The sequence below is a fragment of the Ambystoma mexicanum genome, chromosome 7q (assembly GCF_040938575.1).
Source record: "Ambystoma mexicanum isolate Mex_15411 chromosome 7q, UKY_AmexF1_1, whole genome shotgun sequence".
Lineage (NCBI taxonomy): Eukaryota > Metazoa > Chordata > Amphibia > Caudata > Ambystomatidae > Ambystoma > Ambystoma mexicanum.
The window spans coordinates 1,901,364-2,045,542 of record NC_090941.1 but is presented as its reverse complement, the minus strand read 5'-3'; positions in this window follow the sequence as shown (position 1 = coordinate 2,045,542).

Sequence of the window (144,179 nt, the reverse complement as noted above, 5' to 3'; positions counted from 1 at the left end):
ATCGGAAGGAGTTGGATATCACATCTCATGCTAAAGGGAGGGTCTCAGGTTTGGAAGGGGAAGGATTTGGATATCACATCTCATGTTATCGTAAGGATCTCAGGTTTGGTATTAGAAGTATTGAGATATCACATCTCATGCTATAGGAATGGTCTCAGGATTGGAATGGGAAGGACTTGGATATCACATCTCATGCTATAGGGAGGTCTCAAGTTTGATATTAGAAGCATTGAGATATCACATCTCATGCTATAGGAATGGTCTCAGGATTGGAATGGAAGGAGTTGGATATCACATCTCATGTTTTAGGAAGGATCTCAGGTTTGGTATTAGAAGCATTGAGACATCACATCTCATGCTATAGGAAGGGTCTCAGGATTGGAATGGGAAGGAGTTGGATATCACATCTCATGCTATAGGAACTGTCTCAGGATTGGAATGGGAAGAAGTTGGATATCACATCTCATGTTATAGGAAGGATTTCAGGTTTGGTATAAGCATTGAGATATCACATCTCTGTTATCGGAAGGGTCTCAGGATTGGAATGTGAGGGAGTTGGATATTCCCATCTCATGTTATAGTAAGGGTCTCAGGTTTGGTATTAGAAGCATTGAGATATCACATCTCATGCTATAGGAAGGGTCTCAGGATTGGAATGGGAAGGACTTGGATATCACATCTCATGCTATAGGGAGGGTCTCAGGATTGGAATGGGAAGGAGTTGGATATCACATCTCATGATAAAGGAAGGGTCTAAGGTTTGGAAGGGGAAGGATTTGGATATCACATCTCATGTTATAGGACGGGTCTCAGGTTTGGTATTAGAAGCATTGAGATATCAAATCTCATGGTATAGGAAGGGTCTCAGAATTGGAATGGGAAGGAGTTGGATATCACATCTCATTCTATAGGAAGGGTCTCGGGATTGGAATGGGAAGGAGTTTGATATCACATCTCATGCCATAGTATGGGTCTCAGGTTTGGTAGAAGCATTGGGATATCACATCTCATGCTATCGGAAGGTTATCAGGATTGGATTTGGAAGGAGTTGGATATCCCATCTCATGCTACAGGAAGGGTCTCAGGTTGGAATGGGAAGGAGTTGGATATCACATCTCATGCTATAGGTAGGCTCTCAGGTTTGGAAGGGGAAAGAGTTGGATATCACATTTCATGTTAGAGGTAGGATCTCAGGTTTGGTATCAGAGGCATTGAGATATCACATCTCATGCTATCAGAAGGGTCTCAGGATTGGAATGGGAAGGAGTTGGATATCACATCTCATGCTAAAGGGAGGGTCTCAGGTTTGGAAGGGGAAGGATTTGGATATCACATCTCATGTTATAGGAAGGATCTCAGGTTTGGTATTAGAAGCATTGAGATATCACATCTCATGCTATCGGAAGGATCTCAGGTTTGGTATTAGAAGCATTGAGATATCACATCTCATGCTATCAGAAGGGTCTTAGGATTGGAATGGGAAGAAGTTGGATATCACATCTCATGCTAAAGGGAGGGTCTCAGGTTTGGAAGGGGAAGGATTTGGATATCACATCTTATGTTATCGGAAGGATCTCAGGTTTGGTATTAGAAGTATTGAGATATCACATCTCATGCTATAGGAAGGGTCTCAGGATTGGAATGGGATGGAGTTGGATATCACATCTCAAGCTATAGGAAGGGTCTCAGGTTTGGTATATGCATTGAGATATCACATCTCATGCTATAGGAAGGGTCTCAGGATTGGAATGGGAAGGAGTTGGATATCACATCTCATGTTATAGGAAAGATTTCAGGTTTGGTATTAGAAGCATTGAGACATCACATCTCATGTTATAGGAAGGGTCTCAGGATTAGAATGGGAAGAAGTTGGATATCACATCTCATGCTATAGGAAGGGTCTCAGGTTTGGCATAAGCATTGAGATATCACATCTCATGCTATAGGAAGGGTCTCAGGATTGGAATGGGAAGGAGTTGTATATGACATCTCATGCCATAGGAAGGGTCTCAGGTTTGGTATAAGCATTGAGATATCACATCACATGCTATAGGAAGGGTCTCAGGATTGGAATGGGAAGGCCTTGGATATCACATCTCATGCTATCAGAAGGGTCTCAGGATTGGAATGGGAAGGAGTTGGATATCACATCTCATGCTAAAGGTAGGGTCTCAGGTTTGGAAGGGGAAGGATTTGGATATCACATCTCATGTTATAGGAAGGATCTCAGGTTTGGTATTAGAAGCATTGAGATATCACATCTCATGCTATCGGAAGTATCTCAGGTTTGGTATTAGAGGCATTGAAATATTACATCTCATGCTATCATAAGGGTCTCAGGATTGGAATGGGAAGGAGTTGGATATCACATCTCATGCTAAAGGGAAGGTCTCAGGTTTGGAAGGGGAAGGATTTGAATATCACATCACATGTTATAGGAAGGATCTCAGGTTTGGTATTAGAAGCATTGAGATATCACATCTCATGCTATCGGAATGGTCTCAGGATTGGAATGGGAAGGAGTTGGATATCACATCTCATGCTATAGGAAGGGTCTCAGGTTTGGAACGGGAAGGAGTTGGATATCACATCTCATGTTATAGGAAAGATCTCAGGTTTGGTATAAGCATTGAGATATCACATCTCATGCTATAGGAAGGGTCTCAGGATTGGAATGGGAAGGAGTTGTATATGACATCTCATGCCATAGGAAGGGTCTCAGGTTTGGTATAAGCATTGAGATATCACATCACATGCTATAGGCAGGGTCTCAGGTTTGGAAAGGGAAGGAGTTGGATATCACATTTCATGTTAGAGGTAGGATCTCAGGTTTGGTATTAGAGGCATTGAGATATCACATCTCATGCTATCAGAAGGGTCTCAGGATTGGAATGGGAAGGAGTTGGATATCACATCTCATGCTAAAGGGAGGGTCTCAGGTTTGGAAGGGGAAGGATTTGGATATCACATCTCATGTTACAGGAAGGATCTCAGGTTTTGTATTAGAAGCATTGAGATATCACATCTCATGCTATCGGAAGTATCTCAGGTTTGGAATGGGAAGGAGTTGGATATCACATCTCATGTTATAGGAAAGATTTCAGGTTTGGTATTAGAAGCATTGAGACATCACATCTCATGTTATAGGAAGGGTCTCAGGATTAGAATGGGAAGAAGTTGGATATCACATCTCATGCTATAGGAAGGGTCTCAGGTTTGGCATAAGCATTGAGATATCACATCTCATGCTATAGGAAGGGTCTCAGGATTGGAATGGGAAGGAGTTGTATATGACATCTCATGCCATAGGAAGGGTCTCAGGTTTGGTATAAGCATTGAGATATCACATCACATGCTATAGGAAGGGTCTCAGGATTGGAATGGGAAGGCCTTGGATATCACATCTCATGCTATCAGAAGGGTCTCAGGATTGGAATGGGAAGGAGTTGGATATCACATCTCATGCTAAAGGTAGGGTCTCAGGTTTGGAAGGGGAAGGATTTGGATATCACATCTCATGTTATAGGAAGGATCTCAGGTTTGGTATTAGAAGCATTGAGATATCACATCTCATGCTATCAGAAGTATCTCAGGTTTGGTATTAGAGGCATTGAAATATTACATCTCATGCTATCATAAGGGTCTCAGGATTGGAATGGGAAGGAGTTGGATATCACATCTCATGCTAAAGGGAAGGTCTCAGGTTTGGAAGGGGAAGGATTTGAATATCACATCACATGTTATAGGAAGGATCTCAGGTTTGGTATTAGAAGCATTGAGATATCACATCTCATGCTATCGGAATGGTCTCAGGATTGGAATGGGAAGGAGTTGGATATCACATCTCATGCTATAGGAAGGGTCTCAGGTTTGGAACGGGAAGGAGTTGGATATCACATCTCATGTTATAGGAAAGATCTCAGGTTTGGTATAAGCATTGAGATATCACATCTCATGCTATAGGAAGGGTCTCAGGATTGGAATGGGAAGGAGTTGTATATGACATCTCATGCCATAGGAAGGGTCTCAGGTTTGGTATAAGCATTGAGATATCACATCACATGCTATAGGCAGGGTCTCAGGTTTGGAAAGGGAAGGAGTTGGATATCACATTTCATGTTAGAGGTAGGATCTCAGGTTTGGTATTAGAGGCATTGAGATATCACATCTCATGCTATCAGAAGGGTCTCAGGATTGGAATGGGAAGGAGTTGGATATCACATCTCATGCTAAAGGGAGGGTCTCAGGTTTGGAAGGGGAAGGATTTGGATATCACATCTCATGTTATAGGAAGGATCTCAGGTTTTGTATTAGAAGCATTGAGATATCACATCTCATGCTATCGGAAGTATCTCAGGTTTGGTATTAGAGGCATTGAGATATCACATCTCATGCTATCGTAAGGGTCTCAGGATTGGAATGGGAAGGAGTTGGATATCACATCTCATGCTAAAGGGAGGGTCTCAGGTTTGGAAGGGGAAGGATTTGAATATCACATCACATGTTATAGGAAGGATCTCAGGTTTGGTATTAGAAGCATTGAGATATCACATCTCATGCTATTTGAAGGGTCTCAGGTTTGGAACGGGAAGGAGTTGGATATCACATCTCATGTTTAAGGAAAGATCTCAGGTTTGGTATTAGAAGCATTGAGACATCACATCTCTGCAATCGGAAGTGTCTCAGGATTAGGATGGGAAGGAGTTGGATATCACATCTCATGTTATAGGAAAGATCTCAGGTTTGGTATTAGAAGCATTGAGACATCACATCTCATGTTATAGGAAGGGTCTCATGATTGGAATGGGAAGAAGTTGGATATCACATCTCATGCTATAGGAAGGGTCTCAGGTTTGGTAGAAGCATTGAGATATCACATCTCATGCTATAGGAACGGTCTCAGGATTGGAATGGGAAGGACTTGGATATCCCATCTCATGCTATAGGCAGGGTCTCAGGTTTGGAAAGGGAAGGAGTTGGATGTCACATTTCATGTTAGAGGTAGGATCTCAGGTTTGGTATTAGAGGCATTGAGGTATCACATCACATGCTATCCGAAGGGTCTCAGGATTGGAATGGGAAGGAGTTGGATATCACATCTCATGCTAAAGGGAGGGTCTCAGGTTTGGCAGGGGAAGGATTTGGATATCACATCTCATGTTATAGGAAGGATCTCAGGTTTGGTATTAGAAGCATTGAGATATCACATCTCATGCTATCGGAAGTATCTCAGGTTTGGTATTAGAGGCATTGAGATATCACATCTCATGCTATCATAAGGGTCTCAGGATTGGAATGGGAAGGAGTTGGATATCACATCTCACGCTAAAGGGAGGGTCTCAGGTTTGGAAGGGGAAGGATTTGAATATCACATCACATGTTATAGGAAGGATCTCAGGTTTGGTATTAGAGGCTTTGAGATATCACATCTCATGCTATCGGAAGGGTCTCAGGATTGGAATGGGAAGGAGTTGGATATCACATCTCATGCTATAGGAAGGGTCTCAGGTTTGGAACGGGAAGGAGTTGGATATCACATCTCATGTTATAGGAAGGGTCTCAGGTTTGGTATAAGCATTGAGATATCACATCTCTGCAATCGGAAGTGTCTCAGGATTGGAACGGGAAGGAGTTGGATATCCCATCTCATGTTATAGGACTGGTCTCAGGTTTGGTATTAGAAGCATTGAGATATCACATTGCATGCTGTATGAAGGGTCTCAGGTTTGGAATGGGAAGGAATTGGATATCACATCTCATGTCATAGGAAGGATCTAAGTTTTGTTTTAGAAGCATTGAGATATCACATCTCATGCTATAGGAATGGTCTCAGGATTGGAATGGGAAGGAGTTGGATATTACATTCTTGCTATGGGAAGGGTCTCATGTTTGGAATTGGAAGGAGTTGGATATCACATATGCTATAGGAAGGGTCTCAGGTTTGGAATGGGAAGGAGTTGGATATCACATCTCATGTTATAGGAAGGGTCTCAGGTTTGGTATAAGCATTGAGATATCACATCTCTGCTATCGGAAGTGTCTCAGGATTGGAATGGGAAGGAGTTGGATATCCCATCTCATGTTATAGGACGGGTCTCAGGTTTGTTATTAGAATCATTGAGATATCATATTGCAGGCTATAGGAAGGGTCTAAGGATTGGAATGGGAAGGACTTGGATATCACATCTCATGCTATAGGTAGGCTCTCAGGTGTGGAAAGGGAAGGAGTTGGATATCACATTTCATGTTAGAGGAAGGATCTCAGGTTTGGTATTAGAGGCATTGAGATATCACATCTCATGCTATAGGAAGGGTCTCAGGATTGGAATGGGAAGGAGTTGGATATCACATCTCATGCTATAGGAAGGGTCTCAGGTTTGGTATAAGCATTGAGATATCACATCTCATGCTATAGGAAGGGTCTCAGGATTGGAATGGGAAGGATATGTATATGACATCTCATGCCATAGGAAGGGTCTCAGGTTTGGTATAAGCATTGAGATATCACATCTCTGCTTTTGGAAGGGTCTCAGGATTGGAATCGGAAGGAGTTGGATATCCCATCTCATGTTATAGGAAGAGTCTCAGGTTTGGTATTAGAAGCATTGAGATATCACATCTCATGCTATAGGAAGTGTCTCAGGATTGGAATGGGAAGGAATTGGATATCACATCTCATGCTATAGGGAGGGTCTCAAGTTTGATATTAGAAGCATTGAGATATCACATCTCATGCTATAGGAAGGGTCTCAGGATTGGAATGGAAGGAGTTGGATATCACATCTCATGTTATAGGAAGGATCTCAGGTTTGGTATTAGAAGCATTGAGACATCACATCTCATGCTATAGGAAGGGTCTCAGGATTGTAATGGGAAGGAGTTGGATATCACATCTCATGCTATATGAAGGGTCTCAGGTTTGGTATAAGCATTGAGATATTACATCTCATGCTATAGGAAGGGTCTCAGGATTGGAATGGGAAGGAGTTGTATATGACATCTCATGCCGTAGGAAGGGTCTCAGGTTTGGTATAAGCATTGAGATATCACATCTCTGCTATCGGAAGGGTCTCAGGATTGGAATGGGAAGGAGTTGGATATCCCATCTCATGTTATAGGACGGGTCTCAGGTTTGTTATTAGAATCATTGAGATATCATATTGCATGCTATAGGAAGGGTCTAAGGATTGGAATTGGAAGGACTTGGATATCACATCTCATGCTATAGGTAGGCTCTCAGGTTTGGAAAGGGAAGGAGTTGGATATCACATTTCATGTTAGAGGAAGGATCTCAGGTTTGGTATTAGAGGCATTGAGATATCACATCTCATGCTATAGGAAGGGTCTCAGGATTGGAATGGGAAGGAGTTAGATATCACATCTCATGCTATAGGAAGGGTCTCAGGTTTGGTATAAGCATTGAGATATCACATCTCATGCTATAGGAAGGGTCTCAGGATTGGAATGGGAAGGATATGTATATGACATCTCATGCCATAGGAAGGGTCTCAGGTTTGGTATAAGCATTGAGATATCACATCTGTGCTTTTGGAAGGGTCTCAGGATTGGAATGGGAAGGAGTTGGATATCCCATCTCATGTTATAGGAAGAGTCTCAGGTATGGTATTAGAAGCATTGAGATATCACATCTCATGCTATAGGAAGTGTCTCAGGATTGGAATGGGAAGGACTTGGATATCACATCTCATGCTATAGGGAGGGTCTCAAGTTTGATATTAGAAGCATTGAGATATCACATCTCATGCTATAGGAAGGGTCTCAGGATTGGAATGGAAGGAGTTGGATATCACATCTCATGTTTTAGGAAGGATCTCAGGTTTGGTATTAGAAGCATTGAGACATCACATCTCATGCTATAGGAAGGGTCTCAGGATTGGAATGGGAAGGAGTTGGATATCACATCTCATGCTATATGAAGGGTCTCAGGTTTGGTATAAGCATTGAGATATCACATCTCATGCTATAGGAAGGGTCTCAGGATTGGAATGGGAAGGAGTTGTATATGACATCTCATGCCGTAGGAAGGGTCTCAGGTTTGGTATAAGCATTGAGATATCACATCTCTGCTATCGTAAGGGTCTCAGGATTGGAATGGGAAGGAGTTGGATATCCCATCTCATGTTATAGGAAGAGTCTCAGGTTTGGTATTAGAAGCATTGAGATATCACATCTCATGCTATAGGAAGGGTCTCAGGATTGGAATGGGAAGGAGTTGGATATCACATCTCATGCTATAGGAAGGGTCTCAGGATTGGAATGGGAAGGAGTTGGATATCACATCTCATGTTATAGGAAGGATCTCAGGTTTGGTATTAGAAGCATTGAGACATCACATCTCATGCTATAGGAAGGGTCTCAGGATTGGAATGGGAAGGAGTTGTATATGACATCTCATGCCGTAGGAAGGGTCTCAGGTTTGGTATAAGCATTGAGATATCACATCTCTGCTATCGGAAGGGTCTCAGGATTGGAATGGGAAGGAGTTGGATATCCCATCTCATGTTATAGGAAGGGTCTCATGATTGGAATGGGAAGGACTTGGATATCACATCTCATGCTATAGGAAGGCTCTCAGGTTTGGAAGGGGAAAGAGTTGGATATCACATTTCATGTTAGAGGTAGGATCTCAGGTTTGGTATTAGAGGCATTGAGATATCACATCTCATGCTATCAGAAGGGTCTCAGGTTTGGTAGAAGCATTGAGATATCACATATCATGCTATAGGAAGGGTCTCAGGATTGGAATGGGAAGGACTTAGATATCACATATCATGCTATAGGGAGGGTCTCAGTTTTGATATTAGAAGCATTGAGATATCACATCTCATGCTATCGGAAGTGTCTCAGGATTGGAATGGGAAGGAGCTGGATATCACATCTCATGCTAAAGGAAGGGTCTCAGGTTTGGAACGGGAAGGAGTTGGATATCACATCTCATGTTATAGGAAGGGTCTCAGGTTGGTATAAGCATTGAGATATCACATCTCTGCTATCGGAAGGGTCTCAGGATTGGAATGGGAAGGAGTTGGATATCCCATCTCATGTTATAGGACGGGTCTCAGGTTTGTTATTAGAATCATTGAGATATCATATTGCATGCTGTAGGAAGGGTCTAAGGATTGGAATGGGAAGGACTTGGATATCACATCTCATGCTATAGATAGGCTCTCAGGTTTGGAAAGGGAAGGAGTTGGATATCACATTTCATGTTAGAGGAAGGATCTCAGGTTTGGTATTAGAGGCATTGAGATATCACATCTCATGCTATAGGAAGGGTCTCAGGTTGGAATTGGAAGGAGTTGGATATCACATCTCATGTTATAGGAAGGGTCTCAGGATTGGAATGGGAAGGACTTGGATATCACATCTCATGCTATAGGAAGGCTCTCAGGTTTGGAAGGGGAAAGAGTTGGATATCACATTTCATGTTAGAGGTAGGATCTCAGGTTTGGTATTAGAGGCAATGAGATATCACATCTCATGCTATCAGAAGGGTCTCAGGATTGGAATGGGAAGGAGTTGGATATCACATCTCATGCTAAAGGGAGGGTCTCAGGTTTGGAAGGGGAAGGATTTGGATATCACATCTCATGTTATAGGAAGGATCTCAGGTTTGGTATTAGAAGCATTGAGATATCACATCTCATGCTATCGGAAGGATCTCAGGTTTGGTATTAGAAGCATTGAGATATCACATCTCATGCTATCAGAAGGTTCTCAGGATTGGAATGGGAAGGAGTTGGATATCCCATCTCATGCTAAAGGGAGGGTCTCAGGTTTGGAAGGGGAAGGATTTGGATATCACATCTCATGTTATCGGAAGGATCTCAGGTTTGGTATTAGAAGTATTGAGATATCACATCTCATGCTATAGGAAGGGTCTCAGGATTGGAATGGGAAGGAGTTGGATATCACATCTCATGTTATAGGACGGGTCTCAGGATTGTTATTAGAATCATTGAGATATCATATTGCATGCTGTAGGAAGGGTCTCATGATTGGAATGGGAAGGACTTGGATATCACATCTCATGCTATAGGAAGGCTCTCAGGTTTGGAAGGGGAAAGAGTTGGATATCACATTTCATGTTAGAGGTAGGATCTCAGGTTTGGTATTAGAGGCATTGAGATATCACATCTCATGCTATCAGAAGGGTCTCAGGATTGGAATGGGAAGGAGTTGGATATCACATCTCATGCTAAAGGGAGGGTCTCAGGTTTGGAAGGGGAAGGATTTGGATATCACATCTCATGTTATATGAAGGATCTCAGGTTTGGTATTAGAAGCATTGAGATATCACATCTCATGCTATCAGAAGGGTCTCAGGATAGGAATGGGAAGGAGTTGGATATCACATCTCATGCTAAAGGGAGGGTCTCAGGTTTGGAAGGGGAAGGATTTGGATATCACATCTCATGTTATCGGAAGGATCTCAGGTTTGGTATTAGAAGTATTGAGATATCACATCTCATGCTATAGGAAGGGTCTCAGGATTGGAATGGGAACGAGTTGGATATCACATCTCATGCTAAAGGAAGGGTCTCAGGTTTGGTAGAAGCATTGAGATATCACATCTCATGCTATAGGAAGGGTCTCAGGATTGGAATGGGAAGGACTTAGATATCACATATCATGCTATAGGGAGGGTCTCAGTTTTGATATTAGAAGCATTGAGATATCACATCTCATGCTATCGGAAGTGTCTCAGGATTGGAATGGGAAGGAGCTGGATATCACATCTCATGCTAAAGGAAGGGTCTCAGGTTTGGAACGGGAAGGAGTTGGATATCCGATCTCATGTTATAGGAAGGGTCTCAGGTTTGGTATAAGCATTGAGATATCACAAATCTGCTATCGGAAGTGTCTCAGGATTGGAATGGGAAGGAGTTGGATATCCCATCTCATGTTATAGGACGGGTCTCAGGATTGTTACTAGAATCATTGAGATATCATATTGCATGCTGTAGGAAGGGTCTAAGGATTGGAATGGGAAGGACTTGGATATCACATCTCATGCTATGGATAGGCTCTCAGGTTTGGAAAGGGAAGGAGTTGGATATCACATTTCATGTTAGAGGAAGGATCTCAGGTTTGGTATTAGAGGCATTGAGATATCACATCTCATGCTATAGGAAGGGTCTCAGGATTGGAATGGGAAGGAGTTGGATATCACATCTCATGTTATAGGAAGGGTCTCAGGTTTGGTATAAGAATTGAGATATCATATCTCATGCTATAGGAAGGGTCTCAGGATTGGAATGGAAGGAGTTGGATATCACATCTCATGTTATAGGAAGGATCTCAGGTTTGGTATTAGAAGCATTGAGACATCACATCTCATGCTATAGGAAGTGTCTCAGGATTGGAATGGGAAGGACTTGGATATCACATCTCATGCTATAGGGAGTGTCTCAAGTTTGATATTAGAAGCATTGAGATATCACATCTCATGCTATAGGAAGGGTCTCAGGATTGGAATTGGAAGGAGTTGGATATCACATCTCATGCTATAGGAAGGGTCTCAGTTTTGGTATAAGCAGTGAGATATCACATCTCATGCTATAGGAAGTGTCTCAGGATTGGAATGGGAAGGAGTTGGATATCACATCTCATGTTATAGGAAGGATCTCAGGTTTGGTATAAGCATTGAGATATCACATCTCTGCTATCGGAAGGGTCTCAGGATTGGAATGGGAAGGAGTTGGATATTCCCATCTCATGTTATAGGAAGGGTCTCAGGTTTGGTATTTGAAGCATTGAGACATCACATCTCATGCTATAGGAAGGGTCTCAGGATTGCAATGGGAAGGACTTGGATATCACATCTCATGCTATAGGGAGGGTCTCAAGTTTGATATTAGAAGCATTGAGATATCACATCTCATGATATCGGAAGGATCTCAGGATTGGAATGGGAAGGAGTTGGATATCACATCTCATGATAAAAGAAGGGTCTAAGGTTTGGAAGGGGAAGGATTTGGATATCACATCTCATGTTATAGGACCGGTCTCAGGTTTGGTATTAGAAGCATTGAGATATCAAGTCTCATGGTATAGGAAGGGTCTCAGAACTGGAATGGGAAGGAGTTGGATATCACATCTCAAGCTATAGGAAGGGTCTCAGGATTGGAATGGGAAGGAGTTTGATATCACATCTCATGCCATAGTATGGGTCTCAGGTTTGGTATTAGCATTGGGATATCCCATCTCATGCTATAGGAAGGGTCTCAGGTTGGAATGGGAAGGAGTTGGATATCACATCTCATGTTATAGGAAGGGTCTCAGGATTGGAATGGGAAGGACTTGGATATTACATCTCATGCTATAGGAAGGCTCTCAGGTTTGGAAGGGGAAAGAGTTGGATATCACATTTCATGTTAGAGGTAGGATCTCAGGTTTGGTATAAGAGGCATTGAGATATCACATCTCATGCTATCAGAAGGGTCTCAGGATTGGAATGGGAAGGAGTTGGATATCACATCTCATGCTAAAGTGAGGGTCTCAGGTTTGGAAGGGGAAGGATTTGGATATCACATCTCATGTTATAGGAAGGATCTCAGGTTTGGTATTAGAAGCATTGAGATATCACATCTCATGCTATCAGAAGGTTCTCAGGATTGGAATGGGAAGGAGTTGGATATCACATCTCATGCTAAAGGGAGGGTCTCAGGTTTGGAAGGGGAAGGATTTGGATATCACAAATCATGTTATCGGAAGGATCTCAGGTTTGGTATTAAAAGTATTGAGATATCACATCTCATGCTATAGGAAGGGTCTCAGGATTGGAATGGGAAGGAGTTGGATATCACATCTCATGCTAAAGGAACGGTCTCAGGTTTGGTAGAAGCATTGAGATATCACATCTCATGCTATAGGAACGGTCTCAAGATTGGAATGGGAAGGACTTAGATATCACATATCATGCTATAGGGAGGGTCTCATTTTTGATATTAGAAGCATTGAGATATCACATCTCTGCTATCGGAAGGGTCTCAGGATTGGAATGGGAAGGAGTTGGATATTCCCATCTCATGTTATAGGAAGGGTCTCAGGTTTGGTATTTGAAGCATTGAGACATCACATCTCATGCTATAGGAAGGGTCTCAGGATTGCAATGGGAAGGACTTGGATATCACATCTCATGCTATAGGGAGGGTCTCAAGTTTGATATTAGAAGCATTGAGATATCACATCTCATGATATCGGAAGGATCTCAGGATTGGAATAGGAAGGAGTTGGATATCACATCTCATGATAAAAGAAGGGTCTAAGGTTTGGAAGGGGAAGGATTTGGATATCACATCTCATGTTATAGGACCGGTCTCAGGTTTGGTATTAGAAGCATTGAGATATCAAGTCTCATGGTATAGGAAGGGTCTCAGAACTGGAATGGGAAGGAGTTGGATATCACATCTCAAGCTATAGGAAGGGTCTCAGGATTGGAATGGGAAGGAGTTTGATATCACATCTCATGCCATAGTATGGGTCTCAGGTTTGGTATTAGCATTGGGATATCCCATCTCATGCTATAGGAAGGGTCTCAGGTTGGAATGGGAAGGAGTTGGATATCACATCTCATGTTATAGGAAGGGTCTCAGGATTGGAATGGGAAGGACTTGGATATCACATCTCATGCTATAGGAAGGCTCTCAGGTTTGGAAGGGGAAAGAGTTGGATATCACATTTCATGTTAGAGGTAGGATCTCAGGTTTAGTATAAGAGGCATTGAGATATCACATCTCATGCTATCAGAAGGGTCTCAGGATTGGAATGGGAAGGAGTTGGATATCACATCTCATGCTAAAGTGAGGGTCTCAGGTTTGGAAGGGGAAGGATTTGGATATCACATCTCATGTTATAGGAAGGATCTCAGGTTTGGTATTAGAAGCATTGAGATATCACATCTCATGCTATCAGAAGGTTCTCAGGATTGGAATGGGAAGGAGTTGGATATCACATCTCATGCTAAAGGGAGGGTCTCAGGTTTGGAAGGGGAAGGATTTGGATATCACATCTCATGTTATCGGAAGGATCTCAGGTTTGGTATTAGAAGTATTGAGATATCACATCTCATGCTATAGGAAGGGTCTCAGGATTGGAATGGGAAGGAGTTGGATATCACATCTCATGCTAAAGGAACGGTCTCAGGTTTGGTAGAAGCATTGAGATATCACATCTCATGCTATAGGAAGGGTCTCAAGATTGGAATGGGAAGGACTTAGATATCACATATCATGCTATAGGGAGGGTCTCATTTTTGATATTAGAAGCATTGAGATATCACATCTCATGCTATCGGAAGTGTCTCAGGATTGGAATGGGAAGGAGATAGATATCACATCTCATGCTAAAGGAAGGGTCTCAGGTTTGGAACGGGAAGGAGTTGGATATCCGATCTCATGTTATAGGAAGGGTCTCAGGTTTGGTATAAGCATTGAGATATCACATCTCTGCTATCGGAAGTGTCTCAGGATTGGAATGGGAAGGAGTTGGATATCCCCTCTCATGTTATAGGACGGGTCTCAGGATTGTTATTAGAATCATTGAGATATCATATTGCATGCTGTAGGAAGGGTCTAAGGATTGGAATGGGAAGGACTTGGATATCACATCTCATGCTATGGATAGGCTCTCAGGTTTGGAAAGGGAAGGAGTTGGATATCACATTTCATGTTAGAGGAAGGATCTCAGGTTTGGTATTAGAGGCATTGAGATATCACATCTCATGCTATAGGAAGGGTCTCAGGATTGGAATGGGAAGGAGTTGGATATCACATCTCATGCTAAAGGAAGGGTCTCAGGTTTAGTATAAGCATTGAGATATCACATCTCATGCTATAGGAAGGGTCTCAGGATTGGAATGGAAGGAGTTGGATTTCACATCTCATGTTATAGGAAGGATCTCAGGTTTGGTATTAGAAGCATTGAGACATCACATCTCATGCTATAGGAAGGGTCTCAGGATTGGAATGGGAAGGAGTTGGATATCACATCTCATGCTATAGGAAGGGTTTCAGGTTTGGTATAAGCATTGAGATATCACATCTCATGCTATAGGAAGGGTCTCAGGATTGGAATGGGAAGGAGTTGGATATTCCCATCTCATGTTATAGGAAGAGTCTCATGCTAAGACCTGATAGACCCTTCCTATAACATGAGATGTGATATCTCAATGCTTCTAATATCAATACTGAGACCCTCCCTATAGCATGAGATGTGATATCTAAGTCCTTCCCATTCCAATCCTGAGACCCTTCCGATAGCAGAGATGTGATATCTCAATGCTTATACCAAACCTGAGACCCTTCCTATAGCATGAGATGTGATATCCAACTCCTTCCCATTCCAATCCTGAGACCCTTCCTATAGCATGATATGTGAAATCTCAATGCTTCTACCAAAACTGAGACCCTTCCTTTAGCATGAGATGTGATATCCAACTCCTTCCCATTCCAATCCTGAGACCAGTCCTATAGCATGAGATGTGATATCTCAATGCTTCTAATACCAAACCCGAGATCCTTCCTATAACATGAGATGTGATATCCAACTCCTTCCCATTCCAATCCTGAGACCCTTCCTATAGCATGAGATGTGATATCTCAATGCTTCTAATACCAAACCTGAGATCCTTCCGATAGCATGTGATATCTCAATGCTTCTAATACCAAACCTGAGATCCTTCCTATAACATGAGATGTGATATCCAAATCCTTCCCCTTCCGAACCTGAGAGCCTTCCTACAGCATGAGATGTGATATCCAAGTCCTTCCCATTCCAATCCTGAGACCCTTCCTATAACATGAGATGTCATATCCAACTCCTTTCCATTCCAACCTGAGACCCTTCCTATAGCATGAGATGGGATATCCAACTCCTTCCAAATCCAATCCTGATACCCTTCCGATAGCATGAGATGTGATATCCCAATGCTTCTACAAAACCTGAGACCCATACCATGGCATGAGATGTGATATCAAACTCCCGTCCCATACCATGAGACTTGATATCTCAATGCTTCTAATACCAAACCTGAGACCGGTCCAATAACATGAGATGTGATATCCAAATCCTTCCCCTTCCAAACCTTAGACCCTTCCTTTATCATGAGATGTGATATCCAAGTCCTTCCCATTCCATTCCTGAGACCCTTCCTATAGCATGAGATGTGATATCTCAATGCTTCTAATACCAAACCTGAGACCCTTCCTATAACATGAATTCTGATATCCAAGTCCTTCCCATTCCAATCCTGAGACCCTTCCAATAGGAGAGATGTGATATCTCAATGCTTCTAATATCAAACCTGAGACCTGTCGTATAACATGAGATGGGATATCCAACTCCTTCCCGTTCCAAACCTGATACCCTTCCTATAGCATGAGATGTGATATCCAATTCCTTCCCATCCCAATCCTGAGACACCTCCGATAGCAGGGATGTGATATCTCAATGCTTATACCAAACCTGAGACTCTTCCTATAACATGAGATGTGATATCTAACTCCTTCCCGTTCCAAACCTGAGACCCTTCCTATAGCATGAGATGTGATATCCAACTCCTTCCCATTCCAATCCTGAGACCCGTCCTATAACATGAGATGTGATATCCAAATCCTTCCCCTTCCAAACCTTAGACCCTTCCTTTATCATGAGATGTGATATCCAACTCCTTCCCATTCCAATCCTGAGACCCTTCCTATAGCATGAGATGTGATATCTCAATGCTTCTAATACCAAACCTGAGATCCTTCCGATAGCATGAGATGTGATATCTCAATGCTTCTAATACCAAACCTGAGATCCTTCCTATAACATGAGATGTGATATCCAAATCCTTCCCCTTCCGAACCTGAGACCCTCCCTTTAGCATGAGATGTGATATCCAACTCCTTCCCATTCCAATCCTGATACGCTTCTGATAGCATGAGATGTGATATCTCAATGCCTCTAATACCAAACCTGAGATCCTACCTCTAACATGAAATGTGATATCCAACTCCTTCCCTTTCCAAACCTGCGAGCCTTCCTACAGCATGAGATGTGATATCCAAGTCCTTCCCATTCCAATCCTGAGACCCTTCCTATAACATGAGATGTCATATCCAACTCCTTCCCATTCCAACCTGAGACCCTTCCTATAGCATGAGATGGGATATCCAACTCCTTCCAAAACCAATCCTGATACCCTTCCGATAGCATGAGATGTGATATCCCAATGCTTCTACAAAACCTGAGACCCATACCATGGCATGAGATGTGATATCAAACTCCTGTCCTATACCATGAGACTTGATATCTCAATGCTTCTAATACCAAACCTGAGACCGGTCCAATAACATGAGATGTGATATCCAAATCCTTCCCCTTCCAAACCTTAGACCCTTCCTTTATCATGAGATGTGATATCCAAGTCCTTCCCATTCCATTCCTGAGACCCTTCCTATAGCATGAGATGTGATATCTCAATGCTTCTAATACCAAACCTGAGACCCTTCCCATAACATGAGATGTGATATCCAAGTCCTTCCCATTTCAATCCTGAGACCCTTCCTATAGCATGAGATGTGATATCTCAATGCTTCTAATACCAAACCTGAGACCCTTCCTATAACATGAGATGTGATATCCAAGTCCTTCCCATTTCAATCCTGAGACCCTTCCTATAGCATGAGATGTGATATCTCAATGCTTCTAATATCAAACCTGAGACCTGTCCTATAGCATGAGATGTGATATCCAATTCCTTCCCATCCCAATCCTGAGACACCACCGATAGCAGAGATGTGATAGCTCAATGCTTATACCAAACCTGAGACTATTCCTATAACATGAGATGTGATATCCAACTCCTTCCCATTCCAATCCTGAGACCCTTCCTATAGCATGAGATGTGATATCTCAATGCTTATACCAAATCTGAGACCCTTCCTATAGCATGAGATGTGATATCCAACTCCTTCCCATTCCAATCCTGAGACCCTTCCTATAGCATGAGATGTGATGTCTCAATGCTTCCAATACCAAACCTGAGATCCTTCCTATAACATGAGATGTGATATCCAACTCCTTCCCATTCCAATCCTGAGACCCTTATGATAGCATGAGATGTGATATCTCAATGCCTCTTATACCAAACCTGAGATCCTTCCGATAGCATGAGATGTGATATCTCAATGCTTCTAATACCAAACCTGAGATCCTTCCTATAATATGAGATGTGATTTCCAAATCCTTCCCCTTCCAAACCTGAGACCCTCCCTTTAGCATGAGATGTGATATCCAACTCCTTCCCATTCCAATCCTGAGACCCTTCCTATAGCATGTGATGTGATATCCAACTTCTTCCCATTCCAATCCTGAGACCCTTCCTATAGCATGAGATGTGATATCTCAATGCTTATACCAAACCTGAGACCCTTCCTATAGCTTGAGATGTGATATCCAACTCCTTCCCATTCCAATCCTGAGACCCTTCCTATAGCATGAGATGTGATATCTCAAGGCCTCTAATACCAAACCTGAGATCCTTCCTCTAACATGAAATGTGATATCCAACTCCTTCCCCTTCCAAACCTGAGAGCCTTCCTATAGCATGAGATATGATATCCAAGTCCTTCCCATTCCAATCCTGAGACCCTTCCTATAACATGAAATGTGATATCCAACTCCTTCCCATTCCAACCTGAGACCCTTCCTATAGCATGAGATGTGATATCCAACTTCTTCCCATTCCAATCCTAAGACCCTTCCTATAACATGAGATGTGATGTCTCAATGCTTATACCAAACCTGAGACCCTTCCTATAGCTTGAGATGTGATATCCAACTCCTTCCCATTCCAATCCTGAGACCCTTCCTATAGCATGAGATGTGATATCTCAAGGCCTCTAATACCAAACCTGAGATCCTTCCTCTAACATGAAATGTGATATCCAACTCCTTCCCCTTCCAAACCTGAGAGCCTTCCTATAGCATGAGATATGATATCCAAGTCCTTCCCATTCCAATCCTGAGACCCTTCCTATAACATGAAATGTGATATCCAAATCCTTCCCATTCCAACCTGAGACCCTTCCTATAGCATGAGATGTTATATCCAACTCCTTCCAAATCCAATACTGATACCCTTCCAATAGCATGAGATGTGATATCCCAATGCTTCTACCAAACCTGAGACCCATACTATGGCATAAGATGTGATATCAAACTCCTTCCCATTCCAATCCTGAGACCCTTCCTATAGCTTGAGATGTGATATCCAACTCCTTACCATTCCAATTCTGAGACCCTTCCTATACCATGAGACTTGATATCTCAATGCTTCTAATACCAAACCTGAGACCCGTCCTATAACATGAGATGTGATATCCAAATCCTTCCCCTTCCAAACCTTAGACCCTTCCTTTATCATGAGATGTGATATCCAACTCCTTCCCATTCCAATCCTGAGACCCTTCCGATATCATGAGATTTGTTATCTCAATGCTTCTAATATCAAACTTGAGACCCTCCTTATAGCATGAGATGTGACATCCAAGTCCTCCCCATTCCAATCCTGAGACCCTTCCTATAGCATGAGATGTGATATCTCAATGCTTCTAATACCAAACCTGAGACCCTTCCTATAACATGAGATGGGATATCCAACTCCTTCCCATTCCAATCCTGAGACCCTTCCGATAGCAGAGATGTGATATCTCAATGCGTATACCAACCTGAGACCCTTCCTATAACATGAGATGTGATATCCAACTCCTTCCCATTCCAAACCTGAGACCCTTCCTATAGCATATGTGATATCCAACTCCTTCCAATTCCAAACATGAGACCCTTCCCATAGCAAGAATGTAATATCCAACTCCTTCCCATTCCAATCCTGAGACCATTCCTATAGCATGAGATGTGATATCTCAATGCTTCTAATACCAAACCTGAGATCCTTCCTATGACATGAGATGTGATATCCAATTCCTTCCCATTCCAAACCTGAGACCCTTCCTACAGCATGCGATGTGATATCTCAATGCTTCTAATACCAAACCTGAGACCAGTCCTATAACATGAGATGGGATATCCAACTCCTTCCCGTTCCAATCCTGAGACACTTCCGATTGCAGAGATTTGATATCTCAATGCTTATACCAAACCTGAGACTCTTCCTATAACATGAGATGTGATATCCAACTCCTTCCCGTTCCAAACCTGAGACCCTTCCTATAGCATGAGATGTGATATCCAAATCCTTCCCATCCCAATCCTGAGACACTTCCAATTGCAGAGATGTGATATCTCAATGCTTATACCAAACCTGAGACTCTTCCTATAACACGAGATGTGATATCCAACTCCTTCCCGTTCCAAACCTGAGACCCTTCCTATAGCATGAGATGTGATATCCAACTCCTTCCCATTCCAATCCTGAGACCCTTCCGATAGCATGAGATGTGATATCTCAATGCCTCTAATACCAAACCTGAGATCCTTCCTATAACATGTGATGTGATATTCAAATCCTTCCCCTTCCAAACCTAAGACCCTCCCTTTGGCATGAGATGTGATATACAACTCCTTCCCATTCCAATCCTGAGACCCTTCTGATAGCATGAGATGTGATATCTCAATGCCTCTAATACCAAACCTGAGATCCTACCTCTAACATGAAATGTGATATCCATCTCCTTCCCTTTCCAAACCTGAGACCCTGCCTATAGCATGAGCTGTGATATCCAAGTCCTTCCCATTCCAATCCTGAGACCCTTCCTATAGCATGAGATGAGATATCTCAATGCTTATACCAAACCTGAGACCCTTCTTATGGCATGAGATGTCATATACAACTCCTTCCCATTCCAATGCTGGGACCCTTCCTATAGCATGAGATGTGATATCTCAATGCTTATACCAAACCTGAGACCCTTCCTATAGCATGAGATGTGATATCTCAAGGCCTCTAATACCAAACCTGAGATCCTTCTTCTAACATGAGATGTGATATCCAACTCCTTCCCGTTCCAAACCTGAGACACTTCCTATAGCATATGTGATATCCAACTCCTTCCATTCCAAACATGAGACCCTTCCTATAGCAAGAATGTAATATCCAACTCCTACCCATTCCAATCCTGAGACCCTTCCTATAGCAAGAGATGTGATATCCAAATCCTTCCCATTCCAATCCTGAGACCCTTCCTATAACATGAGATGTGATATCCAACTCCTTCCCATTCCAACCTGAGACACTTCCTATAGCATGAGAAGGGATATCCAACTCCTTCCCAATCCAATCCGGAGACCCTTCCGATAGCAGAGATGTGATATCTCAATACTTATACCAAACCTGAGACCCTTCCTATGGCATGATATGTGATATCCAACTCCTTGCCATTCAAATCCTGAGACCCTTCCTATAGCATGGGAAGGGATATCCAACTCCTTCCCAATCCAATCCTGAGACCCTTCCGATAGCAGAGATGTGATATCTCAACGCTTCTACCAAACCTGAGACCCTTCCTTTAGCATGAGATGTGATATCCAAATCCTTTGCATTCCAATCCTGAGACCCTTCCTATAGCATGAGATGTGATATCTCAATGGTTCTAATACCAAACCAGAGATCCTTCCTATAACATGAGATGTGATATCCAATTCCTTCCCATTCCAAACCTGAGACCCTTCCTATAACATGAAATGTGATATCCAACTCCATCCCATTCCAACCTGAGACCTTTCCTATAGCATGAGATGGGATATCCAACTCCTTCCAAATCCAATACTGATACCATTCCGATAGCATGAGATGTGATATCCCAATGCTTCTACCAAATCTGAGACCCATACTATGGCATGAGATGTGATACCAAACTCCTTCCCATTCCAATCCTGAGACCCTTCCTATAGCTTGAGATGTGATATCCAACTTCTTCCCATTCCAATTCTGAGACCCTTCCTATACCATGAGACTTGATATCTCAATGCTTCTAATACCAAACCTGAGACCCGTCCTATAACATGAGATGTGATATCCAAATCCTTCCCCTTCCAAACCTTAGACCCTTCCTTTATCATGAGATGTGATATCCAACTCCTTCCCATTCCAATCCTGAGACCCTTCCGATATCATGAGATTTGTTATCTCAATGCTTCTAATATCAAACTTGAGACCCTCCCTATAGCATGAGATGTGACATCCAAGTCCTCCCCATTCCAATCCTGAGACCCTTCCTATAGCATGAGATGTGATATCTCAATGCTTCTAATACCAAACCTGAGACCCTTCCTATAACATGAGATGGGATATCCAACTCAGATGGGATATCCAACTCCTTCCCATTCCAATCCTGAGACCCTTCCGATAGCAGAGATGTGATATCTCAATGCTTATATCAAACCTGAGACCCTTCCTATGGCCTGAGATGTCATATACAACTCCTTCCCATTCCAATCCTGAGACCCTTCCTATAGCATGAGATGTGATGTCTCAATGCTTCTAATACCAAACCTGAGATCCTTCCTATAACATGAGATGTGATATCCAACTCCTTCCCATTCCAATCCTGAGACCCTTATGATAGCATGAGATGTGATATCTCAATGCCTCTTATACCAAACCTGAGATCCTTCCGATAGCATGAGATGTGATATCTCAATGCCTCTAATACCAAACCTGAGATCCTACCTAACATGAAATGTGATATCCATATCCTTCCCTTTCCAAACCTGAGACCCTGCCTATAGCATGAGATGTGATATCCAAGTCCTTCCCATTCCAATCCTGAGACCCTTCCTATAGCATGAGATGGGATATCCAACTCCTTCCAAATCCAATACTGATACCATTCCGATAGCATGAGATGTGATATCCCAATGCTTCTACCAAATCTGAGACCCATACTATGGCATGAGATGTGATATCAAACTCCTTCCCATTCCAATCCTGAGACCCTTCCTATAGCTTGAGATGTGATATCCAACTTCTTCCCATTCCAATTCTGAGACCCTTTCTATACCATGAGACTTGATATCTCAATGCTTCTAATACCAAACCTGAGACCCGTCCTATAACATGAGATGTGATATCCAAATCCTTCCCCTTCCAAACCTTAGACCCTTCCTTTATCATGAGATGTGATATCCAACTCCTTCCCATTCCAATCCTGAGACCCTTCCGATATCATGACATTTGTTATCTCAATGTTTCTAATATCAAACTTGAGACCCTCCCTATAGCATGAGATGTGACATCCAAGTCCTCCCCATTCCAATCCTGAGACCCTTCCTATAGCATGAGATGTGATATCTCAATGCTTCTAATACCAAACCTGAGACCCTTCCTATAACATGAGATGGGATATCCAACTCAGATGGGATATCCAACTCCTTCCAATTCCAATCCTGAGACCCTTCCGATAGCAGAGATGTGATATCTCAATGCTTATATCAAACCTGAGACCCTTCCTAAGGCCTGAGATGTCATATACAACTCCTTCCCATTCCAATCCTGAGACCCTTCCAATAGCATGAGATGTGATATCTCAATGCTTATACCAAATCTGAGACCCTTCCTATAGCATGAGATGTGATATCCAACACCTTCCCATTCCAATCCTGAGACCCTTCCTATAGCATGAGAAGTGATATCTCCATGCTTATACCAAACCTGAGACCCTTCCTATAGCATGAGATGTGATATCCAAATCCTTCCCATTCCAATCCTGAGACCCTTCCTATAGCATGAGATGTGATATCTCAATGCTTATACCAAACCTGAGAGCCTACCTATAGCATGGGATGTGATATCCAAGTCCATCCCATTCCAATCCTTAGACCCTTCCTACAGCATGCGATGTGATATCTCAATGATTCTAATACCAAACCAGAGACCTGTCCTTTAACATGAGATGGGATATCCAACTCCTTCCCATTCCAATCCTGAGCCACTCCTGATAGCAGAGATGTGATATCTCAATGCTTATACCAAACCTGAGACCCTGCCTATAACATGAGATGTGATATCCAACTCCTTCCCGTTCCAAACCTGAGACACTTCCTATAGCATATGTGATATCCAACTCCTTCCCATTCCAAACATGAGACCCTTCCTATAGCAAGAATGTAATATCCAACTCCTACCCATTCCAATCCTGAGACCATTCCTATAGCATGAGATATGATATATCAATGCTTCTAATACCAAACCTGAGATCCTTCCTATGACATGAGATGTGATATCCAAATCCTTCCCATTCCAATCCTGAGACCCTTCCTATAGCAAGAGATGTGATATCCAAATCCTTCCCATTCCAATCCTGAGACCCTTCCTATAACATGAGATGTGATATTCAACTCCTTCCCATTCCAACCTGAGACACTTCCTATAGCATGAGAAGGGATATCCAACTCCTTCCCAATCCAATCCTGAGAACCTTCCGATAGCAGAGATGTGATATCTCAATGCTTATACCAAACCTGAGACCCTTCCTATGGCATGAGATGTGATATCCAACTCCTTGCCATTCAAATCCTGAGACCCTTCCTATAGCATGAGATGTGATATCTCAATGCTTCTACCAAACCTGAGACCCTTCCTTTAGCATGAGATGTGATATCCAAATCCTTCACATTCCAATCCTGAGACCCTTCCTATAGCATGAGATGTGATATCTCAATGCTTCTAATACCAAACCTGAGATCCTTCCTATAACATGAGATGTGATATCCAATTCCTTCCCATTCCAAACCTGAGACCCTTCCTATTGGATGAGATGTGATATCCAACTCCTTCCCATTCCAACCCTGAGACCCTTCCTATACCATGAGATGTGATATCTCAATGCTTCTAATACCAAACCTGGGAACCGTCCTATAACATGAGATGTGATATCTCAATGTTTCTAATAAAAAACCTGAGACCCTTCCTATAACATGAGATGTGATATCCAATTCCTTCCCATTCCAATCCTGAGACGCTTCCTATAGCTTGAGATGTGATATCCAACTCCTTCCCATTCCAATTCTGAGACCCTTCTTATACCATGAGACTTGATATCTCAATGCTTCTAATACCAAACCTGAGACCCGTCCTATAACATGAGATGTGATATCCAAATCCTTCCCCTTCCAAACCTTAGACCCTTCCTTTATCATGAGATGTGATATCCAACTCCTTCCCATTCCAATCCTGAGACCCTTCCGATATCATGAGATTTGTTATCTCAATGCTTCTAATATCAAACTTGATCCACTCCATTGATCAGCACACTGTCTTTAAAGTAGTGCTTGGTATTATCCGGAATCCTAGCATAAGCCTCTGCGACTTTAGGCTCCCAGGAACCCAGGGACACTAAAACTACCTCAGCCTCTATTCCGCTGGAAAATGAGTCTGAGGAGAAGGATGCTCCTGTAATCTCTTCTTCCTCGTAGGAGGAGAAGGCCAGATTAGCGGAGTGGACCCCCAAAGGTCTAACCTTACATCGGGGATCCCCCTTCACGTGGTCATTTGCTCCACAAGAAAAACAAGCCCCAGTGGGTCTGTTTACGTAGGGAGGCTTATTGTAACCAGAGTTCTGTTTCGGAGGCTGACCTCCACTACCCTGTGAGTTCTCTTGTGTCTTACCCTTGTTTTTCTTTTTGTGGCCCTTATGGGAAGAAGATTTAGCAGATTCCCCACCCTCCATATCTTTGGACTTTTTCCCTTCCTCCTGCTTACCAGGATGAGTTTTGTCCTTATGGGACACTCGATGTGACACCCATAAGTCTGCTGCAATGGCCAGCTTCTTAGGATCTATCTCCTTCGAATCGGCCAAATGCTGCTTAAGCTCCGGGGAAGAAGAAGCAAAAATGTGTTCCAGCATGACAAGATTTATCATGCCTTCGAAGGTAGAAATCTTATAACCTTCGACCCAGCCAGTTAAGTTTTTCAAGGATTCAGCGACATAAGATACCCAAGTAACACCTTCCTTTTTCTTATACTCTCGAAAACGCTTTAAATATTGGGCCGGAGTCTTCCCAAACTTTAAAATGAGAGTTTGCTTTAACATTGCGAAATCAGCTCGCTCAGCCTTTGACATTTCCATAATGGCACTACAGCCAGAATGGGGCAGTCTACTGAGCAACCACGCAATCTTATCAGCATTGTCAACTTTTTGAACCTCGCATGCATACTCAAACGCATTCAGCCAGTCCATAATGTCATTCCTTTCTTCATACACACTGAGCAGATCTTTCGGAAACCGTGGATGCGAGGAAGCCCCAGACCCATGTCCAGGACCCTTGGACCCATTTGCAACCTGAAGCTTGGCCAGTTCCAACTGGTGATCCCTGTCTTTCTGTTTTTCTGCCTGTTCGATTTTTAGTTTGGCTATGCTGAATTCAAGCTCCTGCTGCCTAAACCGCAGCTCTTGCTTCTTGAATTCAAGCATAGCCTCCCCATCAGCACTGGCAGAGGAAACATTAGACATCACATCCTCCCTGTCCTCGTGGTCGCGATGGATCAGTGCAGCGGCAGAACCGTCGGTTCTACCAGTGAGAGCAGCCCCACCACTTTCTGCACTGTCCTCAGAAGTAATAGCGTCAAGCTGCGCTTCTTGCCACGCCACGATTCTTTGGATCATTTCCAATTTAGTGCCTTGAGAGGAAACCCCTCTCTCCGCACACATCTTCTTCAATGTTTCTGATTTGGAAGCATTTAAAGTTAACAAGGTATTTGTTTCCATACTGTTTGATAGGACTATGGCCTTTTTAAAGTTATACTACAACAATTCACTACGTGTACTGGTTGGAATAACCTGAAATGCCTTAGTTCGAGCGCAACACTGGATACCTTCAGTCGTATCCCACCGCTGTACACCAATTTGTTAAGACGGATTTCTGAACTCTGTCCTGGTGGCGCAGAAGTTCAGAAGGCCAACCTAATTACTTGGAACAGGGTAACCTCTGGACAAGCCAGACCAATCAAGGTAGCGATCGCGGCGGTCAAGACTAGGTCTCAAGAGGGGTGAGGGTGACTGAAAGCCCGCAATGAGCACACAAAGCAAGAGCGCTTACAAACTACTCCAAACAGTTGTTATATCAAAAATAGATACACATTTATTTTAAGGCCTTTAAAACAATGACCGTAGCGAGAAAATCACAATATCACAATATTAAACCAACACATACCATATCAACACAATATATATACAAATACGACAGTCTTAAGCATTAGAGGCACGAAATGTGTAGTCCACCTGCAAGGGAAGAAAAACAGGCAGTGCGATAATGCTTTAGACGCAGTTCGCCTTCAGAGGCACCTAACTAGATGGAAGTCCGAGCCCTGCGAAGAGTGGAGCCTTGTGCTCAAAGTACCTGCCACGCCGGTGCCAACGGGCAAAAGGGGAAGCTCTTCGGAGGAAGTCAGGCAGTTCGGGTTAGTGCACAGCAGAAGGAGAACAGGTTCCGCAACTCAAGCGCAGCCTCCACAGCGAGCAGAAGCAGAGCGCGAGTACGGACAAAAGGGGGCTGTTTTTACACAGCGGGGAAAAGCAATGGGCTACTGCAGGAGGGCGACCAGATCCTAGCTATACTACTCACCGGTCCCCGAAGCAAGCAGACCCAGGCTTCTCCACGTTAGTTTCAGCAGCTGGCAGGTTCAGAAGAGCAGTGAACGCCTCGTAGTCGTGTAGAGCAAAAAGACGTCCCAATCGACGAATCCAGCACAGTTTTGTCACCACAGCAGGGCAACGGAGCGGCCGTGTGTATCCGAGCCAAATGTACACTCCTCCCTTCAGACTTGGGAACGCCAAGTGTAGGAAGCGTGGGAGAGTGACAAGGACTCGGAATACAACACAACCTGGCGGCGGTTACAGAGCAGGACTCCCTTGTAAGCTGGTCAGTCAACTGGATGGCCCAGAGACACTTCCGAAGGCTTACTTGGCAGGAGTTGATGAAGTCGCCGGGAATAGCTGTTCCTGCTATTCCAAAGGTCGAAGCACCAGTACAGGCCTTCTGGTTCGATCAAAGGAGGAAAGGGTTTCACAGGACGACAGCAGTGCAAAGGAGGATTCCTTCAGCGGGTCACCAGCGATTCCTCGGTCCAGCCTCTTGGTTGCAGGATACTTGGCTCCTGTATTCCTTCGTTCGTGAGAACTCAGGAGATCGACATGGTAGTGGTGTTTCCAGCTCCCTCTTATCCACGGTTCCCTTCGCGCCAAAACGGAGGGGAGCCAATGGGAGATCCGCTCATCAACACACATACCATACGCGGACCAATCACGGACCACGGTGGTCCCAGGCATTCACACCACCCTAGACTCTCTGGCACCCAGGATGTGTATTGGGACCAGACATCCCAGCCCACACCCTGGAGGCACACAAACGACATGTAGAAGCCCGCGAAAGCAACCACGTTTCGCGGGAAAGTACATGCCCAAATAAGGAAGGCCCCGGGTCGCTCGACCTGGGGAAGGTGAAGGGAGCAAGACGGTCAGTGGACAAGACAAAGGAGCCTCGTGGTCTGGCCATTTTGGGAGCCAGGCCACCACTTTGGGTTCAGTGCGAAAAACGCGCTCAGAACGCCAAAAGGAGCTCAAAATAAACAAAACGATCGCTGCCACCATTCGAGTCCCTGAATGACTTGCACCGATCAAATACCATCCTAAAAGAGTATCTAGGGCCTGTAGAAGGCTAGAGACCCAAGAGAGCTGTAACTTAGCTTACAGTGCCCTCTTGTGTCATGTTGCACTAAAGCCGCAACACGATAAAAGAAACTACGGGAAACAGCGTTCCCCGGTACTGACTGTCTTAAGGGCATGTCAGTTTCCCCGTAAGAAAGGAGCGAAAGCCCAGAGGAGTGCGACAGAAGGCTGCACTTCTCTGGCAAAGTCAAGAACAAGGTGAAAAACAACAGCAAAAAGTTTAGGGGTTGCCACATGGAAGGAAAATTACCTACAATTACGAAATCTTTCCTAACACTCATGCTATCAGATGGGTCTCAGGATTGGAATGGGAAGGAGTTGGATATCACATCTCATGCTAAAGGGAGGGTCTCAGGTTTGGAAGGGGAAGGATTTGGAAATCACATCTCATGTTATAGGAAGGATCACAGGTTTGGTATTAGAAGCATTGAGATATCACATCTCATGCTATCGGAAGTATCTCAGGTTTGGTATTAGAGGCATTGAGATATCACATCTCATGCTATCATAAGGGTCTCAGGATTGGAATGGGAAGGAGTTGGATATCATATCTCATGTTATAGGAAGGATCTCAGGTTTGGTATTAGAAGCATTGAGACATCACATCTCATGCTATAGGAAGGGTCTCAGGATTGGAATGGGAAGGAGTTGGATATCACATCTCATGCTATAGGAAGGGTCTCAGATTTGGTATAAGCATTGAGATATCACATCACATGCTATAGGAAGGGTCTCAGGATTGGAATGGGAAGGACTTGGATATCACATCTCATGCTATAGGCAGGGTCTCAGGTTTGGAAAGGGAAGGAGATGGATATCACATTTCATGTTAGAGGTAGGATCTCAGGTTTGGTATTAGAGGCATTGAAATATCACATCTCATGCTATCAGAAGGGTCTCAGGATTGGAATGGGAAGGAGTTGGATATCACATCTCATGCTAAAGGGAGGGTCTCAGGTTTGGAAGTGGAAGGATTTGGAAATCACATCTCATGTTATAGGAAGGATCTCAGGTTTGGTATTAGAAGCATTGAGATATCACATCTCATGCTATCAGAAGTATCTCAGGTTTGGTATTAGAGGCATTGAGATATCACATCTCATGCTATCATAAGGGTCTCAGGATTGGAATGGGAAGGAGTTGGATATCACATCTCATGTTATAGGAAGGATCTCAGGTTTGGTATTAGAAGAATTGAGACATCACATCTCATGCTACAGGAAGGGTCTCAGGATTGGAATGGGAAGAAGTTGGATATCACATCTCATGCTATAGGAAGGGTCTCAGATTTGGTATAAGCATTGAGATATCACATCTAATGCTATATGAAGGGTCTCAGGATTGGAATGGGAAGGAGTTGCCTATGACATCTCAGGCCATAGGAAGGGTCTCAGGTTTGGTATAAGCATTGAGATATCATATCTCTGCTATCGGAAGGGTCTCAGGATTGGAATGGGAAGGAGTTGGATATCCCAAATCATGTTATAGGAAGGGTCTCAGGTTTGGTATTAGAAGCATTGAGATATCACATCTCATGCTATAGGAAGGGTCTCAGGATTGGAATGGGGAGGACTTGGATGTCACATCTCATGTTATAGGGAGGGTCTCAAGTTTGATATTAGAAGCATTGAGATAACTAATCTCATGATATCGGAACGGTCTCAGGATTGGAATGGGAAGGAATTGGATATCACATCTCATGATAAAGGAAGGGTCTAAGGTTTGGAAGGGGAAGGATTTGGATATCACATCTCATGTTATAGGACGGGTCTCAGGTTTGGTATTAGAAGCATTGAGATATCAAGTCTCATGGTATAGGAAGGGTCTCAGAATTGGAATGGGAAGGAGTTGGATATCACATCTCAAGCTATAGGTAGGGTCTCAGGATTGGAATGGGAAGGAGTTTGATATCACATCTCATGCCATAGTATGGGTCTCAGGTTTGGTAGAAGCATTGGGATATCACATCTCATGCTATCGGAAGGGTATCAGTATTGGATTTGGAAGGAGTTGGATATCCCATCTCATGCTATAGGAAGGGTCTCAGGTTGGAATGGGAAGGAATTGGATATCACATTTCATGTTATAGGAAGGCTCTCAGGTTTGGAAGGGGAAGGAGTTGGATATCACATTTCATGTTAGAGGAAGGATCTCAGGTTTGGTATTAGAGGCCTTGAGATATCACATCTCATGCTATAGGAAGGGTCTCAGGATTGGAATGGGAAGGAGTTGGATATCACATCTCAAGCTATAGGAAGGGTCTCAGGTTTGGTATAAGCATTGAGATATCACATCTCATGCTATAGGAAGTGTCTCAGGATTGGAATGGGAAGGAGTTGGATATCACATCTCATGTTATAGGAAAGATCTCAGGTTTGGTATTAGAAGCATTGAGACATCACATCTCATGTTATAGGAAGGGTCTCAGGATTGGAATGGGAAGAAGTTGGATATCACATCTCATGCTATAGGAAGAGTCTCAGGTTTGGAAGGGGAAGGAGTTGGATATCCAATCTCATGTTATAGGACTGGTCTAAGGTTTGGTATTAGAAGCATTGAGATATCACATCGCATGCTATAGGAAGGTTCTCAGGTTTGGAATGGGGAGGAATTGGATATCACATCTCATGTATAGGAAGGATCTCAGGTTTGGTATTAGAAGCATTGAGATATCACATCTCATGCTATAGGAATGGTCTCAGGATTGGAATGGGAAGGAGTTGGATATTACACTCTTGCTATAGGAAGGGTCTCAAGTTTGGAATGGGAAGCAGTTGGATATCACATATGCTATAGGAAGGGTCTCAGGTTTGGACCGGGAAGGAGTTGGATATCACATCTCATGTTATAGGAAGGGTCTCAGGTTTGGTATAAGCATTGAGATATCACATCTCTGCTATCGGAAGTGTCTCAGGATTGGAATGGGAAGGAGTTGGATATCCCATCTCATGTTATGGGACGGGTCTCAGGTTTGGTATTAGAAGCATTGAGATATCAAGTCTCATTGTATAGGAAGGGTCTCAGAATTGGAATGGGAAGGAGTTGGATACCACATCTCAAGCTATAGGAAGGGTCTCAGGATTGGAATGGGAAGGAGTTTGATATCACATCTCATGCTATAGTATGGGTCTCAGGTTTGGTAGAAGCATTGGGATATCACATCTCATGCTATCGGAAGGGTATCAGGATTGGATTTGGAAGGAGTTGGATATCCCATCTCATGCTATAGTAAGGGTCTCAGGTTGGAATGGGAAGGAGTTGGATATCACATCTCATGTTATAGGAAGGGTCTCAGGATTGGAATGGGAAGGACTTGGATATCACATCTCATGCTATAGGAAGGCTCTCAGGTTTGCAACGGGAAAGAGTTGGATATCACATTTCATGTTAGAGGTAGGATCTCAGGTTTGGTATTAGAGGCATTGAGATATCACATCTCATGCTATCAGAAGAGTCTCAGAATTGGAATGGGAAGGAGTTGGATATCACATCTCATGCCATAGTATGGGTCTCAGGTTTGGTAGAAGCATTGGGATATCACATCTCATGCTATCGGAAGGATTTCAGGATTGGATTTGGAAGGAGTTGGATATCCCATCTCATGCTATAGGAAGGGTCTCAGGTTGGAACGGGAAGGAGTTTGATATCACATCACATGCCATAGTATGGGTCTCAGGTTTGGTAGAAGCATTGGGATATCACATCTCATGCTATCGGAAGGGTATCAGGATTGGATTTGGAAGGAGTTGGATATCCCATCTCATGCTATAGGAAGGGTCTCAGGTTGGAATGGGAAGGAGTTGGATATCACATCTCATGTTATAGGAAGGGTCTCAGGATTGGAATGGAAAGGACTTGGATATCATATCTCATGCTATAGGAAGGCTCTCAGGTTTGGAAGGGGAAGGAGTTGGATATCACATTTCATGTTAGAGGAAGGATCTCAGGTTTGGTATTAGAGGCATTGAGATATCACATCTCATGCTATAGGAAGGGTCTCAGGATTGGAATGGGAAGGAGTTGGATATCACATCTCAAGCTATAGGAAGGGTCTCATGTTTGGTATAAGCATTGAGATATCACATCTCATGCTATAGGAATGGTCTCAGGATTGGAATGGGAAGGAGTTGGATATCACATCTCATGTTATAGGAAAGATCTCAGGTTTGGTATTAGAAGCATTGAGATATCACATCTCATGCTATAAGCAGGGTCTCAGGATTGGAATGGGAAGGAGTTGTATATGGCATCTCATGCCATAGGAAGGGTCTCAGGTTTGGTATAAGCATTGAGATATCACATCTCATGCTATAGGAAGGGTCTCAGGATTGGAATGGGAAGGACTTGGATATCACATCTCATGCTATAGGCAGGATCTCAGGTTTGGAAAGGGAAGGAGTTGGATATCATATTTCATGTCAGAGGTAGGATCTCAGGTTTGGTATTAGAGGCATTGAGATATCACATCTCATGCTATCAGAAGGGTCTCAGGATTGGAATGGGAAGGAGTTGGATATCACATCTCATGCTAAAGGGAGGGTCTCAGGTTTGGAAGGGGAAGGATTTGGATATCACATCTCATGTTATAGGAAGGATCTCAGGTTTGGTATTAGAAGCATTGAGATATCACATCTCATGCTATCGGAAGTATCTCAGGTTTGGTAGTAGAGGCATTGAGATATCACATCTCATGCTATCATAAGGGTCTCAGGATTGGAATGGGAAGGAGTTGGATATCACATTTCATGCTAAAGGGAGGGTCTCAGGTTTGGAAGGGGAAGGATTTGGATAGCACATCACATGTTATAAGAAGGATCTCAGGTTTGGTATTAGAAGCATTGAGATATCACATCTCATGCTATCGGAAGGGTCTCAGGATTGGAATGGGAAGGAGTTGGATATCACATCTTATGCTATAGGAAGGGTCTCAGGTTTGGAACGGGAAGGAGTTGGATATCACATCTCATGTTATAGGAAGAGTCTCAGGTTTGGTATAAGCATTGAGATATCACATCTCTGCAATCGGAAGTGTCTCAGGATTGGGATGGGAAGGAGTTGGATATCACATCTCATGCTATAGGAAGGGTCTCAGGTTTGGAACGGGAAGGAGTTGGATATCCCATCTCATGTTATAGGACGGGTCTTAGGTTTGGTATTAGAAGCATTGAGATATCACATTGCATGCTGTAGGAAGGGTCTCAGGATTGGAATGGGAAGGAGTTGGATATTACATTCTTGCTATAGGAAGGGTCTCATGTTTGGAATGGGAAGGAGTTGGATATCACATATGCTATAGGAAGGGTCTCAGGTTTGGAACGGGAAGGAGTTGGATATCACATCTCATGCTATAGGAAGGGTCTCAGGTTTGGAATAAGCATTGAGATATCACATCTCTGCTATCGGAAGTGTCTCAGGATTGGAATGGGAAGGAGTTGGGTATCACATCTCATGTTATAGGACGGGTCTCAGGTTTGTTATTAGAATCATTGAGATATCATATTGTATGCTGTAGGAAGGGTCTAAGGATTGGAATGGGAAGGTCTTGGATATCACATCTCATGCTATAGGTAGGCTCTCAGGTTTGGAAAGGGAAGGAGTTGGAAATCACATTTCATGTTAGAGGAAGGATCTCAGATTTGGTATTAGAGGCATTGAGATATCACATCTCATGCTATAGGAAGGGTCTCAGGATTGGAATGGGAAGGAGTTGGATATCACATCTCATGCTATAGGAAGGGTCTCAGGTTTGGTATAAACATTGAGATATCACATCTCATGCTATAGGAAGGGTCTCAGGATTGGAATGGGAAGGAGTTGGATATCACATCTGATGTTATAGGAAGGATCTCAGGTTTGGTATTAGAAGCATTGAGACATCACATCTCATGCTATAGGAAGGGTCTCAGGATTGAAATGGAAGGAGTTGCATATCACATCTCATGCTATAGGAAGGGTCTCAGGTTTGGTATAAGCATTGAGATATCACATCTCATGGTATAGGAAGGGTCTCAGGATTGGATTGGGAAGGAGTTGTATATGACATCTCAGGCCATAGGAAGGGTCTCAGGATTGGTATAAGCATTGAGATATCACATCTCTGCTATCGAAAGGGTCTCAGGATTGGAATGGGAAGGAGATGGATATCCCATCTCATGATAAAGGAAGGGTCTAAGGTTTGGAAGGGGAAAGATTTGGATATCACATCTCATGTTATAGGCGGGTCTCAATTTTGATATTAGAAGCATTGAGATAACAAATCTCATGATATCGGAAGGGTCTCAGGATTGGAAGGGGAAGGAGTTGGATATCACATTTCATGTTAGAGGAACGATCTCAGGTTTGGTATTAGAGGCCTTGAGATATCACATCTCATGCTATAGGAAGGGTCTCAGGATTGGAATGGGAAGGAGTTGGATATCACATCTCAAGCTATAGGAACGGTCTCAGGTTTGGTATAAGCATTGTGATATCACATCTCATGCTATAGGAAGGGTCTCAGGATTGGAATGGGAAGGAGTTGGATATCACATCTCATGTTATAGGAAAGATCTCAGGTTTGGTATTAGAAGCATTGCGACATCACATCTCATGTTATAGGAAGGGTCTCAGGATTGGAATGGGAAGAAGTTGGATATCACATCTCATGCTTTAGGAAGGGTCTCAGGTTTGGTATAAGCATTGAGATATCACATCTCATGCTATAGGAAGGGTCTCAGGATTGGAATGGGAAGGAGTTGTATATCACATCTCATGCCATAGGAAGGGTCTCAGGTTTGGTATAAGCATTGAGATATCACATCACATGCTATAGGAAGGGTCTCAGGATTGGAATGGAAAGGACTTGGATATCACATCTCATGCTATAGGTAGGGTCTCAGGTTTGGAAAGGGAAGGAGATGGATATCACATTTCATGTTAGAGGTAGGATCTCAGGTTTGGTATTAGAGGCATTGAAATATCACATCTCATGCTATCAGATGGGTCTCAGGATTGGAATGGGAAGGAGTTGGATATCACATCTCATGCTAAAGGGAGGGTCTCAGGTTTGGAAGGGGAAGGATTTGGAAATCACATCTTATGTTATAGGAAGGATCTCAGGTTTGGTATTAGAAGCATTGAGATATCACATCTCATGCTATTGGAAGTATCTCAGGTTTGGTATTAGAGGCATTGAGATATCACATCTCATGCTATCATAAGGGTCTCAGGATTGGAATGGGAAGGAGTTGGATATCACATCTCATGTTATAGGAAGGATCTCAGGTTTGGTATTAGAAGCATTGAGACATCACATCTCATGCTATAGGAAGGGTCTCAGGATTGGAATGGGAAGGAGTTGGAAATCACATCTCATGATATAGGAAGGGTCTCAGATTTGGTATAAGCATTGAGATATCACATCTCATGCTATAGGAAGGGTCTCAGGATTGGAATGGGAAGGAGTTGTATATGACATCTCAGGCCATAGGAAGGGTCTCAGGTTTGGTAAAAGCATTGAGATATCACATCTCTGCTATCGGAAGGGTCTCAGGATTGGAATGGGAAGGAGTTGGATATCCCATCTCATGTTATAGGAAGGGTCTCAGGTTTGGTATTAGAAGCATTGAGACATCACATCACATGTTATAGGAAGGGTCTCAGGATTGGAATGGGAAGAAGTTGGATATCACATCTCATGCTATAGGAAGGGTCTCAGGTTTGGTATAAGCATTGAGATATCACATCTCATGCTATAGGAAGGGTCTCAGGATTGGAATGGGAAGGAGTTGTATATGACATCTCATGCCATAGGAAGGGTCTCAGGTTTGGTATAAGCATTGAGATATCACATCACATGCTATAGGAAGGGTCTCGGGATTGGAATGGGAAGGACTTGGATATCACATCTCATGCTATAGGCAGGGTCTCAGGTTTGGAAAGGGAAGGAGATGGATATCACATTTCATGTTAGAGGTAGGATCTCAGGTTTGGTATTAGAGGCATTGAAATATCACATCTCATGCTATCAGAAGGGTCTCAGGATTGGAATGGGAAGGAGTTGGATATCACATCTCATGCTAAAGGGAGGGTCTCAGGTTTGGAAGTCGAAGGATTTGGAAATCACATCTCATGTTATAGGAAGGATCTCAGGTTTGGTATTAGAAGCATTGCGACATCACATCTCATGTTATAGGAAGGGTCTCAGGATTGGAATTGGAAGGACTTGGCTATCATATCTCATGCTATAGGAAGGCTCTCAGGTTTGGAAGGGGAAGGAGTTGGATATCACATTTTATGTTAGAGGAACGATCTCAGGTTTGGTATTAGAGGCCTTGAGATATCACATCTCATGCTATAGGAAGGGTCTCAGGATTGGAATGGGAAGGAGTTGGATATCACATCTCAAGCTATAGGAACGGTCTCAGGTTTGGTATAAGCATTGTGATATCACATCTCATGCTATAGGAGGGGTCTCAGGATTGGAATGGGAAGGAGTTGGATATCACATCTCATGTTATAGGAAAAATCTCAGGTTTGGTATTAGAAGCATTGCGACATCACATCTCATGTTATAGGAAGGGTCTCAGGATTGGAATGGGAAGAAGTTGGATATCACATCTCATGCTATAGGAAGGGTCTCAGGTTTGGTATAAGCATTGAGATATCACATCTCATGCTATAGGAAGGGTCTCAGGTTTGGAATGGGAAGGAGTTGTATATGACATCTCATGCCATAGGAAGGGTCTCAGGTTTGGTATAAGCATTGAGATATCACATCACATGCTATAGGAAGGGTCTCAGGATTGGAATGGAAAGGACTTGGATATCACATCTCATGCTATAGGCAGGGTCTCAGGTTTGGAAAGGGAAGGAGATTGATATCACATTTCATGTTAGAGGTAGGATCTCAGGTTTGGTATTAGAGGCATTGAAATATCACATCTCATGCTATCAGAAGGGTCTCAGGATTGGAATGGGAAGGAGTTGGATATCACATCTCATGCTAAAGGGAGGGTCTCAGGTTTGGAAGGGGAAGGATTTGGAAATCACATCTCATGTTATAGGAAGGATCTCAGGTTTGGTATTAGAAGCATTGAGATATCACATCTCATGCTATCGGAAGTATCTCAGGTTTGGTATTAGAGGCATTGAGATATCACATCTCATGCTATCATAAGGGTCTCAGGATTGGAATGGGAAGGAGTTGGATATCACATCTCATGTTATAGGAATGCTCTCAGGTTTGGAAGGGGAAGGAGTTGGATATCACATTTCATGTTAGAGGAACGATCTCAGGTTTGGTATTAGAGGCCTTGAGATATCACATCTCATGCTATAGGAAGGGTCTCAGGATTGGAATGGGAAGGAGTTGGATATCACATCTCAAGCTATAGGAACGGTCTCAGGTTTGGTATAAGCATTGTGATATCACATCTCATGCTATAGGAAGGGTCTCAGGATTGGAATGGGAAGGAGTTGGATATCACATCTCATGTTATAGGAAAGATCTCAGGTTTGGTATTAGAAGCATTGCGACATCACATCTCATGTTATAGGAAGGGTCTCAGGATTGGAATGGGAAGAAGTTGGATATCACATCTCATGCTATAGGAAGGGTCTCAGGTTTGGTATAAGCATTGAGATATCACATCTCATGCTATAGGAAGGGTCTCAGGATTGGAATGGGAAGGAGTTGTATATCACATCTCATGCCATAGGAAGGGTCTCAGGTTTGGTATAAGCATTGAGATATCACATCACATGCTATAGGAAGGGTCTCAGGATTGGAATGGAAAGGACTTGGATATCACATCTCATGCTATAGGTAGGGTCTCAGGTTTGGAAAGGGAAGGAGATGGATATCACATTTCATGTTAGAGGTAGGATCTCAGGTTTGGTATTAGAGGCATTGAAATATCACATCTCATGCTATCAGATGGGTCTCAGGATTGGAATGGGAAGGAGTTGGATATCACATCTCATGCTAAAGGGAGGGTCTCAGGTTTGGAAGGGGAAGGATTTGGAAATCACATCTTATGTTATAGGAAGGATCTCAGGTTTGGTATTAGAAGCATTGAGATATCACATCTCATGCTATTGGAAGTATCTCAGGTTTGGTATTAGAGGCATTGAGATATCACATCTCATGCTATCATAAGGGTCTCAGGATTGGAATGGGAAGGAGTTGGATATCACATCTCATGTTATAGGAAGGATCTCAGGTTTGGTATTAGAAGCATTGAGACATCACATCTCATGCTATAGGAAGGGTCTCAGGATTGGAATGGGAAGGAGTTGGAAATCACATCTCATGATATAGGAAGGGTCTCAGATTTGGTATAAGCATTGAGATATCACATCTCATGCTATAGGAAGGGTCTCAGGATTGGAATGGGAAGGAGTTGTATATGACATCTCAGGCCATAGGAAGGGTCTCAGGTTTGGTAAAAGCATTGAGATATCACATCTCTGCTATCGGAAGGGTCTCAGGATTGGAATGGGAAGGAGTTGGATATCCCATCTCATGTTATAGGAAGGGTCTCAGGTTTGGTATTAGAAGCATTGAGACATCACATCTCATGTTATAGGAAGGGTCTCAGGATTGGAATGGGAAGAAGTTGGATATCACATCTCATGCTATAGGAAGGGTCTCAGGTTTGGTATAAGCATTGAGATATCACATCTCATGCTATAGGAAGGGTCTCAGGATTGGAATGGGAAGGAGTTGTATATGACATCTCATACCATAGGAAGGGTCTCAGGTTTGGTATAAGCATTGAGATATCACATCACATGCTATAGGAAGGGTCTCGGGATTGGAATGGGAAGGACTTGGATATCACATCTCATGCTATAGGCAGGGTCTCAGGTTTGGAAAGGGAAGGAGATGGATATCACATTTCATGTTAGAGGTAGGATCTCAGGTTTGGTATTAGAGGCATTGAAATATCACATCTCATGCTATCAGAAGGGTCTCAGGATTGGAATGGGAAGGAGTTGGATATCACATCTCATGCTAAAGGGAGGGTCTCAGGTTTGGAAGTCGAAGGATTTGGAAATCACATCTCATGTTATAGGAAGGATCTCAGGTTTGGTATTAGAAGCATTGAGATATCACATCTCATGCTATCAGAAGTATCTCAGGTTTGGTATTAGAGGCATTGAGATATCACATCTCATGCTATCATAAGGGTCTCAGGATTGGAATGGGAAGGAGTTGGATATCACATCTCATGTTATAGGAAGGATCTCAGGTTTGGTATTAGAAGAATTGAGACATCACATCTCATGCTATAGGAAGGGTCTCGGGATTGGAATGGGAAGAAGTTGGATATCACATCTCATGCTATAGGAAGGGTCTCAGATTTGGTATAAGCATTGAGATATCACATCTAATGCTATAGGAAGGGTCTCAGGATTGGAATGGGAAGGAGTTGCATATGACATCTCAGGCCATAGGAAGGGTCTCAGGTTTGGTATAAGCATTGAGATATCACATCTCTGCTATCGGAAGGGTCTCAGGATTGGAATGGGAAGGAGTTGGATATCCCAAATCATGTTATAGGAAGGGTCTCAGGTTTGGTATTAGAAGCATTGAGATATCACATCTCATGCTATAGGAAGGGTCTCAGGATTGGAATGGGGAGGACTTGGATGTCACATCTCATGTTATAGGAAGGCTCTCAGGTTTGGAAGGGGAAGGAGTTGGATATCACATTTCATGTTAGAGGAACGATCTCAGGTTTGGTATTAGAGGCCTTGAGATATCACATCTCATGCTATAGGAAGGGTCTCAGGATTGGAATGGGAAGGAGTTGGATATCACATCTCAAGCTATAGGAACGGTCTCAGGTTTGGTATAAGCATTGTGATATCACATCTCATGCTATAGGAAGGGTCTCAGGATTGGAATGGGAAGGAGTTGGATATCACATCTCATGTTATAGGAAAGATCTCAGGTTTGGTATTAGAAGCATTGCGACATCACATCTCATGTTATAGGAAGGGTCTCAGGATTGGAATGGGAAGAAGTTGGATATCACATCTCATGCTATAGGAAGGGTCTCAGGTTTGGTATAAGCATTGAGATATCACATCTCATGCTATAGGAAGGGTCTCAGGATTGGAATGGGAAGGAGTTGTATATGACATCTCATGCCATAGGAAGGGTCTCAGGTTTGGTATAAGCATTGAGATATCACATCACATGCTATAGGAAGGGTCTCAGGATTGGAATGGAAAGGACTTGGATATCACATCTCATGCTATAGGCAGGGTCTCAGGTTTGGAAAGGGAAGGAGATGGATATCACATTTCATGTTAGAGGTAGGATCTCAGGTTTGGTATTAGAGGCTTTGAAATATCACATCTCATGCTATCAGATGGGTCTCAGGATTGGAATGGGAAGGAGTTGGATATCACATCTCATGCTAAAGGGAGGGTCTCAGGTTTGGAAGGGGAAGGATTTGGAAATCACATCTCATGTTATAGGAAGGATCTCAGGTTTGGTATTAGAAGCATTGAGATATCACATCTCATGCTATCGGAAGTATCTCAGGTTTGGTATTAGAGGCATTGAGATATCACATCTCATGCTATCATAAGGGTCTCAGGATTGGAATGGGAAGGAGTTGGATATCACATCTCATGTTATAGGAAGGATCTCAGGTTTGGTATTAGAAGCATTGAGACATCACATCTCATGCTATAGGAAGGGTCTCAGGATTGGAATGGGAAGGAGTTGGATATCACATCTCATGCTATAGGAAGGGTCTCAGATTTGGTATAAGCATTGAGATATCACATCACATGCTATAGGAAGGGTCTCAGGATTGGAATGGGAAGGACTTGGATATCACATCTCATGCTATAGGCAGGGTCTCAGGTTTGGAAAGGGAAGGAGATGGATATCACATTTCATGTTAGAGGTAGGATCTCAGGTTTGGTATTAGAGGCATTGAAATATCACATCTCATGCTATCAGAAGGGTCTCAGGATTGGAATGGGAAGGAGTTGGATATCACATCTCATGCTAAAGGGAGGGTCTCAGGTTTGGAAGTGGAAGGATTTGGAAATCACATCTCATGTCATAGGAAGGATCTCAGGTTTGGTATTAGAAGCATTGAGATATCACATCTCATGCTATCAGAAGTATCTCAGGTTTGGTATTAGAGGCATTGAGATATCACATCTCATGCTATCATAAGGGTCTCAGGATTGGAATGGGAAGGAGTTGGATATCACATCTCATGTTATAGGAAGGATCTCAGGTTTGGTATTAGACGAATTGAGACATCACATCTCATGCTATAGGAAGGGTCTCAGGATTGGAATGGGAAGAAGTTGGATATCACATCTCATGCTATAGGAAGGGTCCCAGATTTGGTATAAGCATTGAGATATCACATCTAATGCTATAGGAAGGGTCTCAGGATTGGAATGGGAAGGAGTTGCATATGACATCTCAGGCCATAGGAAGGGTGAAGGTTTGGTATAAGCATTGAGATATCACATCTCTGCTATCGGAAGGGTCTCAGGATTGGAATGGGAAGGAGTTGGATATCCCAAATCATGTTATAGGAAGGGTCTCAGGTTTGGTATTAGAAGCATTGAGATAACAAATCTCATGATATCGGAAGGGTCTCAGGATTGGAATGGGAAGGAATTGGATATCACATCTCATGATAAAGGAAGGGTCTAAGGTTTGGAAGGGGAAGGATTTGGATATCACATCTCATGTTATAGGACGGGTCTCAGGTTTGGTATTAGAAGCATTGAGATATCAAGTCTCATGGTATGGGAAGGGTCTCAGAATTGGAATGGGAAGGAGTTGGATATCACATCTCAAGCTATAGGTAGGGTCTCAGGATTGGAATGGGAAGGAGTTTGATATCACATCTCATGCCATAGTATGGGTCTCAGGTTTGGTAGAAGCATTGGGATATCACATCTCATGCTATCGGAAGGGTATCAGTATTGGATTTGGAAGGAGTTGGATATCCCATCTCATGCTATAGGAAGGGTCTCAGGTTGGAATGGGAAGGAATTGGATATCACATTTCATGTTATAGGAAGGCTCTCAGGTTTGGAAGGGGAAGGAGTTGGATATCACATTTCATGTTAGAGGAACGATCTCAGGTTTGGTATTAGAGGCCTTGAGATATCACATCTCATGCTATAGGAAGGGTCTCAGGATTGGAATGGGAAGGAGTTGGATATCACATCTCAAGCTATAGGAAGGGTCTCAGGTTTGGTATAAGCATTGAGATATCACATCTCATGCTATAGGAAGGGTCTCAGGATTGGAATGGGAAGGAGTTGGATATCACATCTCATGTTATAGGAAAGATCTCAGGTTTGGTATTAGAAGCATTGAGACATCACATCTCATGTTATAGGAAGGGTCTCAGGATTGGAATGGGAAGAAGATGGATATCACATCTCATGCTATAGGAAGAGTATCAGGTTTGGAAGGGGAAGGAGTTGGATATCCAATCTCATGTTATAGGACTGGTCTAAGGTTTGGTATTAGAAGCATTGAGATATCACATCGCATGCTGTAGGAAGGTTCTCAGGTTTGGAATGGGGAGGAATTGGATATCACATCTCATGTCATAGGAAGGATCTCAGGTTTGGTATTAGAAGCATTGAGATATCACATCTCATGCTATAGGAATGGTCTCAGGATTGGAATGGGAAGGAGTTGGATATTACACTCTTGCTATAGGAAGGGTCTCATGTTTGGAATGGGAAGGAGTTGGATATCACATATGCTATAGGAAGGGTCTCATGTTTGGACCGGGAAGGAGTTGGATATCACATCTCATGTTATAGGAAGGGTCTCAGGTTTGGTATAAGCATTGAGATATCACATCTCTGCTATCGGAAGTGTCTCAGGATTGGAATGGGAAGGAGTTGGATATCCCATCTCATGTTATAGGACGGGTCTCAGGTTTGTTATTAGAATCATTGAGATATCATATTGCATACTGTAGGAAGGGTCTAAGGATTGGAATGGGAAGGACTTGGATATCACATCTCATGCTATAGGTAGGCTCTCAGGTTTGGAAAGGGAAGGAGTTGGATATCACATTTCATGTTAGAGGAAGGATCTCAGGTTTGGTATTAGTGGCATTGAGATATCACATCTCATGCTATAGGAAGAGTCTCAGGATTGGAATGGGAAGGAGTTGGATATCACATCTCATGCTATAGGAAGGGTCTCAGGTTTGGTATAAGCATTGAGATATGACATCTCATGCTATAGGAAGGGTCTCGGGATTGGAATGGGAAGGAGTTGGATATCACATCTCATGTTATAGGAAGGATCTCAGGTTTGGTATTAGAAGCATTGAGACATCACATCTCATGCTATAGGAAGGGTCTCAGGATTGGAATGGGAAGGAGTTGGATATCACATCTCATGCTATAGGAAGGGTCTCAGGTTTGGTATAAGCATTGAGATATCACATCTCATGCTATAGGAAGGGTCTCAGGATTGGAATGGGAAGGAGTTGTATATGACATCTCATGCCATAGGAAGGGTCTTAGGTTTGGTATAAGCATTGAGATATCACATCTCTGCTATCGGAAGGGTCTCAGGATTGGAATGGGAAGGAGTTGGATATCCCATCTCATGTTATAGGAAGAGTCTCAGGTTTGGTATTAGAAGCATTGAGACATCACATTGCATGCTGTAGGAAGGGTCTCAGGATTGGAATGGGAAGGACTTGGGTATCACATCTCATGCTATATGGAGGGTCTCAAATTTGATATTAGAAGCATTGAGATATCACATCTCATGCTATAGGAAGGGTCTCAGGATTGGAATGGGAAGGAGTTGGATATCACATCTCATGCTATAGGAAGGGTCTCAGGTTTGGTATAAGCAGTGAGATATCACATCTCATGCTATAGGAAGTGTCTCAGGATTGGAATGGGAAGGAGTTGGATATCACATCTCATGTTATAGGAAGGATCTCAGGTTTGGTATAAGCATTGAGATATTACATCTCTGCTATCGGAAGGGTCTCACGATTGGAATGGGAAGGAGTTGGATATTCCCATCTCATGTTATAGGAAGGGTCTCAGGTTTGGTATTAGAAGCATTGAGATATCACATCTCATGCTATAGGAAGGGTCTCAGGATTGGAATGGGAAGGCCTTGGTTTTCACATCTCATGCTATAGGGAGGGTCTCAAGTTTGATATTAGAAGCATTGAGATATCACATCTCATGATATCGGAAGAGTCTCAGGATTGGAATGGGAAGGAGTTGGATATCACATCTCATGATAAAGGAAGGGTCTAAGGTTTGGAAGGGGAAGGATTTGGATATCACATCTCATGTTATAGGACGGGTCTCAGGTTTGGTATTAGAAGCATTGAGATATCAAGTCTCATTGTATAGGAAGGGTCTCAGAATTGGAATGGGAAGGAGTTTGATATCACATCTCAAGCTATAGGAAGGGTCTCAGGATTGGAATGGGAAGGAGTTTGATATCACATCTCATGCCATAGTATGGGTCTCAGGTTTGGTAGAAGCATTGGGATATCACATCTCATGCTATCGGAAGGGTATCAGGATTGGATTTGGAAGGAGTTGGATATCCCATCTCATGCTATAGGAAGGGTCTCAGGTTGGAATGGGAAGGAGTTGGATATCACATCTCATGCTATAGGAAGGCTCTCAGGTTTGCAACGTGAAAGAGTTGGATATCACATTTCATGTTAGAGGTAGGATCTCAGGTTTGGTATTAGAGGCATTGAGATATCACATCTCATGCTATCAGAAGAGTCTCAGAATTGGAATGGGAAGGAGTTGGATATCACATCTCATGCCATAGTATGGGTCTCAGGTTTGGTAGAAGCATTGGGATATCACATCTCATGCTATCGGAAGGATTTCAGGATTGGATTTGGAAGGAGTTGGATATCCCATCTCATGCTATAGGAAGGGTCTCAGGTTGGAATGGGAAGGAGTTTGATATCACATCTCATGCCATAGTATGGGTCTCAGGTTTGGTAGAAGCATTGGGATATCACATCTCATGCTATCTAAAGGGTATCAGGATTGGATTTGGAAGGAGTTGGATATCCCATCTCATGCTATAGGAAGGGTCTCAGGTTGGAATGGGAAGGAGTTGGATATCACATCTCATGTTATAGGAAGGGTCTCAGGATTGGAATGGAAAGGACTTGGATATCATATCTCATGCTATAGGAAGACTCTCAGGTTTGGAAGGGGAAGGAGTTGGATATCACATTTCATGTTAGAGGAAGGATCTCAGGTTTGGTATTAGAGGCATTGAGATATCACATCTCATGCTATAGGAAGGGTCTCAGGATTGGAATGGGAAGGAGTTGGATATCACATCTCAAGCTATAGGAAGGGTCTCAGGTTTGGTATAAGCATTGAGATATCACATCTCATGCTATAGGAATGGTCTCAGGATTGGAATGGGAAGGAGTTGGATATCACATCTCATGTTATAGGAAAGATCTCAGGTTTGGTATTAGAAGCATTGAGATATCACATCTCATGCTATAAGCAGGGTCTCAGGATTGGAATGGGAAGGAGTTGTATATGGCATCTTATGCCATAGGAAGGGTCTCAGGTTTGGTATAAGCATTGAGATATCACATCTCATGCTATAGGAAGGGTCTCAGGATTGGAATGGGAAGGACTTGGATATCACATCTCATGCTATAGGCAGGATCTCAGGTTTGGAAAGGGAAGGAGTTGGATATCATATTTCATGTTAGAGGTAGGATCTCAGGTTTGTATTAGAGGCATTGAGATATCACATCTCATGCTATCAGAAGGGTCTCAGGATTGGAATGGGAAGGAGTTGGATATCACATCTCATGCTAAAGGGAGGGTCTCAGGTTTGGAAGGGGAAGGATTTGGATATCACATCTCATGTTATAGGAAGGATCTCAGGTTTGGTATTAGAAGCATTGAGATATCACATTTCATGCTATCGGAAGTATCTCAGGTTTGGTATTAGAGGCATTGAGATATCACATATCATGCTATCATAAGGGTCTCAGGATTGGAATGGGAAGGAGTTGGATATCACATTTCATGCTAAAGGGAGGGTCTCAGGTTTGGAAGGGGAAGGATTTGGATATCACATCACATGTTATAGGAAGGATCTCAGGTTTGGTATTAGAAGCATTGAGATATCACATTTCATGCTATCGGAAGTATCTCAGGTTTGGTATTAGAGGCATTGAGATATCACATATCATGCTATCATAAGGGTCTCAGGATTGGAATGGGAAGGAGTTGGATATCACATTTCATGCTAAAGGGAGGGTCTCAGGTTTGGAAGGGGAAGGATTTGGATATCACATCACATGTTATAAGAAGGATCTCAGGTTTGGTATTAGAAGCATTGAGATATCACATCTCATGCTATCGGAAGGGTCTCAGGATTGGAATGGGAAGGAGTTGGATATCACATCTTATGCTATAGGAAGGGTCTCAGGTTTGGAACGGGAAGGAGTTGGATATCACATCTCATGTTATAGGAAGAGTCTCAGGTTTGGTATAAGCATTGAGATATCACATCTCTGCAATCGGAAGTGTCTCAGGATTGGGATGGGAAGGAGTTGGATATCACATCTCATGCTATCGGAAGGGTCTCAGTTTTGGAACGGGAAGGAGTTGGATATCCCATCTCATGTTATAGGACGGGTCTCAGGTTTGGTATTAGAAGCATTGAGATATCACATCGCATGCTGTAGGAAGGGTCTCAGGGTTGGAATGGGAAGGAGTTGGATATTACATTCTTGCTATAGGAAGGGTCTCATGTTTGGAATGGGAAGGAGTTGGATATCACATATGCTATAGGAAGGGTCTCAGGTTTGGAACGGGAAGGAGTTGGATATCACATCTCATGCTATAGGAAGGGTCTCAGGTTTGGAATAAGCATCGAGATATCACATCTCTGCTATCGGAAGTGTCTCAGGATTGGAATGGGAAGGAGTTGGATATCACATCTCATGTTATAGGACGGGTCTCAGGTTTGTTATTAGAATCATTGAGATATCATATTGTATGCTGTAGGAAGGGTCTAAGGATTGGAATGGGAAGGTCTTGGATATCACATCTCATGCTATAGGTAGGCTCTCAGGTTTGGAAAGGGAAGGAGTTGGATATCACATTTCATGTTAGAGGAAGGATCTCAGATTTGGTATTAGAGGCATTGAGATATCACATTGTTAAGACGGATTTCTGAACTCTGTCCTGGTGGCGCAGAAGTTCAGAAGGCCAACCTAATTACTTGGAACAGGGTAACCTCTGGACAAGCCAGACCAATCAAGGTAGCGATCGCGGCGGTCAAGACTAGGTCTCAAGAGGGGTGAGGGTGACTGAAAGCCCGCAATGAGCACAAAAAGCAAGAGCGCTTACAAACTACTCCAAACAGTTGTTATATCAAAAATATATACACATTTATTTTAAGGCCTTTAAAACAACGACCGTAGCGAGAAAATCACAATATCACAATATTAAGCCAACACATACCATATCAACACAATATATATACAAATACGACAGTCTCAAGCATTAGAGGCACGAAATGTGTAGTCCACCTGCAAGGGAAGGAAAACAGGCAGTGCGATAATGCTTTAGACTCAGTTCGCCTTCAGAGGCACCTAACTAGATGGAAGTCCGAGCCCTGCGAAGAGTGGAGCCTTGTGCTCAAAGTACCTGCACACGCTGGTGCCAACGGGCAAAAGGAGAAGCTCTTCGGAGGAAGTCAGGCAGTTCGGGTTAGTGCACAGCAGAAGGAGAACAGGTTCCGCAACTCAAGCGCAGCCTCCACAGCGGGCAGAAGCAGAGCGCGAGTACGGACAAAAGGGTGCTGTTTTTACACAGCGGGGAAAAGCAATGGGCTACTGCAGGAGGGCGACCAGATCCTAGCTAAACTACTCACCGGTCCCCGAAGCAAGCAGACCCAGGCTTCTCCACGTTAGTTTCAGCAGCTGGCAGGTTCAGAAGAGCAGGGAACGCCTCGTAGTCGTGTAGAGCAAAAAGACGTCCCAATCGACGAAACCAGCACAGTTTGTTGCCGCAGCAGGACAACGGAGCGGCCGTGTGTATTCGAGCCAAATGTACACTCCTCCCTTCAGACTTGGGAACGCCAAGTGTACGAAGCGTGGGAGAGTGACAAGGACTCGAAATACAACACAACCTGGCGGCGGTTACAGAGCAGGACTCCCTTGTAAGCTGGTCAGTCAACTGGATGGCCCAGAGACACTTCCGAAGGCTTACTTGGCAGGAGTTGATGAAGTCGCCGGGAATAGCTGTTCCTGCTATTCCAAAGGTCGAAGCACCAGTACAGGCCTTCTGGTTCGATCAAAGGAGGAAAGGGTTTCACAGGACGACAGCAGTGCAAAGGAGGATTCCTTCAGCGGGTCACCAGCGATTCCTCGGTCCAGCCTCTTGGTTGCAGGATACTTGGCTCCGGTATTCCTTCGTTCGTGAGAACTCAGGAGATCGACATGGTAGTGGTGTTTCCAGCCCCCTCTTATCCACGGTTCCCTTCGCGCCAAAACGGAGGGGAGCCAATGGGAGATCCGCTCATCAACACACATACCATACGTGGACCAATCACGGACCACGGTGGTCCCAGGCATTCACACCACCCTAGACTCTCTGGCACCCAGGATGTGTATTGGGACCAGACATCCCAGCCCACACCCTGGAGGCACACAAAAGACATGTAGAAGCCCGCGAAAGCAACCACGTTTCGCGGGAAAGTACATGCCCAAATAAGGAAGGCCCCGGGTCGCTCGACCTGGGGAAGGTGAAGGGAGCAAGACGGTCAGTGGACAGGACAAAGGAGCCTCGTGGTCTGGCCATTTTGGGAGCCAGGCCACCATTTTGGGTTCAGTGCGAAAAACGTGCTCAGAACGCCAAAAGGAGCTCAAAATAAACAAAACGATCGCTGCCACCATTCCAGTCCCTGAATGACTTGCACCGATCAAATACCATCCTAAAAGAGTATCTAGGGCCTGTAGAAGGGTAGAGACCCAAGAGAGCTGTAACTTAGCTTACAGTGCCCTCTTGTGTCATGTTGCACTAAAGCCGCAACACGATAAAAGAAACTACGGGAAACAGCGTTCCCCGGTACTGACTGTCTTAAGGGCATGTCAGTTTCCCCGTAAGAAAAGGAGCGAAAGCCCAGAGGAGTGCGGCCGAAGGCTGCACTTCTCTGGCAAAGTCAAGAACAAGGTGAAAAACAACAGCAAAAAGTTTAGGGGTTGCCACATGGAAGGAAAATTACCTACAATTACGAAATCTTTCCTAACACACATCTCATGCTATAGGAAGGGTCTCAGGATTGGAATGGGAAGGAGTTGGATATCACATCTCATGCTATAGGAAGGGCCTCAGGTTTGGTATAAACATTGAGATATCACATCTCATGCTATAGGAAGGGTCTCAGGATTGGAATGGGAAGGAGTTGGATATCACATCTGATGTTATAGGAAGGATCTCAGGTTTGGTATTAGAAGCATTGAGACATCACATCTCATGCTATAGGAAGGGTCTCAGGATTGAAATGGAAGAAGTTGGATATCACATCTCATGCTATAGGAAGGGTCTCAGGTTTGGTATAAGCATTGAGATATCACATCTCATGCTATAGGAAGGGTCTCAGGATTGGAATGGGAAGGAGTTGTATATGACATCTCATGCCATAGGAAGGGTCTCAGGTTTGGTATAAGCATTGAGATATCACATCTCTGCTATCGGAAGGGTCTCAGGATTTGAATGGAAAGGAGTTGGATATCCCATCTCATGCCATGTATGGGTCTCAGGTTTGGTATAAGCATTGAGATATCACATCTCATGCTATAGGTAGGGTCTCAGGATTGGAATGGGAAGGAGTTGTATATGACATCTCATGCCATAGGAAGGGTCTCAGGTTTGGTATAAGCATTGAGATATCACATCTCTGCTATCGGAAGGGTCTCAGGATTGGAATGGGAAGGAGTTGGATATTCCATCTCATGTTATAGGAAGAGTCTCAGGTTTGGTATTAGAAGCATTGAGATATCACATCTCATGCTATAGGAAGTGTCTCAGGATTGGAATGGGAAGGAGTTTGATATCACATCTCATGCCATGTATGGGTCTCAGGTTTTGTAGAAGCATTGGGATATCACATCTCATGCTATCGGAAGGGTATCAGGATTGGATTTGGAAGGATTTGGATATCACATTTCATGTTATAGGAAGGATCTCAGGTTTGGTATTAGAAGCATTGAGATATCACATCTCATGCTATCGGAAGGACCTCAGGTTTGGTATTATAGGCATTGAGATATCTCATCTCATGCTATCAGAAGGGTCTCAGGATTGGAATGGGAAGGAGTCGGATATCACATTTCATGCTAAAGGGAGGGTCTCAGGTTTGGAAGTGGAAGGATTTGGATATCATATCTCATGTTATAGGAAGGATCTCAGGTTTGGTATTAGAAGCATTGAGATATCACATCTCATGCTATAGGAAGGGTCTCAGGATTGGAATGGGAAGGAGTTGGATATCACATCTCAAGCTATAGGAAGGGTCTCAGGATTGGAATGAGAAGGAGTTGGATATCACATCTCATGCTATAGGAAGGGTCTCAGGTCTGGAATCGGAAGGAGTTGTATATGACATTTCATGCCATAGGAAGGGTCTCAGGTTTGGTATAAGCATTGAGATATCACATCTCTGCTATTGGAAGGGTCTCAGGATTGGCATGGGAAGGAGTTGGATATCCCATCTCATTATAGGAAGGTGTAGTATTGTACCTATCTATTTGCACTGGGTGCACACAGTGCTGCTAGTAGAATACAGCTATGTCATATGGAATGTGATGGGACCTGAGGGTTCCAGGAACTACAGTTGGGAACACAGGATGGGAGAACCTGACTGAAAGGATGTCATCTGTTTAGCTCTCTGCCCCTTTCTATATAACTAGCCCATTAACTCTGTAACTTATAAATAAACTCACTCCTTTTATATATACTGGTCTCCTGTGCCTTACCTGAACCCAGATGTGTTCTTACCATTCCCGATACTACAAATGGCGACCAGGATGGGATTAACAGGTGTTGCTGGTTCCAGTTGGATTGATATATGTTTGCCTGTTGATCCCAAAATAAAAGGACCCACTAATGGAAATTCTGATGACTCCTGGCATCATAAAAATGCTCTTGGCAGAGGTCCATGATGAGCCCAGCAGTGGCACAGCCCAGCGCCTGCTTCCAGTGAGATACTTCATATATCAGCCTACACAAGGTATAAGTCCTGCCATTTTGTATCTATGTGGCAGGCAGCCGGCACGCAAAAGACTGTTGAAGAGCATCGATTAAGGTACTGTGCGGCATGCCTGGGGAGTTGCAGCAGCGTTTAATTAAGGGCTAGGGTGCTCATTGCAGCTGCTGAGTTACAGGGCTGGTGTGAATGAGACTTCCGAGCGACACACAACAGAAGTGTAAAATGGGGCTACACAGTCACTGGTATATTATGTGCAGCGGTGACCACACCGTCCTTAATATGGAGGTGCCGGTGTTCTGTACACCACAGATTACCTCAGACAAATGATGACGTTGCATAGTGCTCCGTTGTGTTGGCAGAGTTCAGAATGTTATGAACTTGGAATTCTAAGTTCCATTTGCTGCACAGAGAAATGCCTGCATTTGTTTCCGTATGAGACTTGAACTTTAAAGGAAAAGCCCTAGCTGCGTGCCTGGCGTGATGACGTTTCCTAAGGAGGCTTTGTAGAATCCAGTGTATTTCCCACGTTATCGTGTGAGGGCAGGCAATATTGTGAACATCTCATCGTCAAGGGAAGCGCTGTGTTAAATGCACAAGGGATTTTAAAAGCATTTAATCTAGGATTCCTATTAAAAATGATTTCACAGCAGTCGTGTGCTGATTGTGAAGAAATTCACCGGCAGCAGTTCCAGCGGATTTATGGATGGATGACACATTCTTGCATGAGATGATGCGACGGGTACGGTTAAATTATTCAGCACAGCGTTGCCGCGATTGAAACTATTTATTTACTTTGCCATTAACCTGCCAGAGTTTATTTATGATGCTTACTGAAGGGGGCTTTTGCATGCCTTTCACGCCAACGAGAGCACTAAGGGCACTGTAAGGATATTTGGCGTGTTACAGTACACAGTACAGCAATACTGCACAAGTAGCACAATTTTTTTTGCAGCACCACCACCACAAGGGTGCGGTGCATTGCTATATGGGTTAGCAGATTAACAAGGAAAGACAGACTATTCAGTAAAAAACGATTTTAACATATAAGATGCAAATCTATTTTTACAGTTAAAAGCACACGTGTTCATTTAAAAATGCACACTATTTTTCACCTGAAATGCCTATATTGCTAGAGACACATTTGAAAATTAACAGCTAACCTATTAACCATTAACCTGACTAATAAAACCTTATTTTAATATAACCCACTAATAAAATGTGTTCTCTACTGCAGAATTAGGCATACTCTGAAAACCATTTAAATGAGTGTGCAGATTTTTTTTTCTTCTCTTCTCTGCCTGATTATCCGTGTTGTTGTGCACAGTAACTGCAGGAAGGAGGAAGTCAGATTTGCAACAATTGCAAATGTATAAGCGAAGCTATTGTTGAAGAGTAGGAGGATGAGAGATGATGGATTTCATTGGGACACGTCATAAAGAGGGCTGAGAGGAAAGTTTTAGTGGGCAGTATCAGGGAAAAAGACAGGCAGACATCTTTCTGCACTACTGGGGAGAAGACCTGGCTGTGGGGTCCTGACTGAATGCAGATTCCTGTGTCCTGCTGCAGTCGACATTGGGGAGAGCTGAAAGAAAAACCTGTCCACTGGCTGAGGCAGTCCTATCTGAAAAAGCTGAGAATTCCAGGCAATGACCCCGGCTTGAGAAGGCAAGCGTTCCTTTTTGCTGGAGTTAATCCAAGAGAGCCACATTCACAGAGAGAAGCCTCTGAACAGATAAGGTAACTACCTAACTGGGGGAGCTGTGTGTGTGCACGAAAATATGCAGTCAGTGTAGAAAAATGAAAGTCCCGTGCGTGTCTTAATCAAGTGCTAATGTTGCAATTTAAGTTCTGTTCTCCGCCACTATAATTGCAGTGTGTCATAGAAAATGCTTTGATTGTGCCATTTTATTGCTGTAAAGAATGAGATCGTGTTAAATACAACTTTTATAATACAGAAAAATATTTGAAAACAGAAGGATGGTGTACTCATTACAATGCTGATGATGTGGGGAGATTTTTAAACAGTGCAATGGTCATTTTAAGACAGATGTGTGCATGTCAGAATCAGTATGAATAATTGTGAGTGACTGTAGTATAGCTTGTTGGAGGTATATGAGCCAACGGGAAGAGAGACTCTCTGAACATAGCTCCCTACCGTATATAAGGTAGTGGAAATTACCACAAGACTACCACATATAGCTCTCTGTCGTAAATAAGTCAGTGAGTTTGCCCATGGTGGCGCACCAACACTATCACTGGAAAATGTGGTATCCCTAGAATGCAGGTCTGAGGTCTCTCTAGTGATCACACGAAAAATCTAAGCGAAGATAAGGGATTCTGGACATTGGGGCCACAAATAAAACAAGGGAATTATGCTCACCAAAATACCACCAACCGCGTATACCAAACATGCAGGTCTGGGTGCTGAAATAATGCATGCCCATTGTATTATGGTTGCACATGGCCAAATCTGAATACAAAGAGTGATTATTGCTAAGTTATTTTCCGGCGGTAATAAAATACCGTCAGGCCCCAAATCTCCACAAAATACCCTACATATTTATGGTGCGTTGCAGGCCGGGAAAGTGATCACAGAGTACCTACTGGGCGTGGCAAGCGTGTCTCGCACTGCCATTTGCACATTAAAGGGAACCCATTTTATAATAGCAGTGTGCCACTAAAAACGAATTTCAGAATGTCACAAAGGGAAACCACATTCTCAGATCTAGTGCAATATTTAGAGGCAAAGTTATTTGCACATGGGAAGTGGTCTTCGAATACCACGTTAGAATGGAGTAACCGCATTCAAGGTGAGGTGCAGAAAGAAAAACTAGACAATATTTTTGCAGAAGGCAGCATAATTCAGGTCTGCCTTACAAGATTATTGAATGCAGCCGATAAAAGTGCAGAGAAAGACTGCTTAATACGGCTATGCGGCAAAATATGGTTTATTTTAAACAAGTCACTGCGAATGCAAGAGAATGATACTCAGCTAATTAACAGGTTAAAGACTGAATTAGATGGGGCAAGTAAAAATCAGGAAATGTTGAGAGCAGAATTGGATGTATGCCAAAAAGACATGCAATTAAAATGCAGAGACTTTGATACTCAGTTATCCAAAAGCAAGAAACAATTTGAAGATAGTGAGCAAGAATTGACACACTTAAAAGCCTTAGTGGATCACATTAGGCAGGATAAAGATGAGATTGTTTCAGAAATGCAGATTTTACAAAAAGAACATTGCGAAAAAGAAGGTGATCTCCAGGGTGTAGAACAAGAAATGATTAAAATGATTCAAGAAAGAGACAAAAGAAATAAAGAGTTCAATGAATGCCAAATGCAAATGTGTGACATGCAGGAGGCGATTAATAAAATGAGCGATGAAAATAATTATTTGCAGAATGAAGCAACTAGACTCCTTAAAAAGTGTAAGGACTTAGAACAGCAAATGTGCATTCCCAGGTCCCAAGAGAGGCGGCAGGGTACCACATTCAATGGAGTGGAGGTGAATTCTAGCTCTGCCCAAAGAGCTAGTGCCCCAGTGACAGGGCCGGTGACTGAACTTGGTTGCAGCGCCCTTGGGGGATTTGATACTCCCATTGGGGGCAGTCACCAATCTCATACACCTGAAAACAGGATTGACTCACAAAATAGTGCAATTCCATGCATTGCAACAAGTAGCCCCATAAAAATAATGAAATCCATTAAAGCCCTGATCAAACCATTTAAAAAGGGAGGTGAATGCTGCATTGAGGATCACTTAGAAGCGGTGCATGACATTTTTAAAGCACTCCAGATACCTAAGGAACAGTACAGACAATATTTTCATTTAACTTTAGATGCCCCGACGGCCAGCATCATAAGGGGATTAAATGAACAGCAGAATATGACATGGATGGAGTTTGAAAAAGAAATTAGGCGTCATTTTTCTCCTTTTCAGTCATTGCAGGAGGCAAAGAAAGTCGCGTACACTATTACTGCTGGACCTAATACATCACCTCGCCAATTTTTACAAGACTTAAAAAGAGCATTCTCTCGCTTTGATGTATCTTTTGACTCAAATTTCAATGAGTTTAAAACCGCATACTTCTATGGGCTACAGAAAGACATCATATCCCAATTGGTCCGTGAATTTGACCGTGACAAGTCCCTTGAATGGATTGTACATCAAAGCACCAAGCTATATGAGGTACTCTATTGTCAGGGTAGAGAAAGTGATAAAATGAAAGATACTAGGCCTAAATCTAAAGAACCCTCAGCCACAGTAATGGAAATCAGGTCAGCCAAAATGTCCCTTGAGTCTGCTCAAAGCCAAGGTAAAAATAATGTGACACCTGAACAAAGGGGTAATCAACAAAGATCGCCATTTCCTGTACCAATGTTCCAATCACATGATCCTAGTAATAGAGAGAGCTACATCAGCCCTAGATATTTAGGGGATAGACCCCGGGTAAGATACCGGTCTGATATGGCAGGTATGAACAATAACCAGAGACAAAATCAAGATCAGAGAAATGATGGTCCCTACCAGTCATTGGGGACACAGAGCAGATTTGATCCCAGCACCATGATATATGGTAATCAGGATAGGCCCCGATATGTGGATCGATTTACTGATAATGGAAATCAACATAGGGGCCAGTACCCACAATCTGAGAGACAGGACATGAGGCAAAACGTGAACTACAGTCCACGCCAGTACAATGATTCCCCACCAGGGGACTATAATCAAAGGATGGGTGCAACCCGCTCCCCTCCACAAATGAATCAAGAGTTCAGAAACCATCCCAACCGGTATCAATCACCTGAGAGGTATCAGAATAGATCCAATCAGGGGGAAAACAACCAATATCGACCTAGGCCACAGAAAGAGGATCATAGAGAGGTGGAAAGGTTCCAATGCCTTGAGGCCCAAGTGAAAATGTTAGCTGAGCAAATAGGAAAGCTCTATACAGCGCAAAAACAACCTTCCAAAGAGGGGGCTGATGGCCATAGCAATGACCGGGGGGCTTCCGAAAAGTGACTAAGTACTCATGATAACTGCAGTGCCAAAATGACAGATTGCTCTGATATAACTTTGCATAACGACTCTGAGATGACTAATGGATTAAAAATGAAAGTACCAGTAAATGAAATTGTGATAGAAAGTGTAAATACTTCTAAAAAAGAGGTACGGTTTAACTTAGAGCTAAATAAAACAGTAAAGATTTGCACAAATGAAAAAGAAACATTAGGAATTCCAAAAGAACCAAGGGACAGATTTAAGAAAAATGACTCATGCATGGGGAATACCAGTGAACAGGGAGTAAGTGGGGATGCCATAGCTCCTTCCCTGGGCAAGCAAAACAATTACCAAACACAGACAGAAAAAGGAAATACTCACAAGGAGGGTACAAGTCAATCACCTGAAAAATTCTTTGAGCCACATATTTTTGAAGAGGCTGAAAGGGCTGGTATTACACTAAATGATCACAAATGCACAGAATTAAAAAATGACAAATTGCTGAATGATGTTGTTACACATGTTCAGTTGGAAGGTTGTAATGTGGTCTCTGATGTTACCCAGATGGATGGGCGAACGGTGGCCACACTCCAAAAAACCTCTGAACATGGAGAAATGAATAAAATACCTTGCACAGAAATGGGTAAAAAGGAGGGAAAAATGTCTTTTCATTTACCAATGTGCTTAGCCAAAAGTGAAAAAGACCTGAGAAAGGTGAGCCCTGAAATCAGTAAGAATTCACATTTCTTATGTGTATTAGAGGAAGTTGAGGACAGATATTATGCACCCATCACTGTAGAAGAAAAATGCCACACCTTTGCTATGATTGACACTGGCGCACAGGCCACAATTATGTCCAAGGAGCTGGTAAAGAGTATCAATGAAGGGAGGCCTCCACAGAGTCAGATCACAGTGAAGGCAAATCAAGGCCCAGTGCATAACTTTAATGGGGAGGAGGTGCCCATCATAGGTGTAACTGAGGTTGACATAAAAATAGGAAAGCACAGAATGAAACAAGAGGTATTGATCACATCTATTTGTGAAATTCCATTTCTGATGGGGACAGATTGCCTGAAAAGATTGTCTCCTCTCATAGATGGGGTGAATGGAGTGCTGTGGTCCTTAACCAAAAAACCATTGAGGCCTAAGAAACTAAAATCACAAAACAGCAATATAAAAGAATGTCACACCGTTGCCAAAACAAATGATGCTGTGGAGGTATATCTCCAGAATAGCTGCATACCTAGTGTCACTGTTATATTAATGTGTCAAGACAAAGATCAGAGCGACAATGAAAAACTACCTGTACAAATATACTTGGACCCAAGGAAAGATTGGCAGACTGCTATAGATGAGCACACATTACGTTTTTACTTAAAAGAGAATACATGCAAACAGAATATTGTTCCTAAAACAGATTCAGAAAAACACATTACCACTCTGGCAGAGATACACATGGAAGATGAGCAACCATGGGTTCACGTGGGTATAAATGATTATCTTAAAACAATAAAAGCCACTTTAGCGCTTGAACATGAAAGGAGTTTCATTAATGAGAAATTGTTGCAAAAAATTATGGAGAGGGAAGAAATCCCGAAATTTAGGATTAAAAACCAATATGTTTCTGGGTTGGACAGTCCAGACTTTGAAAACCGAATTACAGGCAGATGCATGCTTAAAATTAGCATTGGGCAGAAAACAATTTACCATAATGTATGGATAGTGAGTGGAGCACAAAATGAATTTTACATGGGCAATGACATCATGCACAGAATGTGTATGGTGTTAGATTTCCTTAATCAAAAAATATGGTCACGCCTAGGTGGGCCGGCGCCTGAATTTGAAGACAAAAGAAGGGCTTATCATTGTGCACAACTAGTTCCTTATGCAGTCGAATTACAGATGAGGAAAAATACTATTGTTCCTGCATTTACAAAACAGTTTGCAATAACACTGAAATGCAAAAATGGACAGCAGATGAAAGGCTCTGATGCATTTGTATGCCTGAATGAATCCATAAAACAGCAAGGCCTGGATTATGAATACATTCCATTGGTAGATATTGGTGAAGGATCTGTAAAAATCATGGTAAATAATAAAGGTTGTCAGGACATTCATTTAGAGGAAAACTCCCCATTAGGAATGGCCATACAAAAATCACATTATACGGCAGATTTAAATAACATGGTGATTGGGAAAATTCCTGAAAAATATGTAGATGCCAAGGGCGAGTTGCCAGAACACCTGGACTCTCAGCCCAAAGGAATATTTAAAATTCATTCTGTGTATCCTTATGATTCAAATGAGACAGTGTGCTGCCATCAAGAGGATTGCATAATATTTAATTTAAATGAAAATGAAACAGGAAATCAGCCCATTGAAGTGGAAGCTGATATGCCAAAATATTTGAAAGTGGCAGCTCTACAAAAAGACACAGCCACACAGTTAGAGGAAAGCGCTGAGATTCCTTTACCAGAAGAGTTTCCAGAATTTTCCAGAATGGTAGAAGAGCAGATCTCCTTAGCGGATGCATGTGACAGCGATGAGGATCGACGCAATCTGAGGGAAATATTTATGGAGTTTAAGGATGTATTTGCAAAAGATGCTTATGATTGTGGTTTAACTGATTTACATGTGGCCACACTACCAGAAGGTTGTAGCAGAAATCCAGTGTTTGTACGCCAGTATAGACTACCGCTGGCATGTTTAGAATCATTGGCAGAGATTATTAAAAATTTGGAATCACGGGGAATAATTAGGCCCATTCATAGCACATCCAATACGCCTATTTTAGGTGTGTTAAAGCCAAATGGTCAATGGCGGCTGTGTGCAGACTTAAGAGAGTTAAATAAAAGAGTACCAGTATCTAGATGGCCACTACCATTCATTGATCAGGGCCTAGCTCAGATACATGGTTCAAATGTATTTACCACGTTAGATCTCACATCTGGATATTGGTGTGTGCCATTGGCAGAGGAGATACAACACCTATTTTCCTTTACATTTGACAGGACTCAATATGCCTGGCTTAGAGCTCCGTTCGGGTACATCAATAGTGGGAGTGAATTTGGCATATTTTTGAGAAAGGCCATGCCAGATGCAGCGGAAAGAGGAACAATAGTTTATGTGGATGATGTCTTGATAAGAAATGAAAACCTTAAAAGCCATTTTGATGAAATAAGACATGTGCTTGGCCAATTGCAGAAAGCAGGCGCCAAAGTATCTTTGCAAAAAGCACAATGGTGCAAGAAAAAAGTGAACTTTCTAGGGCATGAAGTGACTGAACATGGGCTAAATCCACAAAGGAAGAAAATAGAGGCCATACAAAGATTAAAAGATCCTAAAAATGTGAAAGGAGTAAAAAGTTTATTAGGGATGACAGGCTATAACAGAAAGTTCATTGAGAATTATGCAGAAATCACTCAACCATTGACTAAACTGCTTAAACTAAATACTCCCTGGAGATGGGAAAGAGAGCAGTCTGATGCAGTGGCTAGATTGAAGGAATGTCTTGTAAAGGCACCATGTTTAGCATACCCCATAAAGGACAGGGATTTCTTTATAGAAATAGGCTTTTCTGAACATTGTATGTCAGCAGTGTTATCACAAAAACACGATTTGAATCACAAAACCATTGCATATGCAAGTAAGGCATTTTCCCAAGTTGAAATGAAATTTAATGAATGCGAAAAGGCCCTATTAACCACTGTGTGGGCGCTACAACATTTCCGCTCCATTGTTCAGGGAGAAAAGGTGATTATTGAAACAAATCATCAACCTTTGCAATTTTTAGAGAGTAAAAGAATTAGATCAGGCAATCTAGCGCAATCCAGAATCACTTCATGGACGCTGGCATTACAAGGTTTTCCCGTAGAAGTAAGATATGGACAAAATAAAAAGAGCCCAATTGCTCAAGGGTTAGCTGACTTACATGACTGTGCAGCTGAACAAATAACAAATGAAATGGATGTGGAAGCTAGTTTACAGGAATTTGAACAATCACCACACAAAGCTTTTGATGAAAAAACATGCAAGGATTTGCCAACTGTATATGTGGATGGTTGTGCTTTTCACATTGAAAATGACAGTAATAAACAATTAGTGGCAGGAATAGGAAATGTCTGGTTGAAATGTGAAGGCGTTCCTAGTATAGGGATGAGGATTGGAGATAGGAGCAGTCAGGTGGCGGAATTGGCAGCCATCTATAAAGCAATTGCTACTGCAGTTGATAAAAAGTTCAGTGAAATTGTCCTGGTGACTGATTCTGACTATGCACGGAATAGCTTTGTGGAGATTTGCCTGGTTGGAAAGCAAGAGGCATGGTTACATACAACAAAAAGCCACTTAAACATGGAAAAATGATACAAGCCATAGACAAGTTGGTGTCAGAAAATAATTTAACAATATACTGGAGAAAAATTCGTGGGCATTTAAAAACACCAGGAGAGGATAAGGAGGGAAATGATAAGGCAGACCATCTGGCTAAGATTGGGGCTGTGATGGGAGAATTGCTACCTATTGATTATTTAATGGGTGAAATACAAATTGATGCAGTCACACGTTCTAAAGCACCAAAGGAGGTAGATCAACCGGTGGTGCAGTGGAGTCATGACACGCCAGACCAAGATTTGATTGAGGCACAAAAGAATGATCAAATTTTGGGAATCTATTATAATCATTTGATAGATCCTGAACAAAATCCTTTAACAGAAAATGATTGTATGGGAAAAGAAGAGTTGAGGGTGTTATTAAAGAACAAAACACGAATTAGATTACAGGATGGGCTCATGATTAGAGAGTCCATAACAGGGCAAATACAGTGGGTAGTACCCCTTTCATTCAGAGGACTAATGCTACACCATGCACATGATGCCATAACTGCTGGCCATAGAGGTTCACAAAAGACATTAGAAATACTAAAAGATTATGCTTACTGGCCACATATGTCCCAAGATGTGGAATTATATACTAGAGGATGTCTAGTATGCGCCCAATTTAAACCTGCTTCACCAATGCATAGAGCACCATTGATGAAAAGAGGCCTAACTCTCCCATGGTCAGATTTGCAAATAGACTATGTAGGTCCTTTAAAAAGGTTGAGCAGGGGACACCGCTATATTTTGAGTGTGGTATGTTTGATGTCAAAGTGGATTGAGTGCATTCCCGCACCAGATTGTAGTGCGCAAACAGCAGCCACATTGCTGGTGAACCATGTGTTCTCAAGGTTTGGGTTGCCACAAAGAATTGAGTCAGACAGAGGAAGTCATTTCACAAGTACTCTAATGAGTAAGGTATGGCAAATACTAGGTGTGAAAAGGAAACTACATATCGCATATCGGGCGGCGTCTTCAGGTACAGTTGAAAGAAGCAATAGGTCTGTTGTGGATATTTTAAAGAAATTTGTGGCAGAAGCAGGTTCCAGCTGGGATTTGCGTTTACCATTGGTTTTGATGGCAATCAGGTCGACTCCTGCCAAAGCAACAGGTGTTAGCCCCCATGAGGTCTTAACAGGTAGGAAAATGGTGTTACCACAACACCTACTATACAGAACACATGAGCAAACTCTAGTGAGTGCATCCACAGTTCATGAATATATTGATGAACTGAGGAGGCATTTGCAACATGCATTTGCTTTTGTGCAGAGAAATCTGGAAAGAGCTGCTGACAGTGCTAAGTCATATTATGACAAAAAGACATCAGTAAAGGAATACAATGTAGGGGATCAGGTGTACAAGTTTCATTTTGGAAAAAGTAAACAGAAAAATTCTAAATTTCTGGCAGCCTGGCAGGGGCCATTTCGAATTATAGATAAAGTCTCTCCTGTAGTGTATAAAATTTTGAAAAATGAAGGTGAAACAGCAATAGAGCAGTTTGTCCATGTAAATCAAATCAAACCATGCCATCCCAGACATGAGATCAGGCAGCTTGAGCATGTGGAAACGGATAGAGTCCCTTGAGAAAATAAATGGGTGTAATCAGGAGGCAGTGACAAAGAAGTTAAAAAAAAAAAAAAAGTTGATTGTTATGATGGCACATAAACACTGTAATATATGTAAAAATATATAATATAAATAAATAAATAAATAAATAAATAAATAAATGCACATATAACGGAAGCTCGTGGTTGGTGTGCAGAGAGAAAGTGTATTAAATATTGAATGCTGTTTTATATGTGTTTGTTTTCTTTTAACTTGAGTTTAATTTCAGAAAAAAGAAAAAAAAAACGAAGTATTTTTACCAAGCATGTTTTATTTTTGGCAAAAGGATGAAGTTAGTATTGTGCTATGTACTTAATCTGTTTATTTTCTATTTTGATTTAGACAATTAACATTATTTGGTCGGAGGTTCCGGGATCAGAGGCCACGGGAGACGATGGAGTCCTGGAGTCCCCTGGATGAAGACCAAAAGATGCCTGCCTCCAGGTGGAGGTGAAGACAAAATAACCGGAATGCCAAAAGAGATGACTACTGTGGATTCAAGATTGCCAAGATGAAAGAGTACTCGAATGAACCGAATAACATCGCTGGTCGGGACATACCAAAAGAGACAAAGCAAAAGTTCCGGCATATGAAGTTCCACGTATCTATTATTTTAATTATTTATTTTAACTTGTTATATTACTTATTTGTTTTAGTTAGTTGTTTTATTTCATTGTTTTTTAATTGACTTGGAAAATTTAAACTTAAAGTAATGCCACTTCCACTGAGAAGGCAAATGTGGAACATTTTATGAACTGATGGACTCAGATGAAATGTTGATTGCAAATTTTCATTGATGCACATGAATATTCATTTTGTTGGATTGCTATATTGTAAAAAAAAATAGAACAAGTTGTTTTTAGGAATTGGCTTGGATTATAGCCAAGTTCTAAAAACAAAAGGAGGGTATATGTAAGGATATTTGGCGTGTTACAGTACACAGTACAGCAATACTGCACAAGTAGCACAATTTTTTTTGCAGCACCACCACCACAAGGGTGCGGTGCATTGCTATATGGGTTAGCAGATTAACAAGGAAAGACAGACTATTCAGTAAAAAACGATTTTAACATATAAGATGCAAATCTATTTTTACAGTTAAAAGCACACGTGTTCATTTAAAAATGCACACTATTTTTCACCTGAAATGCCTATATTGCTAGAGACACATTTGAAAATTAACAGCTAACCTATTAACCATTAACCTGACTAATAAAACCTTATTTTAATATAACCCACTAATAAAATGTGTTCTCTACTGCAGAATTAGGCATACTCTGAAAACCATTTAAATGAGTGTGCAGATTTTTTTTTCTTCTCTTCTCTGCCTGATTATCCGTGTTGTTGTGCACAGTAACTGCAGGAAGGAGGAAGTCAGATTTGCAACAATTGCAAATGTATAAGCGAAGCTATTGTTGAAGAGTAGGAGGATGAGAGATGATGGATTTCATTGGGACACGTCATAAAGAGGGCTGAGAGGAAAGTTTTAGTGGGCAGTATCAGGGAAAAAGACAGGCAGACATCTTTCTGCACTACTGGGGAGAAGACCTGGCTGTGGGGTCCTGACTGAATGCAGATTCCTGTGTCCTGCTGCAGTCGACATTGGGGAGAGCTGAAAGAAAAACCTGTCCACTGGCTGAGGCAGTCCTATCTGAAAAAGCTGAGAATTCCAGGCAATGACCCCGGCTTGAGAAGGCAAGCGTTCCTTTTTGCTGGAGTTAATCCAAGAGAGCCACATTCACAGAGAGAAGCCTCTGAACAGATAAGGTAACTACCTAACTGGGGGAGCTGTGTGTGTGCACGAAAATATGCAGTCAGTGTAGAAAAATGAAAGTCCCGTGCGTGTCTTAATCAAGTGCTAATGTTGCAATTTAAGTTCTGTTCTCCGCCACTATAATTGCAGTGTGTCATAGAAAATGCTTTGATTGTGCCATTTTATTGCTGTAAAGAATGAGATCGTGTTAAATACAACTTTTATAATACAGAAAAATATTTGAAAACAGACGGATGGTGTACTCATTACAATGCTGATGATGTGGGGAGATTTTTAAACAGTGCAATGGTCATTTTAAGACAGATGTGTGCATGTCAGAATCAGTATGAATAATTGTGAGTGACTGTAGTATAGCTTGTTGGAGGTATATGAGCCAACGGGAAGAGAGACTCTCTGAACATAGCTCCCTACCGTATATAAGGTAGTGGAAATTACCACAAGACTACCACATATAGCTCTCTGTCGTAAATAAGTCAGTGAGTTTGCCCATGGTGGCGCACCAACACTATCACTGGAAAATGTGGTATCCCTAGAATGCAGGTCTGAGGTCTCTCTAGTGATCACACGAAAAATCTAAGCGAAGATAAGGGATTCTGGACATTGGGGCCACAAATAAAACAAGGGAATTATGCTCACCAAAATACCACCAACCGCGTATACCAAACATGCAGGTCTGGGTGCTGAAATAATGCATGCCCATTGTATTATGGTTGCACATGGCCAAATCTGAATACAAAGAGTGATTATTGCTAAGTTATTTTCCGGCGGTAATAAAATACCGTCAGGCCCCAAATCTCCACAAAATACCCTACAGCACTGTGTGTTTTCGTGTTGCTGCGGATATTTTCTGCGTGAAATTTATGGCACTGACAACGTTTCTGATTTTCATGCTGAGTAAACATGAGGCACAGGTACTTTTGGTGTTTCCTCTTGTGTTTCGAATGCAGTTACAGTCAACGTGTAAATTATGGACTATATATGCACGTTATCAATTTTATTGAGAATGCCAGTTAAATATGTTTTGCCTCATTTTGCTGGAAACTGATAATTTTGAGGAACATATTGTTTTTACTCCCGATATATGTCTTCGAGCAATTCATGGACAATTTTCAGTTTTGATGATATTATTCTCAGTTTTTATGTGGAATTTTATTTGCATGTTTAAATCTGATGCAATGTATTATTATTATTATGGATTGTGCCATGAATGTATGTATTGGTAAGTGCTAATGACTAAAAGGGTGAATAGTGTAATAGGTGATTGCATTTACTTTATGAGGATGAGTGGTTGTATGGGTTTATGCATAACACTATACCACACCAACAACCTAACCAACAAACACAAAGAAAAAAAATGTTTTTTTCCTGCGTGTAGTGTTTAACAATATTTTAAGATTTTCAGGTTTTCAAATGCTGTATTTGATATATGTTTGCAATGCATATTGATATTTTAAATGTGTTATTTCCAAGGGGAAATATGTTCATTAATAATATATTATCCAAGATGTGGATTGGAATAAGTATAATTTAAGTGGCACAGCATCGTTCTGTTGTCATGTTAGAGTATAATATTTTTTTCTTGGCACAGCATCGTTCTGATGTCATGAAATATATAAGTGAAATTGCTGAGTGATCTCCATGTTAAAGGAGATAGCCCTATGGTTAAATGTGACATGAATGTTGCGTGGTACGTATACAATTTTTGGGCATAGTACTTATGGCATGCATATTAATATATTACCGGTTTATTTTCCTTGGCCTAACATGTTTTTTAAAACTTTGGATGCTTTCAATTTTTGGCTGCATTCAAAACAATTTTGTTTTCAAAGATCTTTTGCACTTGGACTCAGATCTGATCAGTCTCTGTCGCGGTGTATTCTCTTCTCGCGCTGTTCTTTTCCAGTTGCGTTGTTTTAATGTGATCTTTGTTTTGTGAGTTTTCTTTTCTGCATTTTCCCACTTTTCATTGTTTCTTATGGCAGGGTGTGTATGTGAATATGTGATGGCGCAAACCACAGGTGTTTCGGAGAGGAATGGTGGTGTATGTAGTTATGCAGTTATGGTTGTGAGGCAAATGTAATGTTGATAAGGATAAAATATAAGAGGTTCATATGAATGTTAGATAGTTCCTGATGGTTGCGTGAGTACGCGGTTGTGCTGGGTGTGGCAGACCCTTGTCTCCATGTGACAGGTGGAGTGGGAGGAGATACGCTTTGATGGTTGAGAGTGTGGCAAAGAACGTATGTGCTCGCAAGTGGCAGTTGTGAGGCCCGGGAGTGGCAGTCCCGGGCAGGTGGTGATTTGTGTATTTGATTGTTTTGATTGTTAGTTACGTGAATGTGGATACGCTTTCTTGGTTGTGAATGTTGTATAGGTTTTACGGATTTGCAGGAGTGTGTAATTTTGAGAGTCTCTTTTAATGCTTGGTTTGTGATGCTTTGTTTAGTGTTCAATTGAAGAGAGGGAGATGTGTAGTATTGTACCTATCTATTTGCACTGGGTGCACACAGTGCTGCTAGTAGAATACAGCTATGTCATATGGAATGTGATGGGACCTGAGGGTTCCAGGAACTACAGTTGGGAACACAGGATGGGAGAACCTGACTGAAAGGATGTCATCTGTTTAGCTCTCTGCCCCTTTCTATATAACTAGCCCTGTAACTCTGTAACTTATAAATAAACTCACTCCTTTTATATATACTGGTCTCCTGTGCCTTACCTGAACCCAGATGTCTTCTTACCATTCCCGATACTACAGAAGGGTCTCAGGTTTGGTATTAGAAGCATTGAGATATCACATCTCATGGTATAGGACGGGTCTCAGGATTGGAATGGGAAGGACATGGATATCACATCTCTTGTTATAGGAAGGGTCTCAGGTTTGGTATTAGAAGCATTGAGATATCACATCTCATGCTATAGGAAGGGTCTCAGGATTGGAATGGGAAGGACTTGGATATCCCATCTCATGTTATAGGAAGGGTCCCAGGTTTGGTATTAGAAGCATTGAGATATCACATCTCATGCTATAGGAAGGGTCTCAGAATTGGAATGGGGAGGAGTTGGATATCACATCTCAAGCTATAGGAAGGGTCTCAGGATTGGAATGGGAAGGACTTGGATATCACATCTCATGCTATAGGAAGGCTCTCAGGTTTGGAAGGGGAAGGAGTTGGATATCACATTTCATGTTAGAGGTAGGATCTCAGGTTTGGTATTAGAGGCATTGAGATATCACATCTCATGCTATCAGAAGGATCTCAGGATTGGAATGGGAAGGAGTTGGATATCACATCTCATGCTAAAGGGAGGGTCTCAGGTTTGGAAGGGGAAGGATTGGGATATTACATCTCGTGTTATAGGAATTATCTCAGGTTTGGTATTAGAAGCATTGAGATATCACATCTCATGCTATCGGAAGGATCTCAGGTTTGGTGTTAGAAGCATTGAGATATCAAATCTCATGCTATAGGAAGGGTCTCAGGATTGGAATGGGAAGGAGTTGGATATCACATCTCATGCTATAGGAAGGGTCTCAGGATTGGAATGGGAAGGAGTTGTATATGACATCTCATGCCACAGGAAGGGTCTCAGGTTTGGTATAAGCATTGAGATATCACATCTCTGCTATCGGAAGGGTCTCAGGATTGGAATGGGAAGGAGTTGGATATCCCATCTTATGTTATAGGAAGGGTCTCAGGTTTGGTATTAGAAGCATTGAGATATCACATCTCATGCTATCAGAAGGGTCTCAGGATTGGAATGGGAAGGAGTCGGATATCACATCTCATGCTAAAGGGAGGGTCTCAGGTTTGGTATTAGAAGCATTGAGATATCACATCTCATGTTATAGGAAGAATCTCAGGTTTGGTATTAGAGGCATTGAGATATCACATCTCATGCTATCAGAAGGGTCTCAGGATTGGTATGGGAAGGAGTCGGATATCACATCTCATGCTAAAGGGAGGGTCTCAGGTTTGGTATTAGAAGCATTGAGATATCACATCTCATGTTATAGGAAGAATCTCAGGTTTGGTATTAGAGGCATTGAGATATCACATCTCATGCTATAGGAAGGGTCTCAGTATTGGAATGGGAAGGAGTTGGATATCACATCTCATCCAATAGGAAGGATCTCAGGATTGGAATGGGAAGGATTTGGATGTCACATCTCTTGCTATAGGAAGGGTCTCAGTTTTTTTATTAGAAGCATTGAGATATCACATCTCATGCTATAGGAAGGGTTTCAGGATTGGAATGGGAAGGATTTGTATATCACATCTCATGCTAAAGGAAGGGTCTCAGGTTTGGAAGGGGAAGGATTTGGATATCATATCTCATGTTATAGGACGGGTCGCAGGTTTGGTATTAGAAGCTTTGAGATATCACATCTCATGCTATAGGAAGGTCTCAGGATTGGAATGGGAAGGAGTTGGATATCCCTTCTCATGCTATAGGAAGGTTCTCAGGTTGGAATGGGAAGGAGTTGGATATCACATCTCATGTTATAGGAAGGGTCTCAGGATTGTAATGGGAAGGATTTGGATATCACATCTCTTGCTATAGGAAGGGTCTCAGGTTTTTTATTAGAAACATTGAGATATCACATCTCATGCTATAGGAAGGGTTTCAGGATTGGAATGGGAAGGATTTGGATATCACATCTCATGCTAAAGGAAGGGTCTCAGGTTTGGAAGGGGAAGGATTTGGATATCATATCTCATGTTATAGGACGGGTCCCAGGTTTGGTATTAGAAGCTTTGGGATATCACATCTCAAGCTATAGGAAGGTTCTCAGGTTTGGAAGGGGAAGGATTTGGATCTCACATCTCATGTTTTAGGACGGGTCTCAGGTTTGGTATTAGAAGCATTGAGATATCACATCTCATGCTATAGGAAGGGTCTCAGGATTGGAATGGGAAGGAGTTGGATATCACATCTCATGCCATAGGAAGGGTCTCAGGTTTGGTACAAGCATTGAGATATCACATCTCTGCTATCGGAAGGGTCTCAGGATAGGAATGGGAAGGAGTTGGATATCACATCTCAAGCTATCTCAGGATTGGAATGGGAAGGAGTTTGATATCACATCTCAAGCTATAGGAAGGTTCTCAGGTTTGGAAGGGGAAGGATTTGGATCTCACATCTCATGTTTTAGGACGGGTCTCAGGTTTGGTATTAGAAGCATTGAGATATCACATCTCATGGTATAGGAAGGGTCTCAGGATTGGAATGGGAAGGAGTTGGATATCACATCTCAAGCTATCACAGGATTGAGAAGCATTGATTTGGATTTCACATCTCATGTTATAGGATGGTTCTCATGTTTGGTTTTAGAAGCATTGAGATATCACATCTAATGCTATCGGAAGGGTCTCAGGTTTGGAAAGGGAAGGATTTGGATTTCACATATGTTATTGGATGGTTCTCATGCTATAGGAAGGGTCTCACGATTGGAATGGGAAGGATTTGGATATCACATCTCATGCTATAGGAAGGGTCTCAGGATTGGAATGGGAAGGAGTTGGATATCACATCTCATGCTATAGGAAGGGTCTCAGGAATGGAATGGGAAGGAGTTTTATATGACATCTCATGCCATAGGAAGGATCTCAGGTTTGGTATTAGAAGCATTGAGACATCACATCTCATGTTATAGGAAGGGTCTCAGGATTGGAATTGGAAGGAGTTGGATATCACATCTCATGCTATAGGAAGGGTCTCAGGTTTGGTATAAGCATTGAGATATCACATCTCATGCTATAGGAAGGGTCTCAGGATTGGAATGGGAAGGAGTTGTATATGACATCTCATGCCATAGGAAGGGTCTCAGGTTTGGTATCAGCATTGAGATATCACATCTCTGCTATCGGAAGGGTCTCAGGATTGGAATGGGAAGGAGTTGGATATCCCATCTTATGTTATAGGAAGGGTCTCAGGTTTGGTATTAGAAGCATTGAGATATCACATCTCATGCTATATGAAGGGTCTCAGGATTGCAATGGGAAGGACTTGAATATCCCATCTCATGCTATAGGGAGGCTCTCACGTTTGGAAAGGGAAGGAGTTGGATATCACATTTCATGTTAGAGGTAGGATCTCAGGTTTGGTATTAGAGGCATTGAATATCACATCTCATGCTATCAGAAGGGTCTCAGGATTGGAATGGGAAGGAGTTGGATATCACATCTCATGTTATAGGAAGGATCTCAGGTTTGGTATTAGAGGGATTGAGATATCACATCTCATGCTATCGGAAGGGTATCAGGATTGGATTTGGAAGTAGTTGGATATCCCATCTCATGCTATAGGAAGGGTCTCAGGTTGGAATGGGAAGGAATTGGATATCACATCTCATGTTATAGGAAGGGTCTCAGGATTGGAATGGGAAATACTTCGATATCACATCTCATGCTATAGGAAGGCTCTCAGGTTTGCAAGGGGAAGGAGTTGGATATCACATTTCATGTTAGAGGTAGGATCTCAGGTTTGGTATTAGATGCATTGAGATATCACATCTCATGCTATCAGAAATGTCTCAGGATTGGAATGGGAAGGAGTTGGATATCACATCTCATGCTAAAGGGAGGGTCTCTGGTTTGGAAGGGGAAGGATTTGGATATCACATCTCATGTTATAGGAAGGATCTCAGGTTTGGTATTAGAAGCATTGAGATATCACATCTCATGCTATAGGAAGGGTCTCAGGTTTGGAATGGGAAGGAATTGGATATCACATCTCATGTCATAGGAAGGATCTCAGGTTTGGTATTAGAAGCTTTGAGATATCACAACTCATGCTATAGGAAGGTCTCAGGATTGGAATGGGAAGGAGTTGGATATCCCTTCTCATGCTATAGGAAGGTTCTCAGGTTGGAATGGGAAGGAGTTGGATATCACATCTCATGTTATAGGAAGGGTCTCAGGATTGGAATGGGAAGGATTTGGATATCACATCTCTTGCTATAGGAAGGGTCTCAGGTTTTTTATTAGAAACATTGAGATATCACATCTCATGCTATAGGAAGGGTTTCAGGATTGGAATGGGAAGGATTTGGATATCACATCTCATGCTAAAGGAAGGGTCTCAGGTTTGGAAGGGGAAGGATTTGGATATCATATCTCATGTTATAGGATGGGTCCCAGGTTTGGTATTAGAATCTTTGGGATATCACATCTCAAGCTATAGGAAGGTTCTCAGGTTTGGAAGGGGAAGGATTTGGATCTCACATCTCATGTTTTAGGACGGGTCTCAGGTTTGGTATTAGAAGCATTGAGATATCACATCTCATGCTATAGGAAGGGTCTCAGGATTGGAATGGGAAGGAGTTGGATATCACATCTCATGCCATAGGAAGGGTCTCAGGTTTGGTACAAGCATTGAGATATCACATCTCTGCTATCGGAAGGGTCTCAGGATAGGAATGGGAAGGAGTTGGATATCACATCTCAAGCTATCTCAGGATTGGAATGGGAAGGAGTTTGATATCACATCTCAAGCTATAGGAAGGTTCTCAGGTTTGGAAGGGGAAGGATTTGGATCTCACATCTCATGTTTTAGGACGGGTCTCAGGTTTGGTATTAGAAGCATTGAGATATCACATCTCATGGTATAGGAAGGGTCTCAGGATTGGAATGGGAAGGAGTTGGATATCACATCTCAAGCTATCACAGGATTGAGAAGCATTGATTTGGATTTCACATCTCATGTTATAGGATGGTTCTCATGTTTGGTTTTAGAAGCATTGAGATATCACATCTAATGCTATCGGAAGGGTCTCAGGTTTGGAAAGGGAAGGATTTGGATTTCACATATGTTATTGGATGGTTCTCATGCTATAGGAAGGGTCTCACGATTGGAATGGGAAGGATTTGGATATCACATCTCATGCTATAGGAAGGGTCTCAGGATTGGAATGGGAAGGAGTTGGATATCACATCTCATGCTATAGGAAGGGTCTCAGGAATGGAATGGGAAGGAGTTTTATATGACATCTCATGCCATAGGAAGGATCTCAGGTTTGGTATTAGAAGCATTGAGACATCACATCTCATGTTATAGGAAGGGTCTCAGGATTGGAATTGGAAGGAGTTGGATATCACATCTCATGCTATAGGAAGGGTCTCAGGTTTGGTATAAGCATTGAGATATCACATCTCATGCTATAGGAAGGGTCTCAGGATTGGAATGGGAAGGAGTTGTATATGACATCTCATGCCATAGGAAGGGTCTCAGGTTTGGTATCAGCATTGAGATATCACATCTCTGCTATCGGAAGGGTCTCAGGATTGGAATGGGAAGGAGTTGGATATCCCATCTTATGTTATAGGAAGGGTCTCAGGTTTGGTATTAGAAGCATTGAGATATCACATCTCATGCTATAGGAAGGGTCTCAGGATTGGAATGGGAAGGACTTGAATATCCCATCTCATGCTATAGGGAGGCTCTCACGTTTGGAAAGGGAAGGAGTTGGATATCACATTTCATGTTAGAGGTAGGATCTCAGGTTTGGTATTAGAGGCATTGAATATCACATCTCATGCTATCAGAAGGGTCTCAGGATTGGAATGGGAAGGAGTTGGATATCACATCTCATGCTAAAGGGAGGGTCTCAGGTTTGGAAGGGGAAGGATTTTGATATCACATCTCATGTTATAGGAAGGATCTCAGGTTTGGTATTAGAGGGATTGAGATATCACATCTCATGCTATCGGAAGGGTATCAGGATTGGATTTGGAAGTAGTTGGATATCCCATCTCATGCTATAGGAAGGGTCTCAGGTTGGAATGGGAAGGAATTGGATATCACATCTCATGTTATAGGAAGGGTCTCAGGATTGGAATGGGAAATACTTCGATATCACATCTCATGCTATAGGAAGGCTCTCAGGTTTGCAAGGGGAAGGAGTTGGATATCACATTTCATGTTAGAGGTAGGATCTCAGGTTTGGTATTAGATGCATTGAGATATCACATCTCATGCTATCAGAAATGTCTCAGGATTGGAATGGGAAGGAGTTGGATATCACATCTCATGCTAAAGGGAGGGTCTCTGGTTTGGAAGGGGAAGGATTTGGATATCACATCTCATGTTATAGGAAGGATCTCAGGTTTGGTATTAGAAGCATTGAGATATCACATCTCATGCTATAGGAAGGGTCTCAGGTTTGGAATGGGAAGGAATTGGATATCACATCTCATGTCATAGGAAGGATCTCAGGTTTGGTATTAGAAGCATTGAGATATCACATCTCATGCTATAGGAATGGTCTCAGGATTGGAATGGGAAGGAGTTGGATATTAGATTCTTGCTATAGAAAGGGTCTCAGGTTTGGAACGGGAAGGAGTTGGATATCACATCTCATGTTATAGGAAGGGTCTCAGGTTTGGTCTAAGCATTGAGATATCACATCTCTGCTATCAGAAGTTTCTCAGGATTGAAATGGGAAGGAGTTGGATATCCCATCTCATGTTATAGGACGGGTCTCAGGTTTGGTAATAGAATCATTGAGATATCACATCTCATGCTGTAGGAAGTGTCTAAGGATTGGAATGGGAAGGACTTGGATATCACATCTCATGCTATAGGTAGACTCTCAGGTTTGGAAAGGGAAGGAGTGGGATATCACATTTCATGTTCAAGGAAGGATCTCAGGTTTGGTATTAGAGGCATTGAGATATCACATCTCATGCTATAGGAAGGGTCTCAGGATTGGAATGGGAAGGATTTGGATATCACATCTCATGCTATAGGAAGGGTCTCAGGTTTGGTATAAGCATTGAGATATCACATCTCATGCTATAGGAAGGGTCTCAGGATTGGAATGGGAAGGAGTTGGATATCACATCTCATGCCATAGGAAGGGTCTCAGGTTTGGTACAAGCATTGAGATATCACATCTCTGCTATCGGAAGGGTCTCAGGATAGGAATGGGAAGGAGTTGGATATCACATCTCAAGCTATCTCAGGATTGGAATGGGAAGGAGTTTGATATCACATCTCAAGCTATAGGAAGGTTCTCAGGTTTGGACGGGGAAGGATTTGGATCTCACATCTCATGTTTTAGGACGGGTCTCAGGTTTGGTATTAGAAGCATTGAGATATCACATCTCATGGTATAGGAAGGGTCTCAGGATTGGAATGGGAAGGAGTTGGATATCACATCTCAAGCTATCACAGGATTGGAATGGGAAGGAGTTTGATATCACATCTCAAGCTATAGGAAGGGTCTCAGGTTTGGAAAGGGAAGGATTTGGATTTCACATCTCATGTTATAGGATGGTTCTCATGTTTGGTTTTAGAAGCATTGAGATATCACATCTAATGCTATCGGAAGGGTCTCAGGTTTGGAAAGGGAAGGATTTGGATTTCACATATGTTATTGGATGGTTCTCAGGTTTGGTTTTAGAAGCATTAAGATATCACATCTCATGCTATAGGAAGGGTCTCAGGTTTTGGAATGGGAAGGAGTTGGATACACATCTCATGTTATAGGAAGGATCTCAGGTTTGGTATTAGAAAAATTGTGATATCACATATCATGCTATAGGAAGGGTCTCAGGATTGGAATGGGAAGGAGTTGGATATGACATCTCATGCCACAGGAAGGGTCTCAGGTTTGGTATAAGCATTGAGATATCACATCTCTGCTATCGGAAGGGTCTCAGGATTGGAATGGGAAGGAGTTGGATATCCCATCTTATGTTATAGGAAAGATCTCAGGTTTGGAAGGGGAAGGATTTGGACATCACATCTCATGTTTTAGGACGGGTGTCAGGTTTGGTATTAGAAGCATTGAGATATCACATCTCATGGTATAGGAAGGGTCTCAGGATTGGAATGGGAAGGAGTTGGATATCACATCTCATGCTAAAGGAAAGATCTCAGGTTTGGAAGGGGAAGGATTTGGACATCACATCTCATGTTTTAGGACGGGTGTCAGGTTTGGTATTAGAAGCATTGAGATATCACATCTCATGGTATAGGAAGGGTCTCAGGATTGGAATGGGAAGGAGTTGGATATCACATCTCATGCTAAAGGAAAGATCTCAGGTTTGGAAGGGGAAGGATTTGGACATCACATCTCATGTTTTAGAACGGGTGTCAGGTTTGGTATTAGAAGCATTGAGATATCACATCTCATGGTATAGGAAGGGTCTCAGGATTGGAATGGGAAGGAGTTTGATATCACATCTCATGCAATCGGAAGGGTCTCAGGTTTGGAATGGGAAGGAGTTGGATATCACATCTCATGTTATAGGAAGGATCTCAGGTTTATTATTAGAAGCATTGAGATATCACATCTCATGCTATAGGAAGGGTCTCAGGTTTGGTATAAGCATTGAGATATCACATCTCTGCTATCGGAAGGGTCTCAGGATTGGAATGGGAAGGAGTTGGATATCCCATCTCATTATAGCAAGGGTCTCAGGTTTGGTATTAGAAGCATTGAGATATCACATCTCATGCTATAGGAAGGGTCTAAGGTTTGGAAGGGGAAGGATTTGGATATCACATCTCATGTTATAGGACCGGTCTCAGGTTTGGTATAAGCATTGAGATATCACATCTCATGCTATAGGAAGGGTCTCAGGATTGGAATGGGAAGGAGTTGGATATCACATCTCATGCCATAGGAAGGGTCTCAGGTTTGGTACAAGCATTGAGATATCACATCTCTGCTATCGGAAGGGTCTCAGGATAGGAATGGGAAGGAGTTGGATATCACATCTCAAGCTATCTCAGGATTGGAATGGGAAGGAGTTTGATATCACATCTCAAGCTATAGGAAGGTTCTCAGGTTTGGAGGGGGAAGGATTTGGATCTCACATCTCATGTTTTAGGACGGGTCTCAGGTTTGGTATTAGAAGCATTGAGATATCACATCTCATGGTATAGGAAGGGTCTCAGGATTGGAATGGGAAGGAGTTGGATATCACATCTCAAGCTATCACAGGATTGGAATGGGAAGGAGTTTGATATCACATCTCAAGCTATAGGAAGGGTCTCAGGTTTGGAAAGGGAAGGATTTGGATTTCACATCTCATGTTATAGGATGGTTCTCATGTTTGGTTTTAGAAGCATTGAGATATCACATCTAATGCTATCGGAAGGGTCTCAGGTTTGGAAAGGGAAGGATTTGGATTTCACATATGTTATTGGATGGTTCTCAGGTTTGGTTTTAGAAGCATTAAGATATCACATCTCATGCTATAGGAAGGGTCTCAGGTTTTGGAATGGGAAAGAGTTGGATACACATCTCATGTTATAGGAAGGATCTCAGGTTTGGTATTAGAAAAATTGTGATATCACATATCATGCTATAGGAAGGGTCTCAGGATTGGAATGGTAAGGAGTTGGATATGACATCTCATGCCACAGGAAGGGTCTCAGGTTTGGTATAAGCATTGAGATATCACATCTCTGCTATCGGAAGGGTCTCAGGATTGGAATGGGAAGGAGTTGGATATCCCATCTTATGTTATAGGAAAGATCTCAGGTTTGGAAGGGGAAGGATTTGGACATCACATCTCATGTTTTAGGACGGGTGTCAGGTTTGGTATTAGAAGCATTGAGATATCACATCTCATGGTATAGGAAGGGTCTCAGGATTGGAATGGGAAGGAGTTGGATATCACATCTCATGCTAAAGGAAAGATCTCAGGTTTGGAAGGGGAAGGATTTGGACATCACATCTCATGTTTTAGGACGGGTGTCAGGTTTGGTATTAGAAGCATTGAGATATCACATCTCATGGTATAGGAAGGGTCTCAGGATTGGAATGGGAAGGAGTTTGATATCACATCTCATGCAATCGGAAGGGTCTCAGGTTTGGAATGGGAAGGAGTTGGATATCACATCTCATGTTATAGGAAGGATCTCAGGTTTATTATTAGAAGCATTGAGATATCACATCTCATGCTATAGGAAGGGTCTCAGGATTGGAATCAGAAGGAGTTGTATTTGACATCTCATGCCATAGGAAGGGTCTCAGGTTTGGTATAAGCATTGAGATATCACATCTCTGCTATCGGAAGGGTCTCAGGACTGGAATGGGAAGGAGTTGGATATCCCATCTCATTATAGCAAGGGTCTCAGGTTTGGTATTAGAAGCATTGGGATATCACATCTCATGATAAAGGAAGGGTCTAAGGTTTGGAAGGGGAAGGATTTGGATATCACATCTCATGTTATAGGACCGGTCTCAGGTTTGGTATTAGAAGCATTGAGATATCAAGTCCCATGGTATAGGACGGGTATCAGAATTGGAATGGGAAGGAGTTGGATATCACATCTCAAGCTATAGGAAGGGTGTCAGGATTGGAATTGGAAGGAGTTTGATATCACATCTCATGCCATGGTATGGGTCTCAGGTTTTGTAGAAGCATTGGGATATCACATCTCATGCTATCGGAAGGGTATCAGGATTGGATTTGGAAGGAGTTGGATATCCCATCTCATGATATAGGAAGGGTCTCAGGTTGGAATGGGAAGGAGTTGGATATCACATCTCATGTTATAGGAAGGGTATCAGGATTGGAATGGGAAGGACTTGGATATCACATCTCATGCTATAGGAAGGCTATCAGGTTTGGAAGGGGAAGGATTTGGATATCACATCTCATGCTATAGGAAGGGTCTCAGGTTTGGTATAAGCATTGAGATATCACATCTCATGCTATAGAAACGGTCTTAAGATTGCAATGGGAAGGAGTTGGATATCACATCTCATGTTATAGGAAGGATCTCAGGTTTGGTATTAGAGGCATTGAGATATAACATCTCATGCTATCAGAAGGGTCTCAGGATTGGAATGGGAAGGAGTTGGATATCACATCTCATGCTAAAGGGAGGGTCTCAGGTTTGGAAGGGGAAGGATTTGGATATCACATCTCATGCTATAGGAAGGGTCTCAGGAATGGAATGGGAAGGAGTTTTATATGACATCTCATGCCATAGGAAGGATCTCAGGTTTGGTATTAGAAGCATTGAGACATAACATCTCATGTTATAGGAAGGGTCTCAGGATTGGAATGGGAAGGAGTTGGATATCACATCTCATGCTATAGGAAGGGTCTCAGGTTTGGTATAAGCATTGAGATATCACATCTCGTGCTATAGGAAGGGTCTCAGGATTGGAATGGGAAGGAGTTGTATATGACATCTCATGCCATAGGAAGGGTCTCAGGTTTGGTATCAGCATTGAGATATCACATCTCTGCTATCGGAAGGGTCTCAGGATTGGAATGGGAAGGAGTTGGATATCCCATCTTATGTTATAGGAAGGGTCTCAGGTTTGGTATTAGAAGCATTGAGATATCACATCTCATGTTATAGGAAGGGTCTCAGGATTGGAATGGGAAGGAGTTGGATATCACATCTCATGCTATAGGAAGGGTCTCAGGTTTGGTATAAGCATTGAGATATCACATCCCATGCTATAGGAAGGGTCTCAGGATTGGAATGGGAAGGAGTTGTATATGACATCTCATGCCATAGGAAGGGTCTCAGGTTTGGTATCAGCATTGAGATATCACATCTCTGCTATCGGAAGGGTCTCAGGATTGGAATGGGAAGGAGTTGGATATCCCATCTCATGCTATAGGAAGGGTCTCAGGATTGGAATGGGAAGGACTTGAATATCCCATCTCATGCTATAGGGAGGCTCTCACGTTTGGAAAGGGAAGGAGTTGGATATCACATTTCATGTTAGAGGTAGGATCTCAGGTTTGGTATTAGAGGCATTGAATATCACATCTCATACTATCAGAAGGGTCTCAGGATTGGAATGGGAAGGAGTTGGATATCACATCTCATGCTAAAGGGAGGGTCTCAGGTTTGGAAGGGGAAGGATTTTGATATCACATCTCATGTTATAGGAAGGATCTCAGGTTTGGTATTAGAGGGATTGAGATATCACATCTCATGCTATCGGAAGGGTATCAGGATTGGATTTGGAAGTAGTTGGATATCCCATCTGATGCTATAGGAAGGGTCTCAGGTTGGAATGGGAAGGAGTTGGATATCACATCTCATGTTATAGGAAGGGTCTCAGGATTGGAATGGGAAATACTTCGATATCACATCTCATGCTATAGGAAGGCTCTCAGGTTTGCAAGGGGAAGGAGTTGGATATCACATTTCATGTTAGAGGTAGGATCTCAGGTTTGGTATTAGAGGCATTGAGATATCACATCTCATGCTATCAGAAATGTCTCAGGATTGGAATGGGAAGGAGTTGGATATCACATCTCATGCTAAAGGGAGGGTCTCTGGTTTGGAAGGGGAAGGATTTGGATATCACATCTCATGTTATAGGAAGGATCTCAGGTTTGGTATTAGAAGCATTGAGATATCACGTCTCATGCTATAGGAAGGGTCTCAGGTTTGGAATGGGAAGGAATTGGATATCACATCTCATGTCATAGGAAGGATCTCAGGTTTGGTATTAGAAGCATTGAGATATCACATCTCATGCTATAGGAATGGTCTCAGGATTGGAATGGGAAGGAGTTGGATATCACATCTCATGCTATAGGTAGGCTCTCAGGTTTGGAAGGGGAAGGATTTGGATATCACATTTCATGTTAGAGGAAGGATCTCAGGTTTGGTATTAGAGGCATTGAGATATCACATCTCATGCTATAGGAAGGGTCTCACGATTGGAATGGGAAGGATTTGGATATCATATCTCATGCTATAGGAAGGGTCTCAGGTTTGGTATAAGCATTGAAATATCACATCCCATGCTATAGGAAGGGTCTCAGGATTGGAATGGAAGGAGTTGGATATCACATCTCATGTTATAGGAAGGATCTCAGATTTGGTATTAGAAGCATTGAGACATCACATCTGATGCTATAGGAAGGGTCTCAGGATTGGAATGGGAAGGAGTTGGATATCACATCTCATGTTATAGGAAGGGTCTCAGGATTGGAATGGGAAGGACTTCGATATCACATCTCATGTTATAGGAAGGCTCCCAGGTTTGGAAGGGGAAGGAGTTGGATATCACATCTCATGCTAAAGGGAGGGTCTCAGGTTTGGAAGGGGAAGGATTTGAAAATCACATCTCGTGTTATAGGAAGGATCTCAGGTTTGGTATTAGAAGAATTGAAATATCACATCTCATGCTATCGGAAGGATCTCAGGTTTGGTATTAGAAGCATTGAGATATCACATCTCATGCTATCAGAATGGTCTCAGGATTGGAATGGGAAGGAGTTGGATATCACATCTCATGCTAAAGGGAGGGTCTCTGGTTTGGAAGGGGAAGGATTTGGATATCACATCTCATGTTATAGGAAGGATCTCAGGTTTGTTATTAGAAGCATTGAGATATCACATCTCATGCTATAGGAAGGGTCTCAGGATTGGAATGGGAAGGAGTTGGATATCATATCTCATGCTATAGGAAGGGTCTCAGGAATGGAATGGGAAGGAGTTTTATATGACATCTCATGCCATAGGAAGGATCTCATGTTTGGTATTAGAAGCATTGAGACATCACAACTCATGTTATAGGAAGGGTATCAGGATTGGAATGGGAAGGAGTTGGATATCACATCTCATGCTATAGGAAGGGTCTCAGGTTTGGTATAAGCATTGAGATATCACATCTCATGCTATAGGAAGGGTCTCAGGATTGGAATGGGAAGGAATTGGATATCACATCTCATGTCATAGGAAGGATCTCAGGTTTGGTATTAGAAGCATTGAGATATCACATCTCATGCTATAGGAATGGTCTCAGGTTTGGAATGGGAAGGAGTTGGATATTAGATTCTTGCTATAGAAAGGGTCTCAGGTTTGGAACGGGAAGGAGTTGGATATCACATCTCATGTTATAGGAAGGGTCTCAGGTTTGGTCTAAGCATTGAGATATCACATCTCTGCTATCAGAAGTTTCTCAGGATTGAAATGGGAAGGAGTTGGATATCCCATCTCATGTTATAGGACGGGTCTCAGTTTTGGTAATAGAATCATTGAGATATCACATCTCATGCTGTAGGAAGTGTCTAAGGATTGGAATGGAAAGGACTTGGATATCACATCTCATGCTATAGGTAGACTCTCAGGTTTGGAAAGGGAAGGAGTGGGATATCACATTTCATGTTCAAGGAAGGATCTCAGGTTTGGTATTAGAGGCATTGAGATATCACATCTCATGCTATAGGAAGGGTCTCAGGATTGGAATGGGAAGGATTTGGATATCACATCTCATGCTATAGGAAGGGTCTCAGGTTTGGTATAAGCATTGAGATATCACATCTCATGCTATAGGAAGGGTCTCAGGATTGGAATGGGAAGGAGTTGGATATCACATCTCATGCCATAGGAAGGGTCTCAGGTTTGGTACAAGCATTGAGATATCACATCTCTGCTATCGGAAGGGTCTCAGGATAGGAATGGGAAGGAGTTGGATATCACATCTCAAGCTATCTCAGGATTGGAATGGGAAGGAGTTTGATATCACATCTCAAGCTATAGGAAGGTTCTCAGGTTTGGAGGGGGAAGGATTTGGATCTCACATCTCATGTTTTAGGACGGGTCTCAGGTTTGGTATTAGAAGCATTGAGATATCACATCTCATGGTATAGGAAGGGTCTCAGGATTGGAATGGGAAGGAGTTGGATATCACATCTCAAGCTATCACAGGATTGGAATGGGAAGGAGTTTGATATCACATCTCAAGCTATAGGAAGGGTCTCAGGTTTGGAAAGGGAAGGATTTGGATTTCACATCTCATGTTATAGGATGGTTCTCATGTTTGGTTTTAGAAGCATTGAGATATCACATCTAATGCTATCGGAAGGGTCTCAGGTTTGGAAAGGGAAGGATTTGGATTTCACATATGTTATTGGATGGTTCTCAGGTTTGGTTTTAGAAGCATTAAGATATCACATCTCATGCTATAGGAAGGGTCTCAGGTTTTGGAATGGGAAGGAGTTGGATACACATCTCATGTTATAGGAAGGATCTCAGGTTTGGTATTAGAAAAATTGTGATATCACATATCATGCTATAGGAAGGGTCTCAGGATTGGAATGGGAAGGAGTTGGATATGACATCTCATGCCACAGGAAGGGTCTCAGGTTTGGTATAAGCATTGAGATATCACATCTCTGCTATCGGAAGGGTCTCAGGATTGGAATGGGAAGGAGTTGGATATCCCATCTTATGTTATAGGAAAGATCTCAGGTTTGGAAGGGGAAGGATTTGGACATCACATCTCATGTTTTAGGACGGGTGTCAGGTTTGGTATTAGAAGCATTGAGATATCACATCTCATGGTATAGGAAGGGTCTCAGGATTGGAATGGGAAGGAGTTGGATATCACATCTCATGCTAAAGGAAAGATCTCAGGTTTGGAAGGGGAAGGATTTGGACATCACATCTCATGTTTTAGGACGGGTGTCAGGTTTGGTATTAGAAGCATTGAGATATCACATCTCATGGTATAGGAAGGGTCTCAGGATTGGAATGGGAAGGAGTTGGATATCACATCTCATGCTAAAGGAAAGATCTCAGGTTTGGAAGGGGAAGGATTTGGACATCACATCTCATGTTTTAGAACGGGTGTCAGGTTTGGTATTAGAAGCATTGAGATATCACATCTCATGGTATAGGAAGGGTCTCAGGATTGGAATGGGAAGGAGTTTGATATCACATCTCATGCAATCGGAAGGGTCTCAGGTTTGGAATGGGAAGGAGTTGGATATCACATCTCATGTTATAGGAAGGATCTCAGGTTTATTATTAGAAGCATTGAGATATCACATCTCATGCTATAGGAAGGGTCTCAGGATTGGAATCGGAAGGAGTTGTATTTGACATCTCATGCCATAGGAAGGGTCTCAGGTTTGGTATAAGCATTGAGATATCACATCTCTGCTATCGGAAGGGTCTCAGGATTGGAATGGGAAGGAGTTGGATATCCCATCTCATTATAGCAAGGGTCTCAGGTTTGGTATTAGAAGCATTGAGATATCACATCTCATGCTATAGGAAGGGTCTCAGGATTGGAATGGGAACGACTTGGATATCACATCTCATGATAAAGGAAGGGTCTAAGGTTTGGAAGGGGAAGGATTTGGATATCACATCTCATGTTATAGGACCGGTCTCAGGTTTGGTATTAGAAGCATTGAGATATCAAGTCCCATGGTATAGGACGGGTCTCAGAATTGGAATGGGAAGGAGTTGGATATCACATCTCAAGCTATAGGAAGGGTGTCAGGATTGGAATGGGAAGGAGTTTGATATCACATCTCATGCCATGGTATGGGTCTCAGGTTTTGTAGAAGCATTGGGATATCACATCTCATGCTATCGGAAGGGTATCAGGATTGGATTTGGAAGGAGTTGGATATCCCATCTCATGATATAGGAAGGGTCTCAGGTTGGAATGGGAAGGAGTTGGATATCACATCTCATGTTATAGGAAGGGTATCAGGATTGGAATGGGAAGGACTTGGATATCACATCTCATGCTATAGGAAGGCTTTCAGGTTTGGAAGGGGAAGGATTTGGATATCACATCTCATGCTATAGGAAGGGTCTCAGGTTTGGTATAAGCATTGAGATATCACATCTCATGCTATAGAAACGGTCTCAAGATTGCAATGGGAAGGAGTTGGATATCACATCTCATGTTATAGGAAGGATCTCAGATTTGGTATTAGAAGCATTGAGACATCACATCTCATGCTATAGGAAGTGTCTCAGGATTGGAATGGGAAGGAGTTGGATATCACATCTCATGTTATAGGAAGGGTCTCAGGATTGGATTGGGAAGCACTTCGATATCACATCTCATGTTATAGGAAGGCTTCCAGGTTTAGAAGGGGAAGGAGTTGGATATCACATTTCATGTTAGAGGTAGGATCTCAGGTTTGGTATTAGAGGCATTGAGATATAACATCTCATGCTATCAGAAGGGTCTCAGGATTGGAATGGGAAGGAGTTGGATATCACATCTCATGCTAAAGGGAGGGTCTCAGGTTTGGAAGGGGAAGGATTTGGATATCACATCTCATGCTATAGGAAGGGTCTCAGGAATGGAATGGGAAGGAGTTTTATATGACATCTCATGCCATAGGAAGGATCTCAGGTTTGGTATTAGAAGCATTGAGACATAACATCTCATGTTATAGGAAGGGTCTCAGGATTGGAATGGGAAGGAGTTGGATATCACATCTCATGCTATAGGAAGGGTCTCAGGTTTGGTATAAGCATTGAGATATCACATCTCATGCTATAGGAAGGGTCTCAGGATTGGAATGGGAACGACTTGGATATCACATCTCATGATAAAGGAAGGGTCTAAGGTTTGGAAGGGGAAGGATTTGGATATCACATCTCATGTTATAGGACCGGTCTCAGGTTTGGTATTAGAAGCATTGAGATATCAAGTCCCATGGTATAGGACGGGTCTCAGAATTGGAATGGGAAGGAGTTGGATATCACATCTCAAGCTATAGGAAGGGTGTCAGGATTGGAATGGGAAGGAGTTTGATATCACATCTCATGCCATGGTATGGGTCTCAGGTTTTGTAGAAGCATTGGGATATCACATCTCATGCTATCGGAAGGGTATCAGGATTGGATTTGGAAGGAGTTGGATATCCCATCTCATGATATAGGAAGGGTCTCAGGTTGGAATGGGAAGGAGTTGGATATCACATCTCATGTTATAGGAAGGGTATCAGGATTGGAATGGGAAGGACTTGGATATCACATCTCATGCTATAGGAAGGCTTTCAGGTTTGGAAGGGGAAAGATTTGGATATCACATCTCATGCTATAGGAAGGGTCTCAGGTTTGGTATAAGCATTGAGATATCACATCTCATGCTATAGAAACGGTCTCAAGATTGCAATGGGAAGGAGTTGGATATCACATCTCATGTTATAGGAAGGATCTCAGATTTGGTATTAGAAGCATTGAGACATCACATCTCATGCTATAGGAAGTGTCTCAGGATTGGAATGGGAAGGAGTTGGATATCACATCTCATGTTATAGGAAGGGTCTCAGGATTGGATTGGGAAGCACTTCGATATCACATCTCATGTTATAGGAAGGCTTCCAGGTTTAGAAGGGGAAGGAGTTGGATATCACATTTCATGTTAGAGGTAGGATCTCAGGTTTGGTATTAGAGGCATTGAGATATAACATCTCATGCTATCAGAAGGGTCTCAGGATTGGAATGGGAAGGAGTTGGATATCACATCTCATGCTAAAGGGAGGGTCTCAGGTTTGGAAGGGGAAGGATTTGGATATCACATCTCATGCTATAGGAAGGGTCTCAGGAATGGAATGGGAAGGAGTTTTATATGACATCTCATGCCATAGGAAGGATCTCAGGTTTGGTATTAGAAGCATTGAGACATAACATCTCATGTTATAGGAAGGGTCTCAGGATTGGAATGGGAAGGAGTTGGATATCACATCTCATGCTATAGGAAGGGTCTCAGGTTTGGTATAAGCATTGAGATATCACATCTCATGCTATAGGAAGGGTCTCAGGATTGGAATGGGAAGGAGTTGTATATGACATCTCATGCCATAGGAAGGGTCTCAGGTTTGGTATCAGCATTGAGATATCACATCTCTGCTATCGGAAGGGTCTCAGGATTGGAATGGGAAGGAGTTGGATATCCCATCTTATGTTATAGGAAGGGTCTCAGGTTTGGTATTAGAAGCATTGAGATATCACATCTCATGTTATAGGAAGGGTCTCAGGATTGGAATGGGAAGGAGTTGGATATCACATCTCATGCTATAGGAAGGGTCTCAGGTTTGGTATAAGCATTGAAATATCACATCTCATGCTATAGGAAGGGTCTCAGGATTGGAATGGGAAGGAGTTGGATATCACATCTCATGCTATAGGAAGGGTCTCAGGTTTGGTATAAGCATTGAGATATCACATCCCATGCTATAGGAAGGGTCTCAGGATTGGAATGGGAAGGAGTTGTATATGACATCTCATGCCATAGGAAGGGTCTCAGGTTTGGTATCAGCATTGAGATATCACATCTCTGCTATCGGAAGGGTCTCAGGATTGGAATGGGAAGGAGTTGGATATCCCATCTCATGCTATAGGAAGGGTCTCAGGATTGGAATGGGAAGGACTTGAATATCCCATCTCATGCTATAGGGAGGCTCTCACGTTTGGAAAGGGAAGGAGTTGGATATCACATTTCATGTTAGAGGTAGGATCTCAGGTTTGGTATTAGAGGCATTGAATATCACATCTCATGCTATCAGAAGGGTCTCAGGATTGGAATGGGAAGGAGTTGGATATCACATCTCATGCTAAAGGGAGGGTCTCAGGTTTGGAAGGGGAAGGATTTTGATATCACATCTCATGTTATAGGAAGGATCTCAGGTTTGGTATTAGAGGGATTGAGATATCACATCTCATGCTATCGGAAGGGTATCAGGATTGGAATGGGAAGGAGTTGGATATCACATCTCATGTTATAGGAAGGGTCTCAGGATTGGAATGGGAAATACTTCGATATCACATCTCATGCTATAGGAAGGCTCTCAGGTTTGCAAGGGGAAGGAGTTGGATATCACATTTCATGTTAGAGTTAGGATCTCAGGTTTGGTATTAGAGGCATTGAGATATCACATCTCATGCTATCAGAAATGTCTCAGGATTGGAATGGGAAGGAGTTGGATATCACATCTCATGCTAAAGGTCGGGTCTCTGGTTTGGAAGGGGAAGGATTTGGATATCACATCTCATGTTATAGGAAGGATCTCAGGTTTGGTATTAGAAGCATTGAGATATCACGTCTCATGCTATAGGAAGGGTCTCAGGTTTGGAATGGGAAGGAATTGGATATCACATCTCATGTCATAGGAAGGATCTCAGGTTTGGTATTAGAAGCATTGAGATATCACATCTCATGCTATAGGAATGGTCTCAGGATTGGAATGGGAAGGAGTTGGATATTAGATTCTTGCTATAGAAAGGGTCTCAGGTTTGGAACGGGAAGGAGTTGGATATCACATCTCATGTTATAGGAAGGGTCTCAGGTTTGGTCTAAGCATTGAGATATCACATCTCTGCTATCGGAAGTTTCTCAGGATTGAAATGGGAAGGAGTTGGATATCCTATCTCATGTTATAGGACGGGTCTCAGGTTTGGTAATAGAATCATTGAGATATCACATCTCATGCTGTAGGAAGTGTCTAAGGATTGGAATGGGAAGGACTTGGATATCACATCTCATGCTATAGGTAGACTCTCAGGTTTGGAAAGGGAAGGAATGGGATATCGCATTTCATGTTCAAGGAAGGATCTCAGGTTTGGTATTAGAGGCATTGAGATATCACATCTCATGCTATAGGAAGGGTCTCAGGATTGGAATGGGAAGGATTTGGATATCACATCTCATGCTATAGGAAGGGTCTCAGGTTTGGTATAAGCATTGAGATATCACATCTCATGCTATAGGAAGGGTCTCAGGATTGGAATGGGGAGGAGTTGGATATCACATCTCATGCTATAGGTAGGCTCTCAGGTTTGGAAGGGGAAGGATTTGGATATCACATTTCATGTTAGAGGAAGGATCTCAGGTTTGGTATTAGAGGCATTGAGATATCACATCTCATGCTATAGGAAGGGTCTCACGATTGGAATGGGAAGGATTTGGATATCACATCTCATGCTATAGGAAGCGTCTCAGGTTTGGTATAAGCATTGAAATATCACATCCCATGCTATAGGAAGGGTCTCAGGATTGGAATGGAAGGAGTTGGATATCCAATCTCATGTTATAGGAAGGATCTCAGATTTGGTATTAGAAGCATTGAGACATCACATCTCATGCTATAGGAAGGGTCTCAGGATTGGAATGGGAAGGAGTTGGATATCAAATCTCATGTTATAGGAAGGGTCTCAGGATTGGAATGGGAAGGACTTCGATATCACATCTCATGTTATAGGAAGGCTCCCAGGTTTGGAAGGGGAAGGAGTTGGATATCACATCTCATGCTAAAGGGAGGGTCTCAGGTTTGGAAGGGGAAGGATTTGAAAATCACATCTCGTGTTATAGGAAGGATCTCAGGTTTGGTATTAGAAGAATTGAAATATCACATCTCATGCTATCGGAAGGATCTCAGGTTTGGTATTAGAAGCATTGAGATATCACATCTCATGCTATCAGAATGGTCTCAGGATTGGAATGGGAAGGAGTTGGATATCACATCTCATGCTAAAGGGAGGGTCTCTGGTTTGGAAGGGGAAGGATTTGGATATCACATCTCATGTTATAGGAAGGATCTCAGGTTTGTTATTAGAAGCATTGAGATATCACATCTCATGCTATAGGAAGGGTCTCAGGATTGGAATGGGAAGGAGTTGGATATCATATCTCATGCTATAGGAAGGGTCTCAGGAATGGAATGGGAAGGAGTTTTATATGACATCTCATGCCATAGGAAGGATCTCATGTTTGGTATTAGAAGCATTGAGACATCACAACTCATGTTATAGGAAGGGTATCAGGATTGGAATGGGAAGGAGTTGGATATCACATCTCATGCTATAGGAAGGGTCTCAGGTTTGGTATAAGCATTGAGATATCACATCTCATGCTATAGGAAGGGTCTCAGGATTGGAATGGGAAGGAGTTGTATATGACATCTCATGCCATAGGAAGGGTCTCAGGTTTGGTATAAGCATTGAGATATCACATCTCTGCTATCGGAAGGGTCTCAGGATTGGAATGGGAAGGACTAGGATATCACATCTCATGCTATAGGAAGGGTCTCAGGATTGGAATGGGAAGGACTTGGATATCACATCTCATGTTATAGGAAGGGTCTCAGGTTTGGTATTAGAAGCATTGAGATATCACATCTCATGCTATAGGAAGGGTCTCAGGAATGGAATGGGAAGGACTTGGATATCACATCTCATGATAAAGGAAGGGTCTAAGGTTTGGAAGGGGAAGGATTTGGATATCACATCTCATGTTATAGGACGGGTCTCAGGTTTGGTATTAGAAGCATTGTGATATCACATCTCATGCTATAGGAAGTGTCTCAGGATTGGAATGGGAAGGAGTTGGATATCACATCTCATGCTATAGGAAGGGTTTCAGGTTTGGTAGAAGCATTGAGATATCACATCTCATGCTATAGGAAGAGTCTCAGGTTTGGGAAGGGAAGGATTTGGATTTCACATCTCATGTTATAGGATTTTTCTCATGTTTGGTTTTTGAAGCATTGAGATATCACATCTCATGCTATCGGAAGGGTCTCAGGTTTGGAATGGGAAGGAGTTGGATATCACATCTCATGTTATAGGAAGGATCTCATGTTTGGTATTAGAAGCATTGAGATATCACATCTCATGCTCTAGGAAGGGTCTCCGGATTGGAATGTGAAGGATTTGGATATTACATCTCATGCTAAAAGAAGGGTCTCAGGTTTGGAATGGGAAGGATTTGGATATGACATCTCTTGTTATAGGGAGGGTCTCAGGATTTGAATGGCAAGGAGTTGGATATCACATCTCATGCCATAGGAAGGGTCTCAGGTTTTGTATAAGCATTGAGATATCACATCTCTGCTATCGGAAGGGTCTCAGGATTGGATTGGGAAGGAGTTGGATATCCCTTCTCATGCTATAGGAAGGGTCTCAGGTTGGAATGGGAAGGAGTTGGATATCACATCTCATGTTATAGGAAGGGTCTCAGGATTGGAATGGGAAGGATTTGGATATCGCATCTCTTGCTATAGGAAGGGTCTCAGGTTTTTTATTAGAAACATTGAGATATCACATCTCATGCTATAGGAAGGGTTTTAGGATTGGAATGGGAAGTATTTGGATATCACATCTCATGCTAAAGGAAGGGTCTCAAGTTTGGAAGGGAAAGGATTTGGATATCATATCTCATGTTATAGGACGGGACCCAGGTTTGGTATTAGAAGCATTGAGATATCACATCTCGTGGTATAGGAAGGGTCTCAGGGTTGGAATGGGAAGGAGTTGGATATCAAATCTCATCCAATAGGAAGGGTCTCAGGTTTGGAATGGGTAGGAATTGGATATCACATCTCATGTTATAGGAAGGTTCTCAGGTTTGGTAGAAGCGTTGAGATATCACATCTCTGCTATCGGAAGGGTCTCAGGATTGGATTGGGAAGGAGTTGGATATCCCTTCTCATGCTATAGGAAGGGTCTCAGGATTTGAATGGCAAGGAGTTGGATATCACATATCATGCCTTAGGAAGGGTCTCAGGTTTGGCATAAGAAGGAGTTGGATATCCCATCTCATGCTATAGGAAGGGTCTCAGGTTGGAATGAGAAGGAGTTGGATATGACATCTCATGTTATAGGAAGGGTCTCAGGATTGGAATGGGAAGGACTTGGATATCACATCTCATGCTGTAGGAAGGCTCTCAGGTTTGGAAAGGGAAGGAGTTGGATATCACATTTCATGTTAGAGGTAGGATCTCAGGTTTGGTATTAGAGGCATTGAGATATCACATCTCATGATATCAGAAGGGTATCAGGATTGGAATGGGAAGGAGTTGGATATCACATCTCATGCTAAAGGGAGGGTGTCAGGTTTGGAAGGGCAAGGATTTGGATATCACATCTCATGTTATAGGAAGGATCTCAGGTTTGGTATTAGAAGCATTGAGATATCACATCTCATGCTATCGGAAGGATCTCAGGTTTGGTATTAGAAGCATTGAGATATCACATCTCATGCTATAGGAAGGGTCTCACAATTGGAATGGGAAGGAGTTGGATATCACATCTCATGTTATAGGAAGGATCTCAGGTTTGGTATTAGAAGCATTGAGATATCACATCTCATGCTATAGGACTGGTCTCAGGATTGGAATGGGAAGGAGTTGGATATCACATCTCATGCTAAAGGAAGGGTCTCAGTTTTGGTAGAAGCATTGAGATTTCACATATCATGCTATAGGAAGGGTCTCAGGATTGGAATGGGAAGGAGTTGGATATCACATCTCATGCTATAGGAAGGGTCTCAGGTTTGGTATAAGCATTGAGATATCACATCTCTGCTATCGGAAGGGTCTCAGGATTGGAATGGGAAGGACTTAGATATCACATCTCATGCTATAGGGAGGGTCTCAGTATTGATATTAGAAGCATTGAGATATCACATCTCAAGCTATCGGAAGGGTCTCAGGATTGGAATGGGAAGGAGTTGGATATCACATCTCATGCTATAGGAAGGGTCTCAGGTTAGGAAGGGGAAGGAGTTGGATATCACATTTCATGTTAGAGGAAGGATCTCAGGTTTGGTATTAGAGGCCTTGAGATATCACATCTCATGCTATAGGAAGGGTCTCAGGATTGGAATGGGAAGGAGTTGGATATCACATCTCAAGCTATAGGAAGGGTCTCAGGTTTGGTATAAGCATTGAGATATCACATCTCATGCTATAAGAAGGGTCTCAGGATTGGAATGGGAAGGAGTTGGATATCACATCTCATGTTATAGGAAAGATCTCAGGTTTGGTATTAGAAGCATTGAGACATCACATCTCATGTTATAGGAAGGGTCTTAGGATTGGAATGGGAAGAAGTTGGATATCACATCTCATGCTATAGGAAGGGTCTCAGGTTTGGTATAAGCATTGAGATATCACATCTCATGCTATAGGAAGGGTCTCAGGATTGGAATGGGAAGGAGTTGTATATGACATCTCATGCCATAGGAAGGGTCTCAGGTTTGGTATACGCATTGAGATATCACATCAAATGCTATAGGAAGGGTCTCAGGATTGGAATGGGAAGGACTTGAATATCACATCGCATGCTATAGGCAGGGTCTCAAGTTTGGAAAGGGAAGGAGATGGATATCACATTTCATGTTAGAGGTAGGATCTCAGGTTTGGTATTAGAGGCATTGAGATATCACATCTCATGCTATCAGAAGGGTCTCAGGATTGGAATGGGAAGAAGTTGTATATCACATCTCATGCTAAAGGGAGGGTCTCAGGTGTGGAAGGGGAAGGATTTGGAAATCACATCTCATGTTATAGTAAGGATCTCAGGTTTGGTATTAAAAGCATTGAGATATCACATCTCATGCTATCGGAAGTATCTCAGGTTTGGTATTAGAGGCATTGAGATATCACATCTCATGCTATCATGAGGGTCTCAGGATTGGAATGGGAAGGAGTTGGATATCACATCTCATGTTATAGGAAGGATCTCAGGTTTGGTATTAGAAGCATTGAGATATCACATCTCATGCTATAGGAAGGGTCTCAGGATTGGAATGGGAAGGAGTTGGATATCACATCTTATGCTATAGGAAGGGTCTCAGATTTGGTATAAGCATTGAGATATCACATCTCATGCTATAGGAAGGGTCTCAGGATTGGAATGGGAAGGAGTTGGATATCACATCTCATGCTATAGGAAGGGTCTCAGGTTTGGAACGGGAAGGAGTTAGATATCACATCTCATGTTATAGGAAGAGTCTCAGGTTTGGTATAAGCATTGAGATATCACATCTCTGCTATCGGAGGTGTCTCAGGATTGGGATGGGAAGGAATTGGATATCACATCTCATGCTATAGGAAGGGTATCAGGTTTGGAACGGGAAGGAGTTGGATATCCCATCTCATGTTATAGGACAGGTCTCAGGTTTGATATTAGAAGCATTGAGATATCACATCTCTGCTATTGGAAGGGTCTCAGGATTGGAATGGGAAGGACTTGGATATCAGAATTCATGTTATAGGAAGGGTCTCAGGTTTGGTATTAGAAGCATTGAGATATCACATCTCATGCTATAGGAAGGGTCTCAGGATTGAAATGGGAAGGACTTGGATATCACATCTCATGTTATAGGAAGGGTCTCAGGTTTGGTATTAGAAGCATTGAGATATCACATCTCATGCTATAGGAAGGGTCTCAGGAATGGAATGGGAAGGACTTGGATATCACATCTCATGATAAAGGAAGGGTCTAAGGTTTGGAAGGGGAAGGATTTGGATATCACATCTCATGTTATTGGACCGGTCTCAGGTTTGGTATTAGAAGCATTGAGATATCAAGTCTCATGGTATAGGACGGGAGTTTGATATCACATCTCATGCCATGGTATGGGTCTCAGGTTTTGTAGAAGCATTGGGATATCACATCTCATGCTATCGGAAGGGTATCAGGATTGGATTTGGAAGGAGTTGGATATCCCATCTCATGCTATAGGAAGGGTCTCAGGTTGGAATGGGAAGGAGTTGGATATGACATCTCATGTTATAGGAAGGGTCTCAGGATTGGAATGGGAATGACTTGGATATCACATCTCATGCTGTAGGAAGGCTCTCAGGTTTGGAAATCTGAGATTCTTCCGATAGCATGATATGTGATGTCTCAATGCTTCTAATACCAAACCTGAGATCCTTCGTTTAACATGAGATGTGATATCCAAGTCCTTCCCATTCCAATCCTGAGACCCTTCCTATAGCATGTGATGTGATATCTCAATGCTTATACCAAACCTGAGACCCTTCCTATGGCATGAGATGTCATATACAACTCCTTCCCATTCCAATCCTGAGCCCTTCCTATATCATGAGATGTGATATCTCAATGCTTATACCAAACCTGAGACTCTTCCTATAGCATGAGATGTGATATCCAACTTCTTCCCATTCCAATCCTGAGACCCTTCCTATAACATGAGATGTGATGTCTCAATGCTTCTAATACCAAACCTGAGATTTTTCCTATAACATGAGATGTGATATCCAACTCCTTCCCATTCCAATCCTGAGACCCTACCTATAGCATGTGATGTGATATCTCAATGCTTATACCAAACCTGAGACCCTTCCTATAGCTTGAGATGTGATATCCAACTCCTTCCCATTCCAATCCTGAGACCCTTCCTATAGCATGAGATGTGATATCTCAATACTTCTAATACCAAACCTGAGATCCTTCTGATAACATGAGATGTGATATCCAAATCCTTCCCCTTCCAAACCTGAGACCCTCCCTTTAGCATGAGATGTGATATCCAACTCCTTCCGATTCCAATCCTGAGACCATTCTGATAGCATGAGATGTGATATCTCAATGCTTCTAATACCAAACCTGAGATCCTTCCGATAGCATGAGATGTGATATCTCAATGCTTCTAATACCAAACCTGAGATCCTTCCTATAACATGAGATGTGATATCCAAATCCTTCCCCTTCCAAACCTGAGACCCTCCCTTTAGCATGAGATGTGATATCCAACTCCTTCCCATTCCAATCCTGAGACCCTTCTGATAGCATGAGATGTGATATCTCAATGCCTCTAATACCAAACCTGAGATCCTACCTCTAACATGAAATGTGATATCCAACTCTTTCCCCTTCCAAACCTGAGAGCCTTCCTATAGCATGAGATGTGATATCCAAGTCCTTCCCATTCCAATCCTGAGACCCTTCCTATAACATGAGATGTGATATCCAACTCCTTCCCATTCCAACCTGAGACCCTTCCTATAGCATGAGATGGGATATCCAGCTCCTTCCAAATCCAATCCTGATACCCTTCCGATAGCATGAGATGTGATATCCCAATGCTTTTACCAAACCTGAGACCCATACTATTGCATGAGATGTGATATCAAACTCCTTCCCATTCCAATCCTGAGACCCTTCCTATAGCTTGAGATGTGATATCCAACTCCTTCTCATTCCAATTCTGAGACCCTTCCTATACCATGAGACTTGATATCTCAGTGCTTCTAATACCAAACCTGAGACCCGTCCTATAACATGAGATGTGATATCCAAATCCTTCCCCTTCCAAACCTTAGACCCTTCCTTTATCATGAGATGTGATATCCAACTCCTTCCCATTCCAATCCTGAGACCCTTCCGATATCGTGAGATGTGATATCTCAATGCTTCTAATATCAAACTTGAGACCCTCCCTATAGCATGAGATGTGATATCCAAGTCCTTCCCATTCCAATCCTGAGACCCTTCCTATAGCATGAGATGTGATATCTCAATGCTTCTAATACCAAACCTGAGACCCTTCCTATAACATGAGATGGGAATATCCAACTCCTTCCCATTCCAATCCTGAGACCCTTCCGATAGAAGAGATGTGATATCTCAATGCTTATACCAAACCTGAGATCCTTCCTATAGCATGAGATGTGATATCCTACTCCTTCCCATTCCAATCCTGAGACCCTTCCTATAGCATAAGATGTGATATCTCAATGCTTCTAATATCAAACTTGAGACCCTCCCTATAGCATGAGATGTGATATCCAAGTCCTTCCCATTCCAATCCTGAGACACTTCCTATAGCATGAGATGTGATATCTCAATGCTTCTAATACCAAACCTGAGACTCTTCCTATAACATGAGATGGGATATCCAACTCCTTCCCATTCCAATCATGAGACCCTTCCGATAGCAGAGATGTGATATCTCAAAGCTTATACCAAACCTGAGACCCTTCCTATGGCTTGAGATGTCATATACAACTCCTTCCCATTCCAATCCTGAGACCCTTCTGATAGCATGAGATGTGATATCTCAATGCTTATACCAAACCTGAGACCCTTCCTATAGCATGAGATGTGATATCCAACTCCTTCCCATTCCAATCCTGAGACCCTTCCTATAGCATGAGATGTGATGTCTCAATGCTTCTAATACCAAACCTGAGATCCTTCGTTTAACATGAGATGTGATATCCAACTCCTTCCATTCCAATCCTGAGACCCTTCCTATAGCATGAGATGTGATATCTCAATGCTTATACCAAACCTGAGACCCTTCCTATAGCATGAGATGTGATATCCAACTCCTTCCCTTTCCAATCCTGAGTCCCTTCCTATAGCATGAGATGTGATATCTCAATGCCTCTAATACCAAACCTGAGATCCTTCCTCTAACATGAAATGTGATATACAACTCCTTCCCTTTCCAAACCTGAGAGCCTATCCATAGCATGAGATGTGATATCCAAGTCCTTTCCATTCCAATCCTTAGACCCTTCCTACAGCATGCAATATATATGATATCTCAATGATTCTAATAACAATCCTGAGACCCGTCCTATAACATGAGATGGGATATCCAACTCCTTCCCATCCCAATCCTGAGACACTTCCGATTGCAGAGATGTGATATCTCAATGCTTATACCAAACCTGAGACTCTTCCTATAACATGAGATGTGATATTTGTTAGGAAAGATTTCGTAATTGTAGGTAATTTTCCTTCCATGTGGCAACCCCTAAACTTTTTGCTGTTGTTTTTCACCTTGTTCTCGACTTTGCCAGAGAAGTGCAGCCTTCTGCCGCACTCCTCTGGGCTTTCGCTCCTTTCTTACGGGGAAACTGACATGGCCTTAAGACAGTCAGTACCGGGAAACGCTGTTTTCCGTAGTTTCTTTTATCATGTTGCGGCTTTCGTGCAACATGACACAAGAGGGCACTGTAAGCTAAGTTACTGCTCTCTTGGGATTCTAGCCTTCTACAGGCCCTAGATACTCTTTCAGGATTGTAACTGATCGGTGCAAGTGATTCACGGACGGGAATGGTGGCAGCGATCGTTTCTTGTGTTTTGAGCTCCTTTTGGCGTTCTAAGCGCGTTTCTCGCACTTAACCCAAAATGGTGGCCTGGCTCCCAAAATGGCCAGACCACGAGGCTCCTTTGTCCTGTCCGCTGACCGTCTTGCTCCCTTCACCTTCCCCAGGTCGAGCCGACCCGGCGCCTTCCTTATTTGGGCATGTACTTTCCCGCGAAACACGGATGCTTTCGCGGGCTTCTACATGTCTTGTGTGTGCCTCCAGGATGTGGGCTGGGATGTCTGGTCCCGTGTGAATGCCTGGGACCACCGTGGTCCGTGATAGGTCCATGAATGGTGTGAGTGTTGATGAGCGGATCTCCCATTGGGTCCCCACCGTTTTGGCACGAAGGGAACCGTGGATAAGAGGGGACTGGAAACACCACTACCATGTCGATCTCCTGAGTTCTCACGAACGAAGGAATACAGGAGCCAAGTATCCTGCAACCAAGAGGCTGAACCGAGGAATCGCTGGTGACCCGCTGAAGGACTGCTCCTCTGCACTGCTGTCGCCTTGTGAAACCCTTTTCATCTTTGATCGAACCAGAAGGCCTGTACTAGTACTTCGACCCTTGGAATAGCGGGGACAGCTATTCTCGGCATCTTCACCAGCTCCTGCTAGTAAGCCTTCGGAAGCATCTCTGGGCCATCCAGCAGACTGACCAGCCTACACAGGAGTCTTGCTCTGTAACTGCCACCAGGTTGTGTAGTATATCGAGTCCTTGTCACTCTCACACGATTCGTACACTTGGCGTTCACAGGTCTGAAGTGAGTAGTGTACATTTGGCTCAGATACACACGGCCGCTCCGTTGCCCTGCTGTGGTAACAAACTGTGCGGGTTCCTTCGTTTGGGACGTCTTTTACTCAACTCTGCTGCTGCAGACTCAACACGACGACGAGACGTCCCCTGCTCTTCTGAACCTGCCAGCGACTGAAACTGACGCGGAGAAGCCTGGGTCTGCTTGCATCGGGGACCGGTGAGTAGCATAGCTAGGAACTGGTCGCCCTCCTGCAGGAGCCCATAGCTTTTCCCCACTGTGTCAAAACAGCACGCCTTTCCGGACTCGCGCTCTGCTTCTGCCCACAGTGGAGGCTGCGCTTGAGTCGCGGAACACTGTTCTTCTTCGTTTGTGCACTAAACTGAACTGCCTGATCTCCCTCGAAGAGACTCCCCTTTTGCCCGTATGTGTTGGTTTACTAGAGTTGGATTGTGATTTCTCGCTACGGTCATTGTTTTAAAGGCCTTGGAATAAAAGTGTATATATTTTTAATATAGCACCTGTTTGGAGTAGTTTGTAAGTGTCCTTGCTTTGTGTGCTCATTGCAGGCTTTCAGTCACCCTCACCCCTCTTGAGACCTAGTCTTGACCGCCGTGATCGCTACCTTGATTGGTCTGGCTTGTCCAGAGGTTACCCTGTTCCAAGTAATTAGGTTGGCCTTCTGAACTTCTGCGCCACCAGGACAGAGTTCAGAAATCCGTCTTAACAAATTGGTGTACAGCGGTGGGATACCACTGAAGGTATCCAGTGTTGCGCACGAACTAAGGCATTTCAAGTTATTCCTACCAGGACACGTAGTGAATTGTTGTAGTATAACTTTCAAAAGGCCATAGTCCTATCTAACAGTATGGAAACAAATACCTTGTTAACTTTAAATGCTTCCAAATCAGAAACATTGAAAAAGATGTGTGCGGAGAGAGGTGTTTCCTCTTAAGGCACGAAATTGGATATGATCCAAAGAATCGTGGCGTGGCAAGAAGCGCAGCTTGACGCTATAACTTCTGAGGACAGTGCGGAAGGAGGTGGGGCTGCTCTCACTGGTAGAACCGATGGTTCTGCCGCTGCACTGATCCACCGCGACCACGAGGACAGGGAGGATGAGATGTCTAATGTTTCCTCTGCCAGTGTTGATGGGGAGGCTATGCTTGAATTCAAGAAGCAAGAGCTGCGGTTTAGGCAGAAGGAGCTTGAATTCAGCATAGCCAAACTAAAAATCGAACAGTCAGAAAAACAGAAAGACAGGGATCACCAGTTGGAACTGGCCAAGCTTCAGGTTGCAAATGGGTCCAAGGGTCCTGGACATGGGTCTGGGGCCTCCTCTCATCCACGGTTTCTGAAAGATCTGGTCAGTGTGTATGAGGAAAGGAATGACATTATGGACTGGCTGAATGCGTTTGAGTATGCATGCGAAGTTCAACAAGTTGACAATGCTGATAAGATTGCCTGGTTACTCAGCAGACTGCCCCATTCTGGCTGTAGTGCCATTATGGAAATGTCGAAGGCTGAGCGAGCTGATTTCGCAATGTTAAAGCAAACTCTCATTTTAAAGTTTGGGAAGACTCCGGCCCAATATTTGAAACGATTCATAGAGTATAAGAAAAAGGAATGTGGTACTTGGGTATCTTATGTCACTGAATCCTTGAAAAACTTAACTGGCTGGGTCGAAGGTTATAAGGTTTCTACCTTCGAAGGCATGATAAATCTTGTCATGCTGGAACACATTTTTGCATCTTCTTCCCCGGAGCTTAAGCAGTTTTTGGCCGATTCGAAGGAGATAGATCCTAAGAAGCTGGCCATTGCAGCAGACTTATGGGTGTCACATCGAGTGTCCCATAAGGACAAAACTCATCCTGGTAAGCAGGAGGAAGGGAAAAAGTCCAAAGATAAGGAGGGTGGAGAATCTGATAAATCTTCTTCTCAAAAGGGCCACAAAAAGAAAAATAAGGGTAAGACACAAGAGAACTCACAGGGTAGTGGAGGTCAGCCTCCGAAACAGAACTCTGGTTACAATAAGCCTCCCTATGTAAACAGACCCAATGGATCTTGTTTTGCTTGTGGAGCAACTGACCACGTGAAGGCGGATCCCCGGTGTAAGGTTAGACCTTTGGGGGTCCACTCCGCTAATCTGGCCTTCTCCTCCTACGAGGAAGAAGAGATTACAGGAGCATCCTTCTCCTCAGACTCATTTCCCAGCGGGATAGAGGCTGAGGTAGTTTTAGTTTCCCTGGGTTCCTGGGAGCTTAAAGTCGCAGAGGCTTATGCTAGGATTCCAGATAATACCAAGCACTACTTTAAAGACAGTGTGCTGATCAATGGAGTAGATACTCCAGCTCTTAGGGATAGTGGGTGCAGTCGAACTGTAGTGGATTCTACCTTGGTAGACTCAGAGGAAGTTGCCAGAGCTACTCTGATGCCCACTAAGTTGGCTGACGGCCCACTCTGTATGTTTCCAGTAATACCTGTAAATCTTACTTTAAATGGTACAGCAGTCAGGATTCCAGTGAGCATTCAGAGAAACGTCCCGGGAAAGGTCTTGTTAGGTAATGATCTCAGAGCTTTAGGGCTCGTAGGAGACACTGCCGAAAGACCCTACACACGGTCTCAAGCACGGGCAGCATTGGCCAAGACCAATACGCCGCCCCAGCCGAAGGGGAAACCCAAGGCGAAAGGAGTCAACAAGTCAAGACGAGGGAAAGAGAATATTCCCCCGAGCTCGCCTACCACTGCGGTGGAGGAAGTTGGTCAATCGCCCGGGCCTGACGAGGAGGTGGCGATGCCTGAAGTATTTGACCCCAACGACCATCCTGAACTAAAAGACTTGTTAGTTGAAGGAGGTCCTGATAGGGACGAATTCAGTAAAGGCCAACGTGAGTGCCCATCTCTGGAAGGCCTAAGGAGACAGGCCTGCTCCCAGCTTGAGGGTGAACCTCCTGGGACGCATAGGATTTATTGGGAAGGTGGACTCCTGTATAGTGAGCCCACAGAGTCTACAGAAGGAGACCATAGGAGGTTGGTGGTTCCCCTTGCTGTTAGGCCCTTCCTCCTGCAGTTGGCGCATGAAGTGCTCCTTGCTGGTCACCTTGGTATTAAGAGGACCAAGCAAAGGTTATCCATGCACTTCTACTGGCCCAAGATGGGGGTGCAAGTAGAAAGTCACTGCAGGAGTTGTGCCTCCTGCCAGTTATCTGGTAAGGTTGGCTCGACAATCCAAGCTCCGTTGGTACCGCTCCCAGTTGTGGGGGTACCATTTGAAAGGGTAGGGATCGACATCGTTGGTCCCCTTGACCCGCAAACATCCTCGGGCAATAGGTTTATCCTGGTGCTGGTCGACCATGCAACCAGATATCCTGAGGCCATCCTATTGAAAACTGTAACTGCCAAGTCAGTTGCAAAAGCTTTACTTGGCATATTTACTAGGGTTGGCTTCCCTAAAGAAGTTGTGTCAGATCGTGGCAGCAACTTTATGTCGAAGTATATGCAGGCTATGTGGAAAGAATGTGGGGTCACCTACAAGTTCTCTTCTGCATACCACCCCCAGACCAATGGTCTGGTGGAACGTTTCAACAGAACGTTAAAAAGCATGATTGGGGCTCTGGAGAAGCTTCAGAGAAGACAATGGGATCTTCTTTTACCATGCTTACTGTTTGCCTGCCGAGAGGTACCACAGGAGGGTGTTGGCTTCAGCCCCTTCAAACTTCTGTTTGGTCATCCTGTACGGGGACCCTTAGCCATAGTCAAAGAGGGGTGGGAGATGCCCACTCCCCCTGTTACTACCAACGTAGTTGATTATGTGCTAGGGCTCAGAAAACGGATGGTACTTCTGATGGGCTTGGCTAGTGATAAATTGAAGGCAGTACAAGCGCTGGTGAAACATTGGTACGACCAGAAAGCTTCCCTCATCAACTTTACACCTGGTCAGCAAGTCCTGATCATGAATCCCATAAGGCCTTGAGCTTTACAGGACAAATGGTCAGGCCCTTACACAGTGGTGGAGCTCCTGGGTGAGGTTAACTATTTAGTGGACCTTGGAAGGCCTGGACAGGCTCCAAAAGTGTTTCACGTGAATAGGCTGAAGGCTTTCGTCCCAAGAGTCGAAATCGCAGCACTGTTACTGGCTTCAGATGTTGAGGAAGAGGAGTCTGAACCTCTCCCCGACCTGTTCCAAAGCGGTCCTTCAGATAGCTCCTTTGAGGGTGTCCGAGTGGCCCCTCACCTGACTTCTGATCAGCAGGCTGAGGTGAAAAGTTTGCTTAGGCAGTTTTCCCCCCTGTTTTCACAGTCGCCTGGTTTGACACCTTGGTGCAAACATAACATAGACACAGGAGACAGTGTACCTACCAAAAGTAGGGGATACAGGATGTCAGACAAAGTACGGTCTTATATTAAGACCGAGGTCAACAAGATGTTAGACCTTGGGGTGATTGAACCCTCTAGTAGTCCTTGGTCCAGCCCTGTGGTTTTCGTTCCTAAGGCAGGCACTTCTGAATTGAGGTTCTGCGTGGATTACAGGGCTCTGAATGCTGTCACCAAGACAGATGCACACCCCTTGCCTTGAACAGATGAGCTGGTGGATACTTTGGGTGCCTCCAAGTACCTCAGCACGTTTCACCTCACTGCTGGCTATTGGCAAATAGCTTTAGCAGAACATGCCAAGGAGAAGACAGCGTTTTCTACTCCAGACGGCCTTTACCAATTCCGGGTAATGCCGTTCGGGTTGAAGAATGCACCTGCCACTTTTCAGAGGCTTGTGCATCATGTTTTGAATGGGTTGGACGAATTCTGTCTTGCATATCTGGACGATATAGCAGTTTTCAGTGCCACCTGGGAAGACCATGTGAAACACCTCGGGATTGTGCTCCAGGCTCTTCAGAAAGCACACTTGACCATAAAGGCTAGTAAACGCCAGATTGGACAAGGCTCAGTGTTTTACCTTGGACATGAAGTAGGTGGAGGGAGGATACAGCCTCTACCCAGTAAAGTACAAGCAGTACAAGACTGGCCTACCCCCACTACACAAACCCAAGTGAGAGCCTTCTTAGGACTCACGGGGTATTACCGCAATTTTGTGGCAGACTATGGCACCATAGCTGCCCCTCTGACTGCCCTCACAACTCTGAAGAAACCCAAGAAGGTAACTTGGACCGACGAGTGTGAGAAGGCCTTCAATGGCTTAAAAGACTCCTTGTGCCAGGCCCCTGTCCTCAGGGCCCCTGATTATCAAAGACCTTTTATCGTGCAGACGGACGCCTCTGACACTGGGATAGGAGCTGTACTATCGCAAGTAGATGAAAAGGGTAAGGAACACCCTATTGGTTTTATTAGTCGCCAGTTTAAGGACAGAGAGCTCAGATGGTCCACGGTAGAGAAAGAATGTTTCTCTGTTGTGTGGGCCCTAAGGAAGCTGAGGCCCTACCTCTATGGGACCCACTTCACTGTGCAAACTGACCATAAGCCCTTAAAGTGGCTAATAAACATGAAGGGGGAGAATCCAAAGTTGCTTAGGTGGTCCATAAGTCTACAAGGCTTCGACTTCACTATTGAGCATAGGCCAGGTGTCCAACATAGCAATGCTGATGGGTTGTGCAGAATGTTTAACTGACCTGAACAAGAGACTCATCCAGGGGTGGATTAGTTCCCCCTGTCCATAGTCTGGGAGGGGCGAGTGTTAGGAACGATTTCGTAATTGTAGGTAATTTTCCTTCCATGTGGCAACCCCTAAACTTTTTGCTGTTGTTTTTCACCTTGTTCTCGACTTTGCCCGAGAAGTGCAGCCTTCTGCCGCACTCCTCTGGGCTTTCGCTCCTTTCTTACGGGGAAACTGTCATGCCCTTAAGACAGTCAGTACCAGGAAACGCTGGTTTCCGTAGTTTCTTGTATCATGTTGCGGCTTTCGTGCAACATGACACAAGAGGGCACTGTAAGCTAAGTTACTGCTCTCTCGGGTCTCTAGCCTTCTACAGGCCCTAGATACTCTTTCAGGATTGTAACTGATTGGTGCAAGTGATTCACGGACGGGAATGGTGGCAGCAATCGTTTCTTGTGTTTTGAGCTCCTTTTGGCGTTCTAAGCGCGTTTCTCGCGCTTAACCCAAAATGGTGGCCTAGATCCCAAAATGGCCAGACCACGAGGCTCCTTTGTCCTGTCCGCTGACCGTCTTGCTCCCTTCACCTTCCCCAGGTCGAGCCGACCTGGGGCCTTCCTTATTTGGGCATGTGCTTTCCCGCGAAACACAGATGCTTTCGCAGGCTTCTACATGTCTTGTGTGTGCCTCCAGGATGTGGGCTGGGATGTCTGGTCCCAATACACATCCTGGGTGCCAGAGAGTCTAGGGTGGTGTGAATCCCTGGGACCACCGTGGTCCGTGATAGGTCCACGAATGGTGTGAGTGTTGATGAGCGGATCTCCCATTGGGTCCCCTCCGTTTTGGCGCGAAGGGAACCGTGGATAAGAGGGGGCTGGAAACACCACTACCATGTCGATCTCCTGAGTTCTCACGAACGAAGGAATACAGGAGCCAAGTATCCTGCAACCAAGAGGCTGAACCAAGGAATCGCTGGTGACCCGCTGAAGGACTGCTCCTCTGCACTGCTGTCGCCTTGTGAAACCCTTTTCACCTTTGATCGAACCAGAAGGCCTGTACTGGTACTTCGACCCTTGGAATAGCGGGGACAGCTATTCTCGGCATCTTCACCATCTCCTGCTAGTTAGCCTTCGGAAGCGTCTCTGGGCCATCCAGCAGACTGACCAGCCTACACAGGAGTCTTGCTCTGTAACCGCCGCCAGGTTGTGTAGTATATTGAGTCCTTGTCACTCTCACATGATTCGTACACTTGGCGTTCCCAGGTCTGAAGTGAGTAGTGTACATTTGGCTCAGATACACACCGCCGCTCCGTTGCCCTGCTGTGGTAACAAACTGTGCGGGTTCCTTCGTTTGGGACGTCTTTTACTCAACTCTGCTGCTGCAGACTAAACACGACGACGAGACGTCCCCTGCTCTTCTGAACCTGCCAGCGACTGAAACTGACGCGGAGAAGCCTGGGTCTGCTTGCATCGGGGACCGGTGAGTAGCATAGCTAGGAACTGGTCGCCCTCCTGCAGGAGCCCATAGCTTTTCCCCGCTGTGTCAAAACAGCACGCCTTTCCGTACTCGCGCTCTGCTTCTGCCCACAGTGGAGGCTGCGCTTGAGTCGCGGAACACTGTTCTTCTTCGTTTGTGCACTAAACTGAACTGCCTGATCTACCTCGAAGAGACTCCCCTTTTGCCCGTTGGCACCAGCGTGTGCAGGTACTTTTGAGCACAAGGCTCCACTCTTCGTAGGGCTCGGACTTCCTTTTAGTTAGGTGCCTCTGAAGGCAGACTGGGTCTAAGCATTATTTCGCACTGCCTGTTTTCCTTCCCTTTTAGGTGGACTACACATTTCGTGCATCTAACGCTTGAGACTTGTTTGTATTTGTATATATATTGTATTGGTATGGTATGTGTTGGTTTACTAGAGTTGTATTGTGATTTCTCGCTACGGTCATTGTTTTAAAGGCCTTGGAATAAATGTGTATATATTTTTAATATAGCACCTGTTTGGAGTAGTTTGTAAGTGTCCTTGCTTTGTGTGCTCATTGCGGGCTTTCAGTCACCCTCACCTCTCTTGAGACCTAGTCTTGACCGCCGCGATCGCTACCTTGATTGGTCTGGCTTGTCCAGAGGTCACCCTGTTCCAAGAAATTAGGTTGGCCATCTGAACTTCTGCGCCACCAGGACAGAGTTCAGAAATCCGTCTTAACAATATCCAACTCCTTCCCGTTCCAAACCTGAGACCCTTCCTATAGCATGAGATGTAATATCCAACTCCTTCCCATCCCAATCCTGAGACATTTCCGATTGCAGAGATGTGATATCTCAATGCTTATACCAAACCTGAGACTCTTCCTATAACATGAGATGTGATATCCAACTCCTTCCAGTTCCAAACCTGAGACCCTTCCTATAGCATGAGATGTGATATCCAACTCCTTCCCATTCCAATCCTGAGACCCTTATGATAGCATGAGATGTGATATCTCAATGCCTCTAATACCAAACCTGAGATCCTTCCTATAACATGAGATGTGATATCCAAATCCTTCCCCTTCCAAACCTGAGACCCTCCCTTTAGCATGAGATGTGATATCCAACTCCTTCCCATTCCAATCCTGAGACCCTTCTGATAGCATGAGATGTGATATCTCAATGCCTCTAATACCAAACCTGATATCCTACTTCTAACATGAAATGTGATATCCAACTCCTTCCCTTTCCAAACCTGAGACCCTGCCTATAGCATGAGATGTGATATCCAAGTCCTTCCCATTCCAATCCTGAGACCCTTCCTATAGCATGTGATGTGATATCTCAATACTTATACCAAACCTGAGACCCTTCCTATGGCATGAGATGTCATATACAACTCCTTCCCATTCCAATCCTGAGACCCTTCCTATAGCATGTGATGTGATATCTCAATGCTTATACCAAACCTGAGACCCTTCCTATAGCCTGAGATGTGATATCCAACTCCTTCCCATTCCAATCCTGAGACCCTTCCTATAGCATGAGATGTGATATCTCAATACTTCTAATACCAAACCTGAGATCCTTCCGATAACATGAGATGTGATATCCAAATCCTTCCCCTTCCAAACCTGAGACCCTCCCTTTAGCATGAGATGTGATATCCAACTCCTTCCCATTCCAATCCTGAGACCCTTCTGATAGCATGAGATGTGATATCTCAATGCTTCTAATACGAAACCTGAGATCCTTCCGATAGCATGAGATGTGATATCTCAATGCTTCTAATACCAAACCTGAGCTCCTTCTTATAACATGAGATGTGATATCAAAATCCTTCCCCTTCCAAACCTGAGACCCTCGCTTTAGCATGAGATGTGATATCCAACTCCTTCCCATTCCAATCCTGAGACCCTTCTGATAGCATGAGATGTGATATCTCAATGCCTCTAATACCAAACCTGAGATCCTACCTCTAACATGAAATGTGATATCCAACTCTTTCCCCTTCCAAACCTGAGAGCCTTCCTATAGCATGAGATGTGATATCCAACTCCTTCCCTTTCCAAACCTGAGACCCTTCCTATAGCATGAGATGTGATATCCAACTCCTTCCCATCCCAATCCTGAGACATTTCCGACTGCAGAGATGTGATATCTCAATGCTTATACCAAACCTGAGACTCTTCCTATAACATGAGATGTGATATCCAACTCCTTCCCGTTCCAAACCTGAGACCCTTCCTACAGCATGAGATGTGATATCCAACTCCTTCCCATTCCAATCCTGAGACCCTTCCGATAGCATGAGATGTGATATCTCAATGCTTCTAATACCAAACCTGAGATCCTTCCTATAACATGTGATGTGATATCCAAATTCTTCCCCTTCCAAACCTGAGACCCTCCCTTTAGCATGAGATGTGATATCCAACTCCTTCCCATTCCAATCCTGAGACCCTTATGATAGCATGAGATGTGATATCTCAATGCCTCTAATACCAAACCTGAGATCCTTCCTATAACATGAGATGTGATATCCAAATCCTTCCCCTTCCAAACCTGAGACCCTCCCTTTAGCATGAGATGTGATATCCAACTCCTTCCCATTCCAATCCTGAGACCCTTCTGATAGCATGAGATGTGATATCTCAATGCCTCTAATACCAAACCTGATATCCTACCTCTAACATGAAATGTGATATCCAACTCCTTCCCTTTCCAAACCTGAGACCCTGCCCATAGCATGAGATGTGATATCCAAGTCCTTCCCATTCCAATCCTGAGACCCTTCCTATAGCATGTGATGTGATATCTCAATGCTTATACCAAACCTGAGACCCTTCCTATGGCATGAGATGTCATATACAACACCTTCCCATTCCAATCCTGAGACCCTTCCTATAGCATGTGATGTGATATCTCAATGCTTATACCAAACCTGAGACCCTTCCTATAGCTTGAGATGTGTTATCCAACTCCTTCCCATTCCAATCCTGAGACCCTTCCTATAGCATGAGATGTGATATCTCAATACTTCTAATACCAAACCTGAGATCCTTCCGATAACATGAGATGTGATATCCAAATCCTTCCCCTTCCAAACCTGAGACCCTCCCTTTAGCATGAGATGTGATATCCAACTCCTTCCCATTCCAATCCTGAGACCCTTCTGATAGCATGAGATGTGATATCTCAATGCTTCTAATACCAAACCTGAGATCCTTCCGATAGCATGAGATGTGATATCTCAATGCTTCTAATACCAAACCTGAGCTCCTTCTTATAACATGAGATGTGATATCCAAATCCTTCCCCTTCCAAACCTGAGACCCTCCCTTTAGCATGAGATGTGATATCCAACTCCTTCCCATTCCAATCCTGAGACCCTTCTGATAGCATGAGATGTGATATCTCAATGCCTCTAATACCAAACCTGAGATCCTACCTCTAACATGAAATGTGATATCCAACTCTTTCCCCTTCCAAACCTGAGAGCCTTCCTATAGCATGAGATGTGATATCCAAGTCCTTCCCATTCCAATCCTGAGACCCTTCCTATAACATGAGATTTGATATCCAACTCCTTCCCATTCCAACCTGAGACCCTTTCTATAGCATGAGATGGGATATCCAACTCCTTCCAAATCCAATCCTGATACCCTTCCGATAGCATGAGATGTGATATCCCAATGCTTATACCAAACCTGAGACCCATACTATGGCATGAGATGTGATATCAAACTCCTTCCCATTCCAATCCTGAGACCCTTCCTATAGCTTGAGATGTGATATCCAACTCCTTCCCATTCCAATCCTGAGACCCTTCCTATAGCATGAGATGTGATATCTCAATACTTCTAATACCAAACCTGAGATCCTTCCGATAACATGAGATGTGATATCCAAATCCTTCCCCTTCCAAACCTGAGACCCTCCATTTAGCATGAGATGTGATATCCAACTCCTTCCCATTCCAATCCTGAGACCCTTCTGATAGCATGAGATGTGATATCTCAATGCTTCTAATACCAAACCTGAGATCCTTCCGATAGCATGAGATGTGATATCTCAATGCTTCTAATACCAAACCTGAGCTCCTTCTTATAACATGAGATGTGATAACCAAATCCTTCCCCTTCCAAACCTGAGACCCTCGCTTTAGCATGAGATGTGATATCCAACTCCTTCCCATTCCAATCCTGAGACCCTTCTGATAGCATGAGATGTGATATCTCAATCCCTCTAATACCAAACCTGAGATCCTACCTCTAACATGAAATGTGATATCCAACTCTTTCCCCTTCCAAACCTGAGAGCCTTCCTATAGCATGAGATGTGATATCCAAGTCCTTCCCATTCCAATCCTGAGACCCTTCCTATAACATGAGATTTGATATCCAACTCCTTCCCATTCCAACCTGAGACCCTTTCTATAGCATGAGATGGGATATCCAACTCCTTCCAAATCCAATCCTGATACCCTTCCGATAGCATGAGATGTGATATCCCAATGCTTATACCAAACCTGAGACCCATACTATGGCATGAGATGTGATATCAAACGCCTTCCCATTCCAATCCTGAGACCCTTCCTATAGCTTGAGATGTGATATCCAACTCCTTCCCATTCCAATTCTGAGACCCTTCCTATACCATGAGACTTGATATCTCAATGCTTCTAATACCAAACTTGAGACCCGCCCTATAACATGAGATGTGATATCCAAATCCTTCCCCTTCCAAACCTTAGACCCTTCCTTTATCATGAGATGTGATATCCAATTCCTTCCCATTCCAATCCTGAGACCCTTCCGATATCATGAGATGTGATATCTCAATGCTTCTAATATCAAACTTGAGACCCTCCCTATAGCATGAGATATGATATCCAAGTCCTTCCCATTCCTATCCTGAGACCCTTCCTATAGCATGAGATGTGATGTCTCAATGCTTCTAATACCAAACCTGAGACCCTTCCTATAACATGAGATGTGATATCCAACTCCTTCCCATTCCAATCCTGAGACACTTCCTATAGCATGAGATGTGATATCTCACTGCTTATACCAAACCTGAGACCCTTCCTATAGCATGAGATGTGATATCCAAGTCCTTCCCATTCCAATCCTGAGACACTTCCTATAGCATGAGATGTGATATCTCAATGCTTCTAATACCAAACCTGAGACTCTTCCTATAACATGAGATGGGATATCCAACTCCTTCCCATTCCAATCCTGAGACCTTTCCGATAGCAGAGATGTGATATCTCAATGCTTATACCAAACCTGAGACCCTTCCTACGGATTGAGATGTCATATACAACTCCTTCCCATTCCAATCCTGAGACCCTTCCTATAGCATGAGATGTGATATTTCAATGCTTATACCAAACCAGAGACCCTTCCTATAGCATGAGATGTGATATCCAACTCCTTCCCATTCCAATCCTGAGACCCTTCCTATAGCATGAGATGTGATGTCTCAATGCTTCTAATACCAAACCGGAGATCCTACCTATAACATGAGATGTGATATCCAACTCCTTCCATTCCAATCCTGAGACGCTTCCTATAGCATGAGATGTGATATCTCAATGCCTCTAATACCAAACCTGAGATCCTTCCTCTAACATGAAATGTGATATCCAACTCCTTCCCTTTCCAAACCTGAGAGCCTATCCATAGCATGAGATGTGATATCCAAGTCCTTCCCATTCCAATCCTTAGACCCTTCCTACAGCATGCAATATGATATCTCAATGATTCTAATAACAATCCTGAGACCAGTCCTATAACATGAGATGGGATATCCAACTCCTTCCCATTCCAATCCTGAGACACTTCCGATAGCAGAGATGTGATATCTCAATGCTTATACCAAACCTGAGACCCTTCCTATAACATGAGATCGGCTATCCAACTCCTTCCCGTTCCAAACCTGAGACCCTTCCTTTAGCATGAGATGTGATATCCAGCTCCTTCCCATTCCAATCCTGAGACACTTCCGATAGCATGAGTTGTGATATCTCAATGCTTCTAATATCAAAACTGAGACCCTCCCTATAGCATGATATGTGATATCTAAGTCCTTCCCATTCCAATCCTGAGACCCTTCCTATAGCATGAGATGTGATATCTCAATGCTTCTACCAAACCTGAGACCCTTCCTTTAGCATGAGATGTGATATCCAACTCCTTCCCATTCCAATCCTGAGACCCTTCCTATAGCATGAGATGTGATATCTCAATACTTCTAATACCAAACCTGAGATCCTTCCGATAACATGAGATGTGATATCCAAATCCTTCCCCTTCCAAACCTGAGACCCTCCCTTTAGCATGAGATGTGATATCCAACTCCTTCCCATTCCAATCGTGAGAACCTTCTGATAGCATGAGATGTGATATCTCAATGCTTCTAATACCAAACCTGAGATCCTTCCGATAGCATGAGATGTGATATCTCAATGCTTCTAATACCAAACCTGAGATCCTTCCTATAACATGAGATGTGATATCCAAATCCTTCCCCTTCCAAACCTGAGACCCTCCCTTTAGCATGAGATGTGATATCCAACTCCTTCCCATTCCAATCCTGAGACCCTTCTGATAGCATGAGATGTGATATCTCATTGCCTCTAATACCAAACCTGAGATCCTACCTCTAACATGAAATGTGATATCCAACTCTTTCCCCTTCCAAACCTGAGAGCCTTCCTATAGCATGAGATGTGATATCCAAGTCCTTCCCATTCCAATCCTGAGACCCTTCCTATAACATGAGATGTGATATCCAACTCCTTCCCATTCCAACCTGAGACCCTTCCTATAGCATGAGATGTGATATCTCAATGCCTCTAATACCAAACCTGAGATCCTTCCTCTAACATGAAATGTGATATCCAACTCCTTCCCTTTCCAAACCTGAGAGCCTATCTATAGCATGAGATGTGATATCCAAGTCCTTCCCATTCCAATCCTTAGACCCTTCCTACAGCATGCAATATGATATCTCAATGATTCTAATAACAAACCTGAGACCCGTCCTATAACATGAGATGGGATATCCAACTCCTTCCCATTCCAATCCTGAGACACTTCCGATAGCAGAGATGTGATATCTCAATGCTTATACCAAACCTGAGACCCTTCCTATAACATGAGATGTGATATCCAACTCCTTCCCGTTCCAAACCTGAGACCCTTCCTTTAGCATGAGATGTGATATCCAGCTCCTTCCCATTCCAAACCTGAGACACTTCCGATAGCATGAGATGTGATATCTCAATGCTTCTAATATCAAAACTGAGACCCTCCCTATAGCATGATATGTGATATCTAAGTCCTTCCCATTCCAATCCTGAGATCCTTCCTATAGCATGAGATGTGATATCTCAATACTTCTAATACCAAACCTGAGATCCTTCCGATAACATGAGATGTGACATCCAAATCCTTCCCCTTCCAAACCTGAAACCCTCCCTTTAGTATGAGATGTGATATCCAACTCCTTCCCATTCCAATCCTGATACCCTTCTGATAGCATGAGATGTGATATCTCAATGCTTCTAATACCAAACCTGAGATCCTTCCTATAACATGAGATGTGATATCCAAATCCTTCCCCTTCCAAACCTGAGACCCTCCCTTTAGCATGAGATGTGATATCCAACTCCTTCCCATTCCAATCCTGAGACCCTTCTGATAGCATGAGATGTGATATCTCAATGCCTCTAATACCAAACCTGAGATCCTACCTCTAACATGAAATGTGATATCCAACTCTTTCCCCTTCCAAACCTGAGAGCCTTCCTATAGCATGAGATGTGATATCCAAGTCCTTCCCATTCCATTCATGAGACCCTTCCTATAACATGAGATGGGATATCCAACTCCTTCCCATTCCAATCCTGAGACCCTTCCTATAGCAGAGATGTGATATCTCAATGCTTATACCAAACCTGAGACCCTTCCTACGGCATGAGATGTCATATACAACTCCTTCCCATTCCAATCCTGAGACCCTTCCTATAGCATGAGATGTGATGTCTCAATGCTTCTAATACCAAACCTGAGATCCTTCCTATAACATGAGATGTGATATCCAACTCCTTCCCATTCCAATCCTGAGACCCTTCCTATAGCATGAAATGTGATATCTCAATGCTTATACCAAACCTGAGACCCTTCCTATAGCATGAGATGTGATATCCAACTCCTTCCCATTCCAATCCTGAGACCCTTCCTATAGCATGAGATGTGATATCCAACGCCTTCCCTTTCCAAACCTGAGAGCCTACCTATAGCATGAGATGTGATATCCAAGTCCTTCCCATTCCAATCCTTAGACCCTTCCTACAGCATGCAATATGATATCTCAATGATTCTAATAACAAACCTGAGACCCGTCCTATAACATGAGATGGGATATCCAACTTCTTCCCATTCCAATCCTGAGACACTTCCGATAGCAGAGATGTGATATCTCAATGCTTATATCAAACCTGAGACGCTTCCTATAACATGAGATGTGATATCCAACTCCTTCCCGTTCCAAACCTGAGACCCTTCCTATAGCATATGTGATATCCAACTCCTTCCCATTCCAAACATGAGACCCTTCCTATAGCAAGAATGTAATATCCAACTCCTTCCCATTCCAATCCTGAGACCATTCCTATAGCATGAGATGTGATATCTCAATGCTTCTAATACCAAACCTGAGATCCTTCCTATGACATGAGATGTGATATCCAATTCCTTCCCATTCCAAACCTGAGACCCTTCCTACAACATGCAATGTGATATCTCAATGCTTCTAATACCAAACCTGAGACCAGTCCTATAACATGAGATGGGATATCCAACTCCTTCCCGTTCCAAACCTGAGACCCTTCCGATAGCATGAGATGTGATATCTCAATGCTTTTAATACCAAACCTGAGATCCTTCCGATAGCATGAGATGTGATATCTCAATGCTTCTAATACCAATCCTGAGATCCTTCCTATAACATGAGATGTGATATCCAAATCCTTCCCCTTCCAAACCTGAGACCCTCCCTTTAGCATGAGGTCTCAAGTTTGGTATTAGAAGCATTTAGATATCACATCTCATGCTATAGGAAGGGTCTCAGGATTGGAATGGGAAGGACTTGGATGTCACATCTCATGCTATAGGGAGGGTCTCAAGTTTGATATTAGAAGCATTGAGATAACAAATCTCATGATATCGGAAGGGTCTCAGGATTGGAATGGGAAGGAGTTGGATATCACATCTCATGATAAAGGAAGGGTCTAAGGTTTGGAAGGGGAAGGATTTGGATATCACATCTCATGTTATAGGACGGGTCTCAGGTTTGGTATTAGAAGCATTGAGATATCAAGTCTCATGTTATAAGAAGGGTCTCAGAATTGGAATGGGAAGGAGTTGGATATCACATCTCAAGCTATAGGAAGCGTCTCAGGATTGGAATGGGAAGGAGTTTGATATCACATCTCATGCCATAGTATGGTTCTCAGGTTTGGTAGAAGCATTGGGATATCACATCTCATGCTATCGGAAGGGTATCAGTATTGGATTTGGAAGGAGTTGGATATCCCATCTCATGCTATAGGAAGGGTCTCAGGTTGGAATGGGAAGGAGTTGGATATCATATCTCATGCTATAGGAAGGTTCTCAGGTTTGGAAGGGAAAGGAGTTGGATATCACATTTCATGTTAGAGGAAGGATCTCAGGTTTGGTATTAGAGGCCTTGAGATATGACATCTCATGCTATCGGAAGGGTCTCAGGATTGGAATGGGAAGGAGTTGGATATTCCATCTCAAGCTATAGGAAGGGTCTCAGGTTTGGTATAAGCATTGAGATATCACATCTCATGCTATAGGAAGGGTCTCTGGATTGGAATGGGAAGAAGTTGGATATCACATCTCATGCTATAGGAAGGGTCTCAGGTTTGGTACAAGCATTGAGATATCACATCTCATGCTATAGGAAGGGTCTCAGGATTGGAATGGGAAGGAGTTGTATATGACATCTCATGCCATAGCAAGGGTCTCAGGTTTGGTATAAGCATTGAGATATCACATCACATGCTATAGGAAGGGTCTCAGGATTGGAATGGGAAGGACTTGGATATCACATCTCATGCTATAGGCAGGGTCTCAGGTTTGGAAAGGGAAGGAGATGGATATCACATTTCATGTTAGAGGTAGGATCTCAGGTTTGGTATTAGAGGCATTGAGATATCACATCTCATGCTATCAGAAGGGTCTCAGGATTGGAATGGGAAGGAGTTGGATATCACATCTCATGCTAAAGGGAGGGTCTCAGGTTTGGAAGGGGAAGGATTTGGAAATCACATCTCATATTATAGGAAGGATCTCAGGTTTGGTATTACAAGCATTGAGATATCACATCTCATGCTATCGGAAGGATCTCAGGTTTGGTATAAGAGGCATTGAGATATCACATCTCATGCTATCATAAGGGTCTCAGGATTGGAATGGGAAGGAGTTGGATATCACATCTCATGTTATAGGAAGGATCTCAGGTTTGGTATTAGAAGCATTGAGACATCACATCTCATGCTATAGGAAGGGTCTCAGGATTGGAATGGGAAGGAGTTGTATATGACATCTCAGGCCATAGGAAGGGTCTCAGGTTTGATATAAGCATTGAGATATCACATCTCTGCTATCGGAAGGGTCTCAGGATTGGAATGGGAAGGAGTTGGATATCCCATCTGAGTTGGATATCCCATCTCATGTTATAGGAAGGGTCTCAGGTTTGGTATTAGAAGCATTGAGATATCACATCTCATGCTATAGGAAGGGTCTCAGGATTGGAATGGGGAGGACTTGGATGTCACATCTCATGCTATAGGGAGGGTCTCAAGTTTGATATTAGAAGCATTGAGATAACAAATCTCATGATATCGGAAGGGTCTCAGGATTGGAATGGGAAGGAGTTGGATATCACATCTCATGATAAAGGAAGGGTCTAAGGTTTGGAAGGGGAAGGATTTGGATATCACATCTCATGTTATAGGACGGGTCTCAGGTTTGGTATTAGAAGCATTGAGATATCAAGTCTCATGGTATAGGAAGGGTCTCAGAATTGGAATGGGAAGAAGTTGGATATCACATCTCAAGCTATAGGAAGGGTCTCAGGATTGGAATGGGAAGGAGTTTGGTATCACATCTCATGCCATAGTATGGGTCTCAGATTTGGTAGAAGCATTGGGATATCACATCTCATGCTATCGGAATGGTATCAGTATTGGATTTGGAAGGAGTTGGATATCCCATCTCATGCTATAGGAAAGGTCTCAGGTTGGAATGGGATGGAGTTGGATATCACATTTCATGTTATAGGAAGGGTCTCAGGTTTGGAATGGGAAGGAATTGGATATCACATCTCATGTTATAGGAAGGATCTCTGGTTTGGTATTAGAACCATTGAGATATCACATCTCATGCTATAGGAAGGGTCTCAGGATTGGAATGCGAAGGATTTGGATATCACATCTCATGCTAAAGGAAGGGTCTCAGGTTTGGTAGAAGCGTTGAGATATCACATCTCTGCTATCGGAAGGGTCTCAGGATTGGATTGGGAAGGAGTTGGATATCCCTTCCCATGCTATAGGAAGGGTCTCAGGATTTGAATGGCAAGGAGTTGGATATCACATATCATGCCATATGAAGGGTCTCAGGTTTGGTATAAGCATTGAGATATCACATCTCTGCTATCGGAAGGGTCTCCGGATTGGATTGGGAAGGAGATGGATATCCCTTCTCATGCTATAGGAAGTGTCTCAGGTTGGAATGGGAAGGAGTTGGATATCACATCTCATGTTATAGGAAGGGTCTCAGGATTGGAATGGGAAGGATTTGGATATCACATCTCTTGCTATAGGAAGGGTCTCAGGATTGGAATGGGTAGGAGTTGGATATTACATTCTTGCTATAGGAAGGGTCTCATGTTTGGAATGGAAGGAGTTGGATATCACATATGCTATAGGAAGTGTCTCAGGTTTGGAACGGGAAGGAGTTGGATATCACATCTCATGTTAGAAGAAGGATCTCAGGTTTGGTATTAGAGGCCTTGAGATATCACATCTCATGCTATAGGAAGGGTCTCAGGTTTGCTATAAGCATTGAGATATCACATCTCATGCTATAGGAAGGGTCCCAGCATTGGAATGGGAAGGAGTTGTATATGACATCTCATGCCATAAGAAGGGTCTCAGGTTTGGTATAAGCATTGAGATATCACATCACATGCTATAGGAAGGGTCTCAGGATTGGAATGGGAAGGACTTGGATATCACAGCTCATGCTATAGGCAGGGTCTCAGGTTTGGAAAGGGAAGGAGATGGATATCACATTTCATGTTAGAGGTAGGATCTCAGGTTTGGTATTAGAGGCATTGAGATATCACATCTCATGCTATCAGAAGGGTCTCAGGATTGGAATGGGAAGGAGTTGTATATCACATCTCATGCTAAAGGGAGGGTCTTAGGTTTGGAAGGGGAAGGATTTGAATATCACATCACATGTTATAGAAGGATCTCAGGTTTGGTATTAGAGGCATTGAGATATCACATCTCATGCTATCGGAAGGGTCTCAGGATTGGAATGGGAAGGAGTTGGATATCACATCTCATGCTATAGGAAGGGTCTCAGGTTTGGAACGGGAAGGAGTTGGATATCACATCTCGTGTTATAGGAAGAGTCTCAGGTTTGGTATAAGCATTGAGATATCACATCTCTGCTATCGGAAGTGTCTCAGGATTGGGATGGGAAGGATTTGGATATCACATCTCATGCTATAGGAAGGGTCTCAGGTTTGGAACGGGAAGGAGTTGGATATCACATCTCATGTTATAGGAAGAGTCTCAGGTTTGGTATAAGCATTGAGATATCAAATCTCTGCAATCGGAAGTGTCTCAGGATTGGAACGGGAAGGAGTTGGATATCCCATCTCATGTTATAGGACTGGTCTCAGGTTTGGTATTAGAAGCATTGAGATATCACATCGCATGCTGTAGGAAGGGTCTCAGGTTTGGAATGGGAAGGAATTGGATATCACATCTCATGTCATAGGAAGGATCTCAGGTTTGGTATTAGAAGCATTGAGATATCACATCTCATGCTATAGGAATGGTCTCAGGATTGGAATGGGAAGGAGTTGGATATTACATTCTTGCTATGGGAAGGGTCTCATGTTTGGAATTGGAAGGAGTTGGATATCACATATGCTATAGGAAGGGTCTCAGGTTTGGAATGGGAAGGAGTTGGATATCACATCTCATGTTATAGGAAGGGTCTCAGGTTGGTATACGCATTGAGATATCACATCTCTGCTATCGGAAGGGTCTCAGGATTGGAATGGGAAGGAGTTGGATATCCCATCTCATGTTATAGGAAGGGTCTCAGGTTTGGTATTAGAAGCATTGAGATATCACATCTCATGCTATAGGAAGGGTCTCAGGATTGGAATGGGGAGGACTTGGATGTCACATCTCATGCTATAGGGAGGGTCTCAAGTTTGATATTAGAAGCATTGAGATAACAAATCTCATGATATCGGAAGGGTCTCAGGATTGGAATGGGAAGGAGTTGGATATCACATCTCATGATAAAGGAAGGGTCTAAGGTTTGGAAGGGGAAGGATTTGGATATCACATCTCATGTTATAGGACGGGTCTCAGGTTTGGTATTAGAAGCATTGAGATATCAAGTCTCATGGTATAGGAAGGGTCTCAGAATTGGAATGGGAAGGAGTTGGATATCACATCTCAAGCTATAGGAAGGGTCTCAGGATTGGAATGGGAAGGAGTTTGATATCACATCTTATGCCATAGTATGGGTCTCAGGTTTGGTAGAAGCATTGGGATATCACATCTCATGCTATTGGAAGGGTATCAGTATTGGATTTGGAAGGAGTTGGATATCCCATCTCATGCTATAGGAAGGGTCTCAGGTTGGAATGGGAAGGATTTGGATATCACATTTCATGTTATAGGAAGGGTCTCAGGATTGGAATGGGAAGGACTTGGATATCATATCTCATGCTATAGGAAGGCTCTCAGGTTTGGAAGGGGAAGGAGTTGGATATCACATTTCATGTTAGAGGAAGGATCTCAGGTTTGGTATTAGAGGCCTTGAGATATCACATCTCATGCTATAGGAAGGGTCTCAGGATTGGAATGGGAAGGAGTTGGATATCACATCTCAAGCTATAGGAAGGGTCTCAGGTTTGGTATAAGCATTGCGATATCACATCTCATGCTATAGGAAGGGTCTCAGGATTGGAATGGGAAGGAGTTGGATATCACATCTCATATTATAGGAAAGATCTCAGGTTTGGTATTAGAAGCATTGAGACATCACATCTCATGTTATAGGAAGGGTCTTAGGATTGGAATGGGAAGAAGTTGGATATCACATCTCATGCTATAGGAAGGGTCTCAGGTTTGGTATAAGCATTGAGATATCACATCTCATGCTATAGGAAGGGTCTCAGGATTGGAATGGGAAGGAGTTGTATATGACATCTCATGCCATAGGAAGGGTCTCAGGTTTGGTATAAGCTTTGAGATATCACATCACATGCTATAGGAAGGGTCTAAGGACTTGAATATCACATCTCATGCTATAGGCAGGGTCTCAGGTTTGGAAAGGGAAGGAGATGGATATCACATTTCATGTTAGAGGTAGGATCTCAGGTTTGGTATTAGAGGCATTGAGATATCACATCTCATGCTATCAGAAGGGTCTCAGGATTGGAATGGGAAGGAGTTGTATATCACATCTCATGCTAAAGGGATGGTCTCAGGTTTGGAAGGGGAAGGATTTGGAAATCACATCTCATGTTATAGGAAGGATCTCAGGTTTGGTATTAGAAGCATTGAGATATCACATCCCATGCTATCGGAAGTATCTCAGGTTTGGTATTAGAGGCATTGAGATATCACATCTCATGCTATCATAAGGGTCTCAGGATTGGAATGGGAAGGAGTTGGATATCACATCTCATGTTATAGGAAGGATCTCAGGTTTGGTATTAGAAGCATTGAGATATCACATCTCATGCTATAGGAAGGGTCTCAGGATTGGAATGGGAAGGAGTTGGATATCACATCTCATGCTATAGGAAGGGTCTCAGATTTGGTATAAGCATTGAGATATCACATCTCATGCTATAGGAAGGGTCTCAGGATTGGAATGGGAAGGAGTTGGATATCACATCTCATGCTATAGGAAGGGTCTCAGGTTTGGAACGGGAAGGAGTTAGATATCACATCTCATGTTATAGGAATAGTCTCAGGTTTGGTATAAGCATTGAGATATCACATCTCTGCTATCGGAGGTGTCTCAGGATTGGGATGGGAAGGAATTGGATATCACATCTCATGCTATAGGAAGGGTATCAGGTTTGGAACGGGAAGGAGTTGGATATCGCATCTCATGTTATAGGACAGGTCTCAGGTTTGATATTAGAAGCATTGAGATATCACATCTCATGCTATAGGAAGGGTCTCAGGATTGAAATGGGAAGGACTTGGATATCACATCTCATGTTATAGGAAGGGTCTCAGGTTTGGAATTAGAAGCATTGAGATATCACATCTCATGCTATAGGAAGAGTCTCAGGATTGAAATGGGAAGGACTTGGATATCACATCTCATGTTATGGGAAGGGTCTCAGGTTTGGTATTAGAAGCATTGAGATATCACATCTCATGCTATAGGAAGGGTCTCAGGAATGGAATGGGAAGGACTTGGATATCACATCTCATGATAAATGAAGGGTCTAAGGTTTGGAAGGGGAAGGATTTGGATATCACATCTCATGTTATTGGACCGGTCTCAGGTTTGGTATTAGAAGCATTGAGATATCAAGTCTCATGGTATAGGACGGGAGTTTGATATCACATCTCATGCCATGGTATGGGTCTCAGTTTTGTAGAAGCATTGGGATATCACATCTCATGCTATCGGAAGGGTATCAGGATTGGTTTTGGAAGGAGTTGGATATCCCATCTCATGCTATAGGAAGGGTCTCAGGTTGGAATGGGAAGGAGTTGGATATGACATCTCATGTTATAGGAAGGGTCTCAGGATTGGAATGGGAAGGACTTGGATATCACATCTCATGCTGTAGGAAGGCTCGCAGGTTTGGAAAGGGAAGGAGTTGGATATCACATTTCATGTTAGAGGTAGGATCTCAGGTTTGGTATTAGAGGCATTGAGATATCACATCTCATGCTATCAGAAGCGTATCAGGATTGGAATGGGAAGGAGTTGGATATCACATCTCATGCTAAAGGGAGGGTCTCAGGTTCGGAAGGGGAAGGATTTGGATATCACATCTCATGTTATAGGAAGGATCTCAGGTTTGGTATTAGAAGCATTGAGATATCACATCTCATGCTATCGGAAGGATCTCAGGTTTGGTATTAGAAGCATTGAGATATCACATCTCATGCTATAGGAAGGGTCTCAGGATTGGAATGGGAAGGAGTTGGATATCACATCTCATGATAAAGGAAGGGTCTAAGGTTTGGAAGGGGAAGGATTTGGATATCACATCTCATGTTATAGGACGGGTCTCAGGTTTGGTATTAGAAGCATTGAGATATCAAGTCTCATGGTATAGGAAGGGTCTCAGAATTGGAATGGGAAGGAGTTGGATATCACATCTCAAGCTATAGGAAGGGTCTCAGGATTGGAATGGGAAGGAGTTTGATGTCACATCTTATGCCATAGTATGGGTCTCAGGTTTGGTAGAAGCATTGGGATATCACATCTCATGCTATTGGAAGGGTATCAGTATTGGATTTGGAAGGAGTTGGATATCCCATCTCATGCTATAGGAAGGGTCTCAGGTTGGAATGGGAAGGAGTTGGATATCACATTTCATGTTATAGGAAGGGTCTCAGGATTGGAATGGGAAGGACTTGGATATCATATCTCATGCTATAAGAAGGCTCTCAGGTTTGGAAGGGGAAGGAGTTGGATATCACATTTCATGTTAGAGGAAGGATCTCAGGTTTGGTATTAGAGGCCTTGAGATATCACATCTCATGCTATAGGAAGGGTCTCAGGATTGGAATGGGAAGGAATTGGATATCACATCTCAAGCTATAGGAAGGGTCTCAGGTTTGGTATAAGCATTGAGATATCACATCTCATGCTATAGGAAGGGTCTCAGGATTGGAATGGGAAGGAGTTGGATATCACATCTCATGTTATAGGAAAGATCTCAGGTTTGGTATTAGAAGCATTGAGACATCACATCTCATGTTATAGGAAGGGTCTCAGGATTGGAATGGGAAGGAATTGTATATGACATCTCATGCCATAGGAAGGGTCTCAGGTTTGGTATAAGCACTGAGATATCACATCACATGCTATATGAAGGGTCTCAGGATTGGAATGGGAAGGACTTGGATATCACATCTCATGCTATAGGCAGGGTCTCAGGTTTGGAAAGGGAAGGAGATGGATATCACATTTCATGTTAGAGGTAGGATCTCAGGTTTGGTATTAGAGGCATTGAGATATCACACCTCATGCTATCAGAAGGGTCTCAGGATTGGAATGGGAAGGAGTTGTATATCACATCTCATGCTAAAGGGAGGGTCTCAGGTTTGGAAGGGGAAGGATTTGTAAATCACATCTCATGTTATAGGACGGGTCTCAGGTTTGGTATTAGAAGCATTGAGATATCAAGTCTCATGGTATAGGAAGGGTCTCAGAATTGGAATGGGAAGGAGTTGGATATCACATCTCAAGCTATAGGAAGGGTCTCAGGATTGGAATGGGAAGGAGTTTGATGTCACATCTTATGCCATAGTATGGGTCTCAGGTTTGGTAGAAGCATTGGGATATCACATCTCATGCTATTGGAAGGGTATCAGTATTGGATTTGGAAGGAGTTGGATATCCCATCTCATGCTATAGGAAGGGTCTCAGGTTGGAATGGGAAGGAGTTGGATATCACATTTCATGTTATAGGAAGGGTCTCAGGATTGGAATGGGAAGGACTTGGATATCATATCTCATGCTATAGGAAGGCTCTCAGGTTTGGAAGGGGAAGGAGTTGGATATCACATTTCATGTTAGAGGAAGGATCTCAGGTTTGGTATTAGAGGCCTTGAGATATCACATCTCATGCTATAGGAAGGGTCTCAGGATTGGAATGGGAAGGAATTGGATATCACATCTCAAGCTATAGGAAGGGTCTCAGGTTTGGTATAAGCATTGAGATATCACATCTCATGCTATAGGAAGGGTCTCAGGATTGGAATGGGAAGGAGTTGGATATCACATCTCATGTTATAGGAAAGATCTCAGGTTTGGTATTAGAAGCATTGAGACATCACATCTCATGTTATAGGAAGGGTTTTAGGATTGGAATGGGAAGAAGTTGGATATCACATCTCATGCTATAGGAAGGGTCTCAGGTTTGGAACGGGAAGGAGTTGGATATCACATCTCATGTTATAGGAAGAGTCTCAGGTTTGGTATAAGCATTGAGATATCAAATCTCTGCAATCGGAAGTGTCTCAGGATTGGAACGGGAAGGAGTTGGATATCCCATCTCATGTTATAGGACTGGTCTCAGGTTTGGTATTAGAAGCATTGAGATATCACATCGCATGCTGTAGGAAGGGTCTCAGGTTTGGAATGGGAAGGAATTGGATATCACATCTCATGTCATAGGAAGGATCTCAGGTTTGGTATTAGAAGCATTGAGATATCACATCTCATGCTATAGGAATGGTCTCAGGATTGGAATGGGAAGGAGTTGGATATTACATTCTTGCTATGGGAAGGGTCTCATGTTTGGAATTGGAAGGAGTTGGATATCACATATGCTATAGGAAGGGTCTCAGGTTTGGAATGGGAAGGAGTTGGATATCACATCTCATGTTATAGGAAGGGTCTCAGGTTGGTATACGCATTGAGATATCACATCTCTGCTATCGGAAGGGTCTCAGGATTGGAATGGGAAGGAGTTGGATATCCCATCTCATGTTATAGGAAGGGTCTCAGGTTTGGTATTAGAAGCATTGAGATATCACATCTCATGCTATAGGAAGGGTCTCAGGATTGGAATGGGGAGGACTTGGATGTCACATCTCATGCTATAGGGAGGGTCTCAAGTTTGATATTAGAAGCATTGAGATAACAAATCTCATGATATCGGAAGGGTCTCAGGATTGGAATGGGAAGGAGTTGGATATCACATCTCATGATAAAGGAAGGGTCTAAGGTTTGGAAGGGGAAGGATTTGGATATCACATCTCATGTTATAGGACGGGTCTCAGGTTTGGTATTAGAAGCATTGAGATATCAAGTCTCATGGTATAGGAAGGGTCTCAGAATTGGAATGGGAAGGAGTTGGATATCACATCTCAAGCTATAGGAAGGGTCTCAGGATTGGAATGGGAAGGAGTTTGATATCACATCTTATGCCATAGTATGGGACTCAGGTTTGGTAGAAGCATTGGGATATCACATCTCATGCTATTGGAAGGGTATCAGTATTGGATTTGGAAGGAGTTGGATATCCCATCTCATGCTATAGGAAGGGTCTCAGGTTGGAATGGGAAGGATTTGGATATCACATTTCATGTTATAGGAAGGGTCTCAGGATTGGAATGGGAATGACTTGGATATCATATCTCATGCTATAGGAAGGCTCTCAGGTTTGGAAGGGGAAGGAGTTGGATATCACATTTCATGTTAGAGGAAGGATCTCAGGTTTGGTATTAGAGGCCTTGAGATATCACATCTCATGCTATAGGAAGGGTCTCAGGATTGGAATGGGAAGGAGTTGGATATCACATCTCAAGCTATAGGAAGGGTCTCAGGTTTGGTATAAGCATTGCGATATCACATCTCATGCTATAGGAAGGGTCTCAGGATTGGAATGGGAAGGAGTTGGATATCACATCTCATATTATAGGAAAGATCTCAGGTTTGGTATTAGAAGCATTGAGACATCACATCTCATGTTATAGGAAGCGTCTTAGGATTGGAATGGGAAGAAGTTGGATATCACATCTCATGCTATAGGAAGGGTCTCAGGTTTGGTATAAGCATTGAGATATCACATCTCATGCTATAGGAAGGGTCTCAGGATTGGAATGGGAAGGAGTTGTATATGACATCTCATGCCATAGGAAGGGTCTCAGGTTTGGTATAAGCATTGAGATATCACATCACATGCTATAGGAAGGGTCTAAGGACTTGAATATCACATCTCATGCTATAGGCAGGGTCTCAGGTTTGGAAAGGGAAGGAGATGGATATCACATCTCATGTTATGGGAAGAGTCTCAGGTTTGGTATTAGAAGCATTGAGATATCACATCTCATGCTATAGGAAGGGTCTCAGGAATGGAATGGGAAGGACTTGGATATCACATCTCATGATAAATGAAGGGTCTAAGGTTTGGAAGGGGAAGGATTTGGATATCACATCTCATGTTATTGGACCGGTCTCAGGTTTGGTATTAGAAGCATTGAGATATCAAGTCTCATGGTATAGGACGGGAGTTTGATATCACATCTCATGCCATGGTATGGGTCTCAGGTTTTGTAGAAGCATTGGGATATCACATCTCATGCTATCGGAAGGGTATCAGGATTGGTTTTGGAAGGAGTTGGATATCCCATCTCATGCTATAGGAAGGGTCTCAGGTTGGAATGGGAAGGAGTTGGATATGACATCTCATGTTATAGGAAGGGTCTCAGGATTGGAATGGGAAGGACTTGGATATCACATCTCATGCTGTAGGAAGGCTCGCAGGTTTGGAAAGGGAAGGAGTTGGATATCACATTTCATGTTAGAGGTAGGATCTCAGGTTTGGTATTAGAGGCATTGAGATATCACATCTCATGCTATCAGAAGCGTATCAGGATTGGAATGGGAAGGAGTTGGATATCACATCTCATGCTAAAGGGAGGGTCTCAGGTTCGGAAGGGGAAGGATTTGGATATCACATCTCATTTTATAGGAAGGATCTCAGGTTTGGTATTAGAAGCATTGAGATATCACATCTCATGCTATCGGAAGGATCTCAGGTTTGGTATTAGAAGCATTGAGATATCACATCTCATGCTATAGGAAGGGTCTCAGGATTGGAATGGGAAGGAGTTGGATATCACATCTCATGATAAAGGAAGGGTCTAAGGTTTGGAAGGGGAAGGATTTGGATATCACATCTCATGTTATAGGACGGGTCTCAGGTTTGGTATTAGAAGCATTGAGATATCAAGTCTCATGGTATAGGAAGGGTCTCAGAATTGGAATGGGAAGGAGTGGGATATCACATCTCAAGCTATAGGAAGGGTCTCAGAATTGGAATGGGAAGGAGTTTGATGTCACATCTTATGCCATAGTATGGGTCTCAGGTTTGGTAGAAGCATTGGGATATCACATCTCATGCTATTGGAAGGGTATCAGTATTGGATTTGGAAGGAGTTGGATATCCCATCTCATGCTATAGGAAGGGTCTCAGGTTGGAATGGGAAGGAGTTGGATATCACATTTCATGTTATAGGAAGGGTCTCAGGATTGGAATGGGAAGGACTTGGATATCATATCTCATGCTATAGGAAGGCTCTCAGGTTTGGAAGGGGAAGGAGTTGGATATCACATTTCATGTTAGAGGAAGGATCTCAGGTTTGGTATTAGAGGCCTTGAGATATCACATCTCATGCTATAGGAAGGGTCTCAGGATTGGAATGGGAAGGAATTGGATATCACATCTCAAGCTATAGGAAGGGTCTCAGGTTTGGTATAAGCATTGAGATATCACATCTCATGCTATAGGAAGGGTCTCAGGATTGGAATGGGAAGGAGTTGGATATCACATCTCATGTTATAGGAAAGATCTCAGGTTTGGTATTAGAAGCATTGAGACATCACATCTCATGTTATAGGAAGGGTCTCAGGATTGGAATGGGAAGGAATTGTATATGACATCTCATGCCATAGGAAGGGTCTCAGGTTTGGTATAAGCACTGAGATATCACATCACATGCTATATGAAGGGTCTCAGGATTGGAATGGGAAGGACTTGGATATCACATCTCATGCTATAGGCAGGGTCTCAGGTTTGGAAAGGGAAGGAGATGGATATCACATTTCATGTTAGAGGTAGGATCTCAGGTTTGGTATTAGAGGCATTGAGATATCACACCTCATGCTATCAGAAGGGTCTCAGGATTGGAATGGGAAGGAGTTGTATATCACATCTCATGCTAAAGGGAGGGTCTCAGGTTTGGAAGGGGAAGGATTTGTAAATCACATCTCATGCTATAGGAAGGATCTCAGGTTTGGTATTAGAAGCATTGAGATATCACATCTCATGCTATCGGAAGTATCTCAGGTTTGGTATTAGAGGCATTGAGATATCACATCTCATGCTATCATAAGGGTCTCAGGATTGGAATGGGAAGGAGTTGGATATCACATCTCTTGTTATAGGAAGGATCTCAGGTTTGGTATTAGAAGCATTGAGATATCACATCTCATGCTATAGGAAGGGTCTCAGGATTGGAATGGGAAGGAGTTGGATATCACATCTCATGCTATAGGAAGGGTCTCAGGTTTGGAACGGGAAGGAGTTAGATATCACATCTCATGTTATAGGAAGAGTCTCAGGTTTGGTATAAGCATTGAGATATCACATCCCTGCTATCGGAGGTGTCTCAGGATTGGGATGGGAAGGAATTGGATATCACATCTCATGCTATAGGAAGGGTATCAGGTTTGGAACGGGAAGGAGTTGGATATCCCATCTCATGTTATAGGACAGGTCTCAGGTTTGATATTAGAAGCATTGAGATATCACATCTCTGCTATTGGAAGGGTCTCAGGATTGGAATGGGAAGGACTTGGATATTAGAATTCATGTTATAGGAAGGGTCTCAGGTTTGGTATTAGAAGCATTGAGATATCACATCTCATGCTATAGGAAGGGTCTCAGGAATGGAATGGGAAGGACTTGGATATCACATCTCATGATAAAGGAAGGGTCTAAGGTTTGGAAGGGGAAGGATTTGGATATCACATCTCATGTTATTGGACCGGTCTCAGGTTTGGTATTAGAAGCATTGAGATATCAAGTCTCATGGTATGGGACGGGAGTTTGATATCACATCTCATGCCATGGTATGGGTCTCAGGTTTTGTAGAAGCATTGGGATATCACATCTCATGCTATCGGAAGGGTATCAGGATTGGATTTGGAAGGAGTTGGATATCCCATCTCATGCTATAGGAAGGGTCTCAGGTTGGAATGGGAAGGAGTTGGATATGACATCTCATGTTATAGGAAGGGTCTCAGGATTGGAATGGGAAGGACTTGGATATCACATCTCATGCTGTAGGAAGGCTCTCAGGTTCGGAAGGGGAAGGATTTGGATATCACATCTCATGTTATAGGAAGGATCTCAGGTTTGGTATTAGAAGCATTGAGATATCACATGCTATCGGAAGGATCTCAGGTTTGGTATTAGAAGCATTGAGATATCACATCTCATGCTATAGGAAGGGTCTCAGGATTGGAATGGGAAGGAGTTGGATATCACATCTCATGTTATAGGAAGGATCTCGGGTTTGGTATTAGAAGCATTGAGATATCACATCTCATGCTATAGGACTGGTCTCAGGATTGGAATGGGAAGGAGTTGGATATCACATCTCATGCTAAAGGAAGGGTCTCAGTTTTGGTAGAAGCATTGAGATTTCACATATCATGCTATAGGAAGGGTCTCAGGATTGGAATGGGAAGGAGTTGGATATCACATCTCATGCTATAGGAAGGGTCTCAGGTTTGGTATAAGCATTGAGATATCACATCTCTGCTATCGGAAGGGTCTCAGGATTGGAATGGGAAGGACTTAGATATCACATCTCATGCTATAGGAAGGGTCTCAGTATTGATATTAGAAGCATTGAGATATCACATCTCATGTTATAGGAAGGGTCTATCAGGTCTTAGCATGAGACTCTTCCTATAACATGAGATCGGAATATCCAACTCCTTCCCATTCCAATCCTGAGACCCTTCCTATAGCATGAGATGTGATATCTCAATGCTTATACCAAACCTGAGACCCTTCCTATAGCATGAGATGTGATATCCAACTCCTTCCCATTCCAATCCTGAGACCCTTCCTATAGCATGAGATGTGATGTCTCAATGCTTCTAATACCAAACCTGAGATCCTTCCTATAACATGAGATGTGAAATCCAACTCCTTCCATTCCAATCCTGAGACCCTTCCTATAGCATGAGATGTGATATCTCAATGCTTATACTAAACCTGAGACCCTTCCTTTAGCATGAGATGAGATATCCAACTCCTTCCCATTCCAATCCTGAGACCCTTCCTATAGCATGAGATGTGATATCTCAATGCCTCTAATACCAAACCTGAGATCCTTCCTCTAACATGAAATGTGATATCCAACTCCTTCCCTTTCCAAACCTGAGAGCCTATCCATAGCATGAGATGTGATATCCAAGTCCTTCCCATTCCAATCCTTAGACCCTTCCTACAGCATGCAATATGATATCTCAATGATTCTAATAACAATCCTGAGACCCGTCCTATAACATGAGAGGGGATATCCAACTCTTTCCCATTCCAATCCTGAGACACTTCCGATAGCAGAGATGTGATATCTCAATGCTTATACCAAACCTGAGACCCTTCCTATAACATGAGATCGGATATCCAACTCCTTCCCGTTCCAAACCTGAGACCCTTCCTTTAGCATGAGATGTGATATCCAGCTCCTTCCCATTCCAATCCTGAGACACTTCCGATAGCATGAGATGTGATATCTCAATGCTTCTAATATCAAAAATGAGACCCTCCCTATAGCATGATATGTGATATCTAAGTCCTTCCCATTCCAATCTTGAGACCCTTCCTATAGCATGAGATGTGATATCTCAATGCTTCTACCAAACCTGAGACCGTTCCTTTAGCATGAGATGTGATATCCAGCTCCTTCCCATTCCAATCCTGAGACCCTTCCTATAGCATGAGATGTGATATCTCAATACTTCTAATACCAAACCTGAGATCCTTCCGATAACATGAGATGTGATATCCAAATCCTTCCCCTTCCAATCCTGAGACCCTCCCTTTAGCATGAGATGTGATATCCAACTCCTTCCCATTCCAATCCTGAGAACCTTCTGATAGCATGAGATGTGATATCTCAATGCTTCTAATACCAAACCTGAGATCCTTCCTATAACATGAGATGTGATATCCAAATCCTTCCCCTTCCAAACCTGAGACCCTCACTTTAGCATGAGATGTGATATCCAACTCCTTCCCATTCCAATCCTGAGACCCTTCTGATAGCATGAGATGTGATATCTCAATGCCTCTTATACCAAACCTGAGATCCTACCTCTAACATGAAATGTGATATCCAACTCTTTCCCCTTCCAAACCTGAGAGCCTTCCTATAGCATGAGATGTGATATCCAAGTCCTTCCCATTCCAATCCTGAGACCCTTCCTATAACATGAGATGTGATATCCAACTCCTTCCCATTCCAACCTGAGACCCTTCCTATAGCATGAGATGGGATATCCCAATGCTAATACCAAACCTGAGACCCATACTATGGCATGAGATGTGATATCAAACTCCTTCCCATTCCAATCCTGAGACCCTTCCTATAGCTTGAGATGTGATATCCAACTCCTTCCCATTCCAGTTCTGAGACCCTTCCTATACCATGAGACTTGATATCTCAATGCTTCTAATACCAAACCTGAGACCGGTCCTATAACATGAGATGTGATATCCAAATCCTTCCCCTTCCAAACCTTAGACCCTTCTTTTATCATGAGATGTGATATCCAACTCCTTCCTATTCCAATCCTGAGATCCTTCCGATATCATGAGATGCGATATCTCAATGCTTCTAATATCAAACTTGAGACCCTCCCTATAGCATGAGATGTGATATCCAAGTCCTTCCCATTGCAATCCTGAGACCCTTCCTATAGCATGAGATGTGATGTCTCAATGCTTCAAATACCAAACCTGAGACCCTTCCTATAACATGAGATGGGAATATCCAACTCCTTCCCATTCCAATCCTGAGACCCTTCCGATAGCAGAGATGTGATATCTCAATGCTTCTAATATCAAAAATGAGACCCTCCCTATAGCATGATATGTGATATCTAAGTCCTTCCCATTCCAATCTTGAGACCCTTCCTATAGCATGAGATGTGATATCTCAATGCTTCTACCAAACCTGAGACCGTTCCTTTAGCATGAGATGTGATATCCAACTCCTTCCCATTCCAATCCTGAGACCCTTCCTATAGCATGAGATGTGATATCTCAATACTTCTAATACCAAACCTGAGATCCTTCCGATAACATGATTTGTGATATCCAAATCCTTCCCCTTCCAAACCTGAGACCCTCCCTGTAGCATGAGATGTGATATCCAACTCCTTCCCATTCCAATCCTGAGAACCTTCTGATAGCATGAGATGTGATATCTCAATGCTTCTAATACCAAACCTGAGATCCTTCCTATAACATGAGATGTGATATCCAAATCCTTCCCCTTCCAAACCTGAGACCCTCACTTTAGCATGAGATGTGATATCCAACTCCTTCCCATTCCAATCCTGAGACCCTTCTGATAGCATGAGATGTGATATCTCAATGCCTCTTATACCAAACCTGAGATCCTACCTCTAACATGAAATGTGATATCCAACTCTTTCCCCTTCCAAACCTGAGAGCCTTCCTATAGCATGAGATGTGATATCCAAGTCCTTCCCATTCCAATCCTGAGACCCTTCCTATAACATGAGATGTGATATCCAACTCCTTCCCATTCCAACCTGAGACCCTTCCTATAGCATGAGATGGGGTATCCCAATGCTAATACCAAACCTGAGACCCATACTATGGCATGAGATGTGATATCCAACTCCTTCCCATTCCAGTTCTGAGACCCTTCCTATACCATGAGACTTGATATCTCAATGCTTCTAATACCAAACCTGAGACCGGTCCTATAACATGAGATGTGATATCCAAATCCTTCCCCTTCCAAACCTTAGACCCTTCTTTTATCATGAGATGTGATATCCAACTCCTTCCCATTCCAATCCTGAGATCCTTCCGATATCATGAGATGTGATATCTCAATGCTTCTAATATCAAACTTGAGACCCTCCCTATAGCATGAGATGTGATATCCAAGTCCTTCCCATTGCAGTCCTGAGACCCTTCCTATAGCATGAGATGTGATGTCTCAATGCTTCAAATACCAAACCTGAGACCCTTCCTATAACATGAGATGGGAATATCCAACTACTTCCCATTCCAATCCTGAGACCCTTCCGATAGCAGAGATGTGATATCTCAATGCTTATACCAAACCTGAGATCCTTCCTATAACATGAGATGTGATATCCAACTCCTTCCCATTCCAATCCTGAGACACTTCCTATAGCATGAGATGTGATATCTCACTGCTTATACCAAACCTGAGACCCTTCCTATAGCATGAGATGTGATATCCAACTCCTTCCAATTCCAATCCTGAGACCCTTCCTATAGCATGAGATGTGATATCTCAATGCTTCTAATATCAAACTTGAGACACTCCCTATAGCATGAGATGTGATATCCAAGTCCTTCCCATTCCAATCCTGAGACACTTCCTATAGCATGAGATGTGATGTCTCAATGCTTCTAATACCAAACCTGAGATCCTTCCTATAACATGAGATGTGATATCCAACTCCTTCCATTCCAATCCTGAGACCCTTCCTATAGCATGAGATATGATATCTCAATTCTTATACCAAACCTGAGACCCTTCCTATAACATGAGATGTGATATCCAACTCCTTCCCATTCCAATCCTGAGACCCTTCCTATAGCATGAGATGTGATATCTGAATGCCTCTAATACCAAACCTGAGATCCTTCCTCTAACATGAAATGTGATATCCAACTCCTTCCCTTTCCAAACCTGAGAGCCTATCCATAGCATGAGATGTGATATCCAAGTCCTTCCCATTCCAATCCTTAGACCCTTCCTACAGCATGCAATATGATATCTCAATGATTCTAATAACAATCCAGAGACCCGTCCTATAACATGAGATGGGATATCCAACTCCTTCCCATTCCAATCCTGAGACACTTCCGATAGCAGATTTGTGATATCTCAATGCTTATACCAAACCTGAGACCCTTCCTATAACATGAGATCGGATATCCAACTCCTTCCCGTTCCAAACCTGAGACCCTTCCTTTAGCATGAGATGTGAAATCCAGCTCCTTCCCAATCCAATCCTGAGACACTTCCGATAGCATGAGATGTGATATCTCAATGCTTCTAATATCAAAACTGAGACCCTCCCTATAGCATGATATGTGATATCTAAGTCCTTCCCATTCCAATCCTGAGACCCTTCCTATAGCATGAGATGTGATATCTCAATGCTTCTACCAAACCTGAGACCCTTCCTTTAGCATGAGATGTGATATCCAACTCCTTCCCATTCCAATCCTGAGACCCTTCCTATAGCATGAGATGTGATATCTCAATACTTCTAATACCAAACCTGAGATCCTTCCGATAACATGAGATGTGATATCCAAATCCTTCCCCTTCCAAACCTGAGACCCTCCCTTTAGCATGAGATGGGATATCCAACTCCTTCCCATTCCAATCCTGAGATCCTTCTGATAGCATGAGATGTGATATCTCAATGCTTCTAATACCAAACCTGAGATCCTTCCGATAGCATGAGATGTGATATCTCAATGCTTCTAATACCAAACCTGAGATCCTTCCTATAACATGAGATGTGATATCCAAATCCTTCCCCTTCCAAACCTGAGAGCCTTCCTATAGCATGAGATGTGATATCCAAGTCCTTCCCATTCCAATCCTGAGACCCTTCCTATAACATGAGATGTGATATCCAACTCCTTCCAATTCCAACCTGAGACCCTTCCTATAGCATTAGATGTGATATCTCAATGCCTCTAATACCAAACCTGAGATCCTTCCTCTAACATGAAATGTGATATCCAACTCCTTCCCTTTCCAAACCTGAGAGCCTATCTATAGCATGAGATGTAATATCCAAGTCCTTCCCATTCCAATCCTTAGACCCTTCCTACAGCATGCAATATGATATCTCAATGATTCTAATAACAAACCTGAGACCCTTCCTATAACATGAGATGGGATATCCAACTCCTTCCCATTCCAATCCTGAGACACTTCCGATAGCAGAGATGTGATATCTCAATGCTTATACCAACCTGAGACCCTTCCTATAACATGAGATGTGATATCCAACTCCTTCCCGTTCCAAACCTGAGACCCTTCCTTTAGCATGAGATGTGATATCCAGCTCCTTCCCATTCCAATCCTGAGACACTTCCGATAGCATGAGATGTGATATCTCAATGCTTCTAATATCAAAACTGAGACCCTCCCTATAGCATGATATGTGATATCTAAGTCCTTCCCATTCCAATCCTGAGACCCTTCCTATAGCATGAGATGTGATATCTCAATGCTTCTACCAAACCTGAGACCCTTCCTTTAGCATGAGATGTGATATCCAACTCGTTCCCATTCCAATCCTGAGACCCTTCCTATAGCATGAGATGTGATATCTCAATACTTCTAATACCAAACCTGAGATCCTTCCGATAACATGAGATGTGATATCCAAATCCTTCCCCTTCCAAACCTGAGACCCTCCCTTTAGCATGAGATGTGATATCCAACTCCTTCCCATTCCTATCCTGAGACCCTTCTGATAGCATGAGATGTGATATCTCAATGCTTCTAATACCAAACCTGAGATCCTTCCTATAACATGAGATGTGATATCCAAATCCTTCCCCTTCCAAACCTGAGACCCTCCCTTTAGCATGAGATGTGATATCCAACTCCTTCCCATTCCAATCCTGAGACCCTTCTGATAGCATGAGATGTGATATCTCAATGCCTCTAATACCAAACCTGAGATCCTACCTCTAACATGAAATGTGATATCCAACTCTTTCCCCTTCCAAACCTGAGAGACTTCCTATCGCATGAGATGTGATATCCAAGTCCTTCCCATTCCAATCATGAGACCCTTCCTACAGCATGCAATATGATATCTCAATGATTCTAATAACAATCCTGAGACCCGTCCTATAACATGAGATGTGATATCCAACTCCTTCCCATTCCAATCCTGAGACCCTTCCTATAGCATGAGATGTGATATCTCAATACTTCTAATACCAAACCTGAGATCCTTCCGATAACATGAGATGTGATATCCAAATCCTTCCCCTTCCAAACCTGAGACCCTCCCTTTAGCATGAGATGGGATATCCAACTCCTTCCCATTCCAATCCTGAGAACCTTCTGATAGCATGAGATGTGATATCTCAATGCTTCTAATACCAAACCTGAGATCCTTCCGATAGCATGAGATGTGATATCTCAATGCTTCTAATACCAAACCTGAGATCCTTCCTATAACATGAGATGTGATATCCAAATCCTTCCCCTTCCAAACCTGAGACCCTCCCTTTAGCATGAGATGTGATATCCAACTCCTTCCCATTCCAATCCTGAGACCCTTCTGATAGCATGAGATGTGATATCTCATTGCCTCTAATACCAAACCTGAGATCCTACCTCTAACATGAAATGTGATATCCAACTCTTTCCCCTTCCAAACCTGAGAGCCTTCCTATAGCATGAGATGTGATATCCAAGTCCTTCCCATTCCAATCCTGAGACCCTTCCTATAACATGAGATGTGATATCCAACTCCTTCCAATTCCAACCTGAGACCCTTCCTATAGCATGAGATGTGATATCTCAATGCCTCTAATACCAAACCTGAGATCCTTCCTCTAACATGAAATGTGATATCCAACTCCTTCCCTTTCCAAACCTGAGAGCCTATCTATAGCATGAGATGTAATATCCAAGTCCTTCCCATTCCAATCCTTAGACCCTTCCTACAGCATGCAATATGATATCTCAATGATTCTAATAACAAACCTGAGACCCGTCCTATAACATGAGATGGGATATCCAACTCCTTCCCATTCCAATCCTGAGACCCTTCCGATAGCAGAGATGTGATATCTCAATGCTTATACCAACCTGAGACCCTTCCTATAACATGAGATGTGATATCCAACTCCTTCCCATTACAATCCTGAGACCCTTCCTATAGCATGAGATGTGATGTCTCAATGCTTCTAATACCAAACCTGAGATCCTTCCTATAACATGAGATGTGATATCCAACTCCTTCCATTCCAATCCTGAGACCCTTCCTATAGCATGAGATGTGATATCTCAATGCTTCTAATATCAAACTTGAGACCCTCCCTATAGCATGAGATGTGATATCCAATTCCTTCCCATTCCAATCCTGAGACACTTCCTATAGCATGAGATGTGATATCTCAATGCTTCTAATACCAAACCTGAGACTCTTCCTATAACATGAGATGGGATATCCAACTCCTTCCGATTCCAATCCTGAGACCCTTCCAAAAGCAGAGATGTGATATCTCAATGCTTATACCAAACCTGAGACCCTTCCTATGGCATGAGATGTCATATGCATATCCTTCCCATTCCAATCCTGAGACCCTTCCTATAGCATGAGATGTGATATCTCAATGCTTATACAAAACCTGAGACCCTTCCTATAGCATGAGATGTGATATCCAACTCCTTCCCATTCCAATCCTGAGACCCTTCCTATAGCATGAGATGTGATATCTCAATGCCTCTAATACCAAACCTGAGATCCTTCCTCTAACATGAAATGTGATATCCAACTCCTTCCCTTTCCAAACCTGAGAGCCTACCTATAGCATGAGATGTGATATCCAAGTCCTTCCCATTCCAATCCTTAGACCCTTCCTATAGCATGCAATATGATATCTCAATGATTCTAATAACAAACCTGAGACCCGTCCTATAACATGAGATGGGATATCCAACTCCTTCCCATTCCAATCCTGAGACACTTCCGATAGCAGAGATGTGATATCTCAATGCTTATACCAAACCTGAGACCCTTCCTATAACATGAGATGTGATATCCAACTCCTTCCCATTCCAAACCTGAGACCCTTCCTATAGCATATGTGATATCCAACTCCTTCCAATTCCAAACATGAGACCCTTCCCATAGCAAGAATGTAATATCCAACTCCTTCCCATTCCAATCCTGAGACCATTCCTATAGCATGAGATGTGATATCTCAATGCTTCTAATACCAAACCTGAGATCCTTCCTATGACATGAGATGTGATATCCAATTCCTTCCCATTCCAAACCTAAGACCCTTCCTACAGCATGCGATCTGATATCTCAATGCTTCTAATACCAAACCTGAGACCAGTCCTATAACATGAGATGGGATATCCAACTCCTTCCCGTTCCAATCCTGAGACACTTCCGATTGCAGAGATGTGATATCTCAATGCTTATACCAAACCTGAGACCCTTCCTATAACATGAGATGTGATATCCAACTCCTTCCCGTTCCAAACCTGAGACCCTTCCTATAGCATGAGATGTGATATCCAACTCCTTCCCATTCCAATCCTGAGACCCTTCCGATAGCATGAGATGTGATATCTCAAAGCCTCTAATACCAAACCTGAGATCCTTCCTATAACATGTGATGTGATATTCAAATCCTTCCCCTTCCAAACCTGAGACCTTCCCTTTAGCATGAGATGTGATATCCAACTCCTTCCCATTCCAATCCTGAGACCCTTATGATAGCATGAGATGTGATATCTCAATGCCTCTAATACCAAACCTGAGATACTTCCGATAGCATGAGATGTGATATCTCAATGCTTCTAATACCAAACCTGAGATCCTTCCTATAACATGAGATGTGATATCCAAATTCTTCCCCTGCCAAACCTGAGACCCTTCCTTTAGCATGAGATGTGATATCCAACTCCTTCCCATTCCAATCCTGAGACCCTTCGGATAGCATGAGATGTGATATCTCAATGCCTCTAATACCAAACCTGAGATCCTACCTCTAACATGAAATGTGACATCCAACTCCTTCCCTTTCCAAACCTGAGACCCTGCCTATAGCATGAGATGGGATATCCAAGTCCTTCCCATTCCAATCCTGAGACCGTTCCTATAGCATGAGATGTGATATCTCAATGCTTCTACCAAACCTGAGACCCTTCCTATAGCATGAGATGTGATATCCAACTTCTTCCCATTCCAATCATGAGACCCTTCCTATAACATGAGATGTGATGTCTCAATGCTTCTAATACCAAACCTGAGATCTTTCCTATAACATGAGATGTGATATCCAACTCCTTCCCATCCTAATCCTGAGACACTTCCGATTGTAGAGATGTGATGTCTCAATGCTTCTAATACCAAACCTGAGATCTTTCCTTAAACATGAGATGTGATATCCAACTCCTTCCCGTTCCAAACCTGAGACCCTTCCTATAGCATGAGATGTGATATCTCAATGCTTCTAATACCAAACCTGAGATCCTTCCTATAACATGTGATGTGATATTCAAATCCTTCCCCTTCCAAACCTGAGACCCTTCCTTTAGCATGAGATGTGAAATCCAGCTCCTTCCCATTCCAATCCTGAGACACTTCCGATAGCAGGAGATGTGATATCTCAATGCTTCTAATATCAAAACTGAGACCCTCCCTATAGCATGATATGTGATATCTAAGTCCTTCCCATTCCAATCCTGAGACCCTTCCTATAGCATGAGATGTGATATCTCAATGCTTCTACCAAACCTGAGACCCTTCCTTTAGCATGAGATGTGATATCCAACTCCTTCCCATTCCAATCCTGAGACCCTTCCTATAGCATGAGATGTGATATCTCAATACTTCTAATACCAAACCTGAGATCCTTCCGATAACATGAGATGTGATATCCAAATCCTTCCCCTTCCAAACCTGAGACCCTCCCTTTAGCATGAGATGGGATATCCAACTCCTTCCCATTCCAATCCTGAGATCCTTCTGATAGCATGAGATGTGATATCTCAATGCTTCTAATACCAAACCTGAGATCCTTCCGATAGCATGAGATGTGATATCTCAATGCTTCTAATACCAAACCTGAGATCCTTCCTATAACATGAGATGTGATATCCAAATCCTTCCCCTTCCAAACCTGAGACCCTCCCTTTAGCATGAGATGTGATATCCAACTCCTTCCCATTCCAATCCTGAGACCCTTCTGATAGCATGAGATGTGATATCTCATTGCCTCTAATACCAAACCTGAGATCCTACCTCTAACATGAAATGTGATATCCAACTCTTTCCCCTTCCAAACCTGAGAGCCTTCCTATAGCATGAGATGTGATATCCAAGTCCTTCCCATTCCAATCCTGAGACCCTTCCTATAACATGAGATGTGATATCCAACTCCTTCCAATTCCAACCTGAGACCCTTCCTATAGCATGAGATGTGATATCTCAATGCCTCTAATACCAAACCTGAGATCCTTCCTCTAACATGAAATGTGATATCCAACTCCTTCCCTTTCCAAACCTGAGAGCCTATCTATAGCATGAGATGTGATATCCAAGTCCTTCCCATTCCAATCCTTAGACCCTTCCTACAGCATGCAATATGATATCTCAATGATTCTAATAACAAACCTGAGACCCTTCCTATAACATGAGATGGGATATCCAACTCCTTCCCATTCCAATCCTGAGACACTTCCGATAGCAGAGATGTGATATCTCAATGCTTATACCAACCTGAGACCCTTCCTATAACATGAGATGTGATATCCAACTCCTTCCCGTTCCAAACCTGAGACCCTTCCTTTAGCATGAGATGTGATATCCAGCTCCTTCCCATTCCAATCCTGAGACACTTCCGATAGCATGAGATGTGATATCTCAATGCTTCTAATATCAAAACTGAGACCCTCCCTATAGCATGATATGTGATATCTAAGTCCTTCCCATTCCAATCCTGAGACCCTTCCTATAGCATGAGATGTGATATCTCAATGCTTCTACCAAACCTGAGACCCTTCCTTTAGCATGAGATGTGATATCCAACTCGTTCCCATTCCAATCCTGAGACCCTTCCTATAGCATGAGATGTGATATCTCAATACTTCTAATACCAAACCTGAGATCCTTCCGATAACATGAGATGTGATATCCAAATCCTTCCCCTTCCAAACCTGAGACCCTCCCTTTAGCATGAGATGTGATATCCAACTCCTTCCCATTCCTATCCTGAGACCCTTCTGATAGCATGAGATGTGATATCTCAATGCTTCTAATACCAAACCTGAGATCCTTCCTATAACATGAGATGTGATATCCAAATCCTTCCCCTTCCAAACCTGAGACCCTCCCTTTAGCATGAGATGTGATATCCAACTTCTTCCCATTCCAATCCTGAGACCCTTCTGATAGCATGAGATGTGATATCTCAATGCCTCTAATACCAAACCTGAGATCCTACCTCTAACATGAAATGTGATATCCAACTCTTTCCCCTTCCAAACCTGAGAGACTTCCTATAGCATGAGATGTGATATCCAAGTCCTTCCCATTCCAATCATGAGACCCTTCCTACAGCATGCAATATGATATCTCAATGATTCTAATAACAATCCTGAGACCCGTCCTATAACATGAGATGTGATATCCAACTCCTTCCCATTCCAATCCTGAGACCCTTCCTATAGCATGAGATGTGATATCTCAATACTTCTAATACCAAACCTGAGATCCTTCCGATAACATGAGATGTGATATCCAAATCCTTCCCCTTCCAAACCTGAGACCCTCCCTTTAGCATGAGATGGGATATCCAACTCCTTCCCATTCCAATCCTGAGAACCTTCTGATAGCATGAGATGTGATATCTCAATGCTTCTAATACCAAACCTGAGATCCTTCCGATAGCATGAGATGTGATATCTCAATGCTTCTAATACCAAACCTGAGATCCTTCCTATAACATGAGATGTGATATCCAAATCCTTCCCCTTCCAAACCTGAGACCCTCCCTTTAGCATGAGATGTGATATCCAACTCCTTCCCATTCCAATCCTGAGACCCTTCTGATAGCATGAGATGTGATATCTCATTGCCTCTAATACCAAACCTGAGATCCTACCTCTAACATGAAATGTGATATCCAACTCTTTCCCCTTCCAAACCTGAGAGCCTTCCTATAGCATGAGATGTGATATCCAAGTCCTTCCCATTCCAATCCTGAGACCCTTCCTATAACATGAGATGTGATATCCAACTCCTTCCAATTCCAACCTGAGACCCTTCCTATAGCATGAGATGTGATATCTCAATGCCTCTAATACCAAACCTGAGATCCTTCCTCTAACATGAAATGTGATATCCAACTCCTTCCCTTTCCAAACCTGAGAGCCTATCTATAGCATGAGATGTGATATCCAAGTCCTTCCCATTCCAATCCTTAGACCCTTCCTACAGCATGCAATATGATATCTCAATGATTCTAATAACAAACCTGAGACCCGTCCTATAACATGAGATGGGATATCCAACTCCTTCCCATTCCAATCCTGAGACCCTTCCGATAGCAGAGATGTGATATCTCAATGCTTATACCAACCTGAGACCCTTCCTATAACATGAGATGTGATATCCAACTCCTTCCCATTACAATCCTGAGACCCTTCCTATAGCATGAGATGTGATGTCTCAATGCTTCTAATACCAAACCTGAGATCCTTCCTATAACATGAGATGTGATATCCAACTCCTTCCATTCCAATCCTGAGACCCTTTCTATAGCATGAGATGTGATATCTCAATGCTTCTAATATCAAACTTGAGACCCTCCCTATAGCATGAGATGTGATATCCAATTCCTTCCCATTCCAATCCTGAGACACTTCCTATAGCATGAGATGTGATATCTCAATGCTTCTAATACCAAACCTGAGACTCTTCCTATAACATGAGATGGGATATCCAACTCCTTCCGATTCCAATCCTGAGACCCTTCCAAAAGCAGAGATGTGATATCTCAATGCTTATACCAAACCTGAGACCCTTCCTATGGCATGAGATGTCATATACATATCCTTCCCATTCCAATCCTGAGACCCTTCCTATAGCATGAGATGTGATATCTCAATGCTTATACCAAACCTGAGACCCTTCCTATAGCATGAGATGTGATATCCAACTCCTTCCCATTCCAATCCTGAGACCCTTCCTATAGCATGAGATGTGATATCTCAATGCCTCTAATACCAAACCTGAGATCCTTCCTCTAACATGAAATGTGATATCCAACTCCTTCCCTTTCCAAACCTGAGAGCCTACCTATAGCATGAGATGTGATATCCAAGTCCTTCCCATTCCAATCCTTAGACCCTTCCTATAGCATGCAATATGATATCTCAATGATTCTAATAACAAACCTGAGACCCGTCCTATAACATGAGATGGGATATCCAACTCCTTCCCATTCCAATCCTGAGACACTTCCGATAGCAGAGATGTGATATCTCAATGCTTATACCAAACCTGAGACCCTTCCTATAACATGAGATGTGATATCCAACTCCTTCCCATTCCAAACCTGAGACCCTTCCTATAGCATATGTGATATCCAACTCCTTCCAATTCCAAACATGAGACCCTTCCCATAGCAAGAATGTAATATCCAACTCCTTCCCATTCCAATCCTGAGACCATTCCTATAGCATGAGATGTGATATCTCAATGCTTCTAATACCAAACCTGAGATCCTTCCTATGACATGAGATGTGATATCCAATTCCTTCCCATTCCAAACCTGAGACCCTTCCTACAGCATGCGATCTGATATCTCAATGCTTCTAATACCAAACCTGAGACCAGTCCTATAACATGAGATGGGATATCCAACTCCTTCCCGTTCCAATCCTGAGACACTTCCGATTGCAGAGATGTGATATCTCAATGCTTATACCAAACCTGAGACCCTTCCTATAACATGAGATGTGATATCCAACTCCTTCCCGTTCCAAACCTGAGACCCTTCCTATAGCATGAGATGTGATATCCAACTCCTTCCCATTCCAATCCTGAGACCCTTCCGATAGCATGAGATGTGATATCTCAAAGCCTCTAATACCAAACCTGAGATCCTTCCTATAACATGTGATGTGATATTCAAATCCTTCCCCTTCCAAACCTGAGACCTTCCCTTTAGCATGAGATGTGATATCCAACTCCTTCCCATTCCAATCCTGAGACCCTTATGATAGCATGAGATGTGATATCTCAATGCCTCTAATACCAAACCTGAGATACTTCCGATAGCATGAGATGTGATATCTCAATGCTTCTAATACCAAACCTGAGATCCTTCCTATAACATGAGATGTGATATCCAAATCCTTCCCCTGCCAAACCTGAGACCCTCCCTTTAACATGAGATGTGATATCCAACTCCTTCCCATTCCAATCCTGAGACCCTTCGGATAGCATGAGATGTGATATCTCAATGCCTCTAATACCAAACCTGAGATCCTACCTCTAACATGAAATGTGACATCCAACTCCTTCCCTTTCCAAACCTGAGACCCTGCCTATAGCATGAGATGGGATATCCAAGTCCTTCCCATTCCAATCCTGAGACCGTTCCTATAGCATGAGATGTGATATCTCAATGCTTCTACCAAACCTGAGACCCTTCCTATAGCATGAGATGTGATATCCAACTTCTTCCCATTCCAATCATGAGACCCTTCCTATAACATGAGATGTGATGTCTCAATGCTTCTAATACCAAACCTGAGATCTTTCCTATAACATGAGATGTGATATCCAACTCCTTCCCATCCTAATCCTGAGACACTTCCGATTGCAGAGATGTGATGTCTCAATGCTTCT